Source organism: Sceloporus occidentalis, unplaced genomic scaffold, assembly GCF_023333645.1.
Source record: "Sceloporus occidentalis isolate IW3139 unplaced genomic scaffold, rSceOcc1.0.p SCAF_40, whole genome shotgun sequence".
Taxonomy (NCBI): Eukaryota; Metazoa; Chordata; class Lepidosauria; order Squamata; family Phrynosomatidae; genus Sceloporus; species Sceloporus occidentalis.
Window position 1 is genome coordinate 1081157 of NW_028317020.1, and position 144179 is coordinate 1225335.

Below are 144179 nucleotides of genomic sequence, written 5' to 3' on the forward strand. Positions count from 1 at the left end.
TTTATAAAGTCACCTGGCACTACCAGATAGGTAGTTTAAGGGGTTGCTTAATGCCCCCGCTGATCTATGTAGACAGATGATGGGTGCAGTCTAGATGCAGCTTTGAAGGCGTCCAAACCTGAAGCTGTCTCTGTTTGGTGTGGTTCTACTTTGTCACAGATCAACAGTGTTCATCAGAGTTCAAGAGGTTGCCACTTACAGGGCTTTTCCTTGGACAACATCATAGTCCTCCACTGCCTAACTGTTATTTACAGGTCTTACCTTATCATAGCCTGTGTTAATCCCCTAAGGTACCATCCACTTTTAAAAAAAATAAATTAAAAAAAAAGCCCACCATCTCATCCTATAGATCCTGCTATGTTAAAGCAGTACAGTTACCCGGCCCCAAGTCTGTACCGTGAAAATTATGATTGTTATATAAGGTATGTTCTATAAGGTCTAGAGGTGTGGAAGTCTACCTGCTACTCTTGGGCAATCAAGCCCCACAATGCCCCACTGCACAATAGGCTGGTTACAGGGGAGATTTTTGATGGGGCTGTGCTGACTCAGCGCAGCCTCCATAGACTGCATTAAAAGGTTTGTCTCGTCGTGTTTTAAAGGCATGCTGCGCCTTTTAATCTATTCAGGATGCTGACTCTGGAGGGAGCAGCTAAGGGTATAGCAATGAGTTGGGCCTAGGGCAGCGCCCAAGAGCAAATACACAACTGCTAAGGCTCCCCAGAGTCTAGGTCCAGAAGATCTCCCCTGGCCAGGGCCGGCCCGACAATGGAGCTGAGTGGGGCAACCGCTCCAGGCGGCACTTTTGAAGGGGCGGCACTTTGCCGCCTCAAGCCCTTTTTTTTTTTTTTTTTTTAAAGTGAAAGAGAGAGAAAGGGGCGCCGAGTGGTTTTCGCTTACCAAGCTGCCAGTACCCGCTCGGCGCCCCTCTCTCTCTCCTCTGCGGCGAGTCTTCCTGTTCGGTCTCGGTGCCGGCTTGTAATGCTGAGTGCCGGAAGATTTCCAGCGCTCAGCATTACAAGCCGGCACCGAGACCGAACAGGGAGACTCGCCGCAGGACTGCTGAAAGGTAAGTACAAGGGGGGCGGCAGGGACGGAGGGAGAGGAAGGGTAGATAATGGGGGGGGGCCGCATTTTAAAATTCGCCCCAGGCGGCATTTTGCCTTGGGCCGGCCCTGCCCCTGGCTGATGGCAGACCTGATCATGGATTCTTTGGCATTGTGTATCTCAAAAGTGAATATCCAGATAGGGAAAGGTAAAGATCTCCACAGTTAGCTACCTAATAAACAAATATCCAAAAAAGGGTGAGGGTGCAATATCTATTTGTGTTCCAGGTAGATATATTGGATGGGTGGAGATTTGCTAAAGGAAATTAAAAACACAGGCTACCTGTTCAGCATCACAGGCTTTTGTCCAGATGCTGTGGTGGAAATGTATAAAAATATGTCTTCACTGCAAAAATGCCACAAGTCATGCCTGCACATGTCTTTAAAATGATTACTTCCTTTATAAAGGTCTTGTGAAGGGGTGGAACTTGGTCCAAGAGAGCTACAATCTGAGCAAAGCTTTAGGATACCGCAAATTAACAAGTATAAAAAGTAATTGACATTGTATATCCATGATCAATGTCCTATATGCTGAAATCCTGATGGATCTATTGCCCTTGAGGACTGGATTTTGACACCCTTGCTTGAAAGCTATTTCAGAATCAACAAAAATGAACAGAAAATTAGACATGGTTCATTTAAGCAAAAGTGCCAGTTCCTTTAAATCACTTAATGACGGTACATATGCCTATAGAATGCTATTTCCAATCATTTTACTTTTATTTTTTTAGTTTCCGCATGTATAGAATCTATAAAGCTATTGGACTAGCTTTTATCCATGACAACAAACCAATGCAAAACTAAAAAATTAGATTTTTTTTTTATTATGTCATTGAAAGTTCTTAGTCCAAATTCTTAGTCCAAATATCAGATAAGACCAGGAACAGTGTGGCGGAGATTTCTTCAACAGTATTCTTAAAATCACATTTTTGTTTACACTCCAACTAAACCTCAACTCCATCTCATAACAAGTTTAGTTAAACTGAACAGTACGCCACAGAGCTAAAGTTGTACATGGTTGGTTTGGTACAGTGGGAAGAGAAAACTATCTGTATGTTTTGGAATAGAAGGGCATCCTGGACAAAGGTAGAGCTGTGACTGAAGCTGCTAGACCAGCAAAAATCTTGTCAAGAGGAGAGAATCCATACTGGTGGCAATATCATCTTCAAAATGAAAAAAATGTGTCTAATATTCAAATTTTTATTGCTCCATTGAGAATTTCCAGGGCAGTAAAGCAAGGGGACAAAATGGTTTAGGTGTTTTATACTAGAAAGTGCTTACGCATAGGATCCATAGCTTTAAACAGAAACAGTCACCTTCACAGCTGTTAGTATAATTAAACTCTTTCAATAAAACTACTCATGGCATGTGTTATTTTAAATCAGTTAATGTGGAGATATATAGTATATAAGTATGGAACTGTGGCAAAGGGTGGCAATTCATGCGTATCAATTGCCTCCCTTCTCCCCCCACCCTTCCTGAAGCTGCAAGAATCAGCGCCTGCCCAAGGGGAGCAATAATTTAACAAAAAGCTGAAATAATGAAATAGATAAAAATAATTGTGCAAATCGTGAGAACAAGTGAAGATGGAAGGTCCCACTTTTAATGTCAAAGGCATTTATAGTGACTGCCCAAGTTCTGTGATTGCCATCACACTTTGGGCCTATGCTGTCCAAAATGGGCTTTGGTAAAGAAACTAATAAAATACCTGAGACCTCTATGATCAAATCATAGATTTCCTTCTCCACCACAGTACTGAGGAGATATGTCTATATATTCTGGGGCACATAGTCTAAAATATTCTATTTACTTCTGAGGAATTCTGTCCTAGAACAGGGAGATCAGAGTCAAGGCCACCACCAGATATTTTCAGACCCAGTACCAAGTCTTACCTCTTTGCTTTATGTTAATTCTTGTTAAGATCCCCATGTTAAAAAAATAAGAGACCACCAATTCTTAACCACAACGTCCCCCGTGTGAAAGAAGTGCAGTTTTCACCAGACCACACATTTTACAAATTCCTACTTTGGCACATGATCCACAATGTAAGGGAGTCACTGATCATGATCCGGCCAATGGCAGACTATGAGAAAACTAAAGTAATGACAGTATTCATTAACACATAGGTAAAGCAGTTTAACAAATCAGACACATAAGTAAGTAACCAAGTTGGTTAAAAATGTAACTAATGTTGCTAAAAGATAGGTATCTTATTTGACATTTTGCCTGAGAAGTTAACCTATAAACATTAAAATGCCCATCATTATTTAACCTGATTGCAGCAAGTGCACTTTTCCCACATACTACCCCTGCTATTTGTATTTTTTTGTTATCTGAAATATGCATATTGTAACTAAATTATAGTTTTAATAACCATTTTCTGTAGGGCTCGCTCTGTGATGGTGATTACTATATAATTTTGCTGTGCTAAACATATGTGAAATGCCTTTAAAAGAGCAAGTGTATTTACACATACATTTTCCCAACAGACAAATAACACCTATTTTCACAACAAGGTATATATTTAGCAAAACAAGCATTTTCCTGGAAGCCAAATTAATATTTTACCCTGTTTTAACTCTATTTTCTTATTGGGTGTGCTAAAATACGGGCTTAAAAATAATTGGAAATGTAATGAGATAACACAATATTTTAATGCACTGACTGTTGGGAACAATATGTTCTTAGATGAATCTCTACTCTAAACTCCATTGGCTTTTTATTTTATAGAGATCCCAAAGGTAAAATGTATAATCTTAGTACCATGATGGATAGGCATATAAGGTAACAAATCTCTGTCACCAAAAGCTTGGACTCTGGATCTCTTAAATTTGTTCACTGCAGCCTCCCCTTTTTGCTTCACATATGTAGGGATATTCTCTCCTATCTGGAGTAATGAAGAATGATTTTGGCATTGGTTCACTGCCTGGTAAACTGCAATGAAATCCGACCAAATGTGGAGAACAAACACACATGGGTTATTGTTATATACAACATATCGTTAATGAAGAAGAAAATAATCAGCGGATGTACCCTGTTTCCTCTCAAGGAGTGGGGCAAAGCAGCTTTGCAGAACAGGGGGTATTTTGGGCAAATGCTAGAATTCATTTAAAGGACAAAAAAATATTAAGACTTTTTCCTTAATGTTTATCTGCTATGTGTTTTGTTTTTTACATGTGGTGGTATTGTTCGATCTTCCTAGTGTGACCTGTATCTATTGTAGCTTAACTATCTTACACACTAATACAACAACTTAGAGATATTCCTGGCCGTTATGTGATATTTAAGTTAGGGTAACCGTCAGGCCCAGACCTCTCATGAGGTACACTGTGAAAATGCCCAGTGGCATGGCCGAACCAGCGATTCAAATCAACCCTTGCACCTAAAGGCCTGTGGGTACACACTAACAAGAGAGCTACAGCACAAGTTGCAATAAATGTATGTAGAAGGCACCATCGAGTTATGGACCCCAATGGGGCTTTGCACTAGTGCGTAGCATGGATAGGTAGGTTTATTTAGCTTAGACAGACAGAATTGTTATTATTAATTGATTTATATAGCACGATCGCAACCCATATGGGTAAATATGACATACGTAGTGCAGAACAGTTTGGCAGGCTCTGCTCAAATGATTTCACAATCTAGTATTTATAGCTATAAGGATAGATAATGCCTGCAATCATCAACCACCAAGCGCTTGGTTGGCACAGCCAATGTCCGACTACATTGCTAAATATACTATATTACTGCAACTTGGGTGTCATTCAGTTCCTTCATTAAAACATAAGTTGTCAATATTTAGGGCCTAACATTCAGGACATGACCTGATGATGGGGCTTACTAAACCTCTTCAAAGTTGGTAGATGTCAAACCCATGTTCAGTGGTTAAAACCGCATCACATACCAACGGTCAAAACAGATACATCAAGATATTGGGTTAAAGGAAAACTTGTAAATTAAAACATAGACATAATGAGGCTTATGTACTCATGTTCAAAGACACAGGGGACTTAGTCAATGTATAAATGCTTTGGGTCAAAGCATTTCCCAAGGTGCAAGAATTGGGAATGAATACGAGCGCAATCACGCAGCAAAATGCGGTACATACCAAACAAGTGATATTTTGCCTAATGACACATGTGGAGTGGCAGTATCGCATCAGCAACAGAAATGCGTACAAAAGGCCGCTAATTGCATTTACAGATTGTGCTGCCAGCGCTATTTTAGGCATTGCATGTGTGATACTTTTGTTCAAACCTCCCCAATATCCTGATACCTCTGTTTTGTTTGGTGTTAGCCAATTTACACCTTAGGGAAGACCCATCACTCACTGCGCCCAAGCTGAAGCCGAGACTCGAATAATTACAATTCAGTGTTTCTCAGTCCACTCTTCCACTAACGCCTAACAGGCCGGGTTTTAAGGATTTCCCTGTCTGTTCGCAGGTGACTGATCTTAATTAGCTTTGCTAATGATAGTCTGCAGTGAGGGGAGTCATAAACACGACCTGCTACTGATAGGCAAGGTATTTGGCCTCATTCTTTGACGGCATTTCACACATACAACTATAAGAACTGATGTAAGTCAGTATCAAGGGTCAGAAACGTATTATGTATACGCTTATGTATAAAGGGGGTAAGCGGCAGCATTTCTTGTGTAGGACATTTAACTAAATGCTTGATAAACAATGACTGTCACAGACACCCTACCTACACCAGTGTATAGCATCCCTCCGTCATCCATAGCACAGTGTGGAAAAGACTGTAATTATCACTTGCCCCCCTCCCCAGACCAGGTACATGGCAGCCCATCGCAGAGACCAATGTGACTGGGACCCCCTTGGGTTTAAAGGGATTTGTAAGAAGCCACTGGTCTGGCACAGATGTCTCACTCTGCCCAGGATGTCTCTAGCAGCTTGAACCATCTCAATGCTGCCCAACTGGAAGGCCTTTCACCCAGGACCAGCTCTCTTGGTAGAGTATTGTTTACACAGCATTTCCACTTTATGGATTGCTTGAACCTCATTGAAATCTGGTGTTTTCTGTATAAGCCTCTCGCTCACCGGGCAGCCTTCCCTTCTTTAATGACTGTCGCTTATGTCAGTCTCACGGGTGGGGGGAATTTTCTCAGGATTAGAACCAAACTCCATCCTTAACATGACTCCCCAGCAACCCCCTTTCCTTGTAGCTGGAAAAGCTTCACCCTGATGAGGAGGCGGCCCACCAGTCCTGGCAGTGAAAGAGTTAGCGGGAGGCAGAGCTGCTGGTGTTATCAGCAGCCTGCAGATCCACATTACCCACTCAAGGGTGACTACAGATGTATTTCCCACATTACCAGGCCAAATAAATAATGTGTGACATAAAGCCAATCTAACCAGGGCCAGCCTGTGATAAGATGATAGGATGCAGAGAGGAACAACTGCTTAGGGCAAAATACACTGGGGAATTATAGGGGACAATTACATACACTGTATATATATATATATATATATATATATATATGTGTGTGTGTGTGTTTTTGTATATATATATTTATTAATGTTTGTGTGTGTGTGTGTGTATATATATATATATATATATACACTATATATATATATATGTGTGTGTGATTGTGTGTATATATATATATTTATATGTATAAATATACACACACATCTTCCTGCCCTAGAATCAGTGCCTGCAATAATTGTGAACACTGACTGTATTCTTGATTTAAGACCCCTTATGTTAATATTGAATTGAGCAAAAGCAGCCATTCGCTCCATTCATTACTATGTTCTTTCCCATTGTCAAAAGTGCAACAAATTCAAAATGGCTCACACGCTGTGATGCCAATGCTCTATGTAATTGGTCATTATGAGACCCCAGCAAAACTGTTGCAATGATAATGTGTGTGTGTATATATATATCTAAGTATATATGTGTGTGTATACATATACCATATATAAGTATATGTGTGTATATATATATATATATAAGTATATATGTGTGTGTATATATATACCGTATATAAGTATATGTGTGTATATATATATATATGCATATATAAGTATATATGTGTGTGTATACATATATAAGTATATATGTGTGTGTATACATATATATAAGTATATATGTGTGTGTATACATATATATAAGTATATATGCGTGTGTATACATATATATAAGTATATATATGTGTGTATACATATATATAAGTATATATATGTGTGTATACATATATATAAGTATATATGTGTGTGTGTATACATATATAAGTATATATGTGTGTATACATATATATAAGTATATATGTGTGTATACATATATATAAGTATATATTTGTGTGTATACATATATATAAGTATATATGTGTGTGTATACATATATATAAGTATATATGTGTGTATATACATATATAGAAGTATATATATGTGTGTGTGTATACAAATATATAAGTATATATATATGTGTGTATACATATATATAAGTATATATGTGTGTGTATACATATATATATATAAGTATATATATGTATACATATATATAAGTATATATGTGTGTGTGATACACACATTTAATCTATGTGATAATCAAGTAAAAAGGTAATGTAACATAGTGGGTTTGGTAAAGAGTCAGCAGTGGAATGTGTCAAACAGGACAACAGAAAAAGTTCATGTATTTTGAAAATATTGATTTTATTTACAATTGTTGTATAACAATAAGAAACTCTGAAGTATTTCGGCAACATCAATCTTTATAGCTAGCTAGCTAGATAGAGAGATAGATAGATAGATAGATAGATAGATAGATAGATAGATAGATAGATAGATAGATAGATAGATAGATATTGCTACATATCGTCGGGATTTTCATTCATTTTCCTCTTTTTAGTAAAAAAGACGAAAGGATCATTTTTCATCTGGTTAATTGTTTCCAGCATGGAGAGGGTTAAGGGCAAGTTTTGTGGGTTTTTTTGGTGCCATCCAATGGGGACAGGGGCGGGGTCTGGAATTTTGTTTTGAACTAATCCAGTTTTTGCAAGTCAAAAGGACAGTAGGAGGGAATTCTCCACGGGGAATCCTTTACCTTGTCAAACTCCTATGTAAATAAACGTAGTATTAACCAAACAATTAATAGACTCTTGTAACTTAATTACAAAGCTGGGTTTTTTTCCCACCCACTTAACTCCTCCGGTGCTATTTTTTTTTCTTCAAGCAGATGTTTTAATTGTATATATATATTTTTGTGACTGTACTTTTTTAAATTTTTTTAAGAACAATATACAGATTTTCAAGAAAATTGGATCGACGTAAAGCAATTGGTAAACACTAATGCATGGATAAAAATAAGGTTACGCATTTTTCGTTCCTTTAATAGTGTATGATAATTTTATACACCCAGTTATTCTATCTATCTATCTATCTATCTATCTATCTATCTATATATCTATCGTGTTTATCTGTTAGATTCCATTCATTTGACTGTATTTTGTAGTTATTCTAAATCTAGATTGTTTTTATCCGAACTTTCATTTATGATTATGTGTTGGGTGTATGCCTATACTGTTTTAAACGTTTAACGATCTAGGAAAAACTGGTAATTCCTCTGGGCTGCATGACAATGATAAGACAGAAAGTGACCCCCTGCTGTAAATGCACAGCGATCCCTGTGTGTTAGGCATGGTCAGGTATATCGCATTGCTTAAGGGGATGATCTCTCTGGAGCTCGGGACAAGTCATGAATCTCCTTCCCAATGCAATTTAAATTCCCTACTGTTCACAGGGAAAGATCGCTAAACAAACGGATTTAAACTTCCTTTACAAATGTTAAACTCGATCTTTTGTCCTTTTAATGTTGTCACTGATAGCACTCAACAGCATAACATGTGCAAGATGGCATCTCCACCCACCCCACCCCCTCACCTTTACAACTAAGGGAAAGCCACACTCCAACGGTTCTGGATTAGCACTCCCATCAGGCTCAGCCAGCTAAGAGTGGTGGGAGATGCAATCTTACGAAGATGTAAGAGAGCAGAGGTAGTCCAATCTGTACCCGGTCATTTCATCTATGAAGTGTTATTAGTTCTTAACATAATAAAAAACACCATATGCATAAACTGTAAAACAAGACTTCCAACTTTGTATCAAACCACAGCATCCTCACATCTACTCCTGTATCCCAGCATCCACAATGTCAGGGACCATTCGGCAACCAGTGCAGACATGCTATAAATTAAAGGGGTAACTATGGCTACTGGCTTTTGATTGGCTGGAGGGCTGTATACGTTGCCTGGAGCGTCACCAAATCTGAATAAGGATGCGCGAATTGCCAGACTTGACACACAAAGCTGATTATGGGGCATAGAGGTGGAGTTGGAGAAAGTGTCATCTAGGATCATTTTTTTTTCCACCCAGGAAGGGAAAGTTTGCCGGTGAGAGCCTCTGTGTACTGGCACCAAACGAATAAACGAATACTGTTCTAGAACAACGAGGGAATCTATGCAAGTGAAGGAAGAAGGGAAGAGAAATCACCTGCCGCCCCTGCCGTGGGCAAGGAGTCTTTTGGGGGAACACCTTGTCCTTCTAAAGTGTCATTAGACAAACGGAGTCACTGCTGATACTGAAGCCAACGAGGGTGCTGCTTTTGGGAAGAGGGTCTATGTGGATTTCATTTGGAGGGGTCCTGGCGTAACTACTCTGGCTGAACCATGATGGTCCATTGCGCTGGCTGCGAGAGGCCCATCTTGGATCGGTTCCTCCTCAATGTTCTGGACCGGGCTTGGCATGTCAAATGTGTGCAGTGCTGTGAGTGTAAGTGTAACCTCACTGAGAAATGTTTCTCCAGGGAAGGCAAGCTCTACTGCAAAACAGACTTCTTCAGGTAAGCTATTATTATTTATTATTATTATTGTATTTATTATTATGTTTGTTCCACTTCACCATCACCTACTTATATAGTGGGTACCAGGTAACGGACGTTTATAGTTGTTTTTTGTTTTACTTCGTGATTGCATTCCTATAAAATGGGTACCAGGTAAAAAGATGGTATGTATTCGGCAAACCTCTTACAACATCCAATTTGTCCCTCTTTGAAACCCTTACAAATATCTAGATTTATTTCTGTTCAACCAGCTGTTATACACTTCAGCAAGAAAGGGTTAGTTTAAGGGTATGTATAGATTGTGTAATTGTGGCATTTAAACACAACACAATAACTCCTGTCCCACTCTTCTTGGAAACAATATTTTGTAGTAGTATTTGTGTAAAATAGGCACTGTCTTGTTTATGTTCTTAAATTGTCCGTTTACACGATCTTTATGTGACGTTTAAATGTGTATAATTAATATATTATAATATAAATAATACATAAAATATTAAACACAGTTTTTTTAATGAATTATTTAATATACATCTATTGTACTATGACTTTTTTGTACTATTGTACTATGCCTTATCCTATACACGTTGCATAACTTAAGAGTAAAATGAATTTTGACATAATTGTAGTTTATAAATATAACATTTTCTTTTTTATATTGTTAAAAAAACAATAGATGTTTTGTTTTGTTTTTTAAAAAACCCTTTTTGAATTTGTGTAAAGCGATAATTTTGAATTGAAGGGATTCTTCTAATGTTCCTATCTTTGAAGTCATGTATTCCATATTCAGGAGGAATATTTTTTTATATATATATATATATATATATATATATATATATATATATATATATATATATATATATATATATATTAAATTGTGAATGAAAACACACATAGAAATCACTAATATAATTCTGGGTGTATACTTATTTATAGCACCACTTATATGTTTACTACATGTGAGAAAATAAATGAGAAAAATAAATTATAAAATATAAATACAAAAAAGCTCCTTCCTACATTTTGCATTTTGTGCCGAATTGTGGTGATGGGACCTAAAATGTATATTACTCACTCTTATATATATTCTAATTTTGGAGTGAGTAATATAGGTTTGTTGGATAACTCCAGTACTCTATGGAAGTAATGGAAATAACTGGGATAAACGGGACATTCGGAAGATACTTGAACTTGGCAGAAAAAGGTTCGCTAAATAAATCGCTTTAAGAACAAAAATAGTTTATAATAAAAAAAACCTCCCAATATCCCTTATGTTGGGATAATAAAACTATTGGACAAGTATCTAGTACCTAATACGCGCACGATTCGAAATGTATCTAGTCCACAGTAAAAATAATTACTTTTTACATAATTGTAGATTTACACAAAAGATACTATTATTTAAAAATACTTTTATGAGCTATAAGTAAAATAAAACTATGGAACTTACACACCCTCAGGATGTTGAGTTTAACCATACAAATAAATATTGTTGGTAATTTATTATCCTCTAAAAAGAAAAAAACACTCTGCTGCCCATTTTAGTGCTTTAAAAAAAAAACCAACAACAAAAAAACTCCCAACAGGGTTAGTAGAAGTGTTGTGTTTCAAAGCCTTGTAGCAAGAAGGAGTTAAGAATCCAAATCCACAATCCAAAAGTCTTTGTTTTATTAAAAGTTTGCATGCCATTTTCATGCAGGTGTAAGTGAGCTAAAGCTGTTCATTTAAATAAGTGACCCCCTACTTGTACATGTGCATCTAAAAAGAGCCTGTGCCAAAGTTTAACTGATTTACAGTTTATTGTTTTGCAATCCAGGTATGGAAGGTGTTAATCAGCTGATCTGCCATAACAAGTGTGCTCCCGGTTAGAGCCCCTAATGCCCCCTCTCCGCTAATGTGGAAACTCTTTAGGAGCGTTTAATGATTTTTGATAAGGTGCAGGTGAGCTAATTATTTTTGTGGATAAGGCAGGCATGACTTATGACCTGTAATACAGTCACTAAATCAAAGTCACAGATTTTACTGCTCTAAGGGGCAATGGCTGCATAGCGCTCTAAAGGATCTTACCACCGAAATCATCCAAAACTTGGAAAACTCAAGGAATTTCACAATCTAAAGATTTTTTTGTATTATTATTTTTTCTTAGGGAGGGGAATGGAAATTCTTCAGCATTAATTTAATGTACAATACACATATTAATAATATAAATAGATCGTTTTCATATAGAACATAATCATTTTGTATATATACTGCTACACAGGTTTCCAAAGTGTAGCATAATTAGAACAACACCGTTTGAAAATATTATTTTTTAACTATAGCTTCCAGTTACTGGCTCTGACAGACTCAAATCCCACAATCCATCTAGTTGATGGGGCTTTTAGTCTATTTGGGGTTCTCGGGTAGTAAGGAGTGATCTAAATGCCCCCTTTAAATGGCATTTCATCAATCTTTTTTTTCCCTCTTTTTTCTATAAGCCATAAAAGGGGTCCGTATGGAAGATTAGTCTAATAAATATAAAGATTATGATTTTGCAAAAAAATATTTCTTATCATCTTTACACTCGTAGGAGAGAAAAAATCGTTTTCCTTTTGTCTACCTCCTGAATACACCTAAATATTTCTCCCAACGCTATAGGAAAATCTTCAAACGTCTTGAAAATGTGTATTTAAATAGTTAAGTGTGTGTTATGTATATATATATATATAGATATATATATACACACACACACACAAGCTTTTTATACAAATAAAAAACTGTATAAACACACACATTATTTATATATATATTATGTGTGTATGTATACGGTTTAGTGTCTGTATAAACCGCTTGTGTGTGTTCTTCTATATATATTTCTGTATATAACTATAAATCTATTTGTATACGCGTTAAATGTATTTAGTATAGTGCAGGGAATATTACAGATATTTATTTATTTATTTTTGTTTTACATTTTTCTTACTAGTACAATTTTAGGGCGAAATATGTGTTAAAAGGTAAATAAAAGGATGGCTTGTTATTTGTACAGTTAAAACTGATCCCAAATAAACCTACATTTTATCTTAAAAGATTTAAACTTTAAATGAACTGCATGTTATATAAGGTACTCAAGAAATTTTTCGGTGATTTTTAAGAGGGTCAGAAATAACAATATTTGGTAAATAAAGCGCGATCTTACAGTAACCATTCAAACGTCAGTTTGTTCTTCCTCGATTTTTTTATGTAATCTCTACAATATATGTATTTTATTAAGTATATTACATTTAGATAATACATCGACGTATAATTCGAATACATCATAAAACAGAAAATGTGTGTAGGCTGCAAAACCTCCAAGCGCATCGTGGTTTAATGATATACCGTATTCAGCGGAGCACGTTAGAGGTTGGGTTATCATTCATTAATCTTTTGAGACAGGCATTATGTGACCGTGGGTATACATCTCTGTGCACCAGATGAATGCAAAACACACTGCCCGATTTCGATGTAAAAAATCGTTAAAGGGATTTTATGGAAAAGTCGCCATTAGAGCACATCACCCACTTACAGAGACTAGAATGCCCCACAGCTTTCAGGTCAGACTGATCTATGCTCTACCTGGCCCCGACAGACAAGCATTAGACATGGATGATGGGAATTGTAGTCATCGATTGGCCTTTTTTTTCCAGGTAGTGATCATAATGCCCCATAAACGGTAAATCGCATGAAAAATACAGGCGTTAGGATCGTTACTGCTAACGGGGCATCTGGTTACCGATCTAAAGCCATGGGACCGCAATCATCATTGATAATCAAGATTCTGCCATCCTGCGTCCTCCTAAACTCAATGTCCATCTCTCTTGCAGGAGGTTCGGTACGAAATGTGCAGGCTGCTCCCTAGGAATATCCCCCAGCGACCTGGTGAGGAAGGCCAGGAACAAAGTGTTTCACTTAAATTGTTTCACCTGTATGGTCTGCAACAAGCAGCTCTCAACTGGAGAGGAACTCTATATCATAGACGAGAACAAATTTGTCTGTAAAGAGGATTATGTCAGCACCAGCAGCCTAAAGGAAAGCAGCCTCAACTCAGGTGAGTGTATCCTCAGATCTGTCCAGTGAAGCACTATAGTAGGAGGGTTGCCTGGGGAGCAAGTGGCCTTAGAATGGATTTTATTTGGGATTTTACTGCGTATTCTGCTGCTGTATGTATGAACAGGGGGTGCTCTGTTCTGGAATATTATTTATTTTAGTATTGATTTTTTTTTCTCCCCAACTGCTATGTGCTGCCTCAATCAATAATCATATAATACCAACCCCCTCTCCCGATCACCATCCATCTATCTGTGTGCACCTCGGTCCTAACATTTCCATGGGAGCCTTTAATAGAGGTCACGCTTTGCTAATCTCAGGCAGAGCTCAGCTATACACAACCCCCCCCCTCCCTCCTTATGCCTGGCAGGCTGTGGGTAGGTGGGTGGGAAGCAGGGCAAGACTTAAAGAGTCTGAACATTAACACAAATGCCAGGCACACCTGCTATTGTTAACCTGATAGGACCATACTGGATCAGCACCAAGTGAGACATCTTTAACCCTTTCATGTATCATCTGTTCTTTCACTGTTACTGCAAGGTTAACCCCCATTAGCCACTAGATTATTTTATTGGGGGGGGGCTTTAAATATATATAATAAACAGTCAACACAACAACCTGTCTAGTGTATGTAAATAAACTGATAGTGTCTGTCTTCCTTCCCTAAAGCCTGTTTGTCCTACACATTAGGCATTAGTATAAGGATACATATGTGCAGATATGACAAACATCTGTCTGAGCTTCACAGAGTTAGCATTTTGGTGTTCTTGATATTATAAGAACATTTCCACTAAACAGTGGGAATATTTATGCCTTTATCATAACAGAGTATTTGAATGATCTATTCAAATCTGCCAAAAGTTAGCTTTATTATTGTCCAGAAATCCATACATTTCAGACCTTTATTCCGGTTTTGAAACTGAAAAAGAACATGTATTAATCACCATTATATCTTTTTTGTTCCTATTTGTGCTTCATGCACAACAAAAGGAAACTCAACCAAATTTAGGACTCCACGTGATTTTTTTTTAAATTTGCACTAGCAAGGAAAGCATTGCGCTTATTCATAATGTCACTTTTCTTTTTATTTTAACTTTTTAAATACATATTTTGGTTAAAAGGTAATATATGAGGCCCTTCCGCTCCTGATTCATTCAGTGTTAAATACCAGGGTTTGAAATCGTTTTTTATGTTGTGAATTATGTTGTCATTTTTACTGTATAAAGGGACAGCCATAAGTCTGTCCTCCAAGGTTATGTTAGCTTCGCAATATGAAATACTGATGGCACATTGTGACTGACCACTGGCAAAGCATATCTGGAATATTTTATTTCATTTGATTTTTGTAAATTGTGTACATATGTAATATTTTATATCTATGAACCAGGTCACTGATATTATAAATAAAACATTTTGTTCTGTATTTGGAGCCCCTATGCTTTAGAGGCCTCTGGATCAATATATGTTTAGCCATGTGAATCGGGTATAGAATAGAACCATGGGAGAGAAAAAAATGGATATAAGTAAAGCGAGAAATGAGTAAATTGGTTTTCTCGTTTAGTATTTATAAGGAATAGATATAAAGAGAAGTTGTATTGAATGAAGGTTTAAGACTGTATAACCATACACTTTACAAAATTATATGTTGCATTGATTTAATATTTGTCCTTTTTGGATTCACTTGTAGCCTGATCAAAAAGTTCCAGATTAATTAAAACCAAAAATATTTGGTCATATTTGGCTTTCTTATATTGATGTGAATGAAAGTACATTCTATGGACTGATGTAATACAAGGCAAAGGCCTTTTGGGGTAATGACAAAGGACTGGTGATAGCTGAATCAATTAGAATATACCACTTGTGTGTGTATATATATATATATATATATATATAATTGTTGAATATAACCATGTTAATCTAGTTGGTAATACATTTGTTCATTGCACCAACATTTAGTTTTAAGGAAAAGCTCTTAAGAGCATCAACCGCCCTTTATTAAGTGAAAAGCAATGTTGACTTTTGATTTGACAACATTTAGGTTGATACAATTGAAATTTGTCTATAAATTGGTCTATAACAAAAATGTATCACACACTGCAGTACACTTTTTTTGCCTTTATACACTATATTTATGTTACTGGTCAGTGTGTTTATAGCACTGTAACTGCTACAATTAAAACTGTTCTCTGCTTCAGCACATAAAACCTGTAAACTGGGATATAAGCGATTTACATTTATATTTACATATCAAGTTGGTTTCCTGAAGGCTGTCACAACGTGATAATATATGTTATGGAAACTCTGTAATATGGCCGTGTTTTTGCAATTTAGCAGATATTTAATGTACATACTGAACATTGGGGGTGGAGGCACCTCTATATAAATACATTTGGATTTAGAAAATCTACTGGTATCTTAAATTGTATTTATTAAAATCTAACTATATTCTAAATGTGTATATATATATATATATATATATATACTATGCCCTACATTAAGAAAGAAAACTTTCTAAACAAGTAAAACCCTGAATCACATCACTGATGCCTTCTAGTTTATTTTGCTTAAGATTCTATGTATGTTTCATGAGTTACACAGTATTGTCTGAGCATTAATAGAGTTGAGTAGAATAGAGTATTACTACACCATGCATCTTTTCAGGAGGCTTACTTGCTTTTGTTTATTCCAAAAATATGAATGACCTTTTAATAAATATTTTTACAGACAGTAAAGCACCATAAGATTATTAAGATGTACATCTAGATATGGGTTAAGACTGTCTTAGTGCAGTTATTTGGTGAAAATATGTAGAAAGCAGTTTGTTGGTTTTTAGTCTCCTAATGTGTACGTGTTTCTAAGACATTTTGGGTAGGAGCGTTAATTTATTTTTTTTATGTATGTGCAATAATCTATTAATCAAGGTATTTTTGCATAGATTTGATGTCCTATTGTAACTCCAAGGTTAAACATTATATTTTACACTATATCAGACTAACAATGTGTTTCTTAAAAGTGCATGATGTTTTCTTTGCTTGATCAAAGGGTATTAAATCCAAAGATCTAATTTTAATGACAAAACTATTTTCATGCTCAGTTTTCCTTCATCTGGCCTCCCTGCCTCTGTTGGTTTATACAAGAATCTCAATGTCAAATAGGTCACAATATAATGAAAATACCGTTAATCACATTGGTAAAATGGGTAATAGTAATCCTATCATTTTATACTGGAAGTTGAATGGAAGCAATTGCACAGCCATTGTAGCCAAAAATGAGTTTGTGGTTTGATTGTTTTGTTATTATACAATGTCTGTAACCCAACTTTTGTTTCTTTCTTAGTATCTTCTTACACAGACAGAAGTTTGTCACCAGATCTTCCAGACCCCATGCAAGATGAAAGTAAAGAGACAGACCATTCCACCTCTTCTGACAAAGAGACAGCCAACAACGAGAATGAGGAACAGAACTCTGGCACTAAAAGGAGGGGACCCAGGACCACTATCAAGGCCAAACAACTGGAGACCCTCAAAGCTGCATTTGCTGCTACCCCTAAACCCACTAGACACATCCGGGAGCAGCTAGCTCAGGAGACTGGATTGAATATGCGGGTGATTCAGGTAAATTGTCAACCAATAGTTTGGCAGCTTATTTTCTAGCTCATTTTTTAATGCGTTAATCATAGGAAAATTGTGGATCCTCCTTCACCCCACTGATTCAAATTGGATCTGTTGTGTAAACACACCTTTTCATCGGCTTAAAATGAATTGTATAATAAACGGTTTAAATGTTAGTATATTATACAGTTTAGGAATTTTACTGAAAGTCAACCTCTTGATTTTTATTGTGGTTGTCAGCGATCTCAAGCGTGCCAAACCATTTTTGTAAAGAGAACTATTGCGTTTTCAGGGGACTTGTTGAGGCGCAGTTAGTGACCTGTTTATAGTTATTTATGCAGTATAAACTGTTAAACAGAGGGAGTTAGGCCCAGTGTACAGATGTCAATATAAGACCACAATTTCCTCCATGGGTCCTATGTGTTTCCCACACGTGCTTGTTGACCCTCCTTTGTACTTCTTTGGTTACCAAATGATTTGACTTTTTTTTTAAATGGTTCTGTGTATTATAAATATAAAGTAGAATTTCAGAAAGTTGAAGTTTTAAACTTGCCAATACAAGTTACTTCCCAATACAATATAAAGGATTGACCACAGTGGGCCTCTCCGGCAGGTAGGGCTGAGCTGGTTCTGCATTAAAATAGTCAAATGAGTGAGATGACTTTTTCAAGAAATCCTCTTGAATTTTCTGTGCATTATGCAGGTGGAACACTCTTAAACATAATTGGATTGATAAACACTCTTGAAAACGCCTAGATTACTGAACACACCTTATGGATATCTTTATCTCAACCAAATCTATAGGGGCCATGCCATCTTCATCTTTTCCTCAGGGTGGGTGTACACCCAGCTTGCTTCTTGAGTGTTCACTTATCCACTATTTACTGAGGCAGTGCTAAATCACACCAAATCCTTAGCTGATACTAAATAAACAAAACTAATCAGCAAGTGACAAGCCAACAAATGAAAATGACACATTTGTCACCAAACCAGCAGTAAATCTAATTAAATTAACATCTTGTCCCACTTTCACTACATCATCAACCCAACTGGTCATGCACGATGATGGCGAATGCAAAATGTTATTTACAGTTCTTATCAGCTATTTGTAAAGCCCTCCTTCTCTATAGTGCTGTAGGTATGGTCTCGCCATCCAACATTTAAATGGAAATTTAAAACCAATATACCTAAATTTATAGTAATAATGTGTGGTTATTTGTGGTTGTCTTTTGGACAATTGCACAATTTAGAAAGAAAAACAAGTAGATGAATGAGATTTCATATTGAATTCTGGCAACCTACCATCTCCTGTGTGTCATACATGAACATGTATGGATGTGCAATCACAGGAACAGCATTGTTCTCTACTTAAAATGGAATATAGCTCCTGAAAGTGGCCCCTTTTTGTTTAGGAACATTTAGGATTCCATAAAGATAAGGTATGCATTTTTTTAAAAAATATTGCAGATATTACACGACAATTAGGACTTAACTCACATAAATTCAAGTTGAGATGAAACATTTCAACTCACTGACATCACTGGTGAGTTTATTTCGCAAAAAGGGCTACATAACGCAGAGTCAAATCTCTGGGATTATATCTCTATTAACTCTGCATTAAGCAAGACCCAAGCGCAGCTCCTCTTGCAAGATAAGCTTACTGAATGTCGGCCTCTTTTATATATATAAACGAGTCAGTGAGTTAAAATGTTTCCAACCAACTCACCGTTGAGTGAATAAACTCATACAGCTCGTTCTTTAATGGTGCTGTCATTCTTGGGTAGATAACCTAGTTATAAACCTTTTTTATAGTTATTTAACTAATAAAAGAACTCCCTAGTAGCCCATTATTTGCAGCAAATAGTGACACCCAAAGCTGTATCATTCATGCTATAGATTTACGGTATTTCTCTTGACCTATTCTTTGACATTTACATACCAATTTACATCCTTGTTTTGTTTCCCTTTTACTAAAACAAGCCAGATATAATTTAGCTTCATTGCTACATTATCAATGTGCTGACTGGGTGTCATCAGGGTTCAATCCTAATCCTCTCGCCTGGGACAATATATTGGGATCCAGTAAAACATAGGACCCACTGACTGAACACATTCCCAAATGTACTCCTGCTGGCACTGCCTGCCAGTTACTGGGCATCGGCCACTGGAGTAAGAGCGGTGTTCCTGAGAAAAGCATTGCCTGTTTTTCTAAATGAGGGACATCAGAGAAGTGACCCAATGATGCGGGACTGAAAGGGTTACAGCATAGTATACTCTACACTCTGCTTTGTCGCTATACTAGAAAAGTAATCACTCTTCCAGAACCTCATGTAACAATGTGAATAATCTCTTAGCTTGTCTGGTTACAGATTCTCAATCCAAATCTTTACAGAATGTACACTTTTTTCCCTTTGCTTATTTCAGTAGCTGCCACGCCACCCCCCCCCCCGCCACCTTTTATCTTGCATTTTAAAAAAGAGAAAAAATCCTCAAACCCTCCCCTTGTATTCACTTTGTTTCATTGGAAAAGATTGGTGCTTTTTAATCCTCATTTCGCCAGCAAAAGAGTAAGGGCCTTCCCTTGTCTGTCAGGCAGGGGGTCCCTATTCATCCCCCTGAAAGAGTTGTAATCCGGATCCTATAAGCCCTTTAGAGGGTCTTGTACAGGATATGATGCTTTGATAAAGTGGTTTTCACATTTGATGGTTTTCATGTTCCCTCTCTTTCGGCTTATCCCAGTAAGATTTACTCCAAAATTCGCAGTAATCCCTCATCTTGGGGGTGGGACTCCATGACAGGAACCATACCCCAATGATGAGCTGTAGACATGGGGCTTTAAAAATGCCATCACATCTCCAAAGTAATAGGCCTCTCTGTGAGTTGGTAATTGCCTCTGATGCTCTAGCATCATTTCACAGTGTTTAAGCTTTTTGAATATCTCTGTTTTTCCAGACGGCAGAAACTCCTGTTAAAGGGACAACTGCGGCTGCAGAAAACATGCATATATTTTAACTTCTCACATTATTTTAAGACGTATTGGAAGTTAACAAGAGGTCTTTTCCATCGCCTTGCCTAATTCCATATGCCTCATGTTCATGAAAATCTCATTAAAGGATTTTTTTTTTGTAGAGTACTATATATTTGAAAAACAAGCCCAATCGTGCCACACATGTAATTAAATGTAGCCTGTGTATTTTCATGTTATAGAGAACTAGCATAGAGGGTATAAAGCCATGCCCTCTACTGCTGGGTTGCTAGCAGCCTCCTTTGCTTTTTTTTATGCTGTTACAATCGCTATAATGCCGCTACATCTACACGTAGCTTTTATCCATTTAAATACTATTCATTGAAGACTGTCTTGAGTCATTGTGCATGAGGTGTCTGTTCATCGTGTTGCGATCAATGAATTAATGTGTTTTGCCGATTCATGTGTTGAATTGCTCATTTGTTGTGTTTTTCATTAAATGGAAAGTTGGCAGTAGAGTTGTGGTTTTCCACAAGACTCTCCAGCATGAAGGGCTGAGCGTGCCCTGTGTAACAACTAAAGAGACTGGAGACATCTCACTTATTTAACTATACATCATACAGGGTCACGCATGTTCTTCCTGATGCAGAAACTCACTGGGGTTGGTCCTTCATAACGTTTAGTGAAGGAGCAAGAACACAACTCTCCTGCAAACTCTCTTGTCATGTCTCCCTTTAGTGGATAAACCTCACGGTACTTTGGACAGCAGGGTCTGTTCCTGTTGGGACAGTAAGCGTGTTTCTAGATATTGCTTATCTTAAATCTTAACAATATACACTGATGCTTTAGAACAGGTGTAAAATGACCCTATCATATTTCAAAGATTTAGAAACATTAAATGTTAACTTTGTTAACATGCTGCATAGTTAACGTGTAGTTTTATGATTAACATATGATGTGGGAAGATGATTTATATCACATTAGCAGAGAAGTTTCTGAAAATGTCCGTCATTGGCACACGTCCCTATTTCACAGCCTGTGAACTGTAATAGCTTATGGTGCCGCAATGACAAAGGATGTTTTTGACCGTCTGAGTAGTGTCCATAGAAATCACCAAGTATATTCAATAATCTAAAATAAGGTATTGAGCTCTTTGGTGCTGTTCTACTACCAATTTTGAACAACAGGTTGAGAGGGTAGTATGCTTTTTAAATTACGACCCGTGAAGCAATAGGATATTTTTCTATACAAATTCATACAAAGATTTATTTATTAATATTTCGTACACAGTGATGAGTTTTGGTGGACAGGCAGTTTACAGCCCACAATATTAGATTAAGCTCCTAGTGAAATGTTTTGAGGCTCCATTAATCCGTGAGGTCATTCAATTCTGAGAGAAACTAGTGTTTCAGCCATTGTCAAATGTAATAACTTTACCTTTTTTCCTCTATTGGCTTTACAATAGGTTTGGTTCCAGAACCGAAGGTCTAAGGAGAGGAGAATGAAACAGCTCAGTGCATTGGGTGCCAGGAGACATGCCTTCTTCAGGAGCCCAAGACGCATGCGCCCCTTGGGAGGAAGGCTGGATGAATCAGACATCCTAGGTTCTGGTCCTTACAGCTACTATGGAGGTAACCTTCCGGCTGGCTGCGATGTTCCTTTAGAAGGGAAATGCAACTCTGGTTATGAGGCCTCCTGTGGGATGGATGGTACATTCAATATTGATTCTTACTGGTGAAAAACCAGCTTATGCAATGGGAACTCTCATCCATTTCTCCAAAATATAATTTCATTTATTTGACAATCATGTTCTTTCACTCATCCGTGTATTGCTGCTACTGTCACTTTTATAAATAAATCGTTACAGATGTTTTAAGTGAACTTTTATTCTTGTTGCAGATACATATATATATATATATATATTTTTTAATGAGGCCAATGTTTAACATCTGGCTGTACCCAGAATATCCGTATGGTTGCTGCCATCTCTTGCAGAGCAAATGTGCTTACTGTATGGGGTTTGCACTTTTAGGTGAGAAGCCACAGAATGGGGAGGTGGCAGGGCACTGGATGTTGTGTACATCAACAGCAGCACACAGTATAGAGGTGGCTGTACAGTATTAAATAAATCACACGCTGGAGTGAGATGTGCATAGACATTGTTATTTTGATTGTATTGAGTGGCTTTGTAATGTGTTTCACCTGTTCACATCTGGCTAAATGGGCAAAATCAATGTAAATCCCATGGAGTCAGCTCCACCAGCAGGTTACAGGTCAGTAGAAATCGCAAACACATGTAATTTCCTACTGGTGTGAGGCAAATCCTGTCGATTCCACAGAGGACAATAGTCCCATAGGCAGGTAAAATCCACAGGCCCGTTCTGCACACATCAGCAGGTTCAACGTTTATCACTTTGTCACATATCCGTGGGTTCCCTTTGGCCTTGCATCAGAATGAAACTGCTGCCTGTTTAACAGATAACCTTGGCTGCAATCTGCAAATTGTCTTTTCTAAGAACATTCCTTCTAATACAGAGACAAACAACTGTAATTCCTGATTCACACTTATCGGGAACACTTACCTCCGAACGCACCTTCAGTGACACCTACTTATTCAGATATTTCTAGAATAGGATATAATTATTACACCAACCACATTGGTATCTAACATACCTTCCGCATCACTGACCTACCACATCCACTGCTGGTTACCTGTCACGTCCTGATATAGAGTTATTCAGGATACAAAACTGCCACTCAAGGGCATTTGTTGCCCAAACTTTCTTGTAAACACGGATTATGATATTCCCTCCAAAAATAATTTGAATCAGAATATGTAAATACACAAATAAATACTATAGATGCATCTCTCCAGCTTCTGATATAAGGTACCTACCTATTCTTATGTGGGGGTTTTGGCATCTAATGCATTATTGAGTGGTACATTGAGAAATATATACTGTATTTCCATATTATTCCCAGTTGGTCGAGTTTTAGGTTTGTGATTGTTTTAGCTTTGTTACTTTTAGTGGGACGGTGTTGGTAGAATCTGATGTCACATAAACGTTCAAGACCATCAAGGGCTTGAAATCTTAAGTAACCTCATATATGAACAGCAGCTCACTAAAAAAGTATCACAAACGTCTCAAGATCCAACCCAATCAGAAACTAACCCAATCTCTTGTTAGAGAAGTCATGATGTACTGATCCATTATTTGTCTCTGGAAAAGTACTAAATTATATTTTTCTTTATTCACCCCCAAAGTGCTTCAGCAGTAAGTAAAGGATTGAGTTTTCTTATCTCTAAAATACTCTTGCCCTCCCCATAAAACCTCATTTTTTAAAGATTAAATGATTGCAAAGCCTCAGAGAAAAGGATTTTCACAAGGTTTCTTGCTAAAGTCTCCTTAATCTCCTTTCCTTCTCAATCCTCTATAAACACCGCCACCCCCCCTCTTTTGTCCCCCCCATCACCTCTTAAAGGTTTCCATCTTTGCTTGTCCAAACTTTGCACCCTGCTGTAGCATAAAGTGTAAAAAGCGAGCGCATTGTGGAGAAAACATGTAAGAAGCCGATTCCCTCTTAGCTCTCCCCCCTTTCGCTCCTTCCCTCTGTAGTGTTGCAGGGAAACAATACCCCAGCTGCTTTCTTTGTACCTTTCTCAGACAACAGTTGTTCCAATTACCTTCACATTCCAGGAACATATGGAGGGTGATTGGGAGTGAGCAGGGTACCCTGTTTTTCTCTGTTTGTTTTCTCTTCACTCTGATTCACAATTTACCCATTGCAATTGTAATTTGTGTCATGTGCCACTGAAATCCAGACACAAAATAAATATATAGAAGGATTTTTGCAGCAGTGAATTGGCTATGTTCTCATAACAATGGGTTCTAGGTTCTTTTTTTTTGTTTCATTTTTATAATACCGACCAACCCTTAAACATTTACAAAAAATGTATAGAAAGAGCCTCCAGTGAACGTATTAGGCTTCCAACCAACAATCCATTATAATTGCTTTGCCATCTCAGCATGCATACGTTATCCTGAAGAACAAATATGTTAGGAATAGAATATGCAACATACCTGTAAATCTTTGTAGAGAGGTAGTAGAGAGGAGTCAGGCAACTATAGACCAGTAAGTCTTACATCTGTAGTGGGGATATTAACAGAAACTACACTATATGCACCCTGCTTTGTGCACCACTATATGGACAAAAGTATTGGGACACACCTCTTAATTATTGAATCAGGGTTTGGGCTAGGGAAATCGTAATGCTTTAGTATACCGAGACATTTTGGTTAAAGCTATGCCTCCAACTTTGTGGGAACAGTTTGGGGAAGGCTTATTTTATTCCAGCATGACTGGGCACCAGTGCACAAAGCAAAGTCCATAAAGACATGGCCGGAAAAGTTTGGTGTGGAAGGGATCTGTACTTGGACCCCATCTCTTTAGTGGTTTGATAAGTGATATTGCAGAAGGTCTTGATGGTAAAGTACCGGTATGTCTTTTTTTCTGATGACACAAAGATTTACAACAGGGTTGATGTTCCCGGAGGGATAAGTGGAATGGCAAATTAATTAGGCAAACTAGAAAAATGTTCAGAGCTGTGGAAAATGGCACCTAATGTGGATAAATGCAAAGTAATGCACCTAGAGCATAAAAAACCCAAGGGCAGAGTATAGAATATTTGATACTGTCCTAACCTCAACATTTGAGCAAAGGGATTTAGGGGTACTTATCTTAGAGGACTTGAGGGTAGGTAGACAATGCAGTAGAGCAGCAGGTAATGCTAGCAGAATGCTTGGTTGTATAGGGAGAGGTATTAGCAGTAGAAAGAGGGAAGAGCTCATGCCGTTGTACAGATCACTGATGAGACCTCACTTGGAGTATTGTGTAAGTCCTGGAGACCGTATCTCCAGAAGGATATAGATACAATGGAAAGAGTCTAGAGAAGGGCTACTAAAATGGTTTATGGATTGCAGGATAAAACTTAAAGAAAGGTTAAAGGATGTTAACATGTATAGCTTGGAAGAAAGACGAGACATGGTCTTAAATTAGAGGGGCAAATGTTTAAAAGGTAATAATACTTAATTCAGAGGACAGTGGGTGCATGGAATAGTCTTCTAGCAGAAGTGGTAGAGATTAATACAGTGAAGGAGTATGCATAATACATATTCAGAAGTTGGACAGACTGGATGAGCCGAATGGTTCTTGTCTGCCAACACAGTCTATGTTATTTATATTCATTCTGACTGAATAGTTGTGCAACATACGTCCAAAAAGAATAATTTTCCAAACATTATGGTTCTCAAAAGACAGAATATACAGGGGGGGGGGGGTGTCGTCATTTTTTGGACGTTTTAGGCAAATTTTACTGGCTGCCTCTCTTGTGATATTCAGGAGTGTGGTCTCTTGATATCATCATACACTATGTATCCAGTATTCTTAGCATCCATGACTCCTAAAATGTATGAGCAGGCATCTAATATTTTAAGCTATTTGTGCATTGAGCTCTGTAGAACTCTATCTATCTATCAATCTATTACATGGATACATAACATGTATTTAAGATATTTATTTATGATGGATTTCCTTGTTTCACTTGTTTTAACATTAAAACATGTTTCTGTTTATTTAGCACATTTTTTCCATTTCTATCTTAGCCATTGCTAGTAAGAGTTTCCATTTACCATCACAGCCAACCACTCATAATTGTACTTGGATATATACAATTCGTAAATCCTCCTATACATGTGTTGTAGAATGCAAACCCCCCCCCCCCAGCCCTTGTGATCTGTTACAAGTTGGATGTTTCTTCTGTCTTTGAGCTCTGTGAATGGGATTGTCTGTTTACCAAGAACTATGCATTCAGTGTTTTCAATAGATCTGTGTGTCAAGAGATTACAGAATCCGTTTTTTTCAGACCAAAGAGCAAGACAAAAGATCCGGGATAAATAGCTTTATTCCTTCTCCTATAGGTGATTAAGCTCCAAATTCAATTAAAATGATACTGAATCAATCTGTACTTTTTTACATACAGAAGCAACACTTTCTTTTGCGGATCAAGCAAACTATGGGATTTTATTGTATTTTTTTTGTATTTCTTTTATAAATATACATTTTTAGGTCTAATTTTATAATGCACCTAAATACATGTTCATTTTTTTATTTTTAACAGACTTTTTTTATTAAAATTACAGTAGAATCTTTTTTTGTTTTGTCTTTTTTTTTTAATTAGTAAAAAGACTAAAAAAAGTAATTATATGCCCATCTGCTCCCTCCAGGATCCCTCTATTCTGAAGCTCTTCTAGACACAGTCTCCCACCCATCTCTCGCACACTTAATGCCTTGCCACACTTACAAATGGCTTTAATTCCGCTGGCTGTGTGATTTATTTCTGTTAAGTGTTTTGGCTTATTATTTACCATTAATTAGAATATGAGTGCACCCAGACAAGATGGTCTGCTATTATGGGGGTGTTTATCACATTACACAAACAAAAGCAATTTGGTGAATAATAAAGTCTTACAGTACGTCAACATTCTCACAAAATTTCTTTGCCTCTTTACTAATAGGTGTTGATCAGGGGATGTTGATACATATTAACTAGCTTGACAGGCACATGCAAAAAAAAAAAAAGAAACACACAATTAAATATATCAACTAAATTACACAGATCTCGACAAATTACAAATGCCTATCTCTTTGTAATTTTTAGCTTGATATACAAAATATGTAAATAATTACAATGGGTAGATGATTTTTTTTTTTATTATTCGTATTAAAGCTAAAAATAGAGTTTCAAAAAATATTACTGATTTATTTTTTAGTTTTAGTTCTGTTATTTTAGCCCAATCTGATAGATACATGTTATCATTCCTTGTCATACTCTTTTGTGGTGAACAATAAAATGGCTCAGTCCTAATTCACTACTCAGAGTAGTGAAAGTCTACGGAGAAAAGAGTAAAAAGTCTTCTTTAGCTCAGAGTGGTGTTTATCCCGGAGTCTTTAGTTGAAGTTGGTACCTTTCGTTGGGTCAAAAAATTAAAATGTGTAAAGTTACGCAAGCTTTAAGGACCTCAGAAGTTGCTTCATATAAACAGGGAATGTCACCCGTAAAATATCACACGACCACCTTCAATGGCAGCTTCCAGGTCTGCCCATAAAAGAAGTTTATTGGAGCAAAATAAAAAAAAAACTTAACTACATTGAAATATAAAGCACTCAAATAAATGCCGGAAAAAATACTTGTCTTTCCATGGGCCTTCCACTTAAAAAAAGGCTGATTCGGAACTCATGATATAACTATTGAGCTATCTTGTTTCACATGTTTATTGTGGCAGTGTGTGCTGTCTAATCGCATGAAGTTGTGTAGTTAAACACATTAAAAACAATGCATTGTGAGATCGTACATGTACGGGCTTTGTCATGAAGGGGTTAAATGCATAGCCAATCGTTTTGCAAGTAGAAAGGGTACCTGCATCACACTACAGAGCGTTTGAAAGGGCCAACACTTGTTTTAGCTTGTTGTTTTGTGTGCCTTTGTGGCTTGTCACTAGCTACCCTTGGTGATGCTATAGGAATTTTAAATAATGATTCTATTTACAAGACTGATAAGAAAACTTGAATGGTACAAGACCAGTCCAGGACTGGTCATCAAGAGCACTGGCAAATGACAGATGGTCTGGTGCCCAATAGGATCTCCCAGTTGCTGTCATTTGTGCGACCACATGCTTGTCATTTATTGGCCTCTGCCTTAAAGTGCCAGGGTTGATTTTCATCCTCTGTCTGTATGTATATATAGTATAATTATGTATTGTTTTATATAGCATCACCGCATTCCTCAGCACTGTACAATGGGAATATATATATATATATATATATATATATATATATATATATATATACATAATTCGTGTGTGTGTTATATTGTACCAGAGATTGGTGAGAGTTCTCAATAAAACTAGTGAAATATTATGCTGGCCTTCCCCTCAAGCAAACTGTTCTCACCTAAACTGTTGAATTTCATTTTTTCTTGCCTAGGAAAATTCTTAGCAGAAAGAAAAAAAAATTTCTCACCTTCCCGTTCTCAAGCTTGATTAATTCAAAGCTAGATCTCAGTTTGGTTTCTTTCATTTTATTTTTGTCGTTTTGGTTTTCATTGGTTTTTCACCTGCAGTGTCTTTGCCCGTCTAATTTGTAGTGCTCTTCAGAGTCCCACACTAAAGGACCCTTTCTTATATAACTTTTTTTTAATGGCATACATCTTGTATTTTGGACCTTAATGCAACTAATTGCATTTGCATTTGCTGAGGTTCTGTCCAAATTTCCTTTTGTGGGAAGGAAATTAGATTATGTCCCACTTCTGTACTTCTATAATGTACCTGCTTCTTTTAACATCTCTCTTGTGTTCTGATCGTCCTACTTATCTTACACTTGCTTTTTTTCTTTGTTCAATTATCAGATTATCAAGGAGATTACTATGGAAGTGGAAACTATGACTTTTTCCCCCATGGGCCTCCGTCGTCTCAGACTCAATCTCCTGCAGATTCCAGCTACCTACAGAATGCTGGGCCTGGTTCAGCCTCCTTAGGCCCCCTAGAACCACCACTGTCTGGCCACCACCCCTCTGAAAACCAAAGATATGCGGACATGATATCTCACCCTGACACTCCCAGTCCAGAGCCTGGTATGACTGGCTCACTCCACCCCATATCAGGGGAAGTGTTCAACAGTGGTCCTAGCCCTCCATTTTCTATGTCAAGCAATAGTGGCTTCAGTGGCCCACTACCACACCAAAACCCTGACATGAACGAAGCTACAGTATGGTAATAACCGTTGAAGTGACTGTTGACTGGACTATTATTTTTCCCTCTTGAACAGAGGTCTACTCTCCTTCTCTTTATTTCATTTTATCCCTGTCTCAGCCGTTGGTAGAACAAGCAGTCGTACAAAGCACAGGTCCAACCAGCCGTAATGTCCCTTCTACTCCTTATTGAATGTGGATATAACGTCCAGGGTGAACAAACTGCAGCTTCCACATTGAATGGCCATGTCCCTGAAAAATGGGGTCATGTAAAACCAAATCGAGTGACATAACCAAAAGCCACCTCCTTAACCATTAGAGATAAGAAACCAGCCTGTCTACTCACGTGGAACACTCTTACAATGGGACCAGTCATCTGGATGAGGAACATCACTGGGACCAACATGGCACTGAAACCAAAACTTACTTTCTTGGCTGGTCAAGATGAAACTGCTTCTTCCCTCTTTTGACTGATAATCATTGGGACCAAGTTTCATACAAAGCTATAGAGTTCATATTTATATCTTCTGGGCCAGGACCCCAAAACACTCCTAAATTAACTTTTTTTTGTTATTGAACAAGTATGGAATATTAACAAACCCAAATGTTGTGAATTGTTTCATTGGTCTTTGATTCACTAGCTATACCATAAACCCAAAAAGTAATGTGGGGGTGAGGGCACTGACACTAAAATGAAAAAAAACTGATTTGATCCAACTGTGAAGCTATATTTTTAACATGCCTCACTTAATAATGCCACTAGAAAAGTATTTGATGTGATCCATCATTTGTGACATTGGGTATTTTCAAGCAATAAAAAGTGGTGGGAAAGACTGGATTTAGCAGCAGCTTTCACTGCCTGACTTTGGAATGCGTGCCAAGTCACAACCCTGACATTGTTAACATTAGGTTGGTGAAGTACATTACAATATCAAATTTTAGTGACTTTGTTCTTATATATATATATATATATATATATATATATATATATATATATACACGTTAAAATGAGGGAACCCATGTTACAATGGGTAAGAATTCAGAAAGTGACATACCTTATCCCTACCTAGAATTCCAAGAGTGCTTTGGAAACTTTGCACACTGACATGAGTTCGGAGCAGTATTGTTTTTAGGCATGCTCATACTGGAATACATAATTTATGCTACATATATATATATATATATATATATATATATATATATATATACACACACACCAACATTATGCTAGGGATCCCTCTAGTGACCAATGCAACTACTACAGCAGATCAGATGAGATGAAAAAGTTAAGTAATCCTAAAATTGCCTATTTTTCAGCAGTTACCAGGGGGATTTCAGTAGGCAGGCAAGATGAGAAGTCCCCTTTTTCCTGTAATATAACTTCCATAAGATGGTAAGCTTCATATTTTGTATAAAGAAACACGAAAAAAAACAACAGGAAAAAAAAAATAAAGTAAGTTTTGTGTTTCCTTATTTATTGCAGACTGTATGACAGATGTTTCATTATTTGTATTTTTCTCAACACAATATATTATGTTAACCTGCTTAGACTTGCATCACTAAAATCTATAGTTTAATGATGTAAAAATAAGATACAACCTACAAACATTTGGGGATTAGTACCTTAAAAATCCATCATAGGGTGATGGAACTGCAGTTACGAGAAACACACAGACAGTCTTAGTCTAGTGGGGGCAATTTAATAAATATCTGCTGTGTAAACACACTCATCCTCTTTCTTCTATGTTATCCTTTGCTATAAATGGCATCTCAGTCTGGAGATGAAAAAAACCAGGCAGCAGAGAGTACACTCCATCTATGAAATTTATGATATTTTTACAAATATTTTACTACCATAACATTTTAGTTTCTACTACTTCTGCTGGGAGGCTATTCCATATATTTGTCTCTCTTTATAGATGGTAATTACACTTACATTAAAAAATAAATGACATTTTATTACATTGTACATTAAATTAGAAACCTTTGGGTTATGACTATGCTTCATACCCATTTATTTTCCTTCTTCTTTGTTTTGTAGGAAAACCAAACAAAAATGTTGTACATGAAATTGTATCCAAAAGGTAATCTTCAAACTCATTTAAATTGCACATCTTCACAGCTCCAAAAAGGGCTGATGTCCAGAAGTGGTACATACACAATGTTTACTGAAAATATCACTGGTTAGTACCACTCACTTAGTAATTCTTTACATGGTCATAAACTATAGCCACTACAGCCATTTTAAACGGGACCACTATGAATTCTTCGCCATGTTTTTTTTTTAATGGCCAGGAATATATGTAGAATAACATTAACTGAGAATCCAATTTCATTTTTTTGTTAACATTCTGCATTGGCCAACAGTTTATGAAAATCCAGATTTAAAAAGCTATAACAACCCTACTTATATAACAGCACTATTTTATAGACATAGACTAGTCCACTGAGAATTGTCAGAGAAAATGAGCTATGTTGAAATCTTTTCAAAGTGCAGATTTCCAATACGTGAACACATACTCACCTTTTAAAGAATATTCATATTTAAATGTGAATATTTGTGTTAAATTGGCTTCAACAAGGCAATATTATGTTTGAACAAAGCATGACCTTTTGTAGATAAAAGTCTTCCCACCAAGGGTGGTCAGCATGCAATGTCTATTAGCAGGACTTTGTAGACCCTCAATTGCTGATTAACCAAACTAACAGTGTCTTGGTTAATCGTGCCGCACAAGTACTGTAATAATTGAAACTAGCTATTAAGTCTATAATGAGTCAAGGAAACCCATGCGATCAGCAGCATCTTCTAAAGCTTAGTAAGAAGAGTTTAGAAAACATGTTCTATAAAATAAGTGATATTTAAAGAATTATAGCCTTTTAAGCAACATTCCGTGTTGTTTTAATACATACATATATATATATATATATATATATATATAGATATACCTGGCCCTTTCATTCGGCCCTGCAGCGGTGGGGGAATTTCAGCTATGTTCTGTAGAGTGATTGTCAGTGACTCGTTTTCTCCATACACAATAATAGCAGGCAGCATTCCCTCCACTTCAACTCACCTTCTAGCACAGAGAGTGTATGTAAGCAGCAATGCAACCAGAATATTAACAAGGTTGGGAGCAATAGACAGCACAGTATTGGTCTGTAAAAAAAAAAATATTTTGAGAGCTAAAACACTGATGCTTGTCCAAAGCAATACATTTTGTTTTACCATTACCATATTTTATATACTTTTGTCAGTATAACTATTACTGTTAAATGAAACTGATTCAATTTATGGGAACAGCCTTTTGCCCCAATTTATTTTCTGTTGGTTGACTGGCCAGATTTTATTGAAGAAGAGGAGAACCTTGATGGACAGCTGTGCATTTTAGTGGAACCACAGTTAGCCACATGCCTCATATAGTGCAAAGGAAATGCATGAATCCTGGACTATTTCCTACTTACCTTTTAACCTTCTTCCAAAAAATCATCATCTTATGTAATGTTCGTGAGTATTAGTTTATTGCTCCTTGGTACCATGCACAAGCCGTGGAATATGCTATTCAGGTTGCATACTGCAAATGTATAGTGAGGAACACAGATTAATTATATTATACTAAAGGGTCAGATAATCTGCTTTGCCATCAAATCGTTAACATATGGTGTGTTGTTCTTGCATACTCAGGGCCGGCCCAAGACATAATGCCGCCTGGGGCGAAGTTTAATATGCCAACCCCCCCCCCCGCCGACATCGGGGGGGGGCAGCATTTTAAACTTCGTCGACACCATTATCTACCCTATCCCCCCCCCCTCTCCTTTTGTACTTACCTTTAAACAGTCCTGCGGCGAGTCTTCCTGCTCTACCACGGTGCGCACTGCTTTACTGCTGAGTGCCGGAAATAACGTCATCTTCCGGCGCTCAGCATTACAAGCCAGCACCGAGACCAAGCTAGAGGGCTCGCAGAGGAGAGAGAGAGGCCCTCTCTCTACTCCACTTTAAAAAAAAAAAAAAAACGCTTGGGGCCGCCTCTTCAGAAGTGCCGCCTGGGGCAATTGCCCCACTCTGCTCCATTGTAGGGCCGGCCCTGTGCATACAAATGTTTCATGGACACAGCAAGCAAGACTTCTTACAATAAAGCTAACAACTGAACAAAAACACAAACAACGCATCCATGTACGGAGAGGGATATTCACCCTGATAGATACATGAAATGGTGCGTGGACAGCAGGACCATTCCCAGGAATGCAGGAGACAACGCAAACCCTGCAGAAGTACGTTATACAATTTCTAGAGTTGTAAGACATGGTATTGCATGGTATGGCAGACTGGTACAAAGACTCATAATAATACTGTGAAGGAAAAATAATCCAGATCCAGACCCTAATTTTGCATTGCAGCATGCTATGGGACTGAATTTCTCCAACAACTGGTGAACATTTCCCCAATATTTGATTTTTTTAAATGATCCCCCCCAGAGTAAAGAAGGCAACAGAGGAGCAGCAGCAGTAGGGCACTGGGATTGGGCAGGCACTGACAGCCTGGCACATCGAGCCCCTTGGTGCATGACTTAATTTCCCCAATATTCTCAATATGTATCAATTATTTACTGTTTTTGTTTTTGTCCACAAACTAGAGGTTTTGCTGGTAGCATAAATGTGCAATTGTCATAAATTCTACTCAGAAACAGTATTTCAAGAAACAAAAACACTGCACAAGTACACAGTCCAAAGCCTAATTTTGTCACTAATATTTTTAATTATTTATTGTTTTGTGTTGCCCACAAACTAGAGGTTTTGTCCAAATTCATTTTTAAATTTAAAATAAATAAATTAACTATTACATAAAAATTTAAAAAATTCCGGTTTCCAGTATATCAATAATGAACTAATACTATATACACTACTGCCTCTCCAGTCCACCTCACCCCAGTACATTTTCTGCATTAAACTATTGACATTGGCTGTATGGTATATGGGCATCAATCTTAGCCTCAACAATGTCTTACACTCCAACTCTCACCAGTCTATAACTGCTACTGACAGGTTAAAATCAGCGAACTTATACTAATGCGTGTCCCATTTCATTGTAATTGCTGATTGAGCAGAGTGAGAAAAGTAAGGACAAAAACGCACAGGTTGTTGGACCCATTAGTCACAACCATAACCATTCCTGGGAACATCTGGGCTCCAGGTACCCAGAGCCTAAATTTGTGGGACGTGGTCAGGACTGTGCACTGATGTTGGTGGGCATTCCCACTGACATTGGGGGCGTTCCCGCTGATGTTGGTGGGAAACACTTCCATTTAAAGGGTAAATGGGTGGGGAGTGGGGCCTGTGAAGACCTCGTGACCTGGAAGATTTGAGTGTTGACGCAGAGAACTGGAAAAGTGATGCTTCTCCTGGAGTTCTTCAGGTCAAATCCAGAGAGTTCCCAGGTATGATAATGTTAATAATCCATTGCATTGAATGTCCCATGGATCAGCAGGGTGCAGGAATGGAAACCATACATAGATCTCCCTGCATCCCACTAGACTACCAGGTCAACAGGTTACATGTGGTGTAAAGAACATGTAACACGTGTGACCAGGAGTGGAGCACAGCTTTGTTACCCTTACAGTTCTGTGATGTCATTGCATATCTTTTCTTATTAAAACAATGTTGTAAAGAATTGTATAAATATAATTAATTTAATTATATGAAATTAAAGGGATTATTCATGCCTCTGCATTCATGGTGCCCAGGTAGCTGAACAGACCTCACAGCAAAAGGCTATAGTACGCAAGAACACATCTTGGTATACAATGCCATTGACAGAATAGAAGGTATGGCCAAAGTGATTTTACTGCAGGAAGTCTAGCACTGGGGAGTAATAATCACCCATTTTATATATTACTCACCCCAAAAGGTGGCTCATATGTGCTATGGTTCCAAAGACCTTCCTTTACAGCATAATTTTGATTATGTATGCATCATATGTTTTCAGTTGCAGTGACAAGTATGATTAGACTTTATTAAAAAAAATTATGATAATGAAATCCTAAATTTGCGATTTTCATTAAATGTGAGGAACTACACATCCAGCAAATATATAATAGTGCTCCATATTGTAATTATTTTTCAAAATCCTAACATCTTAGAATACACACTGATTCCTGTTATGGCTGAACAACACAAGTCTGTCTCACACCTTTTTTTTCCCAAGTATTGAGTAAAATTTCATCCTAAACTTGCTTGCTTCTCATCTCGAGTAGATCAGACTGTCCTGGATTTAGATGAAGTGAGATTGGTGATAATCAAGTGAATAGCAGAGAGTAAGAATGTTATTTTCTCCCAGACAACATTATTGAAAATGATTTTTCTGAAAAATTGCTCCTTAAATATCCTGCACACGAAAGGAACAAGGTATGGGAATGAATTCTATTATCGGTGGTTGAATGTCCTGAGGCCTGTAATATGAATACTGAGTAGCATGCCCCTTTTTTAGGGTACATTTCCTTTGAAATTTCTGTACCTTGTTAATTGTTACCAAAAGTATTCCCAGAAACAAGTTTTTTTTTGGTTTAAATGCCATTAGTGTTTTGTTTACCATTGTCATAAGATCAGTCAATTAACTTAATATTCAGCCAATTAACTAAAATGGCCACCAGCCAATCATTTTAACATCTGTCACTTCTCCAACTTTTTTGGTTATGTATAAATAAACCTCTGTTGCAGTGTTTAAAAATTGACTTCTTAAGACGAGCCCCCTGCTGGCGGCCAATGCTCATACGGACCTTTTAAATTCTTGCGCCAAAGCCATTGGTCTTCCCAGGCCAAGTTGGTCCGAGGTGTAAATTGCCCTGCCCTTTGCCAGGGGGACTATAATCCCTACTCCTCCCAGGCCACGTTGCTCAGAGCAGTTGTCTCAAACTCAGACCCCTGCTATACTAAGGAAGACTTAAGACAGGCTAGAGGCAGTGACTTGTATGGGGGGAAAGAACCAGGGAGATTAGTTAGCAGATAGAGATTTTGTCTTAACCAATAGGCAAGCCTAGTGTATATATATGAACACAAAGAAAAGAAGATTCTTCACGTTGTGCATCTTCATGTTTTTTGGTTTCAACAACAAAAACGCAACAATCGTGTTCATTTTCTTGTTCTCCCGAATACAAATGCACAATTCTACTGTCAACTACTTATAGCAGTGATTGCTGTCTTTCACTGCAACCCTGAGGATAAGAGAGTCAAAGAAGATAGCTTAAGTACATTTGTATTTTTTAGCTGGATTTATCTAATACAATATTAACCACATCATGTATAAAAAAAATGACATACCATAGTATATGATATTTCGGAAATCAGGATGAATGCCTAAAATAAACTACTCTATATGGACCAATGTATTGGGACATCTGACCATTTCCCCAAGAGAGACTTTTAGGACATTGCTTTCTAAATAGATAGACATCAATATGTAGTTGGTCCCCCTTTGCAGCTATAACAGCTTTCACTCTTCTGGGCATGCTTTCCACAAGATTTGGTAGTGTTTCGGTGGGAATTTGTGCCCATTCATCCAGTGAGGTCAGGCACTGATGTTGGAGGAGAAGGCTAGGCTCGCAATCTCCATTCCAGTTCATCCCAAAGGTGTTTGATGGGGTTGAGGTCAGATCTCTGTGTGGTCCAGTCAAGTTCTTTCACACCAAACTCTTCCAACCATGTCTTTACGGACTTGGCTTTCTGCACTGGGGCACAGTCACGCTGGAATAGAAAAGAGCATTCCCCAAACTGTTCCCATAAATTTGGAAGTAGTGCATTGTCCAAAATGTCTTGCACATAAACTGTGTGAATAACAATCTCCATTTCACCAAAGCAAACTAGCACATCTAGTAAATAGGAAGTTTGAAGCTGAGTTGAACATCTCATTCCACTGACTTTGCTATGCACTAAAAAGGACCCTTAGCAAATGCATTCATTTCATTGGGTGAGGCTTGCATGCATAATTCAATGAGGTTATTTAGAAACCTCACTGATTTCAATATGCTTTATACAAGGTCATCCAAGCTATTCTTGTGGCAGAAATTCAGTAAGATTGACCATAATAGATAAAGTACTGTATTCACTGAATTTCAGTGAATAAACCCCACAAAATGAAAAATCTTCTACAATGTATAAGTCCTTATTTTTTCAGGTCTACTATTTTCTTTTTGCCGTACTAGAATTGCATGTTTGTTTGTTTCTCGCAAATGGAAACCTCTTATATCTGTCTTTGGGTCCTTCTGCATCCAGTGGGACAATTGCAGGGACCTACGTAACTGGAGACGTGGATCCCATTAGCTGTGCACGGGATCAGTGAGTCATGCTAGATATGTGCTCAGCTCCAGAACAACTCATTCCATTTTACAGCCAGCCCATCTCTATTGTGTAGTACTTCGACTTTACTCTTCTTTTTCTGTGTATTCCATTCTACACTAGCCCAAGTTTCTTACAGCCAAGTTGGAATTTCACGGTGTATATACAAAGACATTTTGCAGGTGTTCACTCACTTCAACTTCGGACATTGTTAATGGAAATGAGTAGGGGCTATGAAACCTATCACGAAGAATGATGTGTAATTCTTTGTGGGCCATTTTTCCCAAAGCTCTTGGAATCACCTAGTGTTTTGGAAAACATTCAACGCTGGTCATGGGCCAATTCTTGGTGTGTTGCTGGTTTAGTGTATGGCGTCACACATATGATGATGGTCAAGTGATAATATTCTGGGGACAGTGCTATAAATGTGTAGTCCCAGTCTGTAGCCCAGCTCCTTGACTTACTTGCTCAATGGCAAAATGCCTCCTTTTCTGTATTTGTAAGGTGTGTAAATCTGCGTGTTCACCAGTAGGATATAGAAAAGGGCTGTAGCACTGATTTATTTTTTCTTATGCAACATTTTACATCCCGCCAGTCGTTTAAGGTGGGGCAGCCACGTTTGGGTTATAGGGTCTTTGGATAACATATTACAGCTGCAGGAGGAACTGACTGCTTATAATTAATGGTGCTTCTGGTAATAGGATTTCCCAGCCCCGAGGAACCTTTTTACATAAGATATTGGCTGGTGAGTTATGATTTATAGGACTCTGATCCCAAAGAGAATGTGGAAGAGGTTTTGTGGAATAGGGATATTTATCAGGGAAGCCGAGGAAAATGAAGAGTTAGAAAGGCAGAAAAGGCAGCACGAGAGATGTATGACCAATCAAATAAAATACACGAAGATAAACAAAAATACAAGCCATGTAATCAATAGCTGGAGATTACATCTTAGGATAACTGTTTGCTTGGTGAGAATTGGTTGGGGTGGGGGTGTTATGTATGCTCATGGTATTGGCACTCAAACAGTTATTGTAAATCATGAGTATATGTATGCCCTATAATAGTCATGAATGCTAGTAGTGCTATGGTACCCCCAAGTGGACAAAACCAGTATTTCTGAATGCTAGATGTTTAGAATTTTCATGCTTTATACAGACAGGTATTGGGAACCATGATTTAGAGGGGTCAGTCCATTCCCAACAGAGATTTGAAGTCCTGAAGCTGGGATAGACTGATAGCACTGCCTCCACACACTATCATAACCACAGGGCCATGGGGCATTTTCAGGTTTCCCTCCTGCTGCAGACGTTGTATGTGCCCTGAATACACAGCAGAGAGCGCAGCACCGCAGGAAGGCTCAACCAGCATCAGCTCGTCATCTGGGGAGAATAAAATACAATAAAATAAATGCCATCAAAGGACCCGGACAAAGACAGGAGAAATGACTTGTCTAAAGGAAAGTGGTACTGTGATATAATAATATGGATTAGGAAAAAAGGAATCATGAGGAGTAACAGTGTTACAAGGAATGTAGGGGACATGTTAGATCTAGATGCCAGAGTGTCAGACTCCAAGAGAGAAGATGCATATGAGACTATGCCAATGATGGTGAAGAGAGAAAGCAAGATTATGAAAATGGCAAAAATGTGAGGCAGCTAAGGAGTAATGAGAGTGGGGGATAGAAGGAAAGGAATAACACGTCATACTCACCAAGAAATTTCTCCACTGCTTGTATAGCTTCTCTGTCATCCACTGTTATGGAGATGAGATTATGTTCTTTTGCACACTGCAGTGCTCTATCGCACACTGTCTTTGCACCAAGGCACTTTGCAATGCTAAAGAAGAAACATACATACACACATGAGAGGCGATCCTTAAAAAATAAAAAAAAATAAAAATATATATATATATATAAAAGGGCTAGTGTCAGGATTACTTGATGGTAGAGGTGGGCAAATAGGGTCAGTTAATGATAATTATTATGTTGTTGTTCAGTAGTCAGGATTAGACAGAGTAATTCCTTATTGGACATACGTGAATGAGACAGCCTCTCACCTGATGGCATGCAGTTTATGGTTTCCAAATTAATTGGACAGTCTCTCATCTAGTAATGTGAGAATCTCAGACTTTCAGGATGTGTGAGACAGAGTAAAGACTATTTAGTTGCGGGGGCGCTGTGACAAATTGTTAAAAAGGAGTTGTTTCTTGTGGTGTGAGCTATGTGGCAGACAGGTACTGCTATACTTTATACTGGCTGAAAGGATGGAATTGACAGCCTGTAACTCGCCACTCCTTTTTAAATTATAGTTCCTATAATTGTTGGTCAATCTTTTTTTGTACATCTATGCACAGGTGGTCTTGATAGGTTTTATGTGCTAATACCGTAATTATGTATGGTAGGTGAAGGTTATTGGTCAAGTCCCCTTTCATAGTATTGTAGAGTCTAAGTTTCTCTGGATCTTTATGTCTTGCAATGGTGATCCAATAGGCAGGAGCAGGATCATCAATCTCAATATCCCTTGTGGCCAAACATAAGAAGTAGGGAGTCTTTTCAATTCAAACCACCAGATTCCTCTGGCAGTGTTGCTGGCATAGGATGCCTGATGATAATGGGAGCCGTGCTTCAGGAATAGCTGAACTAATCCAGTAGTGTCCAGATTATGACTCCGTAGAGCCCGAAGCAAAGAATCAAATATTAGTCTCTCGTACTTGCATCCTTATGTTTTATCCTGCAGTTGGTCGCAGGGGATCTTTATGGCTTTAAATTACGTGTTGTGGCAAGTGACATGTAGAAGTCACCTAGGTTGCTTTGGGATTTATCCCCATGCTTTTGTAAAAATAACACACACTGATGTGGGTAACAGAAGAACAAATATTGCAGATGTTGGAGCTCATGCAGGTCAGAACATCTGTTTTTGTGAATGGAGCACTTTAAAGGGAGTAGTAGAGTTGGTACTTTGACTTTAAAGAAGGTGAAAACTCCAGGGCAGTAGTAACTTTTAGCCACAAGGTATGAAAAGAGCAGACTGTTAAGAAAATATCATTGGTGAATGTATTTATAAAAATATTATTATTTACCTGGTGATATCTGGGAGTGTGACAGCTTTGCCAGTCTGGATGGCTGCGTTTAAACAGTGAGCTCCCAGTGTCTCCATGGCTATGATGGGCACATCAGACCAGCCCACTTCAACCATCCCTGCAGCTACCCCAGCTAGGAGACCTCCACCACCAACTGCCACCACTAAAGCACCAGGTTTCTGACAGCCCATAGACGCCTTCAACTCATGTATAATAGTTGAGTGACCTTCCCTAAAGAGAAAACAAAACCATGTGCAATCATTAATGGCCCATATGTACAACTCAATTAAGAAATACTCCCTCACAATATCTGCAGATCAGTATGTGGTCCTCACGCTTCTGTGGATTGCAAGTCCCACATGTGATATCTAGTCAAAGACGGTATGACAATGTTGTGTTTATAGCTAAAATATGTTGATTCTAGAGTTTGTCTATTCATGTTCGGAGCTCCTAATATGAAAACAAATCCTACAAATCCACAGATGGGTTAGGGTGTCTATCTAAACGTGTTCTGTGACCAGAGAAAGAAATTTATTTGGTACTAAATATTCAACAAGGATATATATTTAATGACTGACATTCTAGTTAAGAATGCATCCCTAGCACCTTCAGCCCAAGCACATCATTGTTTTGACAGACCCCTTATGAAAAGTCCTAGTTTTTGACAAGGATGTATACAAAACAGTCCACTCTAGCATTTATATTTAGACAGGCCCCTAGAATAGTCTTAATAGATTCTTTAAAGGGACACTTCAGGCATCATTTAAACTTTAATACATATGACAGCTGAGTGGTCACTATAAGTGTATGCATTTATGCATTGGCCTCTTTCCCCGTCTTCTTCTCTGTGACTATAAAAGGTACCAACCTTAGATAATAAAAAAATAATTTCAAGCTTTTCTGGTAAGGCTGGATATGGCAACAAAAATAATTTTTGGGTGCTTGGGAACTATAGACAAGGTCTCATACTGCATACTCACCAGATGACTGGATGGTTGAATGGAGAAACATACACCGAGCCTGGAGCCTCAGCCAAATGGTGAGCAAGAGCATCAGCCTCATCCCAAACCTGAAGGAGAAGAGATAAGATGTTCTAGTAGTACAGTAGTGATGTACTATGCTGTGTTAGAATATAATATGTCTTAGCATTAATAGGGTTAAGATGCCTCTCCACACATTAATTTCACAATACATTAATCAAATAAATATGCCATTTATTCTTTCCTCTAAAGGTTTATTCCCATAAAATCAACACAACTTTTATAATGTTTCTATAGCATAGTTGCGGCTAATCTTTAGCACCCCAACTAAAGGCCTCATGTTACGCAGGTTCATGATGGTCTGCTAGCTACTACTACCATGGTCATATCATTTTTTCTTAATTATTTTTTCCCCACCAGGAAACCCCTCTCCTGAGCCAACGAAGTTAGGCAATAGGGCTGAGTTAGGGAGGATTTTTGCCACAACCCCCCCTGCCATGCATCTTTGTCAACTATGTGAAAAAAAGGCTTAGCAATATTCAGGGCTCAATGGGAAACATCAAGCGTAATTGCATCAATTGTGTGTTCATACTTTTGTATTTTAAAACACCGAAAACAAGGGATTGTTCCATAAAAGATGAAAAATATTTATAAATCATTTGGTTGTTATTTGCTGCTGGATGTGGCCATTGAACAAGCTAATTCAAATTTATGATCGGTAAGAAGATATTACACTTCTGGAAAAAAAAATGTGCCGGACATACAGATCCTGATCCACTCAGAGCGTGACTTTGAGCGTGACGTTAGTTTATTTCAATTACATTATATGTACACTTTTCATCATTGTAGTAAGAGTTGTTGAATACATAGATAAACCATCTCCAAAGCTTGTATTATTAACAAAATAGACTTTGAATAACATTATATGCTTTTTCTTACTATGCAATGCTTATTTTATATAGGCTTGTTTTGAATTGCTTCTTCCTTCAAATCAATGTGATATATTATGTTTCTGTAATCTCATCACATGTATTGTTTTATGTATTGTTCATGGTTGCCATGGCTGCATGTAACATAAAGAGCCCAATGCTTTCTTAGGTCTTAATGCCAGGCTTTAAATGTGCCAATTCATATATTTTTTCATATTCACACTCAATTACCCACTGGCTATTATTTCCATTTAATGTATTATATTCAATATTAACAATAACTTTTATAAAATAGCTATAGTTAAGAAAAAAAAACAACTGTGGGAAACATTACATATCTTGTGTGTGTATATATATATATTTATATATATTTATTTATTTATTTATTTATATATATAGGAGGCTCCTCCATAGGAGCACATGCATATGTGAACCCCCAAGCGCAGAAGGAACATTTTTTTTTGTGCAAAATTCATATTAAAATCCCTTTTAATCTAATTCAGATTAAAATGGATTTGGAATTTAGCATTTTTTTTCCCTTTTGTGCTTTGGGGTTCACTTGCTATGAAGCCTTCTGTCCCCTGATATAGCCTGCCTATGCCTATCTCACACGTGAGATAGAAGAAAGACCCTATTTGGCTCAATTGCTGCCGCGCTTGCTAAAGTGCCAGCTGAGCCGCCCATTTGAGAAGCTGAGGAGCTCCCAGCCGTCAGCTCCCAGCCAACGGCTGGTCTACGCATTGTGTATTTGCATAGAAAATATACATTGTTCACTGTAACTGATGTGTGTTGGAGGGGTTTAGTGACAAAATTACAATTCTAACTAGACTTGTCCATTCATATTCAGGCGAACATGAAAACGAACACGAAGGGTTCAATAGAGTTGCTCGGACGGACCTTTAACTCCTGTTCCCCCCCTAGGCCAAGTTTCGCCTGAGTTAAAGGTCAGTGACTTTATTGGTCACTCGTACGGACCTTTACCTCCTGAAGCAGGTGTCTCCTCAGGCGGAGTTTCGTCGTCAGGAGTTAAAGGTCTGTACGAGCAACTCTATAGGTCGCTCGTATGGACCTTTAAACCCTGGAGCGGGGAGACCACGCAGGCGGAGTTTTGCCATCAGGGATGAAAGGTACGTACGAGTGAGGAACTTTAACTCCTGGAGCTGGCAGACCAGTATGTCTTTATTATTTTTCATTTCTTGACATCCCTCGCAAAATTGAATTGCCCTGCACGCAGCCTTAGTCTATCTTCAGGGCAGTTTCCATCCAATGTGAGTTGCCACGCTACTACTGAGGGGTCATGCGATACAGATTACATAATCCCACTGAACTTCGCCTCAATTACAAAATTGGATCAGTAATCGGTTTCCAAGACATAAAGAGGTAAGGTACGTAACTCTTTATTCCTAGACTATAAACAATAAATGCTCCTCCGCATGCATCTATCTATTTAGGGGCATCAGTGAGCGAATGGAGAACCTAAATCTGCTCATCACCGGTAGACTAGTGCTAAATGGGCTGCCTCTAACCCAGGGCAAAAGGGCAACTGCCGTGAGCCCAGGCTTACCATAGTTGCCAATGGCAGTTGTTCATTGCCCCGGGCCCCAACAGCCCATATAGTCCAAATGTTTCCTCCTTTAATCCATGCAGGGGGATATAACAGTGCCAGAAGCAGGAGGCATGTAGACTATGGAGGAAGCATTAGTGCCATTCAGGTATGATTGGGCTGGGGAGTTTGACAGGGCTCCTTTATGAATTTGGCATATTGAAATGTTCCAAGTTACCACAATTCATCTGTTAATTTTGTGAATAAACTTGATAAGAAAAATCAGATCCAGAGCGTTCTGCTCATTCCACCTGAAGTCCCACCACCTTGTTGGACTACAGGACCTGTATCCTCATAAAAAATTCCAATTAAAAGCAACTGTTCTGTCCAGAATGAGGGTGCATACAATATTGTAATGTGGAGTGGTGAAAATGTACTTCAGAAAGCTTTCTGCTAAAACACAACATTCAATGTGACAATGAAGGGCATCTAATTAAGTGTTTAGACCCTGACCCTCAAGGGATCACTATTCACAAACTGCAACTTATCAAGTGATTGAACTTAGCTATGACTTGCACAAGTAACCACATCACTAAATTTCAAAATAATTGAAATTGTACATTCCATATCTAAACATAAAAATGTGAACGCATATGAACCATTACGCATAGGTAACCATTTTAGACCCCTTTTTTGTGTTTTATGGGAAAGTCGCCGAAGCACAGGTTAGTTTTATGGGGTGGGAGAGACAAAATCAATATGTATGGAAGACCCATGAAGCTGAGCTGGTGTAGCGCTAAAGTGCTTTTCATCAAGTTATGTTATTCAAGTACACCTAGCATTTGAAATATTCTGCACTATACAGTGATATTTCTACTTTTCTTTTGTGCAGTTCACGTTGCTATCTAAAAGTTTAGCCTTAACCTCTAAACTGTTTGGTTATTTTAAAGAATAAGTGGGTTTTTTTGCAACATAAAATAAAAATTCTTACGTAAACCCCATATTTATTTTCTAAAGCTCTGGCAGTAGCAAAATGAATACTGAATTGTTCAACTGAAATTTAGATGCACCAGGTGGTTGTGAAAAAACTAAGAGCGAGGAACAATTATTATTTTTGGCTATTCATGTATTAGATATTAGACACATGACCATCATAATTACCTTTCCTTTCATTACAACATCTGCCCCCAGATTCTTCAGCTTTTGCACAATGTCTTGACCTGTGCTTTCTGGCACTACTATGGTGGCCGGTAATCCAAGCTTATTACATGCATAGGCTGCTGCCAGCCCAGCATTACCTCCTACGTGTGAGAGAGAAGAAGTGTGTGTTAAAGATTAATAATTGAAGAGTACCACAGACAGACTAAAAATTAGAGAGGGGGCGGTAAATGATTCCGGTCTAATGTGAGATTTTGGAGACAAACTAATGTATAAAAAAAACATGCATGTACATAAATGAATGATAAAACAAATAGTAAAGGTGGTCTATCATAAAAGATAGAGTGTGTACTTTTAAATATGATAGACTTACAAAAATCCCATGCCAATAAGTTCCATCTATATATCAAGATAACCAACTTACAAATATATAGGTAATAAGAAAGCCAGGGAAAACATTATAGCAAATGTGTGTATGCCCCTGCTACCATATAACCAAAAGTATTGGGACATTTGACCATTAGACCAACAGGGACGTTTATTGCATTGCATTCTAAATACAGAGAGATTTATATATAGTTGGTCCCCCCTTTGCAGCTATAAAAGCTTTCACTCTTCTGGGAAGGCTTTCCACAAGATTTTGGAGTGCTTCTGTGGGAATTTCTGCCCATTCATCCAGTAGAGCATTTGTGAGGTCAGGCACTAATGCTGGATGAGAAAGCCTGGCTTGCAATCTCCGATCCAATTCATCCTAAAGGTGTCCGATGGGGTTGAGGTCAGGGCTCTGTGTGGGCCAGGCAAGTCTTTCCACCCCAAACTCATCCAACCATGTCTTTATGGACCTTGCTTTGTGCACTGGGGCACAGTGATGCTGGAATACAACAGGGTCTTCCCCAAGCTGTTCCCACAAAGTTGGAAGCATAGCTTTGACCAAAATGTTGTGGTATGCTGAAGCATAATGATTTACCTTCACTGGAAGTCAGGAGCCTAGCCTAATCCCTGAAAAACAGACTCATACCATTATCCCTCCTCCACCAAACTTTACAGTTGGCACAGGTAGATAACGTTTTCCTGCCATCCGCCAAACCCACACTCGCCCATCAGACTGCCAAACAGAGAGAAGCGTGATTCATCACTCCACAGCACACGTTTCCACTGCTCCAGAGTCAAGAGCCAGTGTGCGTTACACCACCCGATCCGATGCTTGGCATTGCACTTGGTGATGTGAGGCTTACATGCGGATGCTCGGCCATGGAAACTCATTCCAGAAACCTCAGTTTATTGTTTTATTTAAAACTCTGTTTTAATTTTTTGTGCTGATATTAATTCAATGGAAGATTGGAAGTGTTGGGATGACATTTCATGAACTAACTTATTGAAAAGGTGGCATCCTATCACAGTACCACGGTTGAATTGAATAAGCTCTTCAGAACGATCCATTTTTTTTCACAAATGTTTGTAAATGCAGACTGCATTGTATATACCTGCGGCAATGGATCTGACTGAAACACCTGAATTCAATAATTAAGAGGTATGTCCCAATACTTCTGTCCATATAGTGTAAGTAGAATCACAAAAAAAACATACAAGTAAGGCTGTCAGACAAGCTTCATGTGTGGATGCAACAAAACCTAATATTCATAAAGTTATATATAGAACAGCCTTTAGGTGAAAAGACCTTGCCCTGCGCACATTTGTGACATTACGTAAGACATTGTGGTTGCTTCTTTATAACATAGAAATGATAATAACAATTTACCTGAAGAGCAGACAAACCTTGTATACCCCATCCTGGATAACTAGAAAAGACGGGAAGCATTATAAACTTTGCTAAAACACATACACATATATATTTATGTTTATATATATTTGTACATTGTACAGCGCTAATATGATGGTGCTATATAAAACAATAAATGATATATATACATGTATATACATATATATATGTATACACATATATATACACACACACACAGAGTGTATACAGTATATACAGTGCTACATTTGCTTCTAGAGTAACATATAGAATGTGATTCAGACATAGCGTTCACTTTTGAAAGATGCCGGTTCTCCCAAGGTAGAAGGAGCCCCTGCCTCTGAAGAAACCGCATTAACTGCCACAAAACACATGAGGCATTTTTATGTCTTTACCAACCCATTAAACAGCATTGATAATTTGCCCATTTAAGTAGAGATGAGATTTGTGAATAGGCTCAATTCTTTTCTGTCATACTAAAGGCTAAAGACGAAGGGGGGGAGGTGTTCTTTGTAGACAGTAGTACACTATTTACCCTACAATAGGTGCTATTACCCTGAAAATTGTGACCTAGAAACACTAACACTTGATCACTCTGCCTTGCTATGGTTACAATGTATGTTAAGCAAAATCATGCTTTTCTTTTTTTATTATTAAACAGGAACCAGGTGTGCAAAGGCTGCCACCTAGTGATGGATTCAAGAATGACATTAAGCCCCTTGTGTATTTTTTTTTTGGGGGGGGTATATACTATTTTCATTTTATTATCAATAAAAAAAGTTACTTTATAGACACAAGACAATCTTGCTGTGCCATTGTTTAAATTGTTAGGGTTATCTCACTGTTTCCCACAGGGTACTGAAAACTTATTTTTGTTGAAATCAGACATAATTCTAAAATGGACTTCACCGGAGTCCATAAATTGCAATTTAGTTATAAGTTTGCATAGAAATCACATAGTTTCCAAAATCACGTTTTTAAGAACTACATGCCTACTACTTGTAAAACGTGTATATCCCTTCCAATTAACTATTATTTAATCTCAAAAGTTGGTCCCCATCATATTTTCTAGACTTGTGCAGTCTTCGGGCAAACATGAAGTATGAAGAGTGTGTTTTCATTGTTCGTCCCGAAGAAACGAAGAACCGGAGATAGCGGCGGTAAAACACACAGAATCTAATCTCCCTGGTCCCTTCCCCATCTAGCCTACCTTATCTCTGCAGCATCGCAGAGGTTGACGGAAGCGGAAATCTGTAGGTTCGCCGTCAGGGGTTAAGGGGCCGTGCGACCAATAGGCTCACTCGCACAGCCTTTGTAACTCCTGATGGCGAACCTACGGATTTCTGCTCCCGTTAACCCCTGCGATGCTGCGTAGATAACGGGAGCGGAAATCTGTAGGTTTGCCGTCAGGGGTTAACTTGGCCGGCAGAGACCACTGGTCTCCCTGCTCCAACAGTTAAAAGTCCGTACGAACGACCAATAAAGTCGCTTGTACAGACCTTTAACTGTTGTAACAGGGAGACCAGTGGTCTCTGCCGGCCAAGTTGCTGGACCAGGATTTTAAAAGTTTGTACAAGCGACTCTATTAGTCGCCAGCAGGGGACTCGTCTGCCATCAATCAATGAAGTACAGGTGTACTTCATTGGTTGATGGCAGAGGAGGGCCCTGCAGGCTGCTAATATTCGCCCGAACCGAACACAGGAACGGGCAAATATTCACGTAATACGAAGATATTTTCCCCCACGAAAATGAACACAAAGACGAACACGAAGAGAGTCTAATATTTTCTCTCTCGGATAAATAAAGTGCGTCATGTGACAAGAACATCTTTCCCTATAAGCTGGGATTAAATGTATTTTTCTTCAACAGACCTTGTTCGCGCGAGACATTGTTAAACAAGCGGCGACATAAGCATACACATAAGCATACACAATACCAAGGGGCCCAACTCAGGGCCCCAGCTGCCCCCTCCGAGGCCACCATCTTCTGGCAGGTTTTGCAGCAATCAAATCAGCTATCAATCTGACCCATGTACATTACATCTGCTGCCACTTTCTGCCACGCAATCCTGCAGTGTTTTCCCAGCTTTATGGACTGATGTTCTCCTCTGTAAATCAGATGTAAAAGCACTGCTAATGATCACCCCAATGAGAATTGTACTATACTATAATGGTTGCTTAGTGGTAATTGCCTGACTGAATTGTGTGTCCTGCTTTCTCTTGTGTCCCAGTGTGATGGTAAGCCATATCTTTTATGAAGCAAACGTTCCTCCATTACCCATAATAATTTATGGTAACAAATTATTTTGTTTCTTATACTTAACCCCTTTGTGACAAAGGCTGATTTTACTTTTTGTACCCTTCGTGACAATGGCCGTTTTAACATTTCTGCGCTGCTCGTGTTTAGCTGTAATTTTCTTCTTTCCCGTTTACTGAACCCACACACATTATATATTGTTTTTTCAGGACAAGAAGGGCTTTCTTTAGATGACATTGTTTTGATTGTATCATATTATTTACTATTAAAAAAAGTATAAAATATGGTGAAAAATTTCGAACTTTTTGTTGAAAAATCTTTTACTCATCTATAAAAGGTAATGAAAAAACCTGCTAAATAGATTCTACTATTTGTCCTGAGTTTAGAAATACCCAATATTTTTATGTTTTTTTGCTTTTTTCTACACATTATGGGGCAATAAGTACAGGTAGCGTTTTGCTATTTCAAAGCCATTTTTCCAAATCTGGTAATTCTTCCCCCCATGTGCCATTTCGGGTATCTTTGAAGCCGGCCAATGCAATTTACCCCATCAAGTCATATATTTTTGAAAACTAGACAGCCCAGGGTATTCCAAATGCTAGTATTTTAACCCTTTCTAAGCACTAATTCTACCATCAGCCTTTGTCATACTTTATGGTAGTAATTTTTTTTGCATTTGTTTTTTCACACACATTTTACTTTAGGTATGAATAAACAGGTTCTGGTATATGTCACAATCATAAAACACCCCAATATGTGTTTAGCAACATCTCCTGAGTACAGCGATACCTCACATGAATGATTTTGCCTGGCTGTTTGGGGGCAAAAGGGCCACATTTGGGGCATGCGCATTTTCAATGTTGAACTTTGGCATTTGGGGATCCACTGCCCATGTCCTATTTGGCACATCTTTGAGCCGGGCCATTTCAGTATGCCCAATAAAGCCATATATTTTTGAAAACTAGACACCCCAGGGTATTTCAAATGCTAGTATTTTAACTCTTTCTATGCACCATATCTACCACCAGTCTTTGTCAAACTTTGTGGTAGTCATTTTTTTTGCATTTGTTTTTTCCACACACATTTTAATTCAGGTATGAATTAAAAGGTTCTCGTATATGTCACTATCACAAAACACCCCAATATGTGTTCAGCAACATCTCCCGAGTACAGCGATACCTCACAGGAATGATTTTGCCTGGCTGTTTGGGGGCAAAAGGGCCACATTTGGGGCATGCGCATTTTTCAACGTTGAACTTTGGCATTTGGGGATCCACTGCCCATGCCCTATTTGGTACATCTTTGAGCCAGGCCATTTCAGTGTGCCCAACAAAACCATATATTTTTGAAAACTAGACACCCCAGGGTATTTTAAAGGCTGGTATTTTAACTCTTTGCATGCACACATTTTACCACCAGAATTTTTTCAAAGTTTGCAGTAGTATTCTTTTGTGTGTATTTTTCCCCCACACACCTATGTTATGTATGAATTTACATCTCCTGGTATATGCCGCTGTCACACAACACCTCAATATGTGTTCAGCAACATCTCCTGAGTACAGTGATACCCCACATGCATGGGTTTGTCATTTTTGGGGGGAACTAAAAGGCCACATTTGGTACGTGTGCATTTTTCTAATTGGAAATTAGATGTGTGGCCATCCTTCCCCCCGTGTTAATTGGGACATTGTTGAATCCGGCCAATTCAATTTACCCCATCAAATCATACATTTTTTAAAAGTAGACACCCCATGGGCATTTAATATGCCAGTATTTTATCTCTTTCCATGCGAGAATTGTTTTAAGCTAATGTGCTAATTTTAGGACTTGCTCACAAAAATATATTTTTTATATATATATTTTAATTTTTTTTTGCCTTTTTTAAAACATTTAAAAAAAAAAATTCAACTTGAAGGTTCCCCTGATAGTGACATCAGAGGGAAATTATTTTTACATTTTACTGTTTTTTTTACTATTTTTTTCTAATTATTATTAATTTTATTTTATTTTTTAATTTATTTTTACTAATCACACTGTGATTAGAAAGCTGGGCTCAATTGACTTGCATGGTTGAATGCAGTACCTGTATACAACCTGCAAGTGGAGCCATAGTTCTCTAGAGGGTCTGGAGACCTTCTAGCGAACTTTTGCATCTTTATTGTTTTTTTTCCCGGGCCGCTGCCATCTTGCGGATGGTGAAGACTGCGTGCAGCTGCGGCTGTGACTGCTCTCCGGAGCGGTCACAGTCCATCCTAAGGTAAGTGTTTGGTGTCGCTGGATGCCTCCTGATCGAGGCATTCCAGCGACACCATTTAAGTTTAGGAGGTGATCGTTGATCGCCTCCTAAACGCTTTTAAAACGGGCATCCGCCGCCATACATTGTATGGCGGATGTTGACGCCCCGGGGAGGGGCCAGACATGGCCCCTGGTGCCGATTGTGGCGTTGCTGAATGCCTTGAGGTAGGATCGATTTTTTTCACCCGTTTTAACAAATGACGGTCCTGGCACGTCATTTGTCGTTAACGACTTGTTTTTCCGTGACGTGCCCGGACCGGCAATTGTCATCAAGGGGTTAAAGGTCTAAAGGTAAATATAAACAGTTTCATGTCTGGTGGCAGACTAGCAATGGCAGGTGAAGTAACTATTGCTCTGTTTTGGACATCTGGCCCCATAATTGGCAGCAGGAGGCATCTGTGGTCAGAGCCGCCATTAGAAATGTTAAGGCCCAGTATTAACTAAAGTCAGGCTGCTTTGGGGGTGGGACTACAGGGAGCTTAGTGTATGGAGGCGGGGTTAAACGGGAGCTCTCTGTTTTGGGGCGGGGTTACATGAGAGCTCTCTGTTTGGGGGAGGGGATACACACCAGCAGGACATTATGGCTGCCAGAACCCTGCTCCGTCAATGCCTGTAGCTGGAACACAATGCTGAAACATCTTGTGGCCGTTATAGCAGCCAAAACACTAAGCTGGAGCCAGAACCATAAAAGCGAGCAGCCCAAAAAAAGTGCTGGGGCATCCCCTGGCCTTTATAGCAGCCTGAACATTATGGTGGGGCATCCTCCAGCAATGACAGCAGCCAGAATACTATACTGGGGCATCCTCTGGCAGTTATGGAAGCCATAACACTTGTGGGAGTACACCAGAGTGGGACCATGGCAACCTGAGATAGTATTACAGTTTGTTTTATATATACCAATGCGTTCTGTATTAGAGAGGACAAAAGTTCCAGTTTTTTATGTGGCTAGATATAACAATTTTTAGGTCTTCCATTAAGAGTTAGAAAAAAAATAAGAAAGCATTCTGGTTATAATAATTTGTATTCAAAAATACATTTTTGCATGTTAAATCGAAATAAGTGTTTGTACATACAACTAAAACGGTGCATTGCATATGGACAATCTTGTCCAGTTGTGTATATGTGTGTCTGTTTTCTAACCTTCTGACAGTAGTGGCCAATCCCTCGAATCTTGAAGGATCCCATAGGCTGGATATTTTCCAACTTCAGGAGTACTTCTGTCCCAGCAACACTAGACAACGGAATGCTCTTCGTCAATGGAGTGACAATATGAAACGGTTGGTCCTGAGCGGAATCCATCTATAGGGCACAACATATAACACATGAGTATGCAGACCAAGGGTTGTAAACCCAGGTGAATGTATCTTATGTTAGAAAAGAGGCATATTTTAGTTGCCCTAATATATTTGATTATGACACCTTTGTTGAATGCTTATCATCAACTATAAGGCTTACCTTATCTAATGACAGCTCTATGAAATATTATGGTGCTATATAAAATACAGGTGTGCAAATTTGAAATATTTCTTTAATTGAATATACAAAAAACGTAACTTTGATTATTTAATAAAAATGACTTATAGGAAACAGGAATGCCCTCTATAGCAATTATTTAGTTCATCAGGTCCAATCAGTCCACTTTAATAAGGTACAACTTTTAGTATACTCTCAAAACGAGTAAACTCTTAAAAAAATAACCACAATTACCACAATCCTATTTATCCAGTTTGTTAACGGCTTTTTGTTTTTTCCAGATATGTGTTAATTAATGATAAGATATCAAATAACACTAATAGTGATAATTATCATTATTTTTATTCAAATGGAAGACACAACTGCTATTATCTATTTTATGTTTCATATAATTATATTAGGCAGCATTTTTGTCCAACCATATCCTGACAAAATGCTGATGTTATTTTAAAAGATACTGCCAATTTTGAGAACATAAGCCTGTAATGTTAAAGATGCAATACACTTTCTACTAGGCATGGTTGATTTTCTAACTTAAAAGGTACCAATTAATTTAGTTTCGGGACAGCACTCAACTTTGCGTGAGCTTAGGTTCCACACTTGCTCAGTGATGTCCCATAAGCAATAACATTCAAACTATATTACCTATCCATAAACGATATGGGTGGCGGGCAAAGATATTGAAATATTTCAATGCTTGTCTGGTTGTCGCTAAAAAGAACCCTGTTATCAACCTACAGGGATCACTGTGTGATATACTCATTTTTACTCAATAGTACTAGATTGGATATAGAAAGAAGCCCTTTGTTGACATGTCAAAAGGTGGTAATTCATCACCAAGTTGCTGGCTATAGCTGTTGGAGAGACTGCTAACTTTGATAAAATAATCTAAAAATGTAATTTGCTTCTCTAGAAAAGCAAAAGTTCTTGCGACTCTTTAACGTTCCGTCCGCTCCTGTAGACACTAGAAATTAGAACATGCTTGCCATTGCCAATGAATGAACCTACATATAATACAGAGGGTTGAAGAATTACAATGAGGGTTATGCATATACCAGGGTTGCATTATTGTAAATGGATAGTTTGTTAGTATACTAGTATGCCACAAATAAACTATTTCACACTTGTCTTACGGAACATAAGTAAATACCATACCTTTAGTTCCCAGGCAGGCTGCTTCTGGACGTCAGTGATTAGCATAATGTCAATGCAGGGCAGATCAAGGTCCAAAGAGTGGACCTGTAAGGGGAGGGAGTTTGTATAACAAAGTAACCTCTTAACTGTCAGTAATAAAATACAATATCTGCCGAGGACATATATGTTATAAATGGCAATATAAAAAGAAAAAATGCAAGTTTTATGGCGAATTTGCTGCAGAGTAGTCAAATTGCACTGTAACTGCAGTTTGAGCCAACAGAATTTTATGCCCAGTGGTTCTATAGTTTTAAATATTGTTGACGTATCATCAAGAAGTTTTTAAAGGGAGTAATAATGATGTTCTTCAAATACAGTAATATCTGTTTTAACACACCTAGTGCTGAAGGCAAATGACAGTTCTCTATGGTTTTTTTTAACATAACGTGCACCCCAGCCATTGTATAATATTTGTTATCTTGTAATTGTGTGTTTGCATGTGTGTTGGGGGGATTTCAGCTTGCGCGCCATTTCCATGGGGACTAAGGAGACCCCCTGCATGCATGGCCATTTCACAGTCTCATTGCTTTCTACACTGTAATCATGAGAGGATTAGGGGATGTTCCTGGGGAGCTCTGCAGTTAAAATCAGGGGGGGGTAGTAAGTACTTTTAGTATTTTTAAACTTAAATGGACACCCCAGGCATCATATGCATTTTAATGCCCTTTAAATTATTATGTGGTCCCTCTTCTCTTGCAAATGCACAGACAGATTATGCAGGATTATATACATTTGCCTCTTTCCCCACCTCCTATTGCCTGTGCCTGCGCGGTATACAAACCACTAGTGAATTCAGGGGGATAACAAGATCATGTGTAGAAAATTAGCCAATTTATATAATTTTGAGCACTTCAATGCCACTACATGAAGCAGCCCAAGACCTTTGGATAGGATTGGGGCTAAAGGCTTATATGTAGTGGGAGAAGCACAATGTGCTTGGGCAACTATTTTTTTTTTTTTTTTATTTCCTTGCGTGTTTAATTTTTTCCATTTTTTATTATTAATATAATTTTATTTTAGTTTCAAGTTTTAAAAATTTTTTTAGTGTTTTTTACAATTCTCTCTTGGAACTGGACAGGACTCCTTATGATTTGAAGGTGAATTTTTTTATTATTTTTTTTTATTTTTTTTTTGATATATTTTTTTAATGCATTTTTGGAGGAGGGAGAAACACAGATTCTCATTATTTTCGCTTTGAGCCACACTGCTGATGATACATGAATGACATGCAAGTAGGGATCCGCAGAGGCTACAGGAGGTTCTGGATGAACCCTCTGGGAACCTTTTTACATTTAATAATGTTTCTGGTGGTGTCAGGACTGACACAGTCGGCAGAGAATGCTCAAACTTCTCTTCCTGCATTTTCTGTTATTCTGCTGTAACCAGCACTAGTCAGCAGGAAGTTAGCAATTTTTATTATTTATAGTTTTATATAGTATCATCAGATTCCGCATGTGTATTTAACGTATTTGCCCGAATATAGGCGCACTTTTTCGGGGTGCGACTTATATTCGGGGTTTAGCGCAATTTGTTTCGCCCGACGCCCGGGACATGCAGTTCCGGACGCCGGGGAGGCAGCAGGGTTAGAATACAGATCCCCCGCAGCGCTGCAGGGGACCTGCATCCTACTTTCCGATATGCTGAGACAGCCTCCCCTGCCAGCACTTTCCACGGGGGGGAGTGCCGGCACGGGAGATTGTCTAAGCACATCGCGCAGACGTTCACCGGCTGCGGCGATGCGCGTAAACAACCTCCGCTGCCGGCACGTCTGCTTGTTGTGCTTTAACAATCTCCCTTGCCGGGAATTCCCACGGGGGGGGGGTCCCTGCAAGGGAGATTGTTAAAGCACAACGTGCAGATGTGCCGGCAGCGGAGGTTGTTTACGCTTGCATCGCTGCAGCCAGTGGCAGAGTGGCAGCATATCTCGGGGGGGGGGGCAGAGTGGCAGCATATCTCGGGGGGACAGAGTGGCAGCATATCTCGGGGGAGGGTAGAGTGGCAGCATATCTATTACAAATTAAAAATTTTCTTTAAAAAGCACCTAACTATTAGGGTGCGGCCTATACTCAAGCCAATACGGTAATATAAAAAGATGACATACAGAAACAACAGTTGAGGAGGGTCCTGCTCAAATGAGTTTACAATCTATAGCGATGCTGACTCCTGAGACACAAGGTTGTGGAATGACACCCTGACCTCTCATGTAGTTTCCCTGCCGGTGTAAACACCATAGGTCGTACTATTATGTCCTCAGTCATCTAGAGCATGTTTGAAATGATGGAACAGTGCATCCTGTGTCACAAGGGGGTTAAGGACAAGAGTTATTAACTGTAACAATTTAGCAAATCTGAACAGGGTGCTTTAAGATTAGGCAGTGACCTTTACATCTTTATATTGGCATGGAAGCTGCTTCAGTCCTTGAGTTTTTACACATACACAGATATGCTTAGTACGTACAACCACATGGATTCATTCAGGGGTGAGACTAGAGAATGAACTGATCTATTTGGCATAATGTTCTGGGATGTACAGTATGCGTATCTAAACAGAAGTGGAGTAAGGGTGTTAAAGGGACCCTCCAGTCTACCAGGGAGCTCCGTGAATGATGAATGCACGTGAAAGTACTTTGCATTTACTTAACCTACAAAAAAAGAAAAATAATACTTACATTATATAGCAGCTAGGTTTCATACTGCTGATTAGTGGGAGAGCCTTATGGCCAGCGCACTTGACTAGGGAGAGCTGGAGATGACTGGTGGCAAGTATATCACATGCCTGAGGATGTGATTGTGTTCTACCGAACACATCTCCTGCATGTTAAATAGCTTGGGGTGGGGAAAGGGGCAAATGCATGTGAGGGGATTCTGCAGAATAAAAGAAAACATGTTCAAAGGGGCCCCTCAGCTATCATATGCATTAAAGTACATTTGATTGCTGGAGCGTCTTTTAACCCATTATTAAAGAGTACAATCCATGCTTTGCATTTTGTACATTGATCCCAGTATTGGGATTTTTAGCCAGAGGAAAGGGGTAAATTTAGATTAGAAACAGATAAAACCCTAGAAGTCATCAGTTGAGATACATTTTCAAAGAAAATGATCTCCCTTTTTAACTTCCTCGTGTGATATGTCTTTCATAACTACATATTTTCATTTTTAAAATCATAGAAATACACAAAACATAATAATTATTAGTGATAATGGATAACAAATACCTGTACCTATAGAAAAAAATCTTGCTTAAATTTTCTTCTATACTGTAAATGCCACAGCTGAATGACCCAATTTATGTTCAGCAACATCTCCGGATTCTCCAGATATATACATACTTATAGTGAAAGGGGCTCTTTTTTAGAACAAAAATGTTTTCTATTTTATTTTAATATTTCTTATTTTTGTTTTTTGCACTGCTCCCAGTATAGTATGCCTTGAGATGCCTTTGGGTACCTCTCATACCGTGTTTATGCCAGTGATGTCATGGTGACATCACTGGACTCCCAATCAATTTTGCGTGTCGCTGCCGCCTGTCGCTGCAACAGGTCAGGACATATCTGTATTTCCTAATGGGGTTCTAAGGATGTACTGTACGTCCTAAGGGAACTAAAGGAGTTTATTGCATTAACATGCAAAGCTAAAATCTGTTCTGTGTTTTGCACATTCTAAATGATGTTGCACAGTGGCTTTTCTGGCTCACCATTGCATTTGTCAAGTGTGCACTAGGCGAACAACTCTGCTTTCTTTATAAAGGCAATGTTGTATAATCTTTAAACTCAAGTAATCTAAATCTGATTGATGTTTCTGTGCTTACTTGAGGTAGGAAACAATGCAACATTGACCGGAGAGCCACCATGTGGCAAGATTTGGCATAGCAGAAGCACTGCTCCTCTTCCTGATTAACCTATACTAATGGGGAACTGTTACATTTTTGGTTTTATACCTTGCGGTCTGTTTGTACATATTTATTTTAAAGGGACACTCCAGGCATGATATGCACTTTAACCCCTTAATGACAAAGCCCGTACATGTATGGGCTCAAATGCATTGTTTTTAATAGGCTTACAGACCACCCATTGCCCTTAAGGGGTTAATGCATATGACAGCCAAAAGGATTTGCAAATGCATGGGGGATTTCTGCAGAATCACCCCATATGCCGGGGGCATCCAACGTGCGGCCCTCGGGCCACATGCAGCCCGCCGGACTTCGAGGTGAGCTGTGAAACTGGGAGATTTCCTGAGATTAACCAGAGATGCCATTGCGGCAGTTATATGGCCGCCTCCGCCGACCGCTTGATGATTTTGAAGCAGTTGGCATGAAGACACTATGCCCCCCAGTGCCTCAGTGAGGCTCTTCAAGAGTTCCTTGTGATGGGGAGAAGAGCATGTCGGAAGAGAGTGGTCTGCGGGGGAAGGAAGCCAGCAAAAAAGTACGTATTTTAAAAAAAAATACTTAGGGTGATAGGTGGAAGGGGACCCATATTCAAAGGGGGGCTGCCTTGGGGCACCAATTAAATAATACAAAAAGGGGGCGGTTGAGGGTTATAAGTACACAACAGGGTGGTTGGGGCATAACATAAATCAGTACAAAAAGGGGGGGGTGACTGTTTACAATACACATGGGTATGGGAGGCATTACATTAACCTCTACAAAAGGGGGTGGAGGCATCAATACACAAGGGTGTAGTCACGTCAGAGGACAAAACTTTCTAGGCCCAAAAATCATTGGGAGGAAAAGTAAAGTTTTTGTGTTATTTACTGTTTCAATCTGCATATTTTATTAAAAGGGATTAGTGGCAGTAAATTGTGGCTTCAGGCGTCCCGTGTATGATGACTTTTTTAAGTGTATGGATGTACTCCCAATCCTATCACATAAGATTCGATCTTGTATTATCTGCAGTGCATTAATGTCATCTTTATCCAGTACACATGGATGCTGAGGAGTTAAGATTCTGTCTATTTTATTTATTTCCATAAAATGGCCACCAAAAACTCCTCAGCACCACGCCCATGATGCTCTTAATTAGGCCCTGCCTCCAGTGTGCGTCAGCCAGCTTTATTCCAGCTTGTACCCAGGGGCGTACCTAGAGTATTTGGCACCTGGGGCGGATCCTGTATTTGGCACCCCACACACACTTTAAAACTGCATAGCTTCTATCATTAGGCAAACATTGACGGGGGCACAACATAACTGTTATCATTATATACTGAAGCAAACATTGACGGTGGTCATGGGCGTAGGAACCCCTAAAAAGGAAGCCACAAAACCTTTACTTTTCCTCTCACTGATTTCTGGGCCCAGAAAGTTTTGTGACTACAAATTCAGGACTCAGGATAATTAAAAATGAAATAGTTCTATTTAATCTAGGGATGCACCAAAATGAAAATTCTGGACCAAAACATTCACGGTTCACTTAGCCAAAACCGAAAATAACCCCCCACCTTTTAAAATAATAATAAAAACTCACATTTTTAATTAAAGCAACACACCACAATTGGACACAAAAAAAATAGCAATATGACTTGGCATGATAGGAGTGTGATTGCTAACAGCAATCACACTCCTATCATACCCAGGCAGCCAGTACATGCTGGTACAGGGTGGCTGTAAGTGATGTGCAGACCCCATATTGCTGGCAGCATCAATACACAAGGGGGGCAGCTAGCTAGGTTTCAGCATGTACTGGCTGACTTGGCATGATAAGAGTGTGATTGCTAACAGCAATCACAGTCCCATCATGCCTAGGTTCCAGCACTTACACATCCAACCAGTAAATGCTGGAACCTAGGCATGATGGGACTGTGATTGCTGTTGTCCTACTGCAGCTCCTTGATGCCACTCACAGACTTCAGCAGGGGGCGCGGCCTCCCTCTGCATTCTCTGCTACTGCACAGAGGAAGCAGGATATGATGTGACGTCACGTGAACTCTGCTGGGTTCCGCTTCCTCTGTGCAGTACAGAAGACCCTCCCACAGGTAAGTAGCGGGGCTCTTGTTGTAGCAGGGCTTGAGGTGCGAGACCGCGTAAGATCGGATGCCCTGGCTGCCGATCTTACACGGGCCGCACTTCGAGGTCTCGCGGGCTGCATTTGCGGCATTTCTATTGGGGGGGTTCCTACGGCCCTGGGGGGGGATTTCTTCATTATCGGTCCCCCCCGCAGGAGTAACTGGGGGGATCTGTCCCCCCCGTCCCCCCCGGTTCCTACGCCCATGACGGTGGTACAGCATAACACCTACCACTATATACTGAGGCACTCACTGACAGTGGTACAGCATAACACCTATCACTATATACTGAGGCAAACATTGACAGGGGTACAGCATAACACCTATCACTATTTACTGAGGCAGACATTGATGGGGGTACAAAGTAATCCCTATCACTATACATTGAGACAGACATTGACAATAATGCAGCATAACCCCTATCACTATATACTAAGCCAAACATTGATGTGGTGTAAGCCTACCACGTCAGTGTCTGGCTTAGTATATAGTACAGATACACCGAAATGAAAATTCTGGACCGAAACCGAAAATTCAGCATTCAGCTGAAACCTGGCTGACTTAGCATGATAAGAGTGTGACTGCTAACAGTACATGCTGGTACCTGAGCATGATAGGAATGTGATTACCGCCTCCCTATGCCATGATAACCCCCCACACACATCCATTTTATCACACACTCATTCACAAACATTCAGCATAAACTACAGCATAACATCCATCACTCTCATTCACTTACTGAATGTTTTCCTACCTTTTCTCTGTAACTGTCACTTTTCCTCCTCCTCTTCGTTCTTCCTCTTCTTCCTCTGTGTCCTGTCCTTCCGGTGCAGCGAGCGCAGAAGGCGGTGGGCGTGGTGTAAATGATACTACATTAACAGACCTCCTGCTCCCTTGATTGACTTTAAGCCGGTTGGAGGGAGACATATAACTTTCTTATACATCTTACCCTAGAAACATTGGATACCTGGGAACTCTCTGGGTCCGGCTACCTGGAGCCCACCCTTGCGAAATGTGGGTAGGATGTCCCACTGACATCGGTGGGCAGTTGAGGGACGCACACTACGTCAGATTCGGAGAGGGCCATGCGAAGATCTGCGATTTTGGTCTTGTTACAGAAGGCGTTTTTGAAACAGCAGAAAGTGAAAGAAGGAGAATGTGGAACGTTCCTATACATTGTCCCGGAAATACATCTGAACAAAGCATACAATGTTGCTGTGGACTGGTGGTCCTTTAGGGTGATTCTATTCCAGATGCTTAGCGGGGCTTTACCATTTTATCTATCCTGTTCCATTGTAGATGAAACTCCTTGGTATATCAAAGAGCTCTCTGAAGAAGCTGATAACATCTTGAAGCATCTTTTGAGAAAAGATCGTCAGTATCACCTCTGGATCGCAGGATGTATTAGGCGGGATCCATTCTTTCAGAACATTGAGTAGGAGGAGATAGAGAGCCGCCGTTTAACTCCCCCATACCAGCCATCAACACCAAATCTCTGCTTGCAGGAGATTTCATTAGTTTTGGACACCGCAGAGGACTCTTTATTTTACATGTGACATGTCCTCTGCATCTAACATCTCTGCATCTTGCACATCCTCTGCATCAGGCAGCCAGCGTCTTTCTGGCTTTTCCTTTGTCACTCCAGACTGGATGGCCTGAAGGATGAACAGAGCCCTGGCCAAGTGTATCCATGGAACATCATAAAATCATAATAAATTTGAGAAACACCTATATTTTTTGGTATTGTTTCCTTCGCCTTGTATAACTACAGGTACCATTCTTTACAGATCACTCTACATGGCTATGACCTCCTTCTGCATTTATGACATCATACAAAGATTGTGTATTATTTATAGAGGCAGGAATGTCCCAAATAAAACTGTTTTTTAAGCAATCATCTTTATATGCCCCAATGTAACTTAATTCATGTGATATCATACCCTATCTTTCCATAATTAGCAAGTTATGGATTTTGAAATAACATCCACAACTCGACGTTCAAACGTTCTTTGATTCTTTTATAACATTCAAGTACTAATCCATCACATCCTTCCTCGTTAGCATCTCCAATTTCCAGGGCTGAGAACTGAGACCAGACTCATTGGACCTTCCAATGGATTCCAGACCCCTCCTATATGTATACATTTGACTATGGATGTGTTAATTCTATTAACCTCACAGACGTGCCAGCCAGTGACAATGTACTATTAACATTATTAAATCACAACCTCTTGCCGTTGCACATTAGACCACTAGCTTGCAATCGCCAAGTTGAATTAACATGGCTCATCATTAGCAATTAGCCTTAATCTCTACCCATACGTAGTGTATAAAACAGGCATATTAAGGGGCAAGGCTTTAGCAAGATTTTTGATTCAGTGGCCTGATCTATGTACATGGGGAAATATTTAAAAGAAATGTTATGTTTTTAATTTAAATTTTATTGTAATTGGATTTGAAAGAGGGACTGTCCCTTTACTACTAAAAGTTTGGGGTCACTCAGCTGTTTTCATGGAAAACAGGGAAATGTCTGGCTGTAACATAATTGCAAAAGGATTTCTAATGATCAATTAGCCTTTTAAATTTAAACTTGGATCAGCAAACACAACGTGCCATGGGAACACTAGAGCATTTGATCGTGTTCACAACTATATTATTGGGTAGGGGGTATATTTTCCTTTTAACCACAAGTTAAATTCCCCTAGTGTCTTCAACACTGAAAAAGGGGGCCTATATTTTGGGAAAATCACATACCTGGTTTCTTCTGTATCTTTTAATAAGATAATTTCTTGTCATTAGTTCCTGAGACCATTCCGCATCGGTGTATCTGGATCCCGTATCTGGATCCCAGCTCCACAGCAACTGTTCAACATCCTGCTACCTTCTGTTGGCATGTACAAGGATGTTAGAAATTATTTTTTTTGTGTGTTGCCAAGATATACTTTTGTAGCCACCTTCAGTTATGTTGTCTAAAAACATGCTGTAGTACAGCAATCAATTACTTGGCTTAATTGTCTACATATAAAAATGAAACCTGTCCTTCATTGGTTGATGCCAGAGGAGTCTCTTGCCGGTGACCAATAGAGTCTGAGACAACCACTCTGAGCAACTTGGCCTGGACAAAGGGAAACCTCGGAGCAGCTTAGTCATTGGTTGATGCCAGAGGAGCTCATTGCTGATGACCAATAGAGTTGCTTATACGGACCTTTAACTCCTGAAGTGGAAACTTGGCCTGGGGAGGCTCCAAGAGTTAAACATCCGTACGAGCGACTCTATTGGTCGCTGGCAGGGGCCTCCTCTGGCATTTTTTTCTAGGGTTTTTCTAGAGACTGTTTCAGCGGCAGAGGAGGCACAGGCAGGCTGTTTTGGGGCACAGGCAGGCTGTATCAGTGGCAGACTTGGCCCAGTAGGACTGTTTCAGAAGAAGAGGTGGCAGTGGTGGCCATAAACTACATGGAGATCCAACAGACTGCATTAATTGATGTTTTTACATGCATTTACACACATCCATAAAAATCTATTTTTAAATCCACTCTTCACCAACAGATACGGTAAACTGTATAAGGAATAACATCAATTCAAGACAAGTGTGAACTGTTGGGAGTATTTTATTATACTGTACACTGGCAACCTATCAATTAAAACAAATAGAGAAACAGAGTATCAACAATAAAGAGCAAGTATGTAGAAAAACACCAGGTTTACTTAGCTTATTATAGTTTCGTGCAGTATCTGGAATATCTCAATTGAAGCATATTCACATATGTCCCTGGATCTGTATGTAGACAGGTTTTCAGAAATCCCTTTCCAAAATAAAATGTAATCTTCTAAAATGGGTATATACAACAGAGGAGCTCCAAAAGAAGGATAAAACTTCAATAAAATGGAAGAATAATTCACATTAAACAGTTTATCTTCTGTCCAACGGAGTATGTTGTATATGTTGTATGCATGGTCATGTGCTCATGAGCAAAGTTCTACCAACATAGGTCAGCAATACGTAATATAGAATCTATTCTGGGTACAGATCGTGAAAGGTTAAATGCAATGGCAGTGCACTACAAAGACGTGGGACATGGGTCCCTTTCCTCCTTAAGATTTGTGAGATTAGAAGTCACTCCACCGTTTAACAGAGGAGACGATAGAAAGCCATTAAAAAAATATTTTAAAAAAGCTTTTTGGATTCTAGAGATGAAATGGACAGCCAGCAGGCAGTGCAGGCAGTTGCTTATAAAAAGAAGCTTATAGCAGTGTAGGCTCGACTACACAAACCTTAGCAGCTGTGGCTACTTAATGCATTTATACAGTAGCACCACCACTGCCTTCATCCGTTACAAGGACACCCTGAAACATATGATATAAGGGTAGAATTGTAAAGAAAAAATCAGTGGTGTATTTCTTGTGATCTCTAGCCTAAAACTCTTTGACCTAAGTGGAGGAGGGTCTGTTTCTGGCCCAGCACATGCACACGTCTGTGCTGAATACCACGACATGACTTCAAATCCAGAGCTCTGCTTCAGAAGGATGTGTAGATATGCGCAGCCTGTCAGAGTGTAAATGTTGCAAGGGATATCTCTTCAACCAGTTCATTGAAAAGTGGTGCACGTTGGGTTGCCACCTGCCCACCTGGACAATCCTGGGGAGAAATATAAAGGTCCTGGGTCCCAGATTTATCTCTTTGTATCCAGGAAAATACTGAGCTGGTGGCCATGTAACTTCGCATTCTGCTGGGGAGGGGACAGGGCAGCCTTTGGACAACTTAAAACAGTAGATTTCCACACTAAGCAGGACCCTTAAACAAATTTGTGATGCGTGTGAAGGGAGGGACAACATTTGGCATGAGTAGGGGAGAGAGCTGACGTGTTGTGTCTGTGATGGAGATTTTGCAGACTGTCTATTCTCTTTTCTCACTGATTTTTCTCTCCTTTCTGCCCTATCTTTCTCCTATGTTCACCATCATTTCTATCCTCTTTTATGCTCTTCTCTTCTTATCCTCCCCTTTCTCCTCTTTTCTCTCTCTGCAACTGTCTCTCTCTCTCATCTCATTTCTTTCTTCCTAATTTATTTTCTCCCTCCTCTCTTTTCTCTGTCTTCTCTTTTCTCTTCTGTCACATTCCTCTCCTTTCTCTTTCATCTCCTATTTCTTTTCTCATTTTTCTTTCTTGTCTATCCACTTTCCTCTCCTTTTTCTCTGTCACATTAAATGTTTTACTGATGAAACTTGCCAGGTCACATCCCAGGTGCAACCCCTCAAAGAGTGTCCAGGAATTTGACAAATGGTGCAACCCTAACTGCACCAGATAGCCCTATTTCCCATTAGGCAATCTACCCCTGGTACCTAATCCCCAAATGGGCATAGGCCAAAAATGTGCCACTGAATAATGTGATGGGGTAATCATATCATGTGAACAGAAGGTTACGATGTCTGATTGAAGTTGCATACACATAAATAAAAACAATATATATATATTACTAGTCCTTTTATGTGTAGGTTGTGAGTTAATTTAGCATATAGAACTGCAAAATGTAATATTTGAGAAAAGTGGCAAATCAGGTTTAAATTAAGAACGTGTAACCACTGTAATTTTGCTAATAAGCATGTTTGGAAAGTGACTCATCCCAACACTAGCTCTAGGTAAAAGGTTACCAGCCTCAAAAATGTAAGTTACACAGTTAACCAGTACTTTAGTAATTAAAACAGAAAGCATATATTTCTACCCTTTACATGAAGTCTATGGTAGCAATGTTTTAGTGATCCTAATAAAAAAGTGTATCTTTGTACTTTTTATTTAAAATGCATTCTTTCACATCACTTAAGCAACTCTCTATGTCTCTGGTCAACATCTCCAAGAACAACAGTGAATTTACATTCCACATGGTTTTTTTTTGTCACCTAGCCATATTTTTGCATCCATATTCAGCCATCGGGTTCCAGGTTTTATTTATAAAAATAAAGAAATTAATAAAATAGTAATCTTTCTGCTTACTATCCCGAGGGCAAGGAACAGGTCAAAATGTATTTATTACTAGTATCAGATTAAAAATATGTTGAAAATACAAAAATACTGTTTTCTTCTTTTAAAATAATTCTAGTTTTTGCAAATATTATGTTATACTCTAAGACAAGACCAAGGACTGATTAAGGTCTGAATCTCTAGGCGGCAGGCAGACTACATGGGCCAAATGGTTCTTATGTGCCATCAAATTCTATGTTTCTATGTTGTAATATTAGTCAATTGTATATGATCTTCCTCTGCTATCTTGGCCCAGTCAACTAGACAAACATGTTCCTGATCATACAGCCTGATTAATGAAAGTCAATCAAGGGATGGACTTCATCAGCATTGCCATAAAGAATCATGGCAAGGAAAAACCACCCAAAATATCACGACTGACAACAATGGCAGCCTCATGCTAGAATACTAAGTGCAAGAGCAAAGACAGAGGAGATTCTACTGCTACTTTTCTTTTTGTGTCCTGCTCACAAATTGTACAACGCTGTGGAATATGATAGCACTATATAAATCAACAAATAATAATATTAATAGAATCATGAAGAATTGAGGACTTTCTTGACACATGCTTTAATCATTTTGTAGCAAACAGTGAACTAGGGCAAAGGCAACGGATTTTTTTCATTTTTACCTGCCTACTGGCTAATTACGAGGCCGTCGATCAAAACTAGAAAAAAAACGATCCTTGTTAAGATCAAGTATTTTGGTATTTACAGTAAATCAGTCATGTAACAAATTTCACAGCAAAAGAAAATAAGTTGAAATCTAAGTGGTAAAGGTGGAGAAGACATTTTAATTCAATACAAATGTTCCCCTAATCAACACCAAAAGATAAGTTTTTTATAAAGTGGAATAATAAACCAAATAATCATTTGCACTTATTAGATTTTTATGCAATATATTTTTATTTTCTTACTATAAAAAAAATGTACACATTGGTTTCAAACATCATTTAAATTGTAATCAATTACACATATTAAACATACAACAATGGTTAAAATGAATTAGCTAACTTTAAAACTACAGATGTTCTTTAATTTTTAAGTACTGTTTCCTCATACCTTTTGTTCCCAAATGCCCTGATCGTAATGTCAACTGTACTTACTGTATATATTTCCTTTATTATACCGCAAACTTCTGTTCTTAAATGTATGTATTTATATAGAAGTAACAGCAATGCCCCATTTCAGCACACTATTTCACATTTTCAGGCTTCCTAAATCTAAACAAACATGTGCTGAGTCTACAGATAAGGCCAATTATTGTATGTAAAATGCGAAAAAGGCTAAATATTGGAATGAGGCGCTATGTTTACCTTATGCGTCTATGTATAATGTATACAGAAATGCATTTAAGATAAGATTTGCATAGATTGTCTCAGTAGGGTAAAAGAGATAAACAATCCACTGACTGTCTCTATTGTCCTTTCAAACATTTGGGTTCACTTAGAAATGCACTTGGTTTTGAAAGAAAAGCACATTTTGTCCTTACAAAAACATGAAGTGGGTCAGAAATACAATGTAGGCATTGTTAATATTGTAAATGACTATTGTAGCTGGAAAATGGCTGATTTTTAATGGAGTATCTTCACAGTGGTACGGAAGACCTTTATCACTCTCATCACTCCTGTGTTCCAATAGTACGTTGTGTTCACTAATCCAAGTTTAAGTTTAAAAGAATAATTGATCATTAGAAGACCCTTTTGAAATTATGTTACAGCTAGACATTTTCTAGCGTATATACAATCTTTGAAACTTCAGTTAGCCAATGAAAAAGTATCATCCTTACCAGGTTTTCTTTTTTTCTTTGTATGGCTTAAAAGAACACAAATCTATACCCTTATGATCCAGTCTATTATTATTAATAATAATAAAACTACTCATCTCCAAGAGGCATACATCAAAACTTTCTAATTGACCCGGAACTCTTGAAATATTAACAATTTAATGGCCCATCATAAAGATTCTATGTGTTAACCAAACGGCTCTCATGCCGGCCCTCATGCCGGAAATCTTGACTTACCGTATTTTTCGCTCTATAAGACGCACCTGCTGATAAGACGCACCTAGATTTTAGAGGAGAAAAAAAAGGAAAAAATATTTTGAGCTAAAAAATGGGCTATAAAAAAAGGACATCATCCTCCCGTCATGCCTGCACAGAAAAAAGCTGGTCAGACATGATGGGAAGTGTAGTTGGACTACAAGCGCCGTACTGCGCATGCGCCGGCGCCATACGTGACACGGCGCTTGCGTCAAATCCCCCCGTCCTCTCCATCCAGTCCGCCCTTAGCCGTCGCAACGGACCAGAGAAGAGGAGAGGCGGCGACAGAGGCGGCGGTCTCCAGATGAAGACCTCCCCTGGACGGCGAAGCGAGACAGAGACTGTCCGGGACACTTTTGGTGAGTACCGTATTGGCTCGGATATAGGCCGCCCCCGTATATAGGCCGCACCCTAAAAGTTTGGTGCTTTTTTAAAGAAAAAGTTTTTTTCTTTAAAAAAGCACCAAAAAACATACTGCCACTCTGCCCCCCCCCGCCCCCCGAGATATGCTACCACTGTCCTCCCTCCCCGAGATACGCTGCCACTGTCCTCCCTCCCCGAGATACGCTGCCACTGTCCTCCCTCCCCGAGATACGCTGCCACTGTCCTCCCTCCCCGAGATACGCTGCCACTGTCCTCCCTCCCCGAGATACGCTGCCACTGTCCCCCTCTGCCCCCCCTCCCCAACTTACCGGAGCAGACTCCCGGGTGTCTTGCGGGGCCGGCGGGGGACATCTACGCAATACAACTTCCGGTGCGGCACATCCGGCACCGGAAGTTGTATTGCGTAGACGTCCCCCGCCGACCCCGCAAGACACCCGGGAGTCTGCTCCGGTAAGTCCGCGGGGGGTGCAGAGGTAAAACGCATCCGCACGATGCGCTTAGACAACCTCCCGTGCCGGCACCCCCCCCCGTGGGAAGTGCTGGCAGGGGAGGCTGTCTGAGCGTATCGGGGAGTAGGATGCAGGTCCCCTGCACCGCTGCGGGGGATCTGTATCCTAACCCCGCTGCCTGCCCGGCGCCCGGGACTGCATGTCCCGGGCGTCGGGCGCTAGACCCCGAATATAGGCCGCACCCCCACTTTAAAGTCTTAAAGTGGGGGAAAAAAGTGCGGCCTATATTCGAGCCAATACGGTATATCGTTGCCCCCCCCCCCTCCCTGCCTGCATCTTCGCTCCATAAGACGCGGCTGATTTTTCATCCTACTTTGGGAGGAAAAAAACTGCGTCTTATGGAGCGAAAAATACGGTATTTAAATACACTTAATTCAATACACTATTTAAATATACTTAATTCAATCACCTGCATTCAAGTAGGTATATCTAAAATCAATATAATCACAGCAGTGTAGTATAGGAAGAGGTTAACTCCAGCCTGTTTGACCCTGCAAGTCTTTTGCCTTTTTCTTTAAAGCTAAGCTATATTACAATGTCTTTAACATAGCATAGTTTTTCTTCCAGTAAAAAATTAGATTTAGGTCCTAGATTTGAGTATGTTTTAAAAAAAAAAAAACCATTTGAAAACATTTGATTACTCAATGGTACACGTCATTTAAATACCCCAAGCAAACAAGACATGATTTTGCATCAATTACATAAGAAAGGAAATTTGTAAACATTGCTAATCAAATCAAACAGCACAATAAAAACTTAATCTTGTAACATAATTAACTACAATTATAGTGTAGCTGCCAGAGCCACAAGTCTAAATTCTTAAAGATGTTTTTTCTCTCGGATTCCTTTGTTGTCTCTGACGCTAGGAGACGAAAAAGAACCCCTGGTTGCTAGATAATCATTATGTCCCAGCAAACGTGGGAAAGGCATGGACTGCCAAATGGCTATAAAATTCTCAGCAGCGAATACCTCCCCACACTCACCATGTTTATGATTAGCTGTTTTATAAAATCTGCAACTGTAACAATATAACAGTGGCAATTCTAATTCATAAAATAAATATTAATATATGTTTTTAAAGATATATACTATTTTATGGGGGAATGCACCAATTTAATTAGTTTTTTTTAGATCTCCACCCCCCCCCCCCCGAATATTGCATTGCCTGAAGCAACCTAAGTCTGTGCAGTAAAAAGGAACTTCCAGCGCCTTTACAAACATTTATATTAAGGGAATTTGGTATTTAATATAGTTGCAGGAGTGTAATGTTATCACCACATTCTCATTATTAATGCAATGTCTGCATAGCTCCCTACAATTCAAGAGGCCAATGTTTTATTTTGAATCCCTTTTCTTTTTTTATTGGATACTAATAAAAGCTAAGTTCTAGACAAGTTTCTAGTTATCAATAGAGTTGGATTACCTTTTGGAATCCTGCAGTTATTTATTATATTTTTTGAGCCATCGTTTTGAGTATAATTTTGTTGCCAAACATTCTGAGATCTGAATGTGTGACAAAAAATCTAAAGAAGACTTTTCAATATATAATGGTTTGGCTGCTTTGGGATCCTATTATATCCAGGGACAAAGATCAACATACCAGTGTGCTGACTACGCAGGATGAACATGAAAACACACGTAAAAACATCTCAAAATTGACATGTGGAATGCTAGAGCCCTTTTATATTAATGTATATTCTTGTTAAACACAGATGGGTATAAGCTCTATTAAAGAAACGCAAGGAAAAGGAAACTAGTTTAAAGGAAACTACTTTATCATCAGTCATCATTTCAGTACAGGGTAATCTGAATTTATTCTTTCAATAAAATGTAATGTAATAATTCAGTGGTAGCAATAACTCTGCCTGCGTACATCTAAAATATTCCAATCACCTTCCAAAAAGGAGTAATATCATCCCTTTTGTTTCAAGGTCACCTATTCTTTTTTTGTTTGCAAATCTCCATGTGGACTAGATATGCAAACTGGTATTTCTATGATTTTAAATTCCATGTTTCTATGGCCGCTGGAAGTGGGGTACTACTCGTGACCGTTACAAAATGCAAATTCCATGTATTTATGCTGCCAGCTCGTAGGAGAAGCGAGGTGGTTTTAACCTGTTAAGCTTCAAGTCGCAGATGATATGAAAGAGTGCGTTTCAGAGTACTTACTAACGCAGGCTTTTTCTTTATCATATTTCTGGCCGCAGTCAGTACAGAGGAGGAAATGGGCTTACCTGTTACCCTATACCATACCCAAGTACCATACACCATATCCAGGCAATTATGTATTTACTGTATATTTCTAGATTGTAAGCTCGCTTGAGCAGGACCCTTCTGTTTCTATGTTATGTCCATTGTGCAGCACTAAGAAATATTATGACTCTATATCAATCAAATAATAATAAAAATATTAATAGCAACAATATAGAGATACTTCTTTATTGTAATCAATTATACATCATAATTCGCAATAAAATTTACTTTTAATGCTTATTCCAAGAGCGTGTCCAACAAATACAATACCACTGGAAACCAGGATGTTCTATTGAAAAGTTAGACTGTTTTTCACTTTATACCATTATTGTCTTTTGTTTCTTTGTGCGTAAAACCTTCATAATATGTAAATATTGTGTACACTAAATCCTTGATACAGATGGTGGTGATACTATGGTGTTTTTCACCCTGTGTATTATAAACATGTCTATATATACTGTACTATCTGTAAACCAGCTCATAAACACTTAAACATACAAGATCATACAGGCTTGTTTGTAGAACACCTTGTGATTTGCCTTCTTTTTGTTCAGGACATTCCTGTGTGTTTATCTGCTTAGTCGGGGCATACCTGAGTGTTTACTTGAACATTCTAGCTTCACTCCCTTGCCTCAGAGCCCCCCCCCCCCCTATACGATCTTTACTCTCTTCGACCGTCTAATATAGTCTATAACATGAAGAGCCTACCGCTCCCCTTCCTCTTATTTACCACACTGCCCTTTCATCCCGTAACCAGTCTGACCAGTTTGAGCCGGTCTTTTCAAACGTCAGGAGGGGCGTTTAAAAACCAGGAGGGGGCCTTTATCCTCCTTTTGGTAAATGTGTCCCAAAAATAGTCTCCATTCCCTTTAGATGCATGTAACCTCCCAACACTGACCACCCCTTCACTGATCCCTTTTGGTATTGTCCGAAGCAATCATCTCCTTTAGCTGCAGTATCCGGGAGTCGCGTAGAGATAGAACAGGGGGTAGTGCTAGGGGTGTGCTGGGGGTGTGTCTAAATGTGTTACCCGATTGGCCGACGCGGTGAGGCTTCATCCTATAAACGTTGCTGATTTACTACCGTGGAGGCATCTTTGAGAGACTGCAAGGCAGGAGGCAGGTTCTGCTCATCACTTACCACAGGAGCCTAATATAAGTGCAGGTAAGCCAAGTATGTGTTATATATGATATAATATGTAAGGCAGACATACATACGTCACTGAAACAGCGATGTGAGTGGTTGAAGATTCAGGAGATCCCTTTTTTTATAAGAGAAGGCTTATATCATGGGATCCAGGCAAAAAAATCACAAAAAATGTGTATTGGAACAAATCTGCCAAACACAACAAGCCATGTGCATTTGAAAGGTCTTTTTAAAACTGTGTCAAAGAAGTTAAGGTCAGAAACAATGACACGTGCTCAGGGACCTTCAGTCTTCAGAAGTCTTGTACATTTAATCTCTAAAACACTAATACAAACTCCTGTTTCTGGCTGTTGAGTAAGGGGTGATTTTATCAGAACCCATCCCTATTATCTGAATTACAATTTCTGTACACATCACTTGATTTAAAAAGTACAACCTAAATACTTATGCCCCTGATGATTGTGCTATTTGTATATGTAAAGGAAAGCTGCAATGTAAACCTTTTCAAATACTCAGTCTTAATGCTGTAATTGAGCTATTGACCAAGGCAATGTTCTATGTTCTTTGTTGCAGATTAAGATGCCAGAGAGCGGCTGCCTTCACCTGAACACCCCATTGAGGGACAGTGTGCCCTTATCCAAGTTGACAGACACCACAGTATACCTTAAACTTGACAATGCACAGCCAACAGGGTCCTTCAAGATTCGTGGCATTGGACATTTGTGCAAAACAGTGAGTGAACAATATTTAAGATGCATACCTCTCAATATTTTACTTTTGTTTTAGGCTGTATGGTTAGATATGTGGCAAAGGGGAAGGGCTTTACTGAAAGCTTTTTTGTGTGCCTTTATGATCATTTGATCACTATAAAATTAAGAAAGCATTTTTCATGAATAACAATGCCTTGTGTTTAAACACATTTTCTGTTTGTATACACATTATTGTGTTATTGAGATTTGTAGAACACAGGGGCACACTCATATCCAGCAATTATTCTGAGCTCTTTGAAAAGAGGTGCAACAGAGAAGAAAAAGGAGGCAAAAGGATTTGGGTTCCAATAAGGGACTGTCCCTCCTAAAAGTATTTTAATATGAGTTTTTGATATGAGTTTTTCTCATATGTAAACTGACTTCTTGCAAAGAAAAATCAATGTCGTCTCTTTCTAATAAGTGGAAGCTCTTTATGGAAAACATAATATGAACCATGATGTTTCCTCGTGGGAAAGGTCTTTGTTGACCTGGGTGGTTTTGTAATTGTTTATTACATAATATTTACAATATATGTCCACACTTCGTCTCCTTCTAAGAGCAAATAAAGTGAATGAATAACTGTGAAATCCTTTCCTTGCAGTGGGCAGAGAGAGGCTGTAAGCATTTTGTGTGCTCCTCAGGTGAGTTTGCACCATCTAACATACTACCTCTTCATTCCTCCACTTTCGGTCCATGATTGTTATACCATACTAGAGTCTGTGTCATTGGAGACCTCTTTGTGCCATTAGCCAGCTGTACTGGGTTCCATTTGTTGTCTATCTGGGCTCCGCTCTAAATGTGGTCTTTGATAATGACATCTGCTAATGATAGAATCTATAATTAATTTTATGGTAAATCTCTTAAGTGCAGTACAATCACTTTGAAGTTCTGAATACGCCACACAGCCATTTTATGAGGTACTTGGATTTCAAGATATGCATTTTAGATAAGAGATATAGATCAGTGTGGTTTAGTTTAATTGTTCCACTAGAAGATAAAGCTGGGTCACAAGTTAATTGGAAAGAGATACTATCTGATGGAACATATGGTAAAAATTTATATCAACTCAAAGTCAGGCTAATATTTAGATGTTGTTCTACAATGTTACCTTGAGGTTCAATGCTGAACAAACCATTCATTGATGTGAAATGTCACTCAGATATTATCATTTAAATGTTTCAGTAAATATGATGTATAATAGATGAATTTGTGTGTCAATACATTCACAAGGACCTACCATATGATCATGTTTACTTCTTTTTTTTTTTTTCAGGTGGCAATGCTGGTCTTGCCGCAGCTTACAGTGCCCGGATGCTCTCTATACCCGCCACTATTCTTGTACCGGTCACCACCCCTTCCTTTACAATACAGAGAGTGAAAGATGAAGGAGCCACCGTCTGTGTGGTAGGAGAGGTCTGTACAGTTTTGCTCATCCAAAAAGAAAAATTAGATATTACAGAACCTATATAATGGTAAAATAAACATTATCCATGCATTAGAACCCTACTTCAATGTGTAAACTGTGGTAGTAGCCATCTAAAATTCATGTTCTAATGAGCTGCACGGTTGTTCCTTGCCATTAAACCCCTTACCTTGCCTGGTGCAAGCAGCTACACAATTACCAATGGGGTTGTTCACTTAACACTTCATTACATGACTCCACTGTGTTACCCACTACACAAGTGGACCGCCATGTTTGAAGAACTTTAGACTGGCATTGGATGGGGGGGGGTGATTGCCCTCTAGGCAGCAAGTGGCTATTGGTGACAAAATCAGACAGGCAGGGAGTGCCAGTCACCCTGAGAAATCTGGTACAAATATTTTTCTATTGAAGAGGCCAAATATATTTTTAAAGTTTAGTGGTACTTGGTTATCTCCCTCGTATTAAGTTGATGATTGTTAGTTGAAGTTATGCTAAAGCTATCATAGCAGTAGGTGTTAACCCAAACATTTAAATAATATTTTTTTTTTTAAATTCTATAGATCCTGGATGAGACCATCGAGCATGCCAAGGAGCTGGTTAAGAATAACCCAGGATGGGTTTACATCCCTCCTTTCGATGACCCTCTGATATGGTAAGAGTTTGTGGGCATATACAATAAATTATGAGCAAACAAGCCACGTCATGTTAAAGCATCCCTAGCATCTATATTATCTATTATATTATTATCTATATAAACTTTGCTAAACTCTGTCTGCCCAAACAACAAAGCATTTCCAGTACTTAAAAAGCTCATGTGTATGTGTTCTAGTTCTGTTATCATAATCCAGTCTACCAAACAAACATCCTTTTTATCATAGTGCCTGTGCGAAAGGATAGTCAATCACCCAGTTGGACATTCTGGCTAATGAAAGTCTAGGAGGAAAGGACTTCTCTAGGATTGCCATAAAGAATCAGCATAATGTGGTGTTTCAGCAGGGAAAGTCATCATAAATATCACATGACTGACAGCAATGGCAGCCTCCGGGTTTACGTTTATTGGAACAAAATTTACATAAAATATATTTTTTTTCTTGGTCAATTCTAACCTACATTGCTGTATAAAAAACAGTTTATTTTATTCTCAAGCAGAGAAGTTTTCCAAGGGACTTTCCCTTTAAGGCCTAAAGGCTACTCTATTTGTAAGGAAGCTTAAAAGTGTTTTTCCATAGACACTATGCCGATAAAACAAAGCCTTGTGTACATAAATAGCCTCTTGGTGCATCAGGCAAGCCAATTTTAAGACAAAATACCATTTTTCACACATGTAGCCCGAGTCAACAGTTTGCAGTGGATGCGTACCAAAAATAACACAAATGTTAAACGTAGGCTATATGTAAAATATTTTGCAGGGAAGGCCATACCTCACTTGTAAAGGAAATGAAAGCGAGTCTTCCTTCCAAGCCCGGTGCCATTGCCCTGTCAGTGGGAGGAGGTGGGATGCTCTGTGGGGTGATCCAGGGCCTCAGAGAAGTAGGATGGAGTGACGTTCCCATCATTGCTATGGAGACCAGAGGGGCACACAGTCTCAATGCAGCTATGGAGGCAGGAAGGCTAGTCACCCTGACGGAGATTACGAGGTAAGTGAATGACAGAAATGGTTGAGCTTGACTAATGCTCAAGCTAAAGGACATCATTTTTGTTCCTTAGTGACTAAATGAAGGAACGGAAGTCCTACAACCCCTGTGTTCTCTTTACTCAAAATTATTGAAAGGGCAAAATTGAAAAGCACAATCTTATCTTACCAGATTGAAGTTTCTGTCACGTTTCTGCTGTTATATTCAGTATTCAGGTATATATTTGTTCTGTTTGCCTTTATTCTTAGTGTGGCTAAAACATTGGGAGCCAAAACTGTGGGAGCCCAAACCCTAAAACTGTCTCAAGAGCACCCTGTCTATTCTGAAGTTATCACTGATCAGGATGCCGTGACAGCTATTGAACGATTTGTAGGTGAGTAAACAACATAGTATAAAATATGATTGATCCAGCTGCCTTCAATCCCATTTCCAATGATTGTCATTCCAAAACACAAAAAGCCACTGTAACGGGTTCACAAAGAGCTGTAGTGACTCCCAGAGATCACCCACATGTATCCTCCTGTTGTCCCTGAAATCACTTCCAGCACCAGTCAGCATGCGCACCTTGGAACCCTGCTATGTGTACCCAATAAGTAGACACAGCTACCTTGAACTGAGTACAGCAGGAATGAACAGTTTATTGTAGTAAAACATACACTGATATAGCCACAGAACCTTATTAACATAAATTAACATTGATAAACAGGTACATGTAGACAACCCAACCTTTAATCCCCTTTAGCTACTGAATCTCCCCCTGGCAGCCATCCTGTTAATGGGATTAGTTTACACAATGGAGTTCCTGCCTGTTTGGCAGCCAGGCTGGAGCAATCTCTGACTACCTTGGGGCCTTGTATGACAGGTCATTCTGTCACAGCCACAAAGAGAATTACCATTTTCTATGTTATTAAAAAAAGAAGTACTTTATTCACATCCGATGGATAAAACATCCAAACAATAAGGAGACTTACATTAAATAAAGCAATCAAATGTGGCAGAAGAGCAGAAACGGCCTACAAGACAAGAACGGAATCAGAGGAATCAAGCTGTAACTTATTAGTGCCAAATCTGGGTACACTATCAAACAATAATACAATCAAACAATATTACATAGAAATAGTAGAACATCAATAGTTAAATAGAACCATGTGAGGTCCAAATGCTTAGCTAATTAAATTGAGACTCATGGGAGATGTATTTCAAGTGTGAAAGGAAAGTGACTGGAGTAGGGTTGGACAGTCTTTGGCTTGGATACATTTTTGAAAGGTCAAATGGCTGCCTCTCTGGAGAGCTTTTCTTTTTTATACTTTGACATACATCTTCCCTCTGACAGCAGAAGCCAGCATTGATGGTTCCTCACTGACAGATACAATGTAACATAAAAACATACATTCTTGGCAGATAAGAACTATTCAACCCATCCAATCTGCCCATTTTGTTTCTAATGTGATGACTCGGACTTTAATCAGTCCTTGGATTTGTCTTAGACTCAGGATAGCTTTCCCATGCTTGTTTAAATTCCCTTACTGTACTAGCGTCTACCACTTAGGAGGCTGTTTTATTTATCTACCACTAATGCCTCTTGACTGTACAACCCAACAATTCTTTATTGGATTGTCTGCTTACTTTAGGTCCTCCGAAATAATTATTCTCAAGTCCCTCTCTTTCGTTGTCACTGACAGAACAGTGCCCCCAATGCTGTATTCTGCCTTGGGACACCAAGTGCATTATTTTGCATTTATTAACATTAAACTGCAGCTGCCACACTCCATTTTTCAAATTTACTTAGCACTACTATACTTTAAGGAATGTAGGGAGCAGAACATTTTTAACCAAAGCTCTCTCTTCCTCTCTAGATGATGAGAAAATGCTTGTGGAGCCTGCTTGCGGTGCTGCTCTGGCTGTGGTCTACAGTGGTGTGATCGGGAGGCTGCAGAGAGAGGGCAAGCTGTCTAAAGAGCTCTCGTCCCTGGTCATCATTGTGTGTGGAGGGAACAACATCACTTTGTCACAGCTCTCCCGACTTAAGGAACAACTGGGCATTCCAAAGGTCAATGCTGCCTAATGACACCAGATTATTTGAATTTGAGCTACCCGGATTTGTAACACTAATTCACTTGCCCATAGAACAGCAAGATGCACAGGATGACTATGGCCTGTTAAAATGCCGCTCTTCTCCTGAGTCCCCAGGTCCATTTGTACATACTATGTATGCAGCATCACTGACAGGCAGAATTTAGAGCTCCCTAGCTGGTGTATGGTATTTGTAGAGTTTTTCCAAGATTAAATAACATTTTTATAAGGAAATAGATATCAAGATGTTGCCAATCAGAAAACCACTTCAATTATGGAAGCAGAGCCTTAATATGAACCATAAAAGGATCGTCTTGTGTCTTAATTTATGACAAGCACATGTACATTGTCAAAAATTGTATATCTTAAACAAATGCATCATTTGGAGAAGATCTTTCCTTTTAGGAAACACAAACATATATTGATGCACTTAGCATGTTCAAGAAGAAAAAGACAGGGAGGACAGTCTGGGATAAATTCTCCGAAATATATATAAGGGAGGTTTAAGATGTGGTAACAAGTTAGTAACTTATCTAAAATATGCTACATAGTAAGGCTCTATGATATAACTTTAACAGTCCATATAGTGATCTCCTCTTAAAAACTATCCCCAAACTAAAAGGCACAGTGATCTAATACAACTACCTCATTGTCATGTCGGGCACAGACATCCAATATCCTTGTAGGTGTAATAATTACCAATAAAATTTAAGATGTGTAACTATCTCCTGAAGAGCCGATTGTAAGGCATAGAACAAGGATCTAATACACAACATATTTTGTGGGTTTTGTTTTTATACATGCTGTTTTCTAATAAAAATATTTTATGTACGTTCATATTGTATTCTTTCAAAATGTCAGTGTGTTACCAACACTGAAGGATACAGTTCGTTTGATTTTCATTTGTGTATCAAATTGGTGCTTGTATCTAAACAACTCAAGTTAATTAATTATACTGATGTATTCAGATTCATCCAGCACTCGCCCTATATAAAACTGGTGGTGGAGCTTGCAGGCTCACAGACTGCATCCTCCTGCATGATGAATAGCAAACCCAGACATGTTTCTCCTTTCAGAAATAAGGACCTTTTTAAGGTTGACAGACAAAATTTGTACAGTCATAATCCCACGGTGTGTAAACTTTATTCACTTTGCGTTAACAAGATTACCTTACCAATTCAATTGCCAAAGTCACCTTTTTTTTTTTTTTTTGCATCCTTTGCATATAAATTTCACAATTCGATAATATCTCTGCATTTACATTTAGCTTGCCCTAAAATATCCCCGATTCATAAAAAGGAAAACGAATCACATTCCGTTTTTATTGCATTTAAGTCATACAGACCATCAGAATAATAATGGCTGCTCATACAAACAGGAATTGCATAAAATCAAAAGCCCTTAAATCAACATATTGTTCGCAATCCAAAGTGTTTATTACCTGTTTTATCTTAATTGCATAGGAGTTGCAAAATGTAAAGGGGTACGGGAGAAACAAAAAAAAAAGTTTGCTGTAAGTTTGTATTTGGTAAGCGCATTTTGTATTACAGTACAAATTAAATTTGTTCTGGCCATAAAGAGATACCAGAACGGTCAATGTTTATGGCACAGAATCAGTGCACTGTTTTCTAGTAGAAAAAGAATATTTACATTCTAAATACCATCAGCCTCGCTGTGATCACTTTCCACAATCAAGCTAAACACTTGTTTTATTAATATTAACAAAATTATCACTTTTCCTGCAGTCTGTCATGGTGATCATAGTCGGTAATTAACAATATATGTTGGCAGGTCCTAACTGTTCTCACAATAGTATGTATGTTTAACTGCCTTGTCTCTTGTGGTTTGTCAAGCCAATCTACAAAGAAGGTAAGTTTAATGCAAGTAGAAAAAGTAATCTTACTCTATAAGCTAGGGCACAAGCAGGGGGGACTGTAGTCCTTACCTTTCTTATTTGTGATCTACAATACACTGTACAAGAAACTAGTCTGACAGCAAAACTCAATTACTTGAGGATAAATGCAGCAGTTATAGATGGAAGAAAACAAGGGATTTGTCAATCATCTTCATATGATGCATGTCTCCATTTGGAAGTAGCATAGAACCTTATTTTTGAATTAACAGAACAGACAGCTTATTGCAACACCAACAAACGACCAGTGTGTCAAGGTGTTCCAGGTTCCAAACCAAAGAAAACCTTGTCAGAAGTGCTTTACAGAAATGCAATCCAATGCAATATTCTGGGTTGCAGGGCTAGCGCCCTGCCTAGTATGTAACGCTGTCATCCCTTTTATTATCCACATTGCTTTGAGAAATAACATGTCCCTTTATTAAAATAGCTCTTTGCCGATGATGCAATGATTTATAATTCTGAATTATGTCATGAGAGTAGTTTTACATGGAAATCATACCACTTTCTAACCAGCAGTGATTGCTCATAAAGCACTGGTGAAAGAGGAGCACTGGTGAAAGCTGGAAGATATTGCTTCGGTTAACACTTCAGTCCCAGGTAACGAGGATAGGTGAGAATTTCCAGAGGTCAGGGTGACCCATGTGCATGAGATTGCTGAATGGAGATGTGCTCCACTGAAATGGAGGGACTTGGTCCCATGTTGGGCCATTCACAGCTACCATCTGGTACACCTTGGCCATATCGTAGGAGGTAACCTGTGCGAGAGAAGAGAAGGTGTTCAGCCAGGCTAATAACATTTAGAATATTGTCGGGCAGATCCAGTTCAATCTTCACCCTAGTTATTAAATCATAAGGGACATGAGTTGATCCACTCAAGTGTGTAGAGAAACAAATCTAACCTCCCTACCTTTGGAGAGTAAATCCTTGTTGTCAGTAGGCTTACTATAAACTATCTAATATGATGCAGGTATACTCAATCATAGACAAGCTGTAGGTACAAGACAAAGTGCATTTATGCTTTATGAAAATATTTACTTTTAAATAAATAGTTAACTTATATGTATATAAAGATTTAGATCATCACTTCACCATGTTTAATTTCTGACATTAGTACACCTTTTCTACACCATCTTTGCCTTGTATTGATAGTTTGGACTTGCCAATGCAATTCATTGTTACAGTTCTCCCCCAAACTACCTTCATGTCTGTGCCTCCATGTTGCCGTTGTCGCAGTGCGCCAAATGGATAGGTACCATTCGCAGGGTTCAGATCTGAGCGAGCAGAGATAGAGTTCTCCCCATTTGGCTGGGGGTTACAACTCAAACAAAGTGAGAGAGGATCGTGCAGATAGTCATTGTACCTGAAATGAACATAAGCACTTGTTTCAGCAGTCTGAATTCATACTAAGGTTATTGGCTTAAACTAGACAGTGCAATTAAAGTTTGGGCTAAGGGGAAGAACAAGCTTAAAGCCCCAAAACATTCTGGTTAAAAACAGCCCTTAAAAATGTTAGCGAGTAACATGCTAGTGGAGTTAGCTACACGCTATATTCTATCATAGAAAACAATCATCCTATAAAATGACTACGATATATTTAACTAAGCATGGGCATTTTTTTTTTTTTTATTATTCTCACCGCATAAGCTGGATCATGGAATTAAAATCCTGCACGTTGGTTTGGTTTCTGCGAAATATCTGAGCTCTAGGATTCCGGTCATAGGTAAACCAGTCACCATACTTTTCCACCAATTCTGGCTGTCCACTCGCATTAAATATTTCCTTAAAATAGCTGTGTAGAAAATACAGACGTTAACTGATCATGACTGCACGCCATCTCAATTGCCGCTGCTGGGCAGGCATCTTTAAACCGAGCAATATAAAATGCAGTAATCAGAACATACGGGATGTTGTAGCTGGCCCAGTATCCACTCTTGTAAAGTTCATCTGATTTATCAGCTTTCACCACCATACCACTAAAAGAAAAAAAAAAGAGAGATTCTTTCTCTGAGTTCTGCTTGGCTTTTGCAGTTGCATTTAGCTTGGACACACAAGCGAATCCTGAGCTGGGGCGAATCTCCTAAGTGACATCTCTAAGTGAGGAGTTACAAGCAAAGAAGGAGTTAAAAAGCAAGAAGGAGGGTAAAGTATAAATCCTTGTGATTCCATATATATATATATATATATATATATATATATATATATATATATATATATATATATATATATATATTGCACCTTACTGTCTGTTTTTGCCAGTTATTTGAGCTATCCCCATTGCCAAGATGTCCTCCATGTTTGACAATGCGGTCAGGTGTACATCTTGCTCAATGTATGCAATCCTTGATCAGCACTTCGAGGGTGCATATTGCTGTGCGAGATGTGTGCGGGTTGCTCATTTGGAAGCACAAATCCTGAGTCTAGAGGAGCAACTGGCAACACTGAGATCTATTGACAACTTGGAGAGGAGTCTGCTGCTCACTGAGCAAGCTCTCTCGCAGGTAGAGGTGGGGGAGGATAGTGGGATGGAGGTACAGGACAGTCAGGCAGCTAGCTGGGTTACAGTTAGAAGGCGGGGTAGGGGGAAAAGCGCCAGGGAGGCTAGTCCTGATCTAGCACACCCCAACAAGTTTGCCCGGTTGGCAGATAAGGGGGATGTTAGTTCAGAGTTAGCAGTACTGCAGCAAGTCACTGCCTCTGACCACCAGAGGGGTGTCTGCTCCAGTAAGGAGGGAAGGAGGAGCGCAGGGCAGGCCAGACAGGTGCTGGTTGTGGGGGACTCAATTATTAGGGGGACAGACAGGGCGATCTGTCACAAAGACCGGGATCGCCGAACAGTGTGTTGTCTGCCTGGCGCTCGCGTTCGGCACATCGCGGATCGGGTTGACAGATTACTGGGGGGGGCTGGAGAAGACCCAGCAGTCATGGTGCACATTGGCACCAATGACAAAGTGAGAGGTAGGCGGAGTGTCCTTAAAAATGATTTCAGGGACTTAGGTAGCAAGCTTAAGGCAAGGACCTCCAAGGTAGTATTTTCTGAAATATTACCTGTACCACGTGCCACACCAGAGAGGCAGCGGGAGATTAGGGAGCTAAACAAGTGGCTCAGAAGCTGGTGTAGGAAGGAGGGGTTTGGGTTCATGGAGAACTGGGCCGACTTCTCTGTCGGATACAGGCTCTACGGTAGGGACGGGCTGCACCTCAATGGGGAGGGTGCAGCTGTGCTTGGGGAGAAGATGGTCAGAAGGGTGGAGGAGTGTTTAAACTAGGTAAAGGGGGGGAGGGAAACTACAATATAGAAGGGGAAGATAGTGTAGATAGAGAGCTGGGGCTTATAAATGTACCTGGGGGTGGAGCAGAGGGAGGGGTTAGAATAGTTAATAGGGATAGGCTTCATAGGGAAAAAAACCATACACCTCTAAATTGTATGCTTACTAATGCCAGAAGTCTGACCAATAAAACTGACGAACTGGAGTTAATAATGTCTGAAGAAAACTATGACATAGTGGGTATAACAGAGACATGGTTGGATGATAGCTATGACTGGGCGGTTAACATACAGGGTTATAGTCTATTCAGGAAGGATCGAAAAAAAACGAAAAGGGGGAGGAGTTTGCCTTTATGTAAAGTCCAGCCTAAAGGCCACACTGCGGGAGAATATATGTGAGGGAAATGATAATGTGGAGTCATTATGGGTAGAAATATATGGAAAGAAAAATAATAAAATACTGATCGGGGTTTGCTATAAGCCACCAAATATAATGGAAGCAGCAGAAGATCAATTATTAAAGCAAATAAACAAGGCAGCAAATCACAATGAGGTGGTTATTATGGGGGACTTTAACTATCCCGACATAAACTGGGAAACCGAGACCTGTGAATCTCATAAAGGAAACCGGTTTCTGACTATAAGTAAGGATAATTATCTGTCCCAAATGGTACAGGACCCGACCAGAGGGGGCGCCCTACTGGACTTAATATTGACCAACAGACCTGACAGAGTAACTAATGTGCAGGTCAGGGGGCATCTAGGAAATAGTGATCACAATATGATGCATTATAACTTGTCCTTCAATAAGGGAACTCTTAGAGGAGCCACAAGAACCATGAACTTTAGGAAGGCAAAGTTTGATCAACTAAGAGAAGCCCTTAACACTGTAAATTGGGAAAATGTCCTCAAAAACAAGAGTACAGACACTCAATGGGAGATTTTTAAGGATATCTTAAATTCTCAATGTGAAAGGTACATACCGTATGGGAATAAAAGAGTCAGGAACAAGAGAAAACCAATGTGGATAAATAAAAATGTAAAGGGGGTAATAAATGGCAAAAAAAGGCATTTAAGCTACTAAAACAGGAAGGCAGTGAGGAAGCACTAAAAAGCTATCGGGAAAAAAATAAAATATGTAAAAATCAGATAAAAGCAGCAAAAGTGGAGACAGAAAGACTCATTGCTAAAGAGAGTAAGACAAACCCCAAAATGTTCTTTAACTATATAAATAGTAAAAAGGTTAAAAATGAAAGCGTTGGCCCCTTAAAAAGTAATGAGGGAGAAGTTATAGACGGGGATCAGGAAAAAGCTAATCTATTAAATATATTCTTCTCTGCTGTATTCACAGAGGAAAATGAAATGCCAGGTAATATACAGCAGGATGAGATAAATGCCCCAGTACATGTCGCCTGTCTAACCCAGGAAGAAGTGCAGTGCCGCCTAAAAAAAATCAAAATAGACAAATCACCAGGTCCAGATGGCATTCACCCCCGCGTTCTAAGGGAGTTAAGTAATGTAATAGACAGACCCCTATTTCTAATATTCAAGGACTCTATAGTGACAGGGTCTGTTCCCCAGGACTGGCGCATAGCAAATGTTGTGCCAATATTCAAAAAGGGGACAAAAAGTGACCCGGGGAATTATAGGCCTGTTAGTTTAACTTCTGTTGTGTGTAAACTGTTTGAGGGTTTCCTAAGAGATGCTATTTTGGAGTATCTCAATGAAAATAAGTGTATGACTCCATATCAGCATGGGTTTACAAGGGATCGGTCCTGTCAAACTAACCTGATCAGCTTTTATGAGGAGGTGAGCTCAAGACTGGATCGGGGTGAATCGCTGGATGTCGTATATCTTGATTTTTCCAAAGCATTTGATACGGTGCCACATAAAAGGCTGGTACATAAAATGAGAATGCTTGGGCTGGGGGAGAATGTGTGTATGTGGGTAAGTAACTGGCTCAGTGATAGGAAACAGAGGGTGGTTATTAATGGTACATACGCTGAGTGGGTTACTGTTGCTAGTGGGGTGCCACAGGGGTCAGTTTTGGGTCCTATTCTTTTTAATATATTTATTAATGACCTTGTAGAGGGATTGTATAGTAAAGTATCAATCTTTGCAGACGATACTAAGCTCTGTAACGTGGCTAACACAATAGAGGACAGTGCACGATTACAAATGGATCTGCATAGGTTGGAGGCTTGGGCTGGGATGTGGCAGATGAGGTTCAACACAGATAAATGTAAGGTTATGCACATGGGGAAGAAAAATCCAGGCTGGGAATATGTATTAAATGGGAAAACACTGGGGACGACTGACATGGAAAAGGACTTAGGAGTTTTAGTTAACAGTAAATTTACCTGTAGCAACCAGTGTCAGGCAGCTGCTGCTAAGGCAAATAAAATCATGGGGTGCATCAAAAGGGGCATAGATGCCCACGACAAGGAAATAATTCTACCACTGTACAAGTCACTAGTCAGACCACACATGGAATACTGTGTACAGTACTGGGCACCAGTGTACAAGAAAGATATAGTGGAGCTGGAGAGGGTTCAAAGACGGGCAACCAGAGTAATAAGGGGAATGGGAGGACTACAGTACCCAGAAAGATTATCAGAATTAGGGTTATTTAGTTTGGAAAAAAGACGGCTTAGGGGGGATTTAATAACTATGTATAAATATATAAGGGGACAGTACAGAGATCACTCCCAGGACCTATTTATACCCAGGACTGTACCTATAACAAGGGGACATCCTCTACGGTTGGAGGAAAGAAGGTTTCTACACCAGCACAGACGGGGGTTCTTTACAGTAAGAGCGGTGAGATTATGGAACTCTCTGCCAGAGGAAGTGGTTATGGCAAACTCAATAAAAGAGTTCAAAAGGAGCCTGGACGTGTTTCTTGAAAGCAATAATATTACAAGTTATGGATAGTAGATTAATAGGGACAGAACATTGATCCAGGGATTTATTCTGATTGCCATATTTGGAGTCGGGAAGGAATATTCCCCCTGGTATGGGGCAATTGGCATCTGCTTCATAAGGGTTTTTTTGCCTTCCTCTGGATCAACACAGTAGGGACACAATATGTATATAGGTTGAACTTGATGGACTTTGGTCTTTTTTCAACCTTATGAACTATGTTACTATGTTTCACAACCACACAAAATTACCTTCATAGTCTTCATTTTCAACAAAAGCCAGATAATTGCTAGGGTACTAATCAGAATACATCACTTCTGTGTAAGGATTCAGATTTAAACAATTGGATCATTAGGAAGACTGCTTCATTCAACTAAAGCTGGATGAGATACCCTAAACTCAACAGCTGCATCTTATATAGTATAAAGCTGTAAAGTGGAGTATTTGGGGGAATTGAAAGCATTAAACTGCTGTATATAGTCAGATGTTGGGGCTTTTTAGTTTTGTCCAAATAAGCTTTCTTTATTTGCCGACCTGGAGGCTGCCATTGTTGTCAGTCCTGTGATAACACGGATGACTCTCTGCTCAATCAGCACACGGAACTGGTTCTTTATGGCAATACATTTTCCTCCATATATATGGATTAGTAAGGGTGTCCCTCTGCATGGTTAAGACATTGACCCTGTTTACCACAGGCAGTACAATAAGGATTATGGCTTTTTGTCTAGTAGACTGGAATACGATAACAGAGCCAGAACACATACAAATGATTCATGCACAATATTAGTTTTACAATTTATCTTTAATCTGATACCGGTAATAAAAAAGTACATAGTGGGAGTTCTACTTTAAGGCTATGTGGCTTATCACCAATAAGTTGTCTATAACATCTGGGCTACAAATTAAAGAACCCTGGCTAGCGGCACGTATCTTAGTTGAGTCTTTGCCTCTGCATTCGTTACAGATAAAGGCTGCAAATCTACGATTCACATTGGGAATATATAATAATCGCTTTCATCCTTCTTCGGACGTACGATTAAAAAAAAACAAAAGGTGTACTTGTTGGAAAGTAGAGGTTCAGTTTGATAACACTAGCTTTGTTCACTTAGCTCGATATTAAAGGTTGTCCACACTTACGGTAATTGTTCTAGAACGGTGAGGATGCCGGCAGGAGCCTTTGTCTGTCCAACACGGAATTTATTGTAATCCACAATCATCCACTGGTTATTATAGCTAAAAAAACACAACTTATTTGAGCAAATAAATAGCTGAAGCATCATATACACATGCGCACAATAAAACCCATCTACGACCTGCTAGTTTGTTACCAACCAAATCATATACACCAAGTGTACCGTTACCTTACAGTGGCAATATCGTATTATAGTATCGCAATGTAATCCTTTCACAATCCATAGGTAAGAAGTAAATGGTAGCAGCAGCACAATGACACAAACATTTACTGGAGGAAAAATAAAATAAATCAATGAATCTGCTTCATTGATTTTGGGATATACTTTGTAGATTAGAAGTTGATAGCTATACTTTAAGTAGACCTACTTTAAAAAGGCCTTAAAGTATGTCTATGCATTAGCTTTAAAAGGCGACATCAATGTTTGTCAGAATGTAGCAATGTCCTCCCTCCCAGACACCCCCCATGATTAAAAAATCCCATGCATCTTCACATTATCACATAAGCCATCCTTGAATGAACTCTACAGCTGTGGCCCAAGAGTCTATTAACAGCTATAAACAAAATAAGAGGACTAGAATAAGAGTCAAGGCATGGGAACTCCCTTTTCAAATACATCTAAAGTCAACACTTACGTCCCACTATTAAACTTCTCAAAAACGGCAGCCCACTCCTGTCCACTAGTAGCCAGTCTGTTAGCCACAATATTGCGCAGCCACTCCGAGACAGAGCCCTCTGGTTGGATATACTTCCAAAGCTCTGGATTACTATTCCCTATCGTTGTCTCCAGGGTCACCTGCAAGAGCAATGTCAGTGATCACCGAATCAGAGAATTTCTATTTCTTAAGGCATGCACAGCAACTTTAATTTATTAAATTACATTAATATGGTAATTGGTATTACACACAGATCTCCACATTAAGTGTTCAAGTGGTAAGCATATACAAGAAGAGGTGTTAATATAAGAGAATGCTATATTACTACTGATAATGTGTTCAAGTGTTTATTTTTTATATCGGGAGCGCTAATATATATATATTTATATATACATATATATATATATATATATATATATATATATATATATATATGTTCTTCATAAAATGTTTTCACACTGCAGGGGATACATACATCTATTCCAGTGAATTTTACATTTTGGAAGAAAATAAAGCAAAGACTCACCAGACCACTGCTCAAAAGGTAGAAGTCATCTCCAGAGAAAATGGTGCCAGGATAGGAGGAGAAGGTTTGAACCCAACCAGGAACGGTGGGACCCCCTGAGGACACATCAATTAGTGATCCAGTTTAGAAGTTGGCATCTAAACAGTTTAAAAGTTCATGCTCCTCTACCGATATGATTACATTTGACTTCACCAGTGCTTCAACCGAGATCCCTGGAATTTAGATATAACTAGATTGTTACCATTTAATTCATGAAAATGACGTATCTTTCACCTTTTGCAAATGTGATCTAGGTCTGCTCAAGTACTAAAATTTGACCTGTTGGCTGGCTGGAGCGTTCAACAAATGCAAGGACAACTCTTACCATTGGGTGAAGTGCGATATGGCAGAGTATATTTCTTGATAATTCGCAGCATTGATTGGTATGTGTTCCAGGTATCATGAGACACCAGGAGATCTTTGTTGCCTGGCAGAAGTTTAATAAGGGCTGAGCAGGAACCTGAGCCCAGGTCTTTAAGCACATCCGTCTTGTTCAAAGCACCTTCTAGATCCTCTAAGTCTCCCCCAAGTTGGAAAAGTCTGCAGGAACGATCGGTAAAGAAACAACAAGGAAATAAAATGAGTACAACTTGGGAATGGAATAAAGAATAAGTATAGCTAAAAAAAAAAAAAAAAAAAAAAAAAAAAAGAGACAATGTAATTACTCGATAAATATGCAATAGCTTTTATTTTTCTTTGTTGATATCTGCTACAGTATTCACAAACATATTTTACTGCTGTATCTGTAGATTTCATAAACTGACTGATTCTCTTTAAAGAGCAGGTGATAGAGGTATATAGTCAAATATTGGAGGAAAAAGTTGAAGAACCACTTAGTAAATTGGTTAAAATAAATAATCAAAAGGAGAGTTAAAAAAAACAAAAAAACAAAAAAAAAAAACAATTAAACTTACAGGAAGCCAAATGGACTGAGAGTGAATCTCTTAAGCGGAAAGGAGATTCGCCCATTGTAACTGTCCTCAAGGCCTTTGAGTTGAAGTAATGCAAGGTGGACCTTGGGGAAAAAAAAAAAAAACAATAGAAAAACAGACCGTTCATCATTCCTTGTGCTATGAGTTCACACTATTCCTTAAAAAAATGGAAAAAAGTTCAATAAAGTAAACATAAGTCTAAATTCAGGGTAGAAAAAAAGGATTGGTTTCTGTCCCAGCTCGGGACCGGGAAGTTGAGGATATACATGGCTAAACATAAGGCGGGTGGCTAATTCATATTACATATATTTTTCTTACATGTACACAATGCAACAATTGGGAATGTGACAGATCGCTTTCATGTTTTTCCCTTTTAAAGCAGAAGAAAAAAAACCCCCATAAAACCAGTTCCATAAAATGGCACGTTACCTGATGCCAATACACAGGATCCTGTCCCTTTTCAATCTGTTGTTGCATCCAGTCCAAATTAGTCTCTAGATAAGACCTAAGTCTCTCACAGAACGGAGCCTGATACTTGTAAGGACCACAGTAACCCATCATGGTGTTCATCCAATGCATGTAAATTAGCTGTAAGGATATAGAAATCTTTAAGGTGCAAACAAACACTAGACTAGACTACCATTAATATATCACAGCTAAGTATTTTTATATAATATACTATATATAATTGGATTTTACAAAAGACACCCTAGAAGTAAGTCTTACTTCAAGATGCTAGATTTACGGAACTGTCCATAAAGACTTTTCAGGTGCCAAGCCAAGTCATCTTATCACAGCGACCAATGGATTGTCACAGCTAGCAAGGACACTACACAATCTCTAAAATGTACATTTTTTTTCAGTCTTCTGCAAATACTCTCAATAGAGCATTAAGCTGCCCAGGGCTGGACTGGCGATCCCGAGGCGGCCATGGCACTTTAAGACGTAAGTGTGCCTGAATTTCTCTGATGCAGCAATATGCATGTTATGTTCAGTATACTGAGGAATACACAGCAGAGGGAGATGCGGGGCAATTAATCACTTAATTTCCCATAAATCCATCTAGCGAGTGTTGAAAGTGTTTTAAAATAATCTACCAGTATGCAGATTACATTTAAAATGTTCAGATCTCAGCGATAAAGTATAGCGTGAAAAAGTCTGATTATTTTTTGTGTGACAATATGTCATGGGCTAGTGGTTCTACAATATGTACCACTGGATGTGAGTACTGAGTGTTGGTAGCCAGCAAATCAGCATATAGCTTTTTTTTTTTTTAAATGCAAAGGGCAACAGAGACACGATCATCCATGTATTGTTATTACTGATATCAGATTAATTAATACATTTTCAAAATTATTGTACCGTTTTCTTTTCTAAAAAAAAAGTTATTGTATTTACATAATATAATATTTCTTATATAAAAGGAAGGGACTTCATTAGCATCGCCATAAAGAGTAAGCTCACTGTGGTGTTTGGGCAGGGAAAGTCACCAGAAATATTACATGACTTGACAACAGTAGCAGCCTCCAGATAAAGGAAGTTTATTGCTACAAACCAGGTTATTTCCAATGGTAATGTAGCGTGTCTTATGTTCAAGAAGAATTTTTTTTTTTCTTCATGGGATGCCCCTTTTTTGGTAGCAGAGATGACATATTTACCCTCTGAGTGACAGCAGCTTCGGCCACCCCTGCAGCATAAGCCTGGACCGAGTCATTATAAGCGCCATTCGTTTCCAGCTCCAGAACCGCCCATCTGAAATAAAGAGCTGACGATAAGGGCCCAGGACATGATGTTTTAAACAGTTGAATGTCTTTCAGGTTCTTCGCAATCCCACGGATCGTCATCTTCCTCACTAAATTCTACTTAGAACATATAATTTCTAGACTTCATGTTCATCAATTCGTACAAATCTGCGAAAACGAGGGGAGAACCCCGCAAAAAAACAAATGCAACAAAGAACAAATAGCTTTGAATTTTCACTTGAATTTAGTTTGTTCTTTCACTCGCTCTCACTCTTATTCATGTTCTGTTCAGCAGAAGCTGAACAGGCGAGTTTGTACAAACAATACGATTCACATATGGGAGGAAGGATCAGCTAGAAATTCTAGTAAGTACACATTTTCTGGTAACAAATATTCCAAGCTGTGTCGTATTTGCATTGCTTGTACTTTGTGCCTCATGTATCTTATTCGTTAAATGTAGCTGCAGAAGCTTTCATGGTGGAAAGACCTCCTTACCCCCCATCTCTTTCTTCCTCTTTACCCCCCCTCTCTTTCTTCCTCTTAACCCCCCCTCTCTTTCTTCCTCTTAACCCCCCCCTCTCTTTCTTCCTCTTAACCCCCCCTCTCTTTCTTCCTCTTAACCCCCCCTCTCTTTCTTCCTCTTAACCCCCCCCCTCTCTTTCTTCCTCTTAACCCCCCCTCTCTTTCTTCCTCTTAACCCCCCCTCTCTTTCTTCCTCTTAACCCCCCCTCTCTTTCTTCCTCTAACCCCCCCCCTCTCTTTCTTCCTCTAACCCCCCCCCTCTCTTTCTTCCTCTAACCCCCCCCTCTCTTTCTTCCTCTAACCCCCTGTACCCCTCACCAAACTTCCTCACCCGTTTTCCTGAACACCATCCTTGAGCTCCGCCCAGGCCACAGCCTCAGCCTTCTTCTCGGGCACTATCGAGAGTTGGCCCGTGGCAGGGTCCAGGACCACGGACACTTGCGATTTTACCGCTTCCCCGGTAACGGGGCCCAAGAATAACACTAGCATCAACCAAGCAGCCATCAGTGCAGTCACATGAGCGGTCACGAGCGTCATGTGACCCTCAAAAAAAAAAAACAGCTGACTGGGAGAGGCGTGGCCTAATGGTCAACATTCGCTGCAGTCGATCGTCGCTGTGTGTGGCTAGTAAGTTAATGTACACGTGCAAATATAACAGGAACCCTATGTGTTTTATGATGTAGTTATTTAATAGATCTATATGTATCTATGCTGCTGTGTGATATCAGTTTACTATGAGAATACTTTGTTATATATGTGTATATGGCTGCATTATAGATTATTCCCGAATGTTATATGTAAAATATTTCATTTTAATGAAACAGTAGATTGTATCCGGAATCCCCTGGGCGTTTTGTGTGTCGGTGTGTTTGCTGACTTTATCCCAAAGAGTAAACCTTCGGTTCAGCTACAAGCGTTTCATAGTTTCCGGACACTGTGCGCATCAGCCCAGAGCTGCTAAAGTAGGGAACCGCGATTGATTAACAGAAGGTCTGGTGCTGCTGTGCCTTTAATTATCGCCCCCTCCCCTGTACGTTTAAACCCTCAGTCAGTAGAAGCATGCTGGTTTCCTGGGGCATCAGCTGATCGGGGAGGGAGCACACTAGCCGGATACGTAAACACCGTCAATTCACTCAGTGATCAGGCAGTCGTGTTTGGCTTACATCGGATTCGTTTCGGATCGGGCTTCTTCGCTTTTGTACGAGTATTAAAGCTGATCCCTCCCCCCCCATCTCTCTCTCTTTTTTATATCTTTCACTCCCTTCTTAGCAAAATTAGGAGTAATAATGAACTCTGACACTTCTAGAAGTGTGTCTGTTGATGTGCGTGTCCTGATTGATCAGAACACACACCACACCACACACCCCCATCCAGGCTGTGATGGAGTGTTTAGACATGCATTGTAGTGATGTTTTGTACCTTGGGCTAGGTTACATGTTAAATTATTATTTATTATCATTATGTTTTATTTACTAAGTGCCAACAAATTACGTAGCGCTGTACAATTTAAGCAGAATATTAATACATACAGACACACCAGGAGCTGAGAATCCTGTCTGCGAGTAGCAATCTGGCCTTATGGTACTTTTACACAAAGTTCCTGGCAGGAACGATGGGATTTTGAGGGCCTCGCTCATGAGCTTACAATCTAAATCAACACTATGCAACTGTACTCAAAAAGTAATTCTGATTCACAGCTGGAAATAGGTCAAATCATCGTAGAAAACAAATGTTTGCTCCAGCAAGGAAGAGCAGTCTGTTGGTTGCTATGGTGATTAGACCACTTTTAAAAGTTGGATCACCACAATGTTGGGGTTCCTTGCATGTTTCTAGGCCAGGTATCAGGAGAACAAGGGGCTAATCATGAAGAACGCCAGCAAGAAATGTTTCGCAGGTGTCTTTACAGAGAAATATTCAGCAAAGATAACAAATTAAGAATTTTGTGTGAACCCTAAGTGTGCCAAAGGTTGCACCCGTGTCAGACGATATTATACCAACTTATCACGCAGCCATCCGTTGTGCACAATGCTGCAGTAGGAATGGGCTAGCGGAGCCCTCTTTCTTATTGTAGTTATTAGTTGGCAGGCAGTAGTATTGTGGAAATTGCCAAAATCTGTAGTCCATGAAACATGGCAGGAGACTCAGATCTGTGCACGTCTGACTCGCATGTGACATTGCAGATGGGTGTGACAGAATGTCCATCTGAAAGAAACCGGAAAGCTTCCTGGTGCTCTAATTCACTTCCTCTTCTGTTTCTAGGACCAAGGACCTTGCCGCTCTGAACAGATACTCAGACTCCACGTTATGGAAGTGTGGTTATTTTAGGATAAAAAAGCTGAAGAGGTTCAAAGGAAGTTAAGAGAGGGGAAGAAGTGAAAGGTGCATTCGTAGAGGACATTATAGAAACTATGTTTTGAAAGGTCACTTGGTTTTGATAGTAGTTTTGGGCATTGTCGAGAAACAGCCCACTTTTCGTATGCCCATGGATGTCACCAAGTGGCACATGTCTACTATATCTGAAAGTCAAGAAGCCGTCGTTTCCCACCTCTTGTTGCAGTCAGAAATCTTGGATCAACATGACAATTCTATTACTGAGGATGTCGACGTGAGTATGAATATTGGTATTGCATATGTACTGAGAAATGATAAATTACTAATTAAATTACTAAACACAAGGAAGTTCTGGTCCATGTGATAGATTAATATTAATTATAAAGAACATTCTCTCTCCAGTGGCCCATAATGAACCTTCCTGGTACTTAAGGCGAGAAATAGGGCTTCTCAAGCAATTTAAGTGAGCATCATGAGAATGGAAGTCCACTGGATCATATAAGGGTGTCTATCCTTGCATTAGACATACATTCTGCTTTTCAGATCTTGCCCTGTTCTCTGGTACATCAGAGTTAGTTACATATACCATGTGTATGTAGATTTAATCATATCTCCATATATCAATGCCAGAAGCAGAATTTTGTGCCTGACGCACAATGATTTGGGTAAGGGGAGAATTTATCATTGTTTTACTTGACTGTTGTATTCTACCTGTCACGCGCGCTTGCAAGATTTCTCATGGGCTGCCCCTATCCTGTGGAATGCCCTTCACCTGTCCATCCATCGTTCCCTTTGTCTTCAGTGCTTCAAAAACTCCCCCAAGTCCCGCTTCTTTAGGAGCCTATGCACTTTACGCATTATTGCCATTCCTACCATTTTCCTTCAGCTCTTGTTTCCTGGTCGCTCTCTTTCAGACAATATTTATACTAGTGTGGCCGGTCTGTCCCTTCGAGTGACATTTGCATGATTTTTCTTGTGATTGCTTGCGTGTTTGGATTGTAAACCTTGCATAACCACATTCATGCACGTTATAACCACCACCAGCCAGCAATAGCTCATGTGATATTATCAAAGATATTAACAAAGATCACCTTAGCATACGCTGCTGTGTAGCTTATTGACAATATAAATATGCCACACAAAGAAAGAAATGAGGGGAGTCGCCCTTTAAACTGCTTAACTTTTAGTTCAAACTTCCAGGTTAATATATACACAATGTTTTTTGTGTGGGTATATGTGTGTATATATATATATATATATATTACACACAGCTAGTACTCGCTAAACATCTCTGGTTTAAGTGATGTATAACAAAAGTCCAAAGTCTCCCTACGTTGTCTGCCGCCCCCATCGGAATTAGGGTGACCATATCAGCCATGTTTTCCAGGACACATACAATATTTACATATTGCATGTGTCCTGAAAAACATGGCCAATGCTCACCCTACCACTTCCGTGTCCCTGTCCTTTCCCTTAGCTGATCTTAGTTCCAGGGACAGGGAAGCGGATGGCGGAAAAGGTAGGGAGACATTGACAGAGAGTTTTTTTTTTTTTTTTAACTAAATAACGTTGAACAAAAGAACGTTATTCGAGGACCAGCTGTGTACGTCTAATATAACATACTTGTCCATGATTGCTGCTATTAATATTTTGGTTTTTCCCAGTGTCGAGACGTGGGGAAACTGAATGCTTCACTGCGTTGTGCCTTTGTCAGGACAACCCCAGATTGCAATGATACAGACGGATACATAAGTTACCTGGAAGGGGCATTCTGCACATTCGCCCCACCTCTGTTTCCTCTTGTTATCATATTGTATGTGAGTAGCTTTAATCACAGGTGTTTGTGTAGTATATTGCAAAAAATGAAGTTGTTTGAAATGACAGGTAACAAAATGGCGAGACGAGTGAATGATGCTGGAGTTTTACTCCACAGAGAGGGTGGTAGATAGATGGATCAGCTTCCCACCAAGCAGCCAATTTAACACCTCCCAACATTAAGCAATTTAATTGATAAACCCAGTATCTGCTGTTTATATACTTGATTGTTGTGGCTTTTGGGGCTGTAGAACACAGTAATGCACTCATACCAGCTCCTAGGAATGGGAGACATCAAAATAGGCACACTGGGGTTTTAAAGCCAAAATGGAAAGTTTTCTTAGACTGAATGCCTTGCAGGCTGAAACACTTGTAACAAATCGTTATCTATCCAAACAGGCAGCATGTGTATGTTATCTTTATTATCTTCTCCTTTAGGTCCTGTGGCTCCTCTACCTCTTTATCATTCTAGCGGTAACCGCAGAGAAATTGTAAGTAGAACTGGTACATTATTTTGTGAACTTGCTTCCCAAGTTGACTTGGAGTTGACACAGTAGTCCTCATTATAGTCGTCCAATTATTAATATTATCACTTTTATTTAGGGGCAGATTGGTTGTGTAATTTTGCCTTGTAAGCGGCTCCTACATTCTGCCGTAATATCTTCCCCTAATTGTTCTTTTCCTATATAAGTATGTGGGAGATGTCTAATTGGTGCATGAGAGTTATCTGGCTGTTTTCAGTTTCATAGATTCCAACTTTTTACTATTTCGCACTGCAATGTGTAGGGGGTAGAGGCATTTTGTAATAATGATATTGTTAAGGCTATATTATGTGAAAGAGTAAATCATCTGCCAGAATTGTTCAAGATGCGTTATTGGCCTTTATTTTTAAAAGCCTTACCCTTGCTCTATTTAGTTGTGTTTTATTACTCTGTCACTAATTGTTCATACCATTTCTTTTGCATTTTTACAGTTTTTGTCCCAATCTGTCTGCAATTTCTCGCAGCCTCAGGCTTTCACACAACGTGGCAGTATCCTTTCTCCAGTATCTGAGCTTTAACTATAAACCTATTTCTTTATTAAAGCCTTTATATAATGTTAGAGGTTTATTATTATTATGTATTGTTTTATATAGCGCCATCAAATTCCGTAGCGCTGTACAATGGGTTTATGTGATAGTAGCATGGTAGGGGCTTACTGGTGCTGGTAGGCTTTATGCGTAGAAGTGCTGTCATCTTCCTTGACCTTTAACCTGCATGGCGTCACTTTCCTGGCATTTGGAAATGGCGCACCTGATGTCTTCAGTGCCCTGGCAGCATTTTCAGATTCCAGGACAGCAGGACTGGCTATTGGAGCACTTTTTGGTATGTCTGGGTAGGAGGTAGAAGAGATATAAAATTCTATTGCATGTTCTCTTTATGTGTGTACTGAGTGGGTAAAATATGTGATCCATGTGTGTTTGTATAATAAATTCAAAGGGGAAGTTTTCCTTGAGCATAAAATACAATGAAGTATACAGTAAAGTTGGTTAGCCTTGGCATAAACCTGTTTCTATCTCATTTTGTTCCAATAAACTTATTTTATCAGTAGACCTGGAGGCTGCCATTCTTGTCCCCCGTGTAATATTTTGGATGACTTTTTCTGCTCAGACACCACACTGAGCTGATTCTTTATGGCAGTGTTACAGTAATCCTGTTTCTCTGTGGACTTTCATTAGTTGGAGAGTAATCTATTCTGTTGTTTAACAGCAGCAGTATGATAAGACGTGTTTGTTTAGTGTGTGTGTATACACATTATATATAAATTAATGCTGATGATTAAAACTGAATGAGGTGTTTATAAAACTAAACTTTTACTGCATTGTTTGTAAAAAAAATAAAATAAATAAACAAACAAAAAAATAATATATATATATATACAATGTATAAATACTTCTAATTGCAGTGTATGTATGTGACATCTTTTTGCTTATACCAGGTGCAGGGGTGTTTGTCACCACTGTGGTGGCCGGAGGGATTGCGTTGGTGAAACCATTCACAGCTGCGTCTCGTCCTTTTCTAAGAGACATAGTGTTTTACATAGCAGCTGTCTTCCTCACCTTCTATGTTCTGTACCAAGGAACTGTGAACTTGCCAGAAGCCCTAGGTGAGCAAATATGCCTTTTTATAGTCCCCAGCAGACTAGACCAATTTCCTGCACCGTATGTCTTTTGTCTGACCCAATTTCCTGATGGTTTTATCAAATGCATGCGTCACATTTTTGTAGTGCCAACAACATCCCATTTTTGTCTTATCCTGTGAATTTTACTATTGTGTTCTGTCACTCACAAACACTGCTATGTACGGCCAGCTGTAATTCTGCTATTGTGCCACATATTGCCACATATTGCCCCTCCAGCAACCATCTAGTGACCTAAAGGTTTGTTTTTGATGATTTCTACTGCGATTACCCACAATCTTTGTTTCTTGGTGTTCTATTTTATTTCCATTATTCTGAGCATATCCTGTTATTTTATACCCTGTACAGTCTACTTGCTGCTGTATCTGACTTATGTCCTGGTAGTTGTCCTCTCTACTTGGATCTATCGGAGGATGCGTCACAGGGTATTATCTGTTCCAAGCCTGCAAGAACCAGGTAAACCTTCTTTTGTTTTTGTTGGGGAAGGTTGAGCTAGGCATCTCAAATGTTTTTACTTGAGTGTAATTGGGCAAACACCTTGACAAACTGATGATAAGGTTAAGGAGTTATTTAATTCTGTGAAATTCAGTATTTCGTTAGAGAGCTTAAATTTCTTCTGCAACTTTAAAATTCAAAATAATATTTGCTGCTGTTTTATAATGTCTTGTGGGGGGGAAAAAACATATAAAGAGACAATTCAGGCTATTGTCACAGTCTTTTTCCAAAATAGAGTTCAATGTGCATTTAAAAAATAAAAAAAGTAGACAGGGATTTGATCTAATGATCTAATAGAATGTTGCACATCTAATACCACCATTATCCAAACTGTCCAATAGCTGTAAAACAATTTTCTTTACTATGCTGGCGGTTGATCTATAGCTAAATCAGATCAACATGCAGGGAAAAAAATCACCTGATCCCTGCAAACATGGGCCTTCCCACCTGTCGGAGCTTCCCACAATAAACACTATATGATCAAAAGTAAGTGGACACCTGATGATCACACCTATATGGACCTGTTGGACAACCCATTCCAACACCATGGACATTAATTTGGAGTTGACCCCCTTTGCAGCTATAACAGCTTCCACGTGCGCAAGAGAGCTTTTCTCCTTTGGACTAGAGCTCCCATGACCCTCAAACAATAATGATGAATGCATTCAGAGCTGTAACCTGCAGACATGAGTGGACCACAAAATGGTCTCATATTTGTAGAAATGATATTCTTTGGTATAACTATGGCATATAACTCCCAACATGCGTGTTTCTGTAGGAATTTTTGACCATCCCTATCCCTGCACTCAAAGCGTTCATACGCATACATCAATATGTTACATTCTATCGGTGTGTTAGTTGAATATGTCCTTTTTTTCCCCCTTTTCTTTAATAGAGCTACTGACAGAGTCTGAAGACGATGGTGTTGCCACTCCTCATGGCTCGGAGTATGGTATGGGTTCAACAGACACACACACACACACACACACACACACACACACCTGACTGAGCATACATTTAGCTCATCTGGTTCTCTCGCAGGAGATGAATATCAGCTCCTAAGCCCCATCCAGTGCAGCGCCTGGCAGATCTTTGTCAATGCTCTGAATCCAATAGATTCTAGAAAATGGAGAGTGAAGCACTGGCACTGGAGACTCTTTAAAATCATAAAGGTGAGTGGATATAGGCAGGATTTAAAGCAGAGAAGATGAGGCCAAGACAGAATAATGTGTGATCCTCTCATATGTTGGTTAAGACTGTAAATAGTGATCAGGGCCGGCCCAAGGCAAAATGCCGCCTGGGGAGAATTTTAAAATGCCCCCCCCCCTTATCTACCCTTCCTCTCCCTCCGTCCCTGCCGCCCCCATTATCTACCCTTCCTCTCCCTCCGTCCCTGCCGCCCCCCCCCCCCTTGTGCTTACCTTTCAGCAGTCCTGTGGCGAGTCTCCCTGTTCGGTCTCAGTCCCGGCTTGTAATGCTGAGCACTGGAAATCTTCTGGCACTCAGCATTACAAGCCGGCACCGAGACCGAACAGGAAGACTCGCCGCAGAGGAGAGAGAGAGGGGCGCCGAGCAGGTACTGACAGCTTGGTAAGCGAAAACCACTCGGCGCCCCTTTCTCTCTCTTTCGCTTTTATAAAAAAAAATAAAAAAATAAAAAAAGGGCTAGTTGTCCATTGTCTGGCCGGCCCTGATAGTGATGGAAGTCCATTCTCAATGCATACAAAAATGCTCCAAGTTTTAAGGGACAAACTGTTGTTTTGGGGGGGTTTTATTGTCTAGTCACACAGTTATCTAATTGTGGAGTTTCATGGACTTCAGTGTATCACAGAACAATAATTTGGCTATTATGGTCCCTTTTTACAAAGATGTGTCTAGTGCTGTGATGTATTTCTTCTCTCAGGTCCCAGTGGAAATGCTGCTTCTCTTTTCTGTCCCTGTGGTTGATCCAGATAAAGAAGACCGAAACTGGCAGAGACCCCTGAACTGCCTGCAACTAATAACAAGCCCCCTTCTTTGTATATTCGCTATTAACTCTGGGATCTGTAAGTTCCAATCGGATGTCTAACTCTCATTCGTGATAGTACACAATCCTGTGCTCAAACCACTACTCCTATTTTTGTTTCCAAGTTCAGTATTTTTTTCAGTTTGTTCCAGATCCCTCTGTGGGGCAGCTTTAAATTATATACAATTTACCCTAAGTGATATGGCTTAATGTACAAATGTTTGGAAAACAGGTTGTGATCTTTGTACTTTATTTGCTTTAGATGGTCTCTACAGTATCGAGGGTGTGATGCCAGTCTGGGCTGTTGTGACAATTCTTGGAGCTTTGTTGGCACTTCTGGTTTTCTTCACCACAAAGAATGAGGAACCACCAAAATATCACTTTGTAAGGCCACCAGTTATTGTGTGTATGTGGGCTGTATGTGTGTATTATTGCTATTAGATTATGGCATCTCCAGGTTTGTTCTGTGAGCAATATGCGCAATTAAATTAAATGTGTGGCTTTGTCTCCTCTGCTACCTCCAGATCTTCTCCTTTGTTGGGTTCTTGGCCAGTGCACTGTGGATTAGCGCTGCAGCCAGAGAGGTTGTAAATCTATTGCGTACCTTTGGTGTCATTTTTCGGCTCAGTAACACTGTGCTGGGGTTAACTCTTCTGGCCTGGGGTAATAGCATAGGCGGTAAGTATACATTTTAGGTTTTTCTATTTTTTCTTTACAGATCACAGTTGGGTATTCTAGAACCTAGTAGTTCATGCTATTTTTCATTGACAGATTTTGTGTCTGATCTCACACTGGCACGTCAGGGTTATCCTCGTATGGCATTCTCTGCCTGCTTCGGTGGTATTATCTTCAGTATCCTTTTTATGTTTGTATTATTATTTATCTTTTATTTATATAGCGCCAACAATTTACGCAGCGCTTAATACAATACATATATTCAAGGGGTATGACAAGACGAGAATTGACAGACAATCGATATATTAGGTGGAGAGAGCCCTGCTTGCATGCTTACAATCTTGAGGATAATATTAGAGGATATAACTTCCAGGGTGTGTAAGCCAAGACTATGTTGGCATTAATGTTGTGTTGTGGGTACAGGCAGTCTTTCAGTGATGATTGTTGTGTACCACTAACATTGTGACCAGCCCTGGCACATATCACCTAGTCTGACTTGCATCGGGGCACACTAGCATATTGAAAACATGTAAAAGACTTGAATACATAACTGCATGCTTTGCCCATTAGCATCCCCAAAGCAACAAGTAACCCAAAACATGCTGTATTACTCAAAACTAAGAGCACCAACCAAGTATAGCAAGACATCTTACAGCAGGAATCTATATTTTCCAATTGCTCTAGTGTTTTTATTTGAAACCGCCAATAATGCAGGATCTGATACTGACTAATTTGGCTAAATTTCATAAGTTGGTTCTGCATTTGTCAGCCAGGCCCCAGGTAAGCATTAAACTAAGAATTAACAAACTATTTTAGAACTGTATTGGAGTAGAATAGATGACTACACCGATTGAACACAATTTATATGTCTGATTCACTTAAGTAGATGTTTGCAGGACAGTGCTGTTTTAAAACATTGATTTTATTATGCTTTTACCTGGGCCAATCATGAGCCTAGCTAGCCCGGTAGAAACATAATTAAATCTGTGGAATTTTTTGCCTCGCTGATTAAACTATGCATTATATAGAGCCTGGTCACTTCTTGGAGAAATGTATTTTTCATTAGTGCGCTGTAGCCAATTAAGAGGTCAGTGTGCTTTTTCCTTTACCTATACCCAGATGTTCTGATTGGAGTTGGATTAGGCTGTCTACTACAAATGGGGCCGAACAAGACAGTGTTACAGGTGAGTGGGCATTCAGGACTTCATTGGGACTAAATAATTTCCATGTATTGAACGCTTGATTCCCCAACCCCTTCCCATGTTATCTTGTTTTTGTTGTTTTTTTAATATTGATATTTTTGAATTGATATAGCCAAATCATGGGATCTTGAGTAAACTAGGGCAATAGCAAGTGCCAGGCCAAGAAAAACCAAGATATGACTTGAGCAAAATGTGTCACACCTTTGGTTGCAAATAGTGCTTCTTTACTTACTCTTACTCTTTTTTTACACAGCTGGAGCCCCAGGGTCTATTGGTTTGGATCCTTGCTGGTGGTCTTGGAATAAGTCTGATCTTCTCCCTGATATCCGTGCCTGCTCAATGTTTCCACCTGCGTCGTAGTTATGGCTTTGCCCTGCTGGTTCTCTATGCTATATTCCTAACTGTGGCCCTATTAACAGAATTTGGGATCATCAGACTGGCATCTTCGTGACACAGAGAAGCCATTATCTGAGGGAATAAGCACCTGGAAACTCCATGCCAATGAAGCAAGGGTCCTTCTCGCACATGTCCCTTATCACTTTAAGCCTTTGATTGCTGCACTACCAACTCAGGTTACACATTATTAACTGTATTTTATTTGAACAAAGTTAGAATCAACCATACATTTTAAATATTTTGAAAAGGTCTTCTACTGGAAGAAAAAAGGCACATCTTGGGTGTGTGTGATTTTTATTTTTTTGTTTGTTTTTTGTAATGCTAAGTAGATATAGTATTTTTCAAACACTTATTATTTGTCATGTTTTTGATATTCTTGTGTTTTTACACCCAAGCCACTCAAGGGAGGGCTGGACCCTGTTAATTTAAATGATGAAATGTATCGGAAGCCAAACGTACCTTCTGAAACATCGAACAGTGAGACCTGTTGGAAAATGCATACTACAATATACTTTTAAATTTCATTTTATTAATAAAATAGACTTTTAATAAAATCAAGATTTTATGGTATTCTGCAGCCATGATTCTCTGCTGTATAAATTACTTTCTTAATTGAAATAATTTATTTTTTTTTCTTTCTGTTGGACACTTTTAAAAAGTTTTGAACATTTATAAGTGTTATATTTTATAATTTAAGCTAATAGGGAGCTTAAGGGTGGTTAAAGAAGATGCACCACAATGCACAAAAAGCACTCCAGTGGCAGTGTTTTCATGCAACTTGAGCGACTAGCAGAGCATGTCCTGTCTCTTTAATTCAGGGGCAGCTCCGCCCTTCATATAAGAGAAGACTTGGCACTGTAGACTCTTCATAGCATACAGTGAAATTGGAGAGTTTAAATGCTTTATTCTTCTGGTGTCTTTAGGCAAAGTTTATACCCTTAGGATGTTAATTGTCATAACCTTTCTGGACCTCCGATATCTCTTCTTAAATGACTCCTATTTATGCCCAGGGGCTCTGCCTCAAAACTGGGCTCAGGTCACCCTATCGGGCCCCTGGATGCGCTGCTGCTGAACGGCCCAGTTACAAGGGAGATCTCTGATCTCTCCAGCTGGCGGATTTACACTATAGAGGACTGTGCCGCAGCTTCCATAGAACTATGTACCTAGCAAAATACAGAGGCATCGAGTTCTACAGGACACTGCAGTAAGGACAGCAGCCTTGGAGGGAGAGCTACCCTGAGTCAGTCAAAGGGCCGCACTCAATGTGAGTGAGAAGTAAAATATTCTGAATCAAGTCCTCTATATACAAGCAGAGGTTTCAACTGTGATATATGTGTGAGCAAAGAAGAGTGCCAGTTGGGGGCTCTTAGATATCAGCAGGACGGAGCTGGGATTCCACATTGGCCATAGTGCATTAAGGCTAACGGCCAATAAATCAGAGGCAGTCTAGCAGGCAGTATGCGTATTTATCAGGCGGCAGCTTTTCCTTCTGTTTTATTTTTGGAAATTGTGTGTGTATATGTGTGTATATATATATATATATATATATATATTATATAAAATGTGTGTGTGTGTGGTTTCATATTGTGCATAATGGTACAATGTATTTTTTTGTCTAAAGAACTATACTGTGAATTTTATGCAGTAGGACCTTGTATGCAACTTGGAATATAGGGTGTATTAAGACATTGTTTGTATGTGTGGCCCCCAACCCCTTTCTTTGTCTCTCTCTATAATATGCAGTATATATATATATATATATATATATATACTGAGAGAGGTTGGATAATGCTTATGTATGCAAATAGACTATGAATAGTTCCTTCAAAATAAATGAATGCGCTAAAAGGTGAAACGTTACATTATTCAATTGCTGTGTTCTGTTTATCCGTTGCCTGTGCTTCCAAGATACATTAAGTTAGATGAGTCCTTTTCCCAATATCATTTTACAGTTTAGTTCTCTCTATAAAAAAGGAAAGCTGTTTAAAAGCTAAAATGAGCACTATATATGTATTTAACTAATGGACTAAGCAGGCATCTTCTCTTTCTATTCAAATTATCTGCATAATTATTACTACCCATTAGTATCCCTTGCCTGTTATTGAGTTAAAGCTGTTAATTGGCACAGGTAGACTTTTGACAGGAATGGAGAGAACGTCATGCCCTTGAGTTGATTATGCTGGTTTTAGAGCTTCCAGGAGGTAAACTTTAAGCCAATGTATACTTGGTTTCATAAATTTAAACTGCATCGCCGTCAACATCGGTGCCAGTCCTCGAGAACCGCTATTAACCCTCCAAGGGCCAGATCACCCAAGACTTCCTTTGTGAATGGATGCATTCTCAATGAATGTGATGCTCCAATTATGAGTGCTGCTGGTCAGAATGGTTATGAAAAAAAATAATTAAAAGTAAAATAAAAAAAAAAGTATGCCAACAGATTGTCAGCTGATCTATAGTTAGATCAGATGGCTAGCAGCCTGAAAAGAATGTCTAATCCCTTCTGTCATGCAGTAGATCAGACACTATCACACAGCCAGCCACCCCCACCTGTCAATCTATAGAATTTACACACAAATAAAACACAAATAATAAAAAATACCCCCAACCCACACCGGTGCCGGTGCGGGGAACTCTGATCTCTGACAGCCGGGGAAGGTCTGCGCGATGGACGCAGTCAACCCCCGCTGCTAGCCACACCTCCTTCCGGCTGCAGCGTAAAGAAGACTGCTGGCCTGGTATACAGCAGGAAATTGGAAGCACCGGTAAGTGTGTGTGGGGGAGTGTTAAATGGGGGAGAGACAGAAGGAAGACTGCTGCCCCGGTATACAGCAGGAAATTGGAAGCACCGGTAAGTGTGTGTGGGGGAGTGTTAAATGGGGGAGAGACAGAAGGAAGACTGCTGCCCCGGTATACAGCAGGAAATTGGAAGCACCGGTAAGTGTGTGTGGGGTGGGGGAGTGTTAAATGGGGGGGGAGACAGAAGGAAGACTGCTGCCCCGGTATACAGCAGGAAATTGGAAGCACCGGTAAGTGTGTGTGGGGGAGTGTTAAATGGGGGAGAGACAGAAGGAAGACTGCTGCCCCGGTATACAGCAGGAAATTGGAAGCACCGGTAAGTGTGTGTGTGGGGGGGGAGTGTTAAATGGGGGCATAGGGCATTTCTGGAGGCAGAGTGCTCTATGAAATGCCTTTTAACCCCCTGAACGCCACTCTGCCTCCTGAAATGCCTTATACCTCCCTATATGCCACTCTGCCCCATAATATGCCTTTTAACCCCCTAAATGCCAGAGTGGCATATCATGGGGCACAGTGGCATATAGAGGGTTAAAAGGCATATCATGGGCCACAGTGCCATATTGGAGTGGCAAGCCTGGGGGCAGATGTGCGTAACTGGGGGGCAGGTTGGAAAATACAAGGAAATAAAAACAAAAAAATATTTTTCTCAATCATAGGGTCGTCTTATAATCGAGCAAATACGGTAATTTGCGTGGGAGCACGAAAGAAAGGAGAATAGTGATTAAGGAATCATAGTGTAAAACACTGAAAAAGTCTCATTACATCTCAGTACTGTCATGTATGCCATGCCACCATTCTGAGGGCCCAAGGGATTACCGTGTCCAATGGGGACTTCCCGTAATTGGGAACATAGGGAGTCATGCCCCCCCCCCCCAATGGCAGTCTTTTAATCTGATACTAGCGCCTATGGTACACACTATTTGAACACAAACAATGTATACATATTTGTCTTGGTCTCGTCACAAGCATGAGTTGCTACCATATACTAAGAATGCCCTTCACACCATTAAGCTCTTTAACACGTCACCATAATAGGAAACCTAGGCCGGTGCTCAATTACGTCACTCGCAGCTAAACCACAAAAACACAACAAACATAGTGAAACTTGCTGAAGCCGTTACCCAATCAACAGTCACCACGCGCCCCGACTCTTCCGAACGTCATCAACTAACCTTCCATTCACAGCGGCAGCCTGGGGGACTAAGAGCGTTGTGATAGGCTAAAGAACGTACGTCTGAAGTGATCGACGTTTCCATAACCAATCGCATGGAAAAACAAGAAGTAGGCGGGGATGGATTGAGAATTCCCATTTGCGTCACCTGACGCGGAAGTCTGCTCGTTTACAGGTGATGGGGGTATGAAGGGGTATTAAGAGGGCTATTAAGATATGGGTTTAGAGAAAGTGGGGGCAGGGGGGTTGGTAAGGGTAGTTACTAAACTGGGCAGCTAATGTTTTACACACTGCTTAGAAGTCAGTTGACTCCTTAACTACGAAGTATAACACATAGTCAATTGGCTCCTCTCGGACTAAGTGTAATATATAGTCAATTGGCTCCTCTCGGACTAAGTGTAATATATAGTCAATTGGCTCCTCTAGGACTATAATACACATTTTTGTACTTTATATTGATTTTGAAGCATGAGTGAGTTACAAATACTATCAAATACACTTCGATGGTAAATTTATGAAATTGGCTAATGGTTATTCAGTGATGTGATTGATTATGATCTGCAACATGCAATAGATCTAGCCCAAGTTACTAATATACGCGCAACTTCTTTTTCTCGCTGCAGGTCTGTGGAAATATTCAAGAAAATGAACCTGCTCTTGGTGCTTGGAATTGGGTGACTGAGACGTCAATGGCAGTAAAGGAGTTGCAATGGGCAAATTTGGGGGTTCGTTTTGGGCTCCTGGCGGGGTTGCTGCTGTTCTCTGGATCATTCTTGGTGGTCCTATATCCCCTGAGTGGGCTTGAGGAGCACTATAGGTCAGCGCTGAAGGTTTTGCTGCAGTTTAACTTGTTCGGTAGAGATGGACGCACTCACCCGTATGCAGGACATACAACCGGTTTGGCTGTTGCTTCAACTGCATTTGACCTACTAGTGTTAAAGCAGAAACCTACATCAGGTAATATAAATGTAAACGGGAACTAGATTTCTGAGATAACATCTCTTTTTTGTGTAAACTTAGGTATTTGATGCCACCCCAACCTTTAATTAAATGTCTTCATTTTAATGCAGAGGCATAGTAGTCTTATCCACAGTGTATCGCTTTTTTTATCCATAATACCAACTAAAATAGCAATACATGGAAATATCACAGTTGTGTATGTGTGTGTGTATATATATATATGTGTATATATATATATATATATATATTATGTGTTGCCTTCAGCTGTTATGAACCAGGGTCAGCTAGATGTGTAATCGGGTAAGGTAAATATTTTGGTGAATATATTTTTCTTGTGCTTGCAAAAAAAACCCACCAAAAATAAAGCAGCTGAAACATTGGAACAGTATTTAAACTGTATATTTTCAACAAGGACACCATTTCATAATATACTGCTCCTGAGCAGAGGGCATATATAACTCCTAGATCAGAAACTACAAACCAGATGTTTAATATATGATGGGGAGGTGTCTTGGAATCAAATTAAAGGGACATACCTCTGTCATTAATAAATAAATATATATATATCCTATACATATATATGTAGTCCTACATTACTGCAAACTGGATATGTTCCACTTTATTCCATTGTTTTTCTTGCACAGCATATGTGGAAAGAGCAGTTATATTTAAAATCGCCAATTTCACAAATAATTGCTGGTGTTTCCATTTATGGGTGGTCAATATTGTATACCCAACAAAAACCAATAACACTATTTTTTATATATAGCTGGCTTACACTTGACATTGTGCAACAGATGTACCTTTTTATTTTTTTTAATAGTTCTTGCTGTATAGATAAACCATCTACCACCTTCTATGCTTATGCATCCGGCATCATAGAACAGTATCACAACCTGCAGCTTGCAATAATACTGGCAGTAGAAGCTAAGATAAATGTGAAGAAAAATAGGCATCCATTCTTCTTTATGTTATATATCCAAAGGTGTTGGTACATGGATTATTGGTAAGAATAACAATTTCTCATATTTTAGAGGTTAAATTTGAAGCCCAAGCTGCCCTGAACCAGGCGCTGGAAATGAAACGTCAAGGGAAGCGGAACAAGGCACATAAACTTCTCCATCACGCCCTGAAGATGGATCCAGATCACGTAGATGCTTTAAATGAGCTTGGAATCTTCTTGGAAGAAGAAAAGGACATTATCCAGGCGGACTATTTATATTCCAAGGCGATAATGATTTCACCACACAATGAAAAGGCTTTGATAAACCGTGATCGAACGTTACCCCTCGTGGAAGAGATAGATCAGAGATACTTTAGTATCATTGATAGCAAGGTCAAAAAAGTCATGTCCATTCCTAAAGGTAATTCTGCTCTGCGAAGGGTTTTGGAAGAGTCATACTATCACCATGTCTATCACACAGTGGCTATTGAAGGAAATACCCTATCTCTGTCTGAAATTCGTCACATAATTGAAACTCGCTACGCTGTGCCGGGTAAAAGCCTTGAAGAGCAAAATGAGGTTATAGGAATCCATGCTGCCATGAAATACGTCAACGACACTTTAGTATCCCGAATAGGATCCGTAACCATAAACGACATTCTGGAAATACATAGAAGGATATTGGGCTATGTGGACCCCATCGAAGCTGGTCGATTTAGAGTTAACCAAGTGTTTGTGGGTCATCATATACCTCCTCATCCCAGAGATGTCGAGAAACTGATGCAAGAGTTTGTTCAATGGCTTAACTCCGACGATGCAATGAACTTACACCCAGTGGAATTTGCAGCGCTAGCTCATTATAAACTAGTTTATATCCACCCGTTTGTGGATGGTAACGGAAGAACGTCTCGCTTGCTCATGAATGTCATTCTAATGCAGGCAGGATATCCAGCCATTACCATCAGAAAAGAACAGAGGTCAGAATATTATCACGTCTTGGAACTAGCAAATGAAGGTGATGTGAGGCCTTTCATCCGATTTATTGCCAAATGTACAGAGACCACTTTAGATCTTCTTTTGATAGCTACAACAGAGCATCCCGTGGGCCTTCCTGAGCCCAGTCCTGGGTGCAAGCAAACTATTCCCGTGAAAACCTGAACATAAGAGAGCCTGATTAGCAATGCCTTAAACACTCACACCTCTGAGGATATGCTGGATGAGGTATTCAACTGGCTCGTCCTCTTAACTTATTTTCTCATGTGTTGCTGCTGAATGGGGTTGTGACAACATTTCATATTCAAAGAGTAATATCCTGCAGTATGAAGTAAAGTGTATCTGTATTTCATATTCGTGCCAATTAAAACAGAACCACCAGACATGCAGCTACAACAGAGAACAATATATTTGTTAGCAATAATTGTATTACTTTATACTGTAGTTTATTACCTTTTTATTGCAATTTAAACAATGACATTATATTATTGTACTAATGTGGTGTGTGTGTGTGTGTGTGTGTGTGTGTGTGTATATATATATGTGTGTGTGTGTGTGTATGTATGTATATATATATATATATATATATATATATATATATATATATATATATAGTACTTTTAAAGATATAAGTTAGGCTTCTATAACCATTTTTGACTACTGATGTCAGTAAGGTTCAAGCACTTTATTTCACAGACGGGCTTTACTCACTAAAGATGGAGTTTACAGGGCGGTAGCAGCTGAACCTCACTAACTTTACATTATGAATGGTCAACCTTGTTGAGCTTATGCTCCAAGAATAGCTTTGGTGGCCATATAAAAAGCATAATTAAATCAATGAGGTTTCCTGAAAGTCACCTCACTGACTGATATATGTGTTATTATATAGGCCAAGCTTCCAGTTTTACAGATAAGTTTACCAAGCTCTCCTGCCACCTTTTTTTGTGAAGAAACCCAAGTCTTTTGCTTTCTCCATTCCACATATATATACATATATATAATCCTTCATCCCATGGCTCTTCTCTCTTTTACACCTATACTGCTCAGAGAAAGGCAGGTACCTAACTAGATTTAACAGTTCCAAATGGCACAGTCTGCAAACATATCGACAAAAAGGAAAATTCCCTGAGAGTCAGTGGTTTCAAGCAAATATATCTAAAAAGTGATTTTAGGGCAAAGAGCTTAATGTGAAGCAGTCACTATAGATATTGTGTTAACGATTGGTCCACATTTACCGATTTGTACCAGGTTCCATTAGAAATATGGCCCCCCATAATCAAACGGATCACTTATAGAGTGTAGACATTGTAAATGACTAAGTGTCCCAAACATCTGAACAATAGTGTATATATAAAAAAACCAAAACATGAATGAATATCTTTGTTGGTAGCCATATATTGTCCCTAGGGGGCAAAGGCATTCACTAAACTAGGACTGCATTACACCACATAATCAGAAAATGGACATTTCCAGCTTCTCTGCAAACTCCCTGTGTAGTGAATACACCCCACTACTTACATTCATAGATCTCTGAGGCCATGCAGCAATTATAAAGTAATAGCATCTGAAATCCATTACACCATTGGTAGATTTTAAATGTGCAAAATGCTCTACCAGTGATGTCATAGATTTCCAGTGCTATTACTTTATAGTTGCTGTGTCAAACTGGTTTGTAGTGATGTAATGTCTCCGAGTGGACTTTTGTTTTATTTTTAATGTTGTGAGATCCTCCGAGGCAATGTCCGTAACCTTTAACATTGTTGATAAGCACTTGAAAGCAGATGGGTTATGCGATTGCATTTCGTAGCATGTTCTATTTCTCAACAGCACAGGGAACTATGGATTTAAGTATTCCTGGTAATCATTAGTGCTTTTGTCTCTGGTGATTAGTCCGCTACTGAATTTCACTGAACTTTTCCTAGTCTTTTGACAGACAATAACTGGATTGCAATTTTTTTTCCAAACAGAAGTGGAAACCCTCATTTCATTTAAATCACAATGATTTTACCAGGAAGCACTTAAGGGACAAAGGTTTCCCAAACAGGATTTCTGGTGTATTTCATAGTTTGAAATCCTTCATGTTATAGAATGCAGTCTGCACTTTATGTTGTTGACATTGTAAAAGTGTATGGAAATAAATTATTTTGTCATTGTAACACCATGTATTTCTCATATTTGAACAAAATCAGTAATTTAAACACATGACAGGCTCATATGCATAATCATCACATACATAGGGTATTAGTTTTTTTCCTTACATGTTAGTGTGTATGTGTATATATATATATATATATATATATATGTGTATGTGTGTGTGTATATATATATATATATATATATATATATATATATGTGTGTATATATATATATATACACTGCTCAAAATAATAAAGGGAACACTAAGATTACACATCCTAGATCTGAATGAAAGTATGACATACTTGCGTCTTTACATAGTTGAATGTGCTGACAACAAAATCACACAAAAATCCCCAATGGAAATCAAATTTATCAACCCATGGAGGTCTGGATATGGAGTCACACTCAAAATCAAAATGGAAAACCACACTACAGGCTTATCCAACTTTGATGTAATGTCCTTAAAACAAGTCACAATGAGGCTCAGTAGTGTGTGTGGCCGCCATGTGCCCGTATGACCTCCCTACAACGCCTGGGCATGCTCCTGATGAGGTTGCGGATGGTCTCCTGAGGGATGTCCTCCCAGACCTGGACTAAAGCATCCGCCAACTCCTGGACAGTCTGTGGTGCAACGTGGCGTTGGTGGATGGAGCGAGACATGATGTCCCAGATGTGCTCGGATTCAGGTCTGGGAACGGGCGGGCCAGTCCATAGCATCAATGCCTTTCTCTTGCAGGAACTGCTGACACACCCCAGCCACATGAGGTCTAGCATTGTCTTGCATTAGGAGGAACCCAGGGCCAACCGCACCAGCATATGGTCTCACAAGGGATCTGAGGATCTCATCTCAATACCTAATGGCAGTCAGGCTACCTCTGGCAAGCACATGGAGGGCTGTGCGGCCCCCCAAAGAAATGCCACCCCACACCATTCCTGACCCACCGCCAAACCGGTCATGCTGGAGGATGTTGCAGGCAGCAGAACTTTCTCCACGGCGTCTCCAGACTCTGTCACGTCTGTCACATGTGCTCAGTGTGAACCTACTTTCATCTGTGAAGAGCACAGGGCGCCAGTGGCGAATATGCCAATCCTGGTGTTCTCTGGCAAATGCCAAACGTCCTGCACGGTGTTGGGATGTAAGCACAACCCCCACCTGTGGACGTCGGGCCCTCATATCACCCTCATGGAGTCTGTTTCTGACCGTTTGAGTGGACACATGCACATTTGTGGCCTGCTGGAGGTCTTTTTGCAGGGCACTGGCAGTGCTCCTCCTTGCACAAAGGCGGAGGTAGCGGTCCTGCTGCTGGGTTGTTGCCCTCCTACGGCCTCCTCCACGTCTCCTGATGTACTGGCCTGTCTCCTGGTAGCGCCTCCATGCTCTGGACACTACGCTGACAGACACAGCAAACCTTCTTGCCACAGCAAACCTTCTTGCCACAGCTCGCATTGATGTGCCATCCTGGATGAGCTGCACTACCTGAGCCACTTGTGTGGGTTGTAGACTCCGTCTCATGCTACCACTAGAGTGAAAGCCCCGCCAGCATTCAAAAGTGACCAAAACATCAGCCAGGAAGCATAGGAACTGAGAAGTGGTCTGTGGCCACCACCTGCAGAACCACTCCTTTATTGGGGGTGTCTTGCTAATTGCCTATAATTTCCACCTGTTGTCTGTTCCATTTGCACAACAGCATGTGAAATTGATTGTCCATCAGTGTTGCTTCCTGAGTGGACAGTGTGATTTCACAGAAGTGTGATTGACTTCGAGTTACATTGTGTTGTTTAAGTGTTCCCTTTATTATTTTGAGCAGTGTATATTATATATATATATATATATATATTTATAGCTCAGCCACCCTGTTTCTGACCCCAGCCTCTTTCCCACATGTTAACCCCTTAAGGACCAGGCTCTGTTTTACCTTTTGTACCCTTCGGGACCAAGGCTGTTAACACTTTTGCGGTGCTCGTGTTTAGATGTACATTTTCCTCACTCATTTAGTGTACCCACACACACATTATATAGTTTTTTTTCAGGACAAGAAAGGCTTTCTTCAGATACTATTTTTTTAATCATATCTAATTTCCCATTAAAAAAATTAAATGATGAAAAATTGAAAAAACAAAAAAAAAAACACTGACTTTTATCCAAAAAATAATTTACTCATCCAGAAAAGCTAATGAAAAAAACTTAACTAGATTCTACTATTTGTCCTGAGTTTAGAAATACCCAATGTTTGTTTTTTTTACTTTTTTCTGCGAGTTACTGGGCAATAAGTACAAGTAGCGTTTTTTATGGTTATGTGACGTTACTATTTGATTTGGTATGTAGGGATACAAGTTTGGGTCATCATTCACTATTGTATGTGTAGTCACTGACATGCAGCTATGTGCATCACAAACTATATTTCCTACAATCCTTTGCTAGGCAAAAACACAGCAAAGACAGATGGCAGTTTTATTGGTGTTATTAACATGTAATGAATAGAACTGCCCAAAATACATCACTGACTGTACACAGCCCAAGCACTACCATACATACAATCTGCTTCTCGCTGCTGTTCTTCAGTTTTGAGACGTTAGAACAGTTGATCTTGGGAGTAGATGGTATTTTAGCTGATACCGGGCAGGAACAGGCTTGGCAATGAGATGTTTAATCACTATATCAAAATTCTTATTAATATTCATAGACAAGAAGAATCTCAAAGCACAGCTGAGAACGATAGTTTAATAAAACAGGAGTGGAAACATTTCACAAGATCTGTCGTACAAAGCAGAGATACATTAACCTGTGAAGTGAACTACAGCTAAACGGTAACCCCATCCTATAGTGCCAGGAACATCTGCACTAGTTATTATGCAGTTATATTTACATCCAAGGGCTTGAAATAGATCACTTTTTATATTCACCCCCCCAAAGAAATATCTTAACTCAAAATATAGAATGCATTTAGTGAAGTCAAATTATCTATGCCTCCGTGTTTTAGGTAAAATCAGTTCTGATCTTTGACTCTTAAAAGAAAAAACAGGGAAAACATTTTTTTCCCTTAAACTGTTTAAATCACAGAAATATGCAAAATATAGTTTGTATGTAAAGAAAGAATTTCACGTGTCAAATTAACAACAGATGGATTGCCACCCCCAGCTGCCCCTTGTTTTTAGGGTAAAAATGCGTGCCCGCCCCTATTTTGTGGATGGAGGTATGAGGTTGGAAAACAACGCTAAATGACAATGTTTACATCGGGTCAGTGTGATTAATGCCACAGATTGGGCAGTCATGCTGGCATGCACACAACTAACAGTGAGGAACAGGAGCCGATATCGGAGCAAGTATTGTAATCCAGTTACCATCCAAATACAAACCTGTGCTTGGACGGTGCACAGAGAGTTAGGGATACCTAGGTCACGTATATAAAACCATATCTGTTTCTCCTACGCCGTTAGTTGTATTAGGAAGAGGCCAATGACCATTCCATGAATGCACACCCAAAACAGACCATTATCAACTGCCCCTACATTACCTTGCCTGCCTCAATATGAGGGAAATGCGGAAGCCTACAGTCTGTGCTTTTAAAATATAAAATGAAAAAGTATGATGAACGGGATAAAATAAAACAAAACTTTTGCACTAAACCAATCCCCCGGGAGTAGATTCAGCAGTCCAAGCCGTATGCGGAGCTGTGGCCAGCCTCCTTGATGGATAAGGACACAAAGGGCATTGTTCTTTCAAAGTTTGACTTCGTATGCGATTAAACAGGCTTCTTCACAGTCACTTCTGTAGCAGCATCCGGGCAAAATCTGCGTTGGACATCTTTTTTGGTTCCCCTTCTCCAGAGGAAGCAGCAGACGGTGTCTGAGGTGTGCCATTTTCGTTTTTTGGCGTGCTCTGGCGATGCAGCGAGCGGGGGTAACAATGACAACTGGGTTCTTCCTTTACCCCTCCTATTAAACATCACACATACATTAAAAACAGAATTTGTCAATGGAATAGTGCTGCTTAAATATAGTAGCCGGCTGTCTATTATCTTAATAAACACATAACTTTTCAGTCTGCTAATTAGGAAACTGCTTTGTATAAAATTAAAATCACGTGTATGCACAAAAAAGGTAATCATGGACAATCATTTGCAAAGTTATGGTCAATGAACATCTTTTCACCCACGTGGGCAAAATGCTGTGCACAAATCCAAATGGCATACTTACAAAAGCCCCTAGGAGCTAAATATCCATCTATGCTAGGGCATCTGCCTATTCAATCTTTCGATAAAGTTCAGCAAATATAGCAGCAATAACTATGTAGTGCTAAATGAAACTACTACTCACGCTCCATAGGCTTGTCGCGGCACCATGGGCATAGCGGGGCGGAAGGCTTCGGCTTGTGGAGGTTTCCTCATCGGGGGATTACTAATAGCCACCTTGATCACGTGATCCTTTACTTGTGTGCCATCCAGCTTGAGCACTGCTTGAGATGCCTGCGCTTCATTTTCATACTCCACGTATGCCAGGCCCTGCGTGAAACATCCAGTTAAATTAGACAACAAGGTAATGTTCACAAATTATGGTCGAGACGGGAAATGATGGTATGCGAGTCCTAGGTCAAATGTCCTACTTAGGTTATCTCAGACACAAACTTTAAGAAAGTAGTCCCTAATCATGGAAATTGAAATAAATAAATAAAACACCCCACTTTTATTCATGATAGCCATATGTCTATCCCACATGTGCTTATATTCCCACACATACACTATATGGACAAAAGTATAAGGACACAACTGAATTAATGTGTTTCAATCAGTCTCATTGCCAAAAGGTATATAAAATTAAGCACCTAGCCATGCAGTCTGCATTTACAAACATTTGTGAAAAAATGAGTCGTTCTGAAGAGCAATTCAAGTGAAGTACTGTGATGCAAGTCAGTTTGTGAAATTTCATCCCTGCTAGATATTCCACAATTAACTGTAAGTGGTATTGATGGAAAGTGGAAGACCACAGAGTGGGGTCACCGAGTGCTGAGACACATGGCACGTAAAGGTTGCCAACGCTCTGCTGATTCCATAGCTGGAGTTCCAAAACTTCCGGAACAAAAAACTGTGCGGCGGGAGCTTAATGGAATGGGTTTCCATGGCCGAGCATCTGCATGCTAGCTTTAAAATGCCAAGCGTCAGATCAAGTGGTATAAAACACGCTGCCAATGGACTCTGGAGCAGCTGAAACGTGTTATGCGGAGTGGCGACTCTTCCCCGTTTTGCTCAGGACTCCCTTGGGATGAAATGGAACGGAGATTGCGTGCCAGGCCTTCTCGTCCAACAACAGTGCCTGACCTCACAATTGTTCTACTGCATGAATGGGCAAAAAAAAAAACAAAAAAAAAAAACACAGAAACTTTCCAAAATCTTGTGGAAATCCTTCCCAGAAGAGCGGAAGCTGTTATAGCTGCAAAGCGGGACCAACTACATATTAAAGTCTATGTATTTACAATGCAATGTCATAAAAGTCTCTGTCGTGTAATGGTCAGATGTCCAAATACTTCTATCCACATAGTGTGTGATTGTGTGTGTGTATATTATATATATATATATATATATATACATATACATATATACACACACACACACACTACAGGTATGATAGGAAAACAGAAAATTGTTACAAGAGATTACCTTATGATTTAGAACTTTTAATACTTCCCACGAAGAATAACATTGACAGATGACTAACACGGTTCTAAGAGGATACCGTTTATACATGGCAGAACACAGCGGTGTATAGTAAAAAAAAAAAAACCCAGTGAAGAAGGTTTATAAGATCTACTGTCCAGTAATCTTGCATGGTTAACAGAATGGGAAAAGAAAAAATGTCGGTGCGCTAAGCTAGTCCCAGGCTCAAATAATACAAATGTGAAATACGAGGCCTACCAAACAGGTGTAAGCATGCTGCAAGAAACAGTGTATTGGCTGTACAATGTATACAAAAAACAAAAACTGTCTGCGCTTCTTAACAGAATGCGCTGAATCCCTCTCAGAAGGTAGTCATTCAGCTACAGCCTGCTGTTACGTCAGGAATTACACATATGCAGTGCAGGTTCCTTTTTATAGTGTGGTACCTTTATAAACTCACCTTTGCCTTTCCTGAGCGGTTGGTCACAATTCTGATCTCTTTTACAGAGCCATGTTCCTTAAACATTTCTTCCAGTTCCTCCTTGGTAGTAGAGAATGGCAACCCGGAGACAAATAACTTGTGTTTTTCCAATGATTTGCTGTATCTAAACACCTGAAAAGAAAGCGGACATTTAGCTATAACTGGTTTATGATGAAACATTTTCTAAAATAACAGTACGGTACAAAATCTGTCCAGTAGATAATGCTACCAGCAGCTCACGATGAAAGAAAATGAGATTAGAAGAACACTCCTGCCACTATATGCACTTTATTGCATTTGATCTGTGCATGGCCCCTTTACATTGTTGTGTGGCCCGTTTCTGAACTATTCTCCCCCTCAAACACATTTGGCCCTTTCTTGCCTGCAGGGTGCTTAGCTGAGAGAAGATGCATTCGACCAAAGGCATTTCCCTGAATGCTATGTACTCACCTCCAGTGTATGTGTAAAGTCTTCCAACTGACCTCAACAGGAGCACTTTCCTGCCACTGATTGACAGCTCAAGCAGCCAATCAGTGACAGAAATGCACCTTTTTTTTTTTTTTTTAGGAGGATCAGAAAGATCACTAATATAACCTTTTGCCATAGGTGCCTGGAAAGTAAGTTTTACTGCAGTAACTTGTCAGTAAGACTAAACAATAACGTAAACTTCTGAAGGTACTAAGAGCGAGTTAAATTGGAGAAAATACAAAGATAGTTTTAAAGATCAATAACAGCATAATTTACCACTGGGAGATCTAAACTAACCCGATTTTCTTCAGTGGGATATACCATATCTTGATTTCAGTAAGGTATCCGACTGCCCCATAGAAGACCCAAACACATTCCAGTGTTTGGGTTTGAATGTTAAAACGGCTACATAGATCTAATTTTACTTTTGCAACCCACCTTAAAATCAGGGTTCTTGTTCTTATCCACACAGGGAGAGACAAACATAGGTCTTCCTCTGATTTGCTGTCTGTCGAGTTTCAGTGCATCCAGTGCACTCTTTTCCTCCGTAAACTCCACGTAGCAATATCCCCTGAAATTTCCACTGTTGCCGTACACAACACGGACCTCTGCGATCTCCCCGCATCCGGCAAACACCTTTCTGAGCTCCTGCTCTGGATCGGACAAGGTGAAGGGCATGTTGCTGACAAATACTGTGACGCTGTCCTTGTTTGCATCATGAAGCACTTTGGGTTGATCTGTCGCGATGGATGCTTTCGGTTTGGCCGGAGCCAGTGCTTTTTGAGGTGCGCTCCTGCCAAACAGACCCATCTCGGTCTCCATCTCTTCAGTTTCCTTGTCTTCAGATTTCTCCTCCTCCCCTTTGTGCTTCTTACTAGGCTGCTCTGCTGTAATTGAAATCAGAATATAAACGGTTTTCATGTTTTATAATGCTTTTAAATGGCCATGTAAATACTAATAACATAGAAAATTCCCACCCCCTGTAAACCAGTGTGCAGATTTGTTGGGACACATACCTGCTTCTTCCCCCCACTCTTCATCATCGTCATCTTCCTCCTCTGCTTTGCGCTTATCTCCAGGTTTTGCCTTTTTCTGTTTTTTTGCAGCTTTCTTTTCAGCTCGGGATTTTTTTCTCTGCTCTGCCTTCTCCTCTTCTTGCTTGGCAAGAACCGCTTCCTTCTCAGCAGCCTGAGTGAGGTTGGTGAAAAAGGGGATAGCGGGGAATGCAAAGATGTTATATATATATATATATATATATATATATATATATATATATATATATATATATATATATACATACATATATATACACACACACACACACACACACACACACACACACACACACATAGATCACTTCTTGCAAAAGAAGTTTATTCGAGTGCCCCCTCACAATGCATCCATATCAAGTCAGTAGGACTATGGCTATTTTAGCGGTGACAGAAAGAATGGCAGGAAACTTTAATGAAAATATAGATGGATAAAATGACATACACACAATACACACACAAAGGAATCTGGGATAACAAACTTTAGCTCTCTGCTCATTGACCCTCGAAAGTCTGTTTTCTATTTTGTGTACAGCTGCATCCCAATCTTCCAAAGAGCCTAGCAACAAAATATATATATAAAATCGTAAAATAGGTAAAAATTTATAAATTACACACATACATATAGACAGAAATATAGACCCCCCCACACACACTTTATATGACAAAATCACTGCTGCAAGAACAACATAACTGTGAACACTGTTGCAGGGATCTTACCTTCTATTCTTTCCAGGTTGAGCAGTACTTCACACACATGCTCCGGATAATCAGTGGTGCATTGGACAGCTCGGTGCAAAGCTTTTCTACAATGCTGGATGTCCCCATGTGCTCTAAAGAAAGATTTGGACCATATACACTTTCAATACAGACGAGATCACAAATAAAAGTAGTACAAGTAATAAAAAAGTACATGTTTCCTACCGCTCAAGGTTGTAGTACTCCAGCCACATATTGGCAAACTTGGAATTGCCTTTGGTCATGATGCTATCCCACAGCTCTCTGGCTTTCTGTATGTTCTTACAGTGACGAGCCTACGGGTGGAAAAATACCAGCCATTTAATATAGTCACAAGGGGAGGAATGTGCTGTTGATGTGTTTAACATACATCTTTAAGGTTTGTTTATAAGCATGGTGCAGGGCCCTGCTCAAACGAGCTTAGAATCTAGAAGAAGTTAGGGTGTATTCCACAAGAGGTGAAAATGCCACTGTAGGAAAGGAGCTGCTAGTGTACATTTTGTCTGAAGGCAGGTGAGCGAAGAGAGGATGGAAGGAAAGGTGTTAACACGAAGGTTTGTAGGTGTCCTAAGGTAGTGGGTCTCAAGGGATTTTTTTGAAGGATCAGAGGCAAGGGGAAATGAAAGATGATAGGGGTGAGGAAGGTATGAGGGAGATCAGTTACAAATGGACACAGCTGATTTTTGAGACAGGTAGGATGTGGGGGGTGAATGAGACGTCAAAGTCAAGGGGTGACACCAAAAGGACAGGGAGATAACTGCACCGTTGACATTGAGGGAATGTTAGCATTGAACGAAGGAAAGATAAGAAAAGATTGCGTTTTTTCAAATGGTGCAGACATCCAGTTAGAGAGCGAGAGAGGCAAGGCAGTTACTTACACAACCTAACAGGGATGGAGGGAGATGGATAGGTAGATCTGGGTGTAATCGGCATTCATGTGGCATTGAAAGTTAAAGGTTGAGATTAGTTTGCCAAGTGAGAACAGAAGGTATCCTAGAACTGAGCCTTGGGGAAACACCAACTGAGAGGGGAAGGGGAGAGAAAGTTGTACTGAGAGGGAGACGCTGAAAGAACGATCAGAAAGGTAGAATGAGAAGCAGGAGAGAGCAGTGTCACAGAGATCAAAATCTTTGTGGACCATCCTCTTCTCTTTCAAACTTTCAGTGTCAAAAGCAGCAGAAAGGTCTAGTAGGATTAGCAGAGTAGTGGCCCATAGATTTAGCCAGTTATATTCAATAATTTATTATGGGTGCATACATAGAACACAAAAGTGGAGAAGAACGGCACTGACATGTTGCAATTATTATTACAAGCATGATTGTTTCTAAGGTTTAAGAAGCTGAATAAAAGTAGGCAAAATGAATAGAAGAAAAGCATATATTATTCTGCTAAACTGAACTAGTCTCAGGAATTAACAAACCATGTTAGGTGTGCATGTCATTTAGACAATATTTATTTTTCACACATGTAAAAAGAGCATACATGATAAACTATAGGATTCTCTGACAGATGTTGTATGGTATGTGTCCCGGAAACCAAATAAGAATCTCACCTCTATCCTGGCCCAGTTTTGCATTATACTGCAGGAAGCATCTCCACTCTCGCTAAATCCTGCAATGAACAAAACAGCTCTGAAAAGATCCAACAGACAACCACCTCTGGGTCTAGGAAAGTTTAACTTAAAGGGAAGGAAAAAGTTTAGTTGGGAAAAAACTTTATTTTATTTATGTACGTGCTGCATTCCCAAATGAAGCAATATTTCACATTAAGAAGGACAAATGAATCTTAATACAATTTAGCCCTTAGTGGATTAATCCCTAGGTACACTACTTATAGGGATAAGTCAGTACACTATGTCCTGCACTTATGATATCAAACTGGAATTGAGAGGCTGGGCAGATAATGTCTTAGTAGATCAATACTCACTTTCTTCAACCTCCTGCTTCAGGTAATCTAGAGCACGAACAAAAGCAGACCTCAATTCTTCAAGCTCCTGGCTGGAGTCTGAGAAAACAGCATATGAGGGCATCAAGATTAGACTACACCAATGTGAAAGGGAGCCACAGAATTTGGGTACTTTTTAAGAAAACATAAAATAGACCATTCTTTACAGGTTTACATTGACCAGTTTATGATGCTACTGATATTTACCTTTTGTGAAGTCAACTCGTCTCCTCAGGTAGTCTAAGTAGGACTGCCAGATCTCTACGTAATCTGTAGCCTGGATGAACCCAGCGTTCAATGCTTTCTCAAAGTTATCTACAATATAAAAATGTGAGACATATACTCTGCTGCTTTACTGAAACATTTTCATTGAATTTCTGCAATATTTTCTGGGTTGAATGGCATGCAAGTAATTTAAATTAAGACTAAAGAGGAAAAGGAAATAATGAAACATTCACACCTTACCAGTCACAGTCTGGTGATCTACACAATGTCGTTCCATGGCCAGGATATACGTTTTCCACAGACCGACTGTCCAGGGGCAGTTTCTGGCCGCTCGGTCATGCGCAGAAAGCACAAGGTCTTTAACTTTTAGCTGTCTATCCTGAAGAAGATATGTACTGAGTAAAACTGGCAATGTGCCAAATGCTTTATGAACAAATGTAAGAATTTCAATTAAACGCGAAACAGACAGAATAAGTGAGTAAATCTAATTTTTATCTAAGAAAGACTACCAAAACCCTAAAATCAGTAATTGCACTCCTTAACTAGACCAGCAAAATGATCTTAAATAAACAAAGCAGCGTTGTCCTCATATTTTCATGGGTTTGCCATTTTCTTGTTTCTGAAAATGATTGTTCCTCTGTTTTGCTGCACTGGTGAACATGCATGTTGGTGTTAATATAAGAACCTTTTTTTATATATGCATCATCATTATAAGCTTATCACATATCCTGAAGGTTTTTTTTTTTTTTATGAGATGGATAATGTGCTTCTTTACACTCACCAAATACTTAGTATATCTAGCCCAGAGATCTGGCACCAGACAGTTTTCAGCCAAGGCACGTTCAAAGATGAGCTGGATACGGGCTGGGTCACCCTCTTTTATCTCAAAGTCAATGTATGCTTGATACTCAACAAGCTTTGGGGTTTCTGCAGCAAGCTGATGGAGAACAAAATATTATTCATTACACACAGAGCTGTACACAATGGAAAAGGATAGATTATAAAGAGCTTCACCATTCACCAAGGCACACTTCCGAGGAATTAAGCCACCATGTTAAATCATTAGATATCCTTTACTGCTTTACTCAAATCAGTTTAACTCAGGAAACTAGGCTGGTAGAGTTCACACAAGCCTAGCTGATGTCTGAGCTGGCAGACATGGAAGAGTGAAACAGCAGTTGGGATTTACTTGGGGAAAATGAAAACCCTTGGAGATTTGAACAACATTAAAACAGTGATACAGGGCTGTTTGATTTATCTGAATCTTACCAGAGCTTCTTCATATGGTTTGGACTTTTCCATTTGTTTTAAGGCTTTCTTGTAATTCTGTATGACAGCATCTGGAATTGGTTCCTCCGACCACTCCTCATACTCTGCGTAGGTAGCGTCCATATCTATAAATGCCGAGATGCAGAAAGAAAAACAGTGCTCGCTATCTTAATTGACCATAACATGGAAATTGCACCAAGACGTAGGAGCAGATCAAAGGGATTTTCTATGAGAAGACGTGGGAAAAGACCTGCCTTCTTTTATGTACACCGAAGTGTGATATGTGACTTTCACACTACAAACTTATATGCAAAAGTAAAGTATGAAGCCGACTTCACTTACAAGTTTTACCCCGTTTGGTCTTAAAAGTGACTATGAACTCGAGTGGTGAGAGCTTTTTACTGAAGACGGTTTTTCAGCTTACCTAGAAGCGGCACACCCAGCTGGCGTCTGAAAAGAGCGTGTATCTTCTCAAGCTGAGCATTGAACATCTGTTGCTGTTCTGCTGACGGGACACTACCAGGCATTGGCTAGGAAAATGATGATTACGTTAAAACATTATACCATATTATGATAGAAAACATCCAACAATATATGGTTTCCCTGAGTGCACGCTACATCTGGAAAAATGACGCGTTCTAAAAACTCCTTACTACATATAGAATACAGCCAATGGACCAATATTAGGTTTAAATGGATGGCAGCTATTTGCTCCTGTGTGTAATGTGAAAGAGGTTAGATGTTTAAAAGAAAAACAAAACGCATTTTACTGGCAAGATGCAAATGAACACAAAAACACACCATACATACAGGAGCACAAATATTTGTCACTTCCTACCTGTACGGTGGCCAGTATGGCATTTTCAAATTCCCTGTAGGCATCCCAAATTGTTGATCCTTTGGTCATGTGAAGTCCAACAGCAGTTAACGCCCTCTCAAATACAGAGCGGACTTTGGCAATGCCTCCCTCCTCTCCCATTCCACCAATGGAATACTGGGCATATTCCAGCCAGATTTCTGGACCTTAAGGGAAAAAAAATACAGAACTCGTTTACTCACACTTAACAGATATAAATGCATTACAAACAAAACTAATTTTGGTTAGGTCTGAAATGTTTAAATATATAAAGTAGTAATTATTTGAATGCACCTGTAGGCAAGAGTCCAGTTATTTCTTTATATGTTGTAACATATTTACTTTCTCACACTTAAATCGGGATGACTGTGGTCACTCTCCCCACTCAGTTTGAATAGGGGTACAGAGCAAAATGCTGCACACAGGATTCCCTTGTGGTTCAAACTGTACGCAAAGTGAGTTGATAAGCAATCAAAGTAACAGTGTAGGTTAACCCACAATCTGTTCTTCAACTACTGGAAATATTTTGATGGTAGTACTCTTGGAATAAATATCTACATTCAGAATTTCACATTTTTTAAAATAAGCACACAACTCTAATAACCAAGGAACTCATTTACCATACGACCTTATCTGGTGTCTGCTTGTTATATAATAATAATGCGAATTCACAATAAATCAAGTTAGTTCTCAGTCTCAGATATTATGCAATGTGTAGACACTAAACTGGCCACATCAATCTTTATCTGCAGGGAATATTTACACTTAGGTGGGATGTAAACTTACAGAATGGACTTAATAAATGAAAAAAAAAATATGTATATGTGTTTTACAGCAGAAAGTGAAGAAATACATGTCCTGGGAAAATGTGGAAATCTGAAGTTAACGGACGTCTGTCTACTTTTTTTGTTGAGAAAACACTGAACCATCTCCTTGATCTTAGAGCAAAGCAAATCTTGCTTCACCGGGGCAATATTAACATTAGGCTTATCAAAATCGAAAGCCGTACTGCCCCTTTAATAATGAGCTACTACTACCTAAAACCGAACCGCTATAATTGAATAACCTTTATAACAACTGGTCCGCTGTAGAAGGGATTGTCGGATGGTTTTTTCCCCAACAGAAATTCGAACTTACAGATATAGTCCTTGACAGCGCGCTCAAACAACTCGTAAACCTTTTCTCGGCTGGAATCTTCTTCTGCAACCTTCATCTCGTCCTTCAGCCAGTCCAGCCAAATTTCTGCAAAAAGTCAGTGTACAAAGTCAGTTATAGCTAAAAGTACCATTTTACTGGATAACCTCTACCGGCATCACAATCTATATACATACCTTCTGTCAAAGGGAAAAGCTCACTCATCTTTTGGTGGGCACGTCTCAGTCTCTCTAGCTCCCCTTCTTGTCTGAGGAGTTTGATGAGGTCGACATGACAGTTGTAGTCAAATGCATTTATGGAGAGCTGGAAATTCCAGAGCAAAGAAAACCAATTAAGATATGCAGACTTAAACTTCTTCGTATACGTGTATGCATAATAAATTCTATCTTTTCTTTATGCGGGTGCTATAATACTAATAAGCAAATGAGGAAAATGTCAAGAAAAACCATTAGTGAACCTTATACCAAACAAGACATTTCCAGAAGGACATGCAAAGTGGGTGAGGACTTGTGAGGGTATAGTAATATAAAAAATAAAAAAAAAGACATGCACATATTAATAAGTGGATGTATCATCAGGTTATGAAATAAAATGAGCAGGGGGTAGGGCTTAGTATCGAAGAAAGAAGGCAGAAAAACAGTGACGATGAAAGCAGAGAGGAAGAGTAAGAGACACTACAAATAAAGCTTTAAAAACATTAAAGAAATGGTTTAATCGTACTAAAGGAGCACGCTAGCCCCGAGTGCACATTGGAGTCTATTCTGCATGGACTTTAGAGCATTTTTGTCTCCAACATTTATTACAAAAAATATATAATACGATTGACAACAAGTCACAGCTTATGGATGCAAAACAGCAGATTTTAAAGGGCAATTTTCGGGAATACGGCTAGAGCTTTAAGATTATTAAGCGACTTTGTGACCTACTGGTAGAAATGCGTGTAGCGGAGTAAGGGATTTAGAGGAACGAGGTATGTTATACACACAACATGCTTCGTAAACCCACTTTCTTCAGTTTATACATCAAATTGCTGGGATACACTCATAACCAGCAAACAGTTTGTAGCACAAAATAGGAAAGGGTGACAGAGGAATTCTGGTCCCAAAGAGACTGTCCTTCCATAAGAGGGGTGCTTGCGTGAGGGGTGGGGGCAAACAATAAGTTTTGTATTAAATCTACATATTCAATAAGGGGTTTAATAAGAAGCCATGTTTAATACTTCTACAAGCACCTCATCTTCCATTTTATACGACTATATGATAGTATAAATCTTAAAAAAGAGGCCTTCTGAGCCAAACCAAGTCCTCACCTGCTCTTCCAGGCGCTGGATCTCTGCTTCATTCTCCTTTTCATCTTCTTCGTCAGAAGAAGATTGTCCTGTTCCCTCAGACGAGCCATCTCCTAGCCCTTCGCCTTCGCCTTCGCCTTCGGACTCCATCTCCTCCTCTTCGTCATCGTCGTCTCCTACAACCTTACTCTCCCTCTCCATTTCTTCAGGCTGAGCAGTCGCCATCGTGTTCCTTCTCAATACGAATTCACAACGTTGTTGGGCGGGAGAGGTGTCCTGTACATTGCCTGTCTTTGGCGAAACCAACATCGCAACAGCTGGGCCCCAAATATCACTTACATTTCAAAATAGCAGCGCAGTCCTCCAATTATTCGGCTATAAGATAATTAATCTGCGAGAAATACATATTGAGTTGAGTTACTTTCTCCACAGGCATTTTTCGGACAGCATTGTCTCCAGGGAAACCAAGGACCTGTGACCAAGGGTCCTCGGAAGTCCAAGGAGACGGCGCATACGCTGTGTTGTAGCGCATACCCAGTAGAAACATTGCAGTTGCGTGGGGTGTGATTAAAATAATGACGTAATGGTTTTATCCCTTCTTACTTTCACTGATGCTGTTATTTGGTTCCATCATGCTTGACGCTCGGCACGATTAATACATGTGATGACTTCCAAGTCTTGGTGAACTCGCTGCCTCTGTTCTAAACTCCTGTCGCGTTTATACATCTCACAAGTCAGAAAAATACATGTTTATCTAGTACCCAAACAACGTACGCAAATGTCAATTCTGACACAAGCAGGTTTCTGCATAAAGGACAATTTTGGTACAAAATACTAAAAATGACCACTTTTGCCAATTTGCCCCAGACCGTTATAATTAAAGGGACTCTTCAGCCATCATATGGACTTTAATGATTATGATAGCTGTGGTGTCCCCCTTGCAAGTACATAGTGGGATTCTGCAGAATCCCCCCCCCCCATATGTACATTTACCTGCCCCCAGCTATTGTTCATGCAGGAGATGTGTTCGGTGATATGCATGTGATACGCATTACTGCCAGTCAGTTGCAGCACTTACTAAGTGGACTCGTGTGCAGGGAAAGAGCTTGCAATTTCAGTGGGAGAACTTTCTTGCCACTGATGTGTATGCTGAATGCTATAGTGAGTGCTGCTTTTTGAAGCTTTGAGGCGCAGTACAAACGTGCAGCCCTCCACACACGCATGTTCACGGTATGCATTACAAGGCACTTCCCGAAAGCCCCTTACGAAATGCGAGGAATTACCAGTGACGTTGCGGGACACGTGTGACCCAGAGTTTCTCCTTGGTGACACGGAGGCCTGGAGTCTCTAGGCAAAACCAGAAGAGTTTCCAGGATATTTATATGCATCCCATCTACTTTGGTTTATTCCTCTGATCTGTTAATACTCCCGTCCCTTAAGATTGTACTTCCCGCTCTCTCCACCCCCTCTGTTCCTTCTCTTTGCGCAAGTTCATTTAATTCCCTTTCGCTATTTTGCCCACCCTCATTTCCCTTGTGTTCCTTATACTATGTTGTACTGCTTTATACATGGGCAAAGAGGACATCGACCTTACTAAGGTCACAAATATTTATATTCTGAAATGGTGTTTTTACCACGTGCTCCAACATCCAAAATAAAAGTCAGAAAGTTTTGTTTTCAATGTTTCACCATATTTATTGTATTATTTTTTTTATAGTAAATTAGATGATATGATCAAAATAATGGTATCTGAAGAAAGCCCTTCTTGTCCAGAAAGGAAACAAAACAATATATAATTTGTGTGGATACATTAAATAAGAAAATAACAGCTAAACATAAATACATGTTGAAACAGCCGTGTTTAACCCCTTCGCGACCTTTGCCGGTTCAGTACCGTCATGACAAGAAGGTCACTAAATGACCTTTGACGGTCCTGAACCGTCAAAAAATTAAATAAGCTTAGAAAGTGATCAACGATCACTTTCTTCGCTTAAACGGCGTTACTGTAATGCCTCGATGTCGAGGCATTCAGCAAGGCCGAGATCGGCATCGGGGGCCATGTCTGGCCCCTCCCCGGGGCGTCAACAGCGGACGCCCGTTTTAAAAGCGTTTAGGAGGCGATCAACGATCGCCTCCTAAACTTAAATGGTGTCGCTGGAATGCCTCGATCAGGAGGCATCCAGCGACACCAAACACTTACCTTTGGATGGGCTGTGACCGCTCCGGAGAACGGTCACAGCCGCAGCTGCCGGTGATCTTCGCCATCAAGCAAGATGGCGGCGGCCCGGGAAAAAAAACAATAAAGAAGAAAGAGTTCGCTAGACGGTCTCCTGACCCTCTAGAGAACTCTGGCTCCACTTGCAGGTTGAATACAGGTACTGCATTCAACCAAGCAAGTCAATGGAACCCAGCTTTCTAATCACTATGTGATTAGTAAAATATTCAAAAAAAAAATGAAGAAAAATAAATGTGCTAACATTTAAAAATAATTATGCAGTGATGTCACTTGATGAACCATCCAGTACCAGCAAAATGTGTAAAAAAATATAAAAAAAGTATTAAAAAAATAAAATAAAAAAATAAAGTTTATTATTTTGAGCAAGTGCTAAAATTTCTCAAAAATCTCAACAAAGAGTTAAAATAAAAGCACTTCAAATACCCAAGGGGTGTCTAATATATAAAAAAAATGGCTGATGGGGTAAATTGGAGTGGCCGAGCTCAAAGATAGGGCATAGGTACAGACTGACCAAAATGGAGAAAAAAAGCGCACTTCCCAAATGTGGCATTTTAAATCTCAAACAACCCGACAAACCCATGCATGTCGGGTATCACTGCATTCAGGAGATGTTCCTGAACACACATTGGGGTGTTGTTTGACAGTGACATATACCAGGACCTGTATATCTATAACTAAAGTACAATTTGTGTGAAAAAAAAATAAAAATTACTATTACAAAGTTTGACAAAGTGTAGTTCTATAATTGGTGCATGGAAAGGGTTAAAATAACAGCATTTGGAATACCCTGGGGTGTCTAGTTTTCAAAAATATATGGTTTGAATGGGTTAAATTGAGTTAACCCGCTTCAAAGGTATTCCAAAGAGGAGATGGAGGCAGACTGACCAAATGACCACCTGGATTACGCATGCCCCAAAAGTAGCCTTTTACCAGCCAAACAATCTGACAAACCCATGCATGTGGGGTATCGCTGTACTCAGGAGATGTTCCTGAACACATATTGGGGGGTTGTTCGACAGTGACATATACCAGCACCTGTATATCTATAACTAAAGTACAATTTGTGTGAAAAAAAAATTAAAAAAATTACTATTACAAAGTTTGACAAAGTGTAGTTCTATAATTGGTGCATGGAAAGGGTTAAAATAACAGCATTTGGAATACCCTGGGGTGTCTAGTTTTCAAAAATATATGGTATGACCGGGTTAAATTGAGTTAACCCACTTCAAAGATGTTCCAAAGAGGAGATGGAGGCAGACTGACCAGATTTGTTAAAAAAGATTTGGAAATCATAAAACGCTGCTTGTACTTATTGCCCTATAACTTACAAAAAACAGCAAAAAAACATAAAAACATTGGGTATTTCTAAACTCAGGACAAGTAGTAGAATCTATTTAGCTAGTTTTTTTTCTTGCTTTTTTAGGTGAGTAAAAGATTTTTCAAATAAAAGTCATAAAATGTGTTTTTTTTCAATTTTTCACCATGTTTTTTTTATTTTTTTTATAGTAAATAAGATGATACGATCAAAATAATGGTATCTGAAGAAAGCCCATCTTGTCCTGGAAAAAACAATATATAACTTATGTGGGTACACTAAATGGGTGAGGAGAAAATTACAGCTGAACACAAGCACCACAAAAGTGTCAAAACAGCCTCGGTCCCACAGGGTACAAAACGAAAAATGAGCCCGGTCCTCAAGGGGTTAAAAAAAAACAACCAGTCCGGGCCTTAAGGGGTGTAAACGGCTGGAGCGTCCCGTTACAAAAACCAACCAGCAGACAGAGTCGCCGGAGCACCGTGGATGCTCTTTGTAAATAAAGCCTCGTATAAACACACCCATAACTTTATTCCAACAGTTCCTATAACAACACTCCCCATTAGTGCGGCACAGACGTACCACGTGACTCCAGAACGTTCTTGCTACGTCATTTCACAGCGTCTCCAGTTTGCTGCGAAGCTTGCGGAGGATTCGATGGCTGGCGTGGGTCGTTTGTTTTGCTCCGTGTGGAGCAGATGTGGAGTCCCTGAGCTGCGTGTACCATGTGCCGGATATCACAAGAAGGTACCAAGGGCGGCGGGGGAGTAGAGGTTTGCGACGGGGAAGAGAGTGCTTTGCGTGGATGGAGGTTATGTAATTACTATAGTGCGTAGTCCGCGAAAAGATGGGCGCCTGGTTCCCATGTGATAGCAGCCGCCCGGGCCAGGCATTTAAATCATTACGGGCTGACATGTGTAGAAGTAATGAGGTGAGGTGAGGGGGGAATGCCTGACCTCGTCATTGTTTGAACAATTTTGTTTGAACAAGATTTTTTTTAAATAACAATATAGCAAAAAAAATCCATCAGAATGAAGATGTCTACAATGAAGCTGTGAAAGTGTCCATCCCAAATGTAAATAAATGGCTGTGTTGGTGCTGAAGATTAAATAAATGGCGCCATCCTAGGCATAGCTTCTAACAAGCAGTTGAACTACCTTAATACAAATAACCCCAATTGCACTGATGATTTACTTATTGGTGGACAAGTTTTACCGTGCTAGAATTTAATTATAGTGCTAATCGCAACCGCTCATTATGGTATTTTCTCTGTCCTGGTATCTTATTTACCAGGGTTTAAAATAGGCTGTTTATAAAATGGCAGCCTTCATCTTCCTGATATGCTAATGCTAATTAATGAAGCATTACTGATATTTGCCAGTTAATTAGTTATTTGCTAATTTTGAGTTGATTTATTATTTTTTTGTAAAAATCTCCTTGCTAATGTCTCTGTATTCATGGCCTGAATAGTTTGTGCGTGGAAGTTTATTTGTATAAATAATTTATTTTAATTTTATGTCTTGCAATAAAGTGTTTCCATGACTACTATTGTGTAGTTCTTGGGTGACCAGCAGTGTTCCCTCTAAGCTGTGCGCTTGTGCGCACGCACATAGCTTTTTTTAGAGAGCGCACACGTCCAAAAATTGTGCGCACAACAGTTTCCCCCCCCCCAAAAAATAAAAAAATTATTATTTTTGAAACTTTATGTGGCGCGGATATTGTGCGCACAAAATTTTTGTTCTGTGAAAATTTTTGCACAAGAGAAATTTTCTGCGCACGCCAACTAAGAAAAACTAGATGGAACATTGGTGACCAGCACACTCCATAGAGGATTTTCATCTATTCTCCCACAGCTAACCTTCAAAAAGAAACTAAATAGAATATTCCTTTAGATATCATTATTAAAAAAATAACTTTAATATTTTTACTAGTTCTTACATTGTTCTGAACTTCTCATTATGTTAAAGGTTGTTAAATGAATGGTCGGTCATAGCTGCACAACTGTTTTCGCTTCAAGTTCGCTTCAAATAAAATATTACAGACTGATTGCAAATTTATTCTGTATGCAATTTAATCTATTTCTTATCTAATTGTGCCAAAATACAACGCTACAAATATTTACTTAATCACTGCTGGAATAGGCCATAGTTTAATTGGGACACAGATAAGTGGTGCTATTTTCCTTTCTCTGCTGAGTTTAATATGTTTGTAACTAAGCTTTAAAGAATTATTTCTAGAACGGCCTCACCCCCAAAATAATGGGCTCATTCATTATTTTGCTAGGGGCATTTAATTGACATGTCATGTGACATGAAAAACTGGCACTCATTGATAGCATTTATATTGAAATAGCTTTTAAATGCTTTGTGTTTTATGTGGCTAAACCTTTAGAATAAAGAATAAAATAAGGTCTGCGAAGTATAGTGGTGAGCTCAATTATCACTTTAAGTGAATATCGCCTTTGAAACCTTGTTGCCTGCAGTCTTTCTAGTGCAATTTGCCTGATCATCCAGAAGTGTATAATTAAATCTTGCACACTACTTCCAGAATTGTTTGAATCTATAAACACATTTGTTTACTGATTCATACTAAGGGCAGGCTTCTCAAGGTCCTTACTGGACAGCTGTTTGTGGCAGTGATATCATAAATGTATTTTGCAGGTCGTTGATCACTATGAGAACCCGAGGAACGTTGGATCCCTTGACAAGAATTCAAAGAATGTAGGAACCGGTCTGGTGGGCGCTCCAGCATGCGGAGATGTTATGAAACTTCAAGTAGGTTGCCTCTTTCTCTTGTGTAATGTATGTTGACTCATGCTTCATCTGCAAACATGGCAGTGGAGGTTATATAACTCTTCATTCTTTGACTTCTGGAGGCTTCTGCCTATTCCATTTTTGATGCTATGCATATATTTTGTCCCTTTTTACGTGTCTTCACGCTTACTGAATAGTTCACCACCAAACTTATTACTAGCATCCAGTGATCTCGGTAACAAAGGGTCTCTAATTTTGCCATCTTGCAGATAGAGGTGGATAAAAACGGCAAGATTGTGGAAGCGAGATTCAAAACCTTTGGCTGTGGCTCTGCAATTGCATCCAGCTCACTGGCAACCGAGTGGGTGAAAGGAAAAACGGTAATTTTTTATTCATAATTTTGCTTCATCGTGTCTAAGTTTAGCTTTTACACCCGTATGCATGGACTAACTGAAAAATGCACACGCTTTAACAAGACTGCAGTGGTGACTTCATCAACAGACTTTGTTGTAATTGGATGGTGTCATGCATGATGGTGTTGACATTCTACTTTTAAATGACCAAATCAGACCAGTGACATATCCCAGACTAGGCCCATTCCTAGAGCACCAGATCTAAGAGGGGAGGGAGGGGTGAGAGCAGGTCTAACTTAGCCAAGTGCCAGGTTGGGTAATTCCAAGGACTCAAGGACACTGCACGTCTTATAAACACTCCATTCCACTTGTTCTGTATACTGCATGTTTAATTTTTCACCACGATATATGCTAAGTGCACTACTCTGCATAGTGTTAGGGGTGGTATTAAAGTGAAACATTATATCAAGCAATGTCTGCAAATAATTTTGCTAGTGTAGAATGTAGTTCTAAGGCTGTAGTTTAATGTTCTACACATTTGTATCCAGCTATGAGTTCTTTATCACCTTTTATGAACATGGGACATACTATGTTAGCCAGAGGACGTATAAGAAGTCATAATTTATCCTGAGAGTCTTGCATTGGCAATTACCATTAAAACTCCAGGTACCCTTTCAGGTATTTCTGTCCAGCAGTATCACTACTGACCCTGCCAAAACAACTGAGCTTCTGTCCAGGGCTGTTGGTATATACTTAACAGTGGCCCAACGCAGGCTGGTTTTTTTTCTTTTGTCATGAAGGGGTTAAATGGAAATGGTATTGTGGAGTATCCTGAACTGTTAATTTCCAGTTGCCACTGTGAGCACACCCACTGTTACCTGCATAAACTCTTGACACACCTGTATATGCTGCACAGGTTGATGAGGCGATGACGATTAAGAACACTGATATTGCCAAAGAACTCTGCCTTCCACCAGTGAAACTGCACTGCTCCAGTAAGTCATTCTAGGGTTTGGGCTACAAAAAGTTAACAGGTCAGCAAAACATATGGCCAATTGAAGTAAGCTTTTCTAGCTCCCTCTAAATCGTCTCGTTGTTGTCACACCAAAAATGGTGTAATCAGCAGTCACACTCCTATCATGCCCAGGCAGCCATTACACACTTACACACTCATGCGCACTCATTCGTATACCCTCCCCCACCCCTTACCTGAACTGCAGATTTCTCACTCGCAGACTTCTGCAGGGGGCCTGCTGCTTCCCTCTGTGTTGCTGTGTGAGCAACTTCTCTTGTCCCGCCCCCAGGGGAAGAAGGAACGGAGCAGGGTCATGTGACATGCAGTCGCGTGACTCCGCTGGGTTCCTGATTCTCCTGGCCTGTACAAGAGATGCTGTTCGCACAGTGTGTGCGACCAATGCACAGGTAAGCAGCCTGGCCCCTGCGGACGATTATTTACGGTGTTTTTTTATTTCGTCATTTACTGATAATGCCCTTTTCCGATGATATATTTCGGCCACCGATATATTGGTGCATCCAGAGCCGGCCTTAGGCGTTGTGGCGCCCTGTGCGGACTACTCCTCTGGCGCCCCCCCTCTCTGCCCCTTCAAACTACCCCCCCCATGCCCCTTCAAACTACTGCCCCTCAAACTACCCCTTCAAACTACCCCTCTCCTCTGCCCCTTCAAACTACCCCCCCTGCCCCTTCAAACAGAGGGGGGGGTGCGGTCGCACAGGTCGCACACCCCTAAGGCCGGCCCTGGGTGCATCCCTGGTATACACACATGGGTACCTCTGGATTATACATTGCAGAGATACTAATCCTCATTTTGAGTGACATACCCAGTCAGATTCCAATGTATCATTTTTTTTTCTGTATATTGTAAAAACCTCACTGGACCTCTTGCATATAAAACGGCTTTTTTTTTCCCCCCCTGCAGTGCTTGCTGAAGATGCCATCCGAGCTGCCCTTGCGGATTATAGACTGAAGCAAGATAAGGAGGAAGCTGTTGCCAGTGGATAGGTGGACGACAACTGGTTCTCTCCATCACAACCTCTTATTATGTCATTTTCTTAGTGAATATGGCACGCCTATGTAATAACAGCAGGCTTACGATACGCACAATATTTCATCAGCTTGTCAGAACGTGTGAATGTGTTTAGTAACGTTAGAATTTCTTTGCAAACTCTGCACTTAGAATTAATAGAAAAGTGTATTGTTCTATATTCTAAATTAGTTTTGACCCACCTGTAGCAATAACCTTGCTCCAGAAATCTATACAGTCAAGTCTACACAGACATGGTTATATATGCACGTCTCCCTCGCATCTCCTGCCTTTCATTATCTGAAAGTGTAAAAAATCTGTAGGCAGCATGTTATGGGTGATTATAAACAAAGCTGAGAGAGTTCATCTATACCATTCAACAGAACTTCCTCATGCTTATTTTTAGGCTTTGTGTTCCTGGGTTTTCTGCCATCACAGACCATCATGCTCCACAGTAGCAGGAGAACGAGTAGTTGTCTGTTTCACGGTCCTGTTTGTAATGGGTCTAGCTCAGTATCCAGAAGTGTGCTTGTGATTTAAATGACCAAGCCCTGAAGACAATTTTATAATGTCCCCATTAATTAGTGATTACAATGTTTTCTCCAGAGAATTCCTACTTTTATTCTTAAATATTGATTATACAAAATAATATTTTTCAGGCTTTGTAGTTTCCATTGGACATTAATGGATTTTATCTAACTGTGTAACAAAAGCATAAGGTGGAAGCTTTGAGTGCAATTTGCCCACAGGCTTGTCAAGAGTTTGTAGGTGAGCTGCGGTAAGATGACACATTTCATTTTACCATCTTGACTGTTGATTATGAAGGGCCAATCCCAGTAAATTTCTCTTGTAAGTTGACAATGGACAACTTTGCTTCAGGCTAGCTAGGCGTTTATAGAAGAAATCCTATTGGGTTCCATAACATGTAGTTAAATTGGGGGGATGAAGGGTACATTAGTCTAGTAGTAACCATCTGTCAGTTTGTGGCAATTTTCTTAAACCTGCTCATATGATCTCTGAAACCAAGGAACCCTACCTTAGGTGTATGCTACAGTGGCACTTAGTGAGTACTAGGGGTCACCGTTCTCATGTTTGTACTAGAGAATTATCACCCCATGGATGCAGTTTAGTTTGCCCTCTAGACCTCAAGGAGAGGAATAGAGCTGAACGTTATATTTTGTATAGTTCCCATGGATTGGCAAGAGTGGAAACACTGATATTATTCAGTCAGGTAGACTTTTGGACCCAGGTTTTAGTAAAATAATTCCGTATATTTTCCAAAGACTGAAAGAGAGGCTGCATTTGGACAGGTGGTATTCTGTTTTTCCAGAGAGATTTTGTTTTCTTTGTAAAGGAATGAGGGGTTTATTGAAGCTGTATAGTTTTGTATGCAGTGCATATAGTTTATGCAAGAAAACATGATCACCTGCCCCTTTTCTTTGTATATATTCCCTATATTATAATAAAGATAAACCATGCCTACTTTTATTTTTTTTGTGAAAAGAAACAAGCTACTGAATTATACAAAATTATTACATGGAATACCAAAGGTATCTTGCCTTCAGGACCAGCTGGAACACTTAAAAATGGACTTCAAGACTTAATTTGAAGCAGACAGTGACTGTTACAGCTCCGCTTGATTTAGTCTGATTATCTAAGCCCATCTGGCACTTTAAGGCTAGAGGCTACCAATTGTCAAAAGTAGCCCCACGTTACATTTTAAAGCCACATAGCATGTGCCTGTGCATATTCTGCTGGTGGCTGTGCATTACATACTTGGTCAAATTGGGAATGGGGGCAGTATCAGGCCAGCAGCCCACTGGGCATTTTCCTGTTATGCCAGAAGGCCAGTCCATGATGTCCGAGACACAGGGAAGCACCCTTGGTCCATAAGAACAAAAATAAAAGGTTTTCAGTTCAGCTGCTGGGAGGTACCTGGACATAGAAATGATATACCACGCTCACTCCATAAAGAAATGTATCACTAGCTTATATAGTATGCCAATGTTTTAACCAAACTGTGTTTTAAGATATTTAAGGTTATCCCAAGCTGAGTTTACTATTGTTTCTGGAACCCTGGAAATAGTCTAAATGGGGGGTTTAATAAAGCATGTGATGCGGATGTAATTCCTCTGCACAAGTTTGCCCCTTATATAAAGTATATGCAACTTAGCTGCAAATTGTGGCTGGGAGAGTTTTTCACCACTAAAGAGAACATCTTGTCCTCAAATTGCTTTACTAAGCTCCTTTGACCTGATTACAGAAAGCATTAGAGCCACACCATACTGATAGAATTATCAGTTGTTGATTGTTAAAAGTACAACTCACGTGTGTTAGGGTTTCACCCTTTGTATGAAATATATAGTATCACTACAGTTTTGATAACTATAAGCAAATGATGTGTGAAGATATTCTTCAAAATGAAAATTCCCCATACAGATTTAACAAAGAGATGAAAACCGATTTCTTGTTACATGTATTCCTGAGTAATACGTTTCAACGGATTACCACTGTTTGTAACTTTTTACCATAATGTGGTAGACATTTGGGCAATATTTTATGTACATAAGAAACATGATGTCTTATATTTCCTATTAATTTGTTTATAACACAGCCCGCGGCTACTTTAAACATTGATTCAAGAAACCTAAAAATAAAGAAAAGCGCTGCTCAATCTTTTGATAGGCCCTGTAAAACCTCAACTGAGGGTGTTATATCACAGTAAGTGCAGATATTTGTTTGGGCGCTGCCATAGGCCTGACCCAAGGCAGTTCTCTGAGGACCTACATCTACAGCCACTGTACTCCTAGCGAGCACCAATATAATAATACAGCGCAGCACCAAGTATACTGTGCTATGGAGGTCATGCCTATTTGACCTCAGCCAATATATGTGGTTGAGCAGATGTGTCAGATTAGCCATCCCTGTTTATGTTAAAAGGTAGCGGTCACATTCACAACATTGTTGTCGCTCTATAGCTTACACTTTTTGCTCTTTCATTGTGTAATGTAAAATATCATTAAAACTTTAACAATATTTGGTTACCTTATAAAAAGGCTGCCTGAGCAAACCAGATGCTGCCAAAGAAGGGTAGCACAAAGAAAATAAGCACAAACTTTTCAAGGGGAAATAGTATACGCATTAACACAAAGTTAAGACTGTCATGTTATAAACATGCGTATGTCTGGTATGTGTGGTTTTTATGTATTACATAGCTTTGTTTAGTGCACTGAAAGACTTTTTGTTACAAGAATACCAACTGGAGCCACATGCATTAACAATCTTAATCCACTAGAGGGCGATAGTTTCATCGAGTGTAGATGCAAGATAAAAATTTGGGAAACCGCTACATGACCATCATGTTCATTCGATTTGTGCTTCTTCATATTCATTGAATACACAGAGTAGGACCCAACTGTAACCCCCTAGTCAGCCAAGAACGAGTTTTATGCCAGGGTAAAGGGTTCAACAAATAGCTCACTGCCAGCCTTAAGTAACTTTCCCCGCCTCTCAACTAAATGCTATGCAGGAGATGTGTTCGGCGTGTGACATACTGACGCCCAATCAGCTGTCTTCATCGAACGCTGCAGGTGAGGGTCAATTCGGATCAGATCCTTGTGCCCATGTGCAGCAAGCGCTCTCGTTGATTTAAAGCAGCCTATCGGAGAAAAGAATCCTCAGACCACAGAGTAAGAATTTACCTTGAATACTCAACTCCTGATGTGTCTGTATGTATTAATATATATTTGTAACTGCCCCATTTAGCTGTAGAGCGCAGAATAATTTTGTTGGCACTTAGTAAATAAAAGACAATGATAATAAAAATAATTAGTCCTCGGTAAAGAAAATCAGTTAAAGATGATCACAACAAACCAGTATATCCGGGCTGTAAACTGGTTTTATTATTTCCCGAGGAAAAAGGAACGGATTTTATGAAGAATTTTAAAGTCTCTCGTCACCACCAGAGCATCTTGGCTCAGATAGCTGTTTACTCTGGCCTGCACTCTGAGCCGAGAGGATTGAATGTCAGAGACTTAGAAAATGGTACAGAAAGGGAAGCGTTACAGGGGTTTCATGTGAATCGTGCCACCTATTTGGTATGCTTGGATCAGCTCTTAATAGTGATTATAAAATGATCATTTGATTCTCCCGTGGTTAAATATGGCTAGTTGGCTTCAAGTAATATTTCTGAACCCACTTACAAATTTACTAAGGGTTAGAAGCCACACAGCAACAGGGATTGTTCAGGCCCAATATCAACCTATGGTCTGACACCCTACCCTTTCATGGCCTATCAACGTAATTCTTCAAAATGCCCTCCACATAAAAACAAAAAACTAAAAAATCTTACCTCTAGGGTATAATACATAACATTTGTGTCTGGATTTTCCTTGACCACTGGAAAAAATATAAGAAGGTTAGAAGGTGCGTGAGGCATGGCTGCGCGGACACTTTATACCAAAGTATACACTTATACCTGTATGGTTGCACGGAACTTGGAACTGGTGGAAGGCTGACCTGCTAAGGAAAAATCTTTCAGCGAGCAGGGCAAACAAAGAATGAAACTGACGGGTAAGTGAGGGCTGCAAGAAGTAAGCAGAGTCTAAATCAATAAGCAACCCTTAGCAACAGGATGCATCCAAGACACGAAGAGCTGCACACATTAAATGTGGCCAGGAAATGTAATGTTCATTAGCAACATGAGGCCTGGTGGAGCAGCAAGCTGTTATGGCAGCTACAATGGAAAAAACAAAAGCTCAGAATGATTCCAGGCTAATTTAGAGCACATGCTGACTGCCCCGGGGCTCAGAAAGAAACAAATCATGATAGTTGAGGTTAAGAGCTCCATTTAGGTAAAGGAGCTGAACTGTTTTGCTAAGGCAATAAAATATGTGGTATGTCATCGAGACAAGCGTGATTAACAGAAAAATGATTATATGAACTGTGCAAGCGTCGCTATAATAAGTTACTTTGAAAAGATGGTCAGCACTCCAGGTCTTTAAATTAACAATCTCTCTTTATTCAAACAAAGTCGATGTTTCAGTCATTGCTGACTTTCCTCAGGACATATTGGAAACTTGGAATGGTGTGCAATGGACTTTGTGAGTAAATGGCTTTAATAAGTTATTCACCACTCAGCAAAGTTAGCTCTCTGTCTACCTGCAAAGTGAGCAGCAAAACATTCTATAAGATAGTGTAAGGGTTTCAATATTTTCAAAATAAGGGGAATCTCTGGTTACTTTAGATCCCATTGAGGTAGAGAAAACCTAGTAGACCAGACAGCTCATATAGCTGTAGAGAGGGCTTCCCCCAATCTGCAGCTCACCCAGGAACATCATAAATGACAAAATGCTGGGTCCTTATCCAACATGCAATCATCCCGAGTCTGGGTTTCATTTTTCAGTAGACACGTCAGGAATCTTGATCTGCATTGCAATTCAATTTTTTAATGGAAAAAAACTATGTTAAGTGTTTCTTCAATGCTATTTAACCACAGTTATTAGTGGAGTTATTAGTGGTTAGTTCCTTCAAACAAAATGTTGAGTGGTTACATAAAGCAGCCTTTCTAGCGTCAAGATATATATATATATACAATATATATATTCCTAAATGAGCTGATCGCGAGACTCTTGAAATATTAACCCTTTAATAGCCCGTTGCAAAGATTCCATGCAGTGACTTGCCAAATGTGTTGATCAAATGGCTCTAATGTGGTTTCTCATGAAAACTTTGACTTGTCATTATTTAAAGATATATGTAATTGAGCATAACATACTGTAACAAAAGCACTATTTGGGAGTCCTAGATATCATCACAGCAGTGTGGAATAGGAAGGAGTCAGTTCCAGACTGTGTGACTCTGATAATTTGCCTTTTTCTGCCTGAGACTCGGGGTCAAACCCTGAGAGTTGCCAAGTATGTCAATATGGCCAGGGGACAGTCCAATGATTGACACTTCTACCCCAGGAGGTGCCCTTTGAAAGCTAAATTATACATATGGCATTGAGGAGGGAGGCTTGAGACTTCACTGGCTCACCCGGTGCGGTGCACATGCATCAGAACTGAAACACTGGGTGCCAGTACTGAGCCATTAGCACCCCATCCGTCCATCTACACGAAAGTAAAGCATTGTCTTTATCATTGAACCCTATTATGTCCTTATATCTGTATCAAAATATTGCCTTTCCCAGACATGGAAGGAGTGTTCTCTCCGTGGCATCCGTGACTATTTTATTTTCCTTTTGCATTTGTTGATCAGATTCTACTTTTTTACGTGCATCCAATATTGGTTACTTGTACATACAACCCTAATTATTTGCAGCTGGATCTAGTTATTTCTTAATGGCCGGATAACCAGATCAAAAGACTTTGACTGTCCCCATGCCCTGCAAACTTTTGCCATCAAATAGTCTTTGAGGAAACCAAAATAGAGACGTGTTATTGAGAAACTGCATGTGCAAGAGCAATAAACCCATGGCCTTTAACTGAGGGTCAAAAATGTAGTTTTTGTACCACCAATGTGATGGTAGTATTACTTTTAGTCTGCCAGATGAGCCTGCACACCATTTTGCATTTTAATTGGGAATAGAAAACCCTGACATAATGTAAGCGTGCGAGCAGGGCCCTCTTTACCCAATGTATCTGTCACTTCCGCTTTTGTCACACCCTTTGAATGTATGTATTGTAAGAAGCACTACGTAAATTGGTGGTGCTATGTAAATAAAAGATAATAGTTATTTACTAGCTGTGTCTTCCACCCTGGCTGGTCTGATATGCCTATGCCCTTCTCGGACCGGCATGGGGTGCGATTTCCCCCCGCCCCTCAGGCCAGTCCACCCCTGGTACCAGTACAACCAGTACTATTCTACTAATTTGTCACTGAAGAGGTAGTATGTGGACAGTGAAGATTTCTAGGGGGTGTTTTATTGAGAACCCAGGCCTCAGTTTACCCCACAGTCAGAGAGTACAGTGATACATAGCGCCCATTTGTCCATATTTAAGGGATACAGTTCCCATTTCATCCCCCTGATGTTCCTTAGGTCATTTGGCATTTTGGGAGGTATGATGATAACACAATATAGTGGGTTTTTATTGAAATATACACATCCTAAAGAGAGGGTTTTAGGTCACTTTATTGTTGCATAAGACACTTCACATATACATATAACAAAGCTTTTGATACAGAGAAAAATGAAAGGCGTAAGCATATAAAACCCTATCAGTATCTAAATAACGGATATCAATAAATATCCCTAAAAGAAAATAAGATAAATAATAACTATAGAAGGCAAGGCATTTGTTTGAAATACAATCTGGTATTTCAGAACCCTTCATCTTCACAACACTTCACTTTACAAATTCGGCAGGGCTGGTCATAAACGGCACCCCAGACAAGAATATTCCCCACCCCAAATGTATTTCCCCTCCACTTTAGGTTTTTAAACCAATATGTTATGTTTACACAAAACTTTCTGATCTCTTATAAATGAGGGACCCGGGGCTGCCACCGCTTGAGACCTCTCACCCTATACATCACTGCCTGGCACCCCCATCATTCAAGACTGGCCCTGAGATTCGGCACAGTTGTTGGACGATATTTGTATTTCGATTTTGTATTGCAAATTATATAAGAATATTTAGCTATTTACAAGTAAAAAAAGAGAAACATTTATCTGCCCACTTTAGCTATAAAACATATGTTCTTTTACCTAGTTACCACTCACACAATTGTAGACTTCAGATAAAACAATATTAAAACTATATCAAGACGTTCGTAACTCAGTGCTGTATGAGCTAATGATTAGTGATAGGGAATTAGCGCTGTATTTATACACAGTGACTCAATGTTTCCACGCACGAGTGTGCCACTGCCTGGACTGAAACGGTAATACCAACTAGAGCTGCGATGTAAAACTCAGCTGTAATACTG

General features: G+C 39.5%; 7 protein-coding genes across 7 annotated transcripts; 4 read left to right on the plus strand and 3 right to left on the minus strand.

The window, feature by feature from the left end:
* The first annotated feature begins 9789 nt into the window (after nucleotides 1-9789).
* LHX5 (LIM homeobox 5) lies at nucleotides 9790-29435 on the plus strand. Its single transcript, XM_089489633.1, has 5 exons — nucleotides 9790-9962; nucleotides 13805-14028; nucleotides 17364-17641; nucleotides 22069-22234; nucleotides 29068-29435. Exons 1-5 carry the CDS (start codon nucleotides 9790-9792, stop codon nucleotides 29433-29435), a joined length of 1209 nt encoding a protein of 402 aa, XP_089345759.1.
* A 9481-nt stretch (nucleotides 29436-38916) lies between these two features.
* On the minus strand, nucleotides 38917-55758 carry LOC149290172 (serine dehydratase-like). The gene is made up of 9 exons (XM_089489426.1): nucleotides 55687-55758; nucleotides 54358-54441; nucleotides 52870-53028; nucleotides 47179-47218; nucleotides 45423-45562; nucleotides 41790-41878; nucleotides 40810-41040; nucleotides 39442-39566; nucleotides 38917-39110 (listed from the first exon to the last, which is right to left on the minus strand). The coding sequence occupies exons 1-9, from the start codon at nucleotides 55756-55758 to the stop codon at nucleotides 38917-38919; spliced, it is 1134 nt and encodes a 377-aa protein (XP_089345552.1).
* A 17562-nt stretch (nucleotides 55759-73320) lies between these two features.
* LOC149290173 (L-serine dehydratase/L-threonine deaminase-like) lies at nucleotides 73321-78612 on the plus strand. The gene is made up of 7 exons (XM_089489656.1): nucleotides 73321-73473; nucleotides 74092-74131; nucleotides 74764-74903; nucleotides 75474-75565; nucleotides 76323-76550; nucleotides 76796-76920; nucleotides 78404-78612. Exons 1-7 carry the CDS (start codon nucleotides 73321-73323, stop codon nucleotides 78610-78612), a joined length of 987 nt encoding a protein of 328 aa, XP_089345782.1.
* A 2507-nt stretch (nucleotides 78613-81119) lies between these two features.
* PLBD2 (phospholipase B domain containing 2) lies at nucleotides 81120-92865 on the minus strand. The gene is made up of 12 exons (XM_089489427.1): nucleotides 92660-92865; nucleotides 91723-91816; nucleotides 90494-90652; nucleotides 90047-90147; nucleotides 89458-89672; nucleotides 89094-89188; nucleotides 88547-88707; nucleotides 87857-87952; nucleotides 82434-82505; nucleotides 82169-82321; nucleotides 81730-81892; nucleotides 81120-81287 (listed from the first exon to the last, which is right to left on the minus strand). Exons 1-12 carry the CDS (start codon nucleotides 92863-92865, stop codon nucleotides 81120-81122), a joined length of 1683 nt encoding a protein of 560 aa, XP_089345553.1.
* Nucleotides 92866-94810: 1945 nt separating this feature from the next.
* SLC8B1 (solute carrier family 8 member B1) lies at nucleotides 94811-103480 on the plus strand. The gene is made up of 15 exons (XM_089489428.1): nucleotides 94811-94933; nucleotides 96324-96476; nucleotides 96913-96965; nucleotides 97448-97504; nucleotides 97732-97838; nucleotides 98452-98619; nucleotides 99001-99108; nucleotides 100043-100099; nucleotides 100189-100319; nucleotides 101051-101192; nucleotides 101415-101536; nucleotides 101677-101830; nucleotides 101924-102004; nucleotides 102947-103011; nucleotides 103283-103480. Exons 1-15 carry the CDS (start codon nucleotides 94811-94813, stop codon nucleotides 103478-103480), a joined length of 1719 nt encoding a protein of 572 aa, XP_089345554.1.
* Nucleotides 103481-108081: 4601 nt separating this feature from the next.
* On the plus strand, nucleotides 108082-110453 carry LOC149290176 (protein adenylyltransferase FICD). The gene is made up of 2 exons (XM_089489389.1): nucleotides 108082-108349; nucleotides 109387-110453. Exons 1-2 carry the CDS (start codon nucleotides 108082-108084, stop codon nucleotides 110451-110453), a joined length of 1335 nt encoding a protein of 444 aa, XP_089345515.1.
* Nucleotides 110454-116190: 5737 nt separating this feature from the next.
* On the minus strand, nucleotides 116191-127776 carry LOC149290177 (spliceosome associated factor 3, U4/U6 recycling protein-like). Its single transcript, XM_089489429.1, is given in 20 exon segments — nucleotides 116191-116328; nucleotides 116330-116363; nucleotides 116745-116929; nucleotides 118539-118691; nucleotides 119466-119914; nucleotides 120044-120215; nucleotides 120559-120635; nucleotides 120797-120909; nucleotides 121001-121110; nucleotides 122367-122425; nucleotides 122741-122818; nucleotides 122966-123073; nucleotides 123224-123362; nucleotides 123765-123920; nucleotides 124253-124377; nucleotides 124677-124782; nucleotides 125091-125275; nucleotides 126246-126350; nucleotides 126440-126566; nucleotides 127573-127776. Coding segments are annotated over 20 exon segments (2823 nt in total).
* Between the last annotated feature and the right edge of the window lie 16403 nt (nucleotides 127777-144179).

Bases quoted from the DNA above. Each gene is read 5' to 3' on its own strand.
- LHX5 (XM_089489633.1), top strand. From the start codon at position 9,790: ATGATGGTCCATTGCGCTGGCTGCGAGAGGCCCATCTTGGATCGGTTC. The intron at 9,963-13,804 runs GTAAGCTATTAT...TCTCTCTTGCAG, and splicing joins TGCAAAACAGACTTCTTCAG to GAGGTTCGGTACGAAATGTG. The intron at 14,029-17,363 runs GTGAGTGTATCC...TTTCTTTCTTAG, and splicing joins GGAAAGCAGCCTCAACTCAG to TATCTTCTTACACAGACAGA.
- LOC149290172 (XM_089489426.1), bottom strand. From the start codon at position 55,758: ATGCAGGAAGAGAAGTTTGAGCATTCTCTGCCGACTGTGTCAGTCCTG. The intron at 53,029-54,357 runs GTATGGTATTTA...TGTGCCCTATAG, and splicing joins AGCCTGCCTGGGAACTAAAG to ATGGATTCCGCTCAGGACCA. The intron at 47,219-52,869 runs GTTAGAAAACAG...CGTCTTTTCTAG, and splicing joins TTGGCCACTACTGTCAGAAG to TTATCCAGGATGGGGTATAC.
- LOC149290173 (XM_089489656.1), top strand. From the start codon at position 73,321: ATGCCAGAGAGCGGCTGCCTTCACCTGAACACCCCATTGAGGGACAGT. The intron at 73,474-74,091 runs GTGAGTGAACAA...CTTTCCTTGCAG, and splicing joins TTGGACATTTGTGCAAAACA to TGGGCAGAGAGAGGCTGTAA. The intron at 74,132-74,763 runs GTGAGTTTGCAC...TTTTTTTTTCAG, and splicing joins GCATTTTGTGTGCTCCTCAG to GTGGCAATGCTGGTCTTGCC.
- PLBD2 (XM_089489427.1), bottom strand. From the start codon at position 92,865: ATGACGCTCGTGACCGCTCATGTGACTGCACTGATGGCTGCTTGGTTG. The intron at 90,653-91,722 runs GTAAATATGTCA...ATATCCTTACAG, and splicing joins AAGCTGCTGTCACTCAGAGG to CTAATTTACATGCATTGGAT. The intron at 82,322-82,433 runs GTATGTTCTGAT...TTTTCTACACAG, and splicing joins TGGGCCAGCTACAACATCCC to CTATTTTAAGGAAATATTTA.
- SLC8B1 (XM_089489428.1), top strand. From the start codon at position 94,811: ATGGATGTCACCAAGTGGCACATGTCTACTATATCTGAAAGTCAAGAA. The intron at 100,320-101,050 runs GTGAGTGGATAT...TTCTTCTCTCAG, and splicing joins GACTCTTTAAAATCATAAAG to GTCCCAGTGGAAATGCTGCT. The intron at 101,537-101,676 runs GTAAGGCCACCA...TGCTACCTCCAG, and splicing joins AACCACCAAAATATCACTTT to ATCTTCTCCTTTGTTGGGTT.
- LOC149290176 (XM_089489389.1), top strand. From the start codon at position 108,082: ATGGCAGTAAAGGAGTTGCAATGGGCAAATTTGGGGGTTCGTTTTGGG. The intron at 108,350-109,386 runs GTAATATAAATG...CTCATATTTTAG, and splicing joins AAAGCAGAAACCTACATCAG to AGGTTAAATTTGAAGCCCAA.